We start from the raw sequence: 144179 nt of genomic DNA, 5'->3' as shown, positions 1-144179 counted from the left end.
CTGCCTGTGTATGAGAATATGCACGAGTGAAAGATAAAGGGACTGGATGCAACCGCTCACAGCCTGGATGTGAGCACCTCTGCTTTGTGTAGCCTGCCCTGGAAGAAGACATACAGCCTTGAAGAGGCGGAGTAGCGCTGGACTAAACGCAGTGTATGTATACCGGGAGATATAACAGGGGACTCACCTGAAGAAACGGTAACCTAAAATATATGATTTTTACAGTATATCAACCTGCCAGTAACTTTTAAGTTGAGAGCAATATGGAAAGAAATACTGAAGATATTTGTTTGCTGTTTCACTAATACGGGACATGTTTGTTTCTACAATGGTGCTATATGTGTGCAGATATCTGCTAAGCTAGCAAGGGAAGTTCAAATAGACTTTCACAGTTAACTCTTGCTATACATCTTTGGGACTGCTATATCTTGCTAACCAAGCTGAGATAGTCAGCGGCAGCTGTATGTTGTTGTTTTATGCGATTATGCTATAGAGATATCTGTGTAAACAGTGGAGGCTCCTCTATAGGAGCACTTGAGCACGTGAACCCCCTGTGTGAAACCCCTGAACCCACTGACCCCTGATGAAAAAAATAAAATAAAAAAAAATTAAAGTACAAAATTTAAAAAAAAAAATTCAATTTTTAAACCTTTTGTGCTTATTTAAATTAAAAAATCCTCCAGGCTCCACTGCAATTTTTGACTAAAAACATTTCAATTTGCTGGTTTTAATTATTTAGGCTGCCTTAGGGTTAAAGTGGAATGGTCTTTTGCCTAATACTTCTATCTATCGCACATGCTGTGCAGTGCGATACATAGAAGTATAGGCAAAAGCTCTTTCCACTTTAAAACTGCATTGACTGCAGCTCCACCTACAGGCCAGCCCATAGCCTTCTTAAAGAGCACAGCTCTTAGTGTGCGGGAGCCAGCTGTCACGTGACACTCGCACACTAAGAGCTGTGTGTGTGTGGGACTGGGAGGAGGAGCAATGTCTTGAGGGCAGAGAGCAGTGAGCAGTAAAAGAAGCCCGCATGGCAAGCCTGCTGAGCTGAGCGAGGAGCCAGGACGGAGTACCGGCTAGAGACTAATGAGACCGGGTGAGTGTAGTGAGTCAGACAGTGTGACAACTGACATCAGTAGCCATAGTCTAACAGTCTGAGTCCGGTAGATTAGTAGTAGTCTAGTACTTTAAGCTTAGGCAGGGGGCGGGCTTAAGGCTTAGGCAATAGGCAGAGACTAGAGTAGAGACTAGTTGAAAGAATGTCAAATATGGCCGGAGACTTGAAATACCAGCCTGCAAACTAAAGCTCCTTTTTATGTGTACACAGTTAAGTGAAAGGAAAAAAAGTTTTAATAATGATTTTATAAAAAAAAAAAAAAATTGTCTTTTTTTATGAATAAAAAAATTCTACACCCCCCGAGCGATTGCGCAATGGAGACTGGCAGTCAGCCGTTCAGCTGCCCTCCAATTGCGCAACATGGATTGGATGCCTTGCTCATTTGTGTTTTATGCTTATGGGCTTAAAACAGCACAAGCCACGCAAAGTGTAAGAGGAGTCTCAGTCTGGCAGGGAAATGAGCGCGCTAAATTGAAGGTACTAAGTTTTGTGGTGCTGGAGCCTGGGACCTAAAAGAGGCATTGGGTTAGTTAGCTAGACTCTCATGTTGTTTACAGCTTTGCATCCTGTGACAGGATTCCTGTCAGAACTGCATTACACACTTTGCCGGCAATAGCAGTGGAGAGTCACTGGTGTCTGTACTATGTCAGGGTTAGGATTCAGCCGGACACGGTGTTGTACAGATAAGAGGTTCAGAGTTCATTATAAATCACTAACTGTTTATATTATGTCTCTAACTGCAAACGTGGCTGTTATCTTGTCTGGGGAAGATAATTGGCTGTTTGTTTGTTTTTTCATGCAGAAGGCTGGCTGCCGTCAACTGCTCTCATTATTTAGTAAAACCTGCAGTGTGTTATTTTCTGTAGCTTAATTCCCACAGTTAGCAGTGCTGATAATGTTAAGTCCTCTGACAGCTGAGGGGTTAAACTGCAGCCATTGTAGCATCTCTCATTTATAAGTTATGAAAGAGATGCTACAATGGCTGCAGTTTAACCCCTCAGCACCCAGAGGACTTAACATATCAGCACTGCTAACTGTGGGAAGCTACAGAAAATAACACACTGCAGGTTTTACTAAATAATGAGACTAGTTAACCTGTCACAGGGCAGCAGTTTACTTGTCACTATAATTGTCTCTAGTGCATTCAAAGTTTGCTGAAAAGTTTGGCTGATTTTCTAATTTATACTGTGTTGTGTTACCTCCCTTCACCCTGTATTTCTAAGATTTTATTTTATTTTTTTTGTTAAAGATGTGATCTTTTTTCTTCCCATGTTCCTGGTAATAAGGTTAACATCCCACTCATATAGTTAGTCCTTTTGGATATGTATTCACAGTATGTGTGTGTTTTTGTATATATTTTGTAATGATTCCCTTAAATTGTTTAGGTTGTTAATAATAAGGGTGAAATCTATTTAGACAGGAGCTCTTTCATTGTAACAATTCTCAGGTCTTGAAGGGACACTAAACCTAAACATTTTCTTTCATGATTCAGATAGAGAATACAATTTCAAATAACACCAATTGACTTCTATTATCTAATTTGCTTTATTCTTTAGTTATCCTTTGTTGGAGAAATAGCAATGCACATGTGTGAGCCAATCACGCGAGGCATCTATGTGCATATACCAATCGGCAGCTACTGAGCATATTTAGAAGTAAATTAGAAAGTTGTTTAAAATTGCATGCTCTTTCTAAATCATGAAAGAAAAAAATTGGGTTTCATGTAATTTTAAGTAAGATGCTTAAATTGCACTTGTTTTCATGCTCACTATCTCCCAATGGGCTGTTTGATAAAATTTAGTTTTTTTTAATAGATGGATGGTTGCTCATATTTATCTAGACAACATTAATAGGAAACATTTCTTTAAAGTCTACTTATATTAAGAAACCTGATATATATAGTGCTCTATATTGCATAGCTAGACGGTCTAGCTATGCATGTTCTAGGGCTGCATTGGAAGCAGTTTCCTTCTGTTTGCAGTTTTAATTCACACCCTCTGTTTAACCTATTAGCCCTGCTGCTTGGATTCTTGCACCTGGGCCCTGTGGTTTCTAGTTACGCCTCTACAATGAATGTAGGGAATTTATAGTTTTTCAATTTAATATGCTGGATATTTATGCTTCAGGAAAGTTGTATTCTGTGTAAACTCATTTATTTTAAAAATCAAAAGTTATTAACTCAGTCAAAAAAAATGGATGACAACCTATAATAAATTTTTTTATTAACACAAATCCAATTATCGCCAATCATTTGTTACTACATTTTTAATCTGTAATTTGTGTGTGGTATGGAGGGCGCGATATAGATAAGAAGGCAATATATATAGCATTGTGTGTGTGTGTGTATATATATATATATATATATATATATACACACACACACATTAAAATGGGCGGAGCCATCTGAGGGACGGGGCTAGTGCTCCCCCATCTTCAAAAGTCACCAGCCGCCACTGTGTGTAAATCTGCTACTATGTATTTACATATTACTGCTTTCATTTTATTGCTATCTTAGGAGCAGACGTTTTTGCATTTTCTCTATATAGCTGTCTGCTATATGAGGTACTTTATCTGTTTGAGTTAACATTAGATTAGACTGGCCAGTCAATAATATGTGCTAGGCATCTATTTTAAATGTGTTTTCATTATGTGCAGGTTTCTGCTCATTAATGGGACAGAGGTCCGCTGCTTGTTGGATCTTTTTCTGAAATAAATAAATTTATATGACTTTTTCTCAACAAAAGAGTGCTGATATCCCTTACTTTCTTTATGATATTTGTCGAAATTCATAATTCTATCTCTCTTAAAAAGGTTTGATAAATCTAAATTTATAAGGGTCTGCACCAATTGATGTGACTACATCGAATTATTTATACTATTGTAAACAAAAGTGTATATATATTATCTCTCCCCTCCTATTCTTATATTTGTATATATATATATATATATATATATATATATATATATATATATACACACAGAGAGAGAAAGATAGATTTATATATATATACATACACATACTGCATATATGACCTGGGTGCATGCAAGTGTATTGCAAGTTCTGGTGAATATTTCCTAAAAAAAAAAAAAGGTCAAGTTATACCCTGACCAAAAACCTAGGGGGCTGGAGGTAGCACAATTTTGAGGGCCTAGGGCAGCACTAAACCTAAATACACCACTGATATAATTTTTCCTCTTTTTTTTGCTATGTACACTTTGGGCCCCTTTTTTTGGGCAACAATATTTTTTGTCAATTTTTTTTTTTTTTGTCTGATTCCAACCTGGCCTTTGAACAACGTAATATATGCACATATACAGATATATTTCTTTGGTGTGCAAGTGTATGAATACCACCACCCTAGGGATAGATTTATCTGGGTATTTTAGGATATACAAACAAATTATCCAGGTTGGGCCATTGTTGAACTAGTAGTAGATATGTATTTTTGATAGACTATTTTTTGTCCAAATGACAATGTTATATATGAAATGTCTTTTGCACAGATCCTTATGTTGAATACTTGAGTTTTAATACTTACAAAGGATGGTTAAGTTTATTTCATGCAAAAAACAAAAAGTGTATACCCCTGTACCTTTAAATTTTAAATGATGATTCTACCAATCAGATTCCAGAGAGGGGTTTTTAAGTTTCAGTGAGTGAGTTGATTTTAGGGACTATGAGTACAGCTCTCTAGCTGAAATGCGTCAGTCTGTTGTTTCTGGGGGTATTATCCTTCAATGTTTTATTGTTAATTACACAATTAAAGTAAAGTTCTATATATTTTACTTGCTGGCAATTTTTTTCATTTTTGGCTATGCTATTTTTTTGCCATTAGTCAGCAGCTTAATGCTGCACTGCCGTCCGGATTTTTAGGACATATTGAGGGATGTTTTGTTGCACCCCATAAAGCCATTTGAAGCTATTTGAAGGGATTATTGAATCCACAGCACTTGTTAATTTTGAGCAGAGCAAGGGCAATACGCAACACATATCAACAGCACAGCCTAAGGAACACGATACTTTTATAGCACACAAGCTGCTTGATGATCACCCCAATTACACCCCACTAAAGCCATTGGAGTATATATATATATTGAAAAAGAGGGGGGTGTTCAGCGCTGTACATTTTTTGGTTAATAAACCTTTATAAACTAGCTGCTAAATCCCTGTTGCTTATTAGCATCAATGAGTCTAGATTAATTGTTGCTTTGGAGGGGTGATGGGAAAAGGTTCCGCTTATATATGTATATGTAAGAAGAAACAGACACAATAAAAATACTATGTAGTGTAGCATTTTAATTTGGATCAGCAAATATTATTTTGAAATACTCCCCTTAATATACCTCATTGGTTTGAGGTATATAAATAGCCCGGAGGGAAGCTGAGTCCCTTTCTGTATTAAAAGGATATTGAACCCACATTTCTTCTTTTGTGATTCAGATTGAGCATGCAATTTTAAACAAATTTATAATTTACTCCTATGATCAATTTTTCTTCGTTCTCTTGCTATCTTTATTTGAAAAAGAAAGTACAGAACCCTGGACAGCACTTGTTTATTGGTGGATGAATTTATCCACCAATCAACAAGAACAACCCAGGTTGTTCACCAAAAAAGGGCCGGCATCTAAACTTACATTCTTGCTTTCAAATAAAGATACCAAGAGAATGAAGAATATCTGCTAATATGAGTAAATTAGAAAGTTGCTTAAAATAGCATGCTCTATCTGAATCGCAAAAGAAAGAAATTGGGTTCAGTGTCCCTTTAATGCTGAAATACCAGAAGAGCAGGATAATAAAAAAAACAAGCCACAACTATTTAAATAAATAAAATAAAAAAATAAAGCCACTTCACAAACATTTTTTATTGCAACATATTTATTAAACAGATTTTAAAATAGCAACATAATAAAATATTTTTTTTTTTACAATAATAAGACACTTTGAGTGTGTACAGAATATTTAGTAAGTAGATAATTAAATTTTTTTCTATCAGTTAAAAGTGTGCATTTCCCCGTCCTTTACAAATGTACGGCTAGATTACGAGTTTTGCGTTATGAGGGGTGCGGTACTAACTTGCACGTTATTGTCACCGATCACTTACCTACAGTGCTGGTATTACAGGTTTTCAGAAACCCGGGGTTAAAAGGCAAGAAGTGAGCATAGAGCAAATTTGTGCTCCATACTGCACTCCAATACCAGCGCTGCTTAAGTCAGCGGTGAGCTGGTTGTGCGTGCTCGTGCACGATTTCCCCATAGACATCAATGGGGAGAGCCGGCTGAAAAAAAGTCTAACCCCTGCAACAAAGCAGTGTAAAGCTCAGTAACGCAGCCCCATTGATTCCTATGGGGAAACACATTTTATGTTTACACCTTACACACTAACATGAACCCTGAGTCTAAACACCCCTAATCTTACACATATTAACCCCTAATCTGCCGCCCCCGACATCGCCGACACCTACATTATATTTATTAATCCCTAATCTGCCGCTCAGGACATCGCCGACACCTACATTATACTTATTAACCCCTAATCTGCCGCCCCCAATGTCGCCACCACTAGAATAAACATATTAACCCCTAAACCGCCGCACTCCCGCATCACAAACACTAGTTAAATATTATTAACCCTAATCTGCCGCCCCCAACGTCGCCGCCACTATCCTATATTTATTAACCCCCAAATCTAAGTCTAACCCTAACCCTAACACCCCCTAACTTAAATATAATTAAATTAAATCTAAATCAAACCCACTATTAATAGCTAAATAATTCCTATTTAAAAATAAATACTTACCTGTAAAATAAACCCTAAGCTAGCTACAATATAACTAATAATTACATTGTAGCTAGCTTAGGTTTTATTTTTATTTTACAGGCAGGTTTGTATTTATTTTAACTAGGTAGAATAGTTACTAAATAGTTATTAACTATTTAATAACTACCTAGCTAAATTAAATACAAATTGACCTGTAAAATAAAACCTAACCTGTCTTACACTAACACCTAACCTAACCCTACAATTAAATAAATTCCCTAAATTAAATACAATTAACTAAATTCAATACAATTAGCTAAATTACAAAAAAAACCAAACACTAAATTACAGAAAATAAAAAACAAATTACAAGATCTTTAAACTAATTACACCTAATCTAAACTTTTGATAAACTTTATCAAAATAAAAAAGCCCACCCGAAATAAAAAAAAAAACCTAGCCTAAACTAAACTACCAATAGCCTTTAAAAGGGCCTTTTGTGGGGCATTGCCCCAAAGAAATCAGCTTTTTTACCTGTCAAAAAAAATACAAACAACCCCCCCAACAGTAAAACCCACCACCCAAACAACCAACCCCCCAAATAAAAACCTTATCTTAAAAAACCTAAGCTCCCCATTGCCCTGAAAAGGGCATTTGGATGGGCATTGCCCATAAAAGGGCATTTAGCTCTATTGCAGCCCAAACCCCTAATCTAAAATAACCCACCCAATACACCCTTAAAAAATCCTAACACTAACCCCCGAAGATCCACTTACAGTTTTGAAGAGCCGACAACCATCCTCAACGAAGCCGGGAGAAGTCTTCATCCAAGCGGCAAGATGTCCTCAACGAAGCCGGCAGAAGTGGTCCTCCAGACGGGCAGAATTCTTCACCCAGACGGCATCTTCTATCTTCATCCTTCCGACACGGAGCAGCTCCATCTTCAAGACATCCGGCGTGGAGCATCCTCTTCAATCGACGGCTTCTTCTACAATGAAGGTTCCTTTACATGACGTCATCCAAGATGGCGTCCCTTAGATTCCGATTGGCTGATAGAATTCTATCAGCCAATCGGAAATAAGGTTGAAAAAATCCTATTGGCTGATGCAATCAGCAAATAGGATTAAACTTCAATCTTATTGGCTGATCCAATCAGCCAATAGGATTGAGCTTGCATTATATTGGCTGTTACAATCATCCAGTAGAATGCAAGCTCAATCCTATTGGCTGATTGCATCAGCCAAAAGGATTTTTTCAACCTTAATTCTGATTGGCTGATAGAATTCTATCAGCCAATCAGAATCTAAGGGACGCCATCTTGGATGACGTCATTTAAAGGAACCTTCATTGTAGAAGAAGCCGTCGATTGAAGAGGATGCTCTTCGCCGGATGTCTTGAAGATGGAGCCGCTCTGCGTCGGAAGGATGAAGATAGAAGATGCCATCTGGGTGAAGACTTCTGCCCGTCTGGAGGACCACTTCTGCCGGCATCGTTGAGGACATCTTGCCGCTTGGATGAAGACTTCTCCCGGTTTCATTGAGGATGGATGTTGGCTCTTCAAAACTGTAAGTGAATCTTCAGGGGTTAGTGTTAGGATTTATTAAGGGCGCATTGGGTGGGTTTTATTTTTAGATTAGGGGTTTGGGCTGCAATAGAGCTAAATGCCCTTTTAAGGGCAATGCCCATCCAAATGCTCTTTTCAGGGAAATGGGGAGCTTAGGTTTTTTTAGTTAGGGTTTTATTTGAGGGGTTTGGTTGTGTGGGTGGTGGGTTTTACTGTTGGGGTGGTTGTTTGTAATTTTTTTGACACGTAAAAGAGCTGATTTCTTTGGGGCAATGCCCCACAAAAGGCCCTATTAAGGGCTATTGGTAGTTTAGTTTAGGCTAGGGTTTATTTTTATTTTGGATGGGCTTTTTTTATTTTGATAGGGCTATTAGATTAGGTGTAATTAGTTTAAACATCTTGTAATTTGTTTTTTATTTTCTGCAGTTTAGTGTTTTTTTTTGTAATTTAGTTAATTGTATTGAATTTAGTTAATTGTATTTAATTTAGGGAATTTATTTAATTGTAGGATTAGGTTAGGTGTTAGTGTAAGACAGGTTAGGTTTTATTTTACAGGTAAATTTGTATTTATTTTAGCTAGGTAGTTATTAAATAGTTAATAACTATTTAGTAACTATTCTACCTAGTTAAAATAAATACAAACTTGCCTGTAAAATAAAAATAAAACCTAAGCTAGCTACAATGTAACTAATAGTTACATTGTAGCTAGCTTAGGGTTTATTTTACAGCGCCTAGATTTAGAGTTCTGCGGCCAAAGAGGTGCGTTAGCTACGCATGCTTTTTTTCCCCGGCACCTTTTAAATACCGCTGGTATTTAGAGTTCACAGAAGGGCTGCGTTAGGCTCCAAAAAGGGAGCGTACAGGCATATTTACCGCCACTGCAACTCTAAATACCAGCGGTGCTTACGGACGTGGCCAGCTTCAAAAACGTGCTCGTGCACGATTCCCCCATAGGAAACAATGGGGCCGTTTGAGCTGGAAAAAAACCTAACACCTGCAAAAAAGCAGCATTCAGCTCCTAACGCAGCCCCATTGTTTCCTATGGGGAAACACTTCCTATGTCTGCACCTAACACCCTAACATGAACCCCGAGTCTAAACACCCCTAACCTTACACTTATTAACCCCTTATCTGCCGCCCCCGCTATCGCTGACCCCTGCATTATACTTTTAACCCCTAATCTGCCGCTCCGTACACCGCCGCAACCTACGTTATCCCTATGAACCCATAATCTGCTGCCCCTAACCCCCGCTGACCCCTATATTATATTTATTAACCCCTCATCTGCCCCCCCAACGTCGCCGCTACCTACCTACAATTATTAACCCCTAATCTGCTGACCGGACCTCACCACTACTCTAATAAATGTATTAACCCCTAAAGCTAAGTCTAACCCTAACCCTAACACCCCCCTAAGTTAAATATAATTTTTATCTAACGAAATAAAATAAATCTTATTAAATAAATTAATCCTATTTAAAGCTAAATACTTACCTGTAAAATAAACCCTAATATAGCTACAATATAAATAATAATTATATTGTAGCTATTTTAGGATTAATATTTATTTTACAGGCAACTTTGTATTTATTTTAACCAGGTACAATAGCTATTAAATAGTTAATAACTATTTAATAGCTACCTAGTTAAAATAATTACAAAAGTACCTGTAAAATAAATCCTAACCTAAGTTACAATTAAACCTAACACTACACTATCAATAAATAAATTAAATACAAATACCTACAAATAAATACAAATAAATACACTAACTAAAGTACAGAAAAGTACAGAAAATAAAAAAAGAACTAAGTTACAAAAAATAAAAAAATAATTTACAAACATTATAAAAATATTACAACAATTTTAAGCTAATTACACCTACTCTAAGCCCCCTAATAAAATAACAAAGCCCCCAAAATAAAAAAATGCCCTACCCTATTCTAAAATAAAAATTGAAAAGCTCTTTTACCTTTACTTAAAAGGGCCTTTTGCGGGGCATGCCCCAAAGAATTCTGCTCTTTTGCCTGTAAAAAAACATACAATACCCCCCCAACATTACAACCCACCACCCACATACCCCTAATCTAACCCAAACCCCCTTAAATAAACCTAACACTAAGCCCCTGAAGATCTCCCTACCTTGTCTTCACCACGCTGGGTATCACCGATCCATCCAGAAGAGGGTCCGAAGTCTTCCTCTTATCCGGGGCTGAAGAGGTCCATCATCCGGCTGAAGTCTTCCTCCTATCCGGGGCTGAAGAGGTCCATCATCCGGCATTCGTCGGGAAGTCGTCGGCCAGGATGGATGTTCCGCCTCGGCGGGATGAAGATGGAGCCGGAAGAAAGAAGATTGAAGATGCCACTTGATAGAAGACTTCTGCCGGATGATGGATCTCTTCAGCCCCCGCTTGGATGAAGACTTCAGCTGGATGATGGACCTCTTCAGCCCCGGATAAGAGGAACACTTCGGACCCTCTTCTGGACGGATCGGTGATACCCGGCGTGGTGAAGACAAGGTAGGAAGATCTTCAGGGGCTTAGTGTTAGGTTTATTTAAGGGGGTTTGGGTTAGATTAGGGGTATGTGGGTGGTGGGTTGTAATGTTGGGGGGGTATTGTATGTTTTTTTTTCAGGCAAAAGAGCAGAATTCTTTGGGGCATGCCCCGCAAAAGGCCCTTTTAAGGGCTGGTAAGGTAAAAGAGCTTTTCAATTTTTATTTTAGAATAGGGTAGGGAATTTTTTTATTTTGGGGGGCTTTGTTATTTTATTAGGGGGCTTAGAGTAGGTGTAATTAGCTTAAAATTGTTGTAATATTTTTATAATGTAAATTATTTTTTTATTTTTTGTAACTTAGTTCTTTTTTATTTTTTGTACTTTAGTTAGTTTATTTAATTGTATTTATTTGTAGGTATTTGTATGTAATTAATTTATTGATAGTGTAGTGTTAGGTTAAATTGTAACTTAGGTTAGGATTTATTTTACAGGTAATTTTGTATTTATTTTAACTAGGTAGCTATTAAATAGTTATTAACTATTTAATAGCTATTGTACCTGGTTAAAATAAATACAAAGTTGCCTGTAAAATAAATATAAACCCTAAATTAGCTACAATATAATTATAATTTATATTGTAGCTATATTAGGGTTTATTTTACAGGTAAGTATTTAGCTTTAAATAGGAATAATTTATTTAATAAGATTTATTTTATTTAGTTAGAATAAAATTATATTTAACTTAGGGGGTGTTAGTGTTAGGGTTAGACTTAGCATTAGGGGTTAATACATTTATTAGAGTAGCGGTGAGGTCTGGTCGGAGATTAGGGGTTAATAATTGAAGGTAAGGTAGCAGCGACGTTGGGGGCGGCAGATTAGGGGTTAATAAATATTATGTAGGGGTCGGCGGTGTTAGGGGCAGCAGATTAGGGGTACATAGGGATAATGTAGGTTGCGGCGGTGTGCGGTCGGCAGATTAGGGGTTAAATAAATTTATTAGAGTGGCGGCGATGTGGGGGGACCTCGGTTTAGGGGTGCATAGGTGGGGTGTTAGTGTACTTTAGAGCACAGTAGTTAAGAGCTTTATGAACCGGCGTTAGCCCAGAAAGCTCTTAACTCCTGGCTTTTCTCTGCGGCTGGAGTCTTGTCGTTAGAGTTCTAACGCTCACTTCAGCCAAGACTCTAAATACTGGCGTTAGAAAGATCCCATTGAAAAGATAGGCTACGCAATTGGCGTAGGGGGATATGCGGTATGGAAAAGTCGTGGCTGGAAAGTGAGCGTTAGACCCTTTCCTGAATGACTCTAAATACCAGTGGGTGGCCAAAACCAGCGTTAGGACCCCCTAACGCGGGTTTTGACGGCTAACGCAGAACTCTAAATCTAGGCGCAGCTAAGTATTTAGTTTTAAATAGAAATTATTTAGGTAATGATAGTAATTTTTATTTATATTTATTTTAATTATATTTAAGTTAGGAGGTGTTAGGGTTAGACTTAGATTTTAGGTAGGTAGGTGGCAGCGATGTTCGGGCGGCAGATTAGTGTTTGCGAGTCGGGAGTGCGGCGGTTTAGGGGTTAATATGTTTATTCTAGTGGCGGCGATGTCGGGAGCGGCAGATTAGGGGTTAATAATTTTCTTTTAGTGTTTGCAATGCGGGAGGGCCTCGGTTTAGGGGTTAATAGGTAGTTTATGGGTGTTAGTGTACTTTTTAGCACTTTAGTTATGAGTTTTATGCTACAGCTTTGTAGTGTAAAACTCATAACTACTGACTTTAGAATGCGGTACGATTCTTGACGGAATAGGGTGTACCGCTCACTTTTTGGCCTCCCAGGACAAGCTTGTAATACCGGCGCTATGGAAGTCCCATTGAAAAAAGACTTTACGCAATTTGCGTAAGTTGATTTGCGGTATGGCCAAAAAAGTGTGCGGTTCCCCTAAGACTCGTAATAGCAGCGGTAGTAAAAAAGCAGCGTTATGAGGTTTAACACTGCTTTTTTTTACACATAACGCAAGACTCGTAATCTAGCCATTAGTTTTTTTTTGTTTTTCAAATATCCTGCTTCAACTACTGGATTTTCAACATTAATACAGAAAGGGACTCAGCTCCCCTCAGGTCTATTTGTATACCTCATACCGATGAGGTATATTAAGGTGAGCATTTAAAAATAATATTTGCTAATCCAAATTGAAATTGAAATACTACAGTACATAACATTTGTATTATGTCTGTTTCTTCTTACATATATCTATATAAACGGACCGCTTTTCCCATCACTTATCCAATCATTCATTGATTATTAGAAACATTTTTCTTAGCAGCCTATACACTCCTGATTGACCCCTCTCCAATCCATCATGAATGCCGCAGCCGCTGCCAGAATAATTTACCGCATCAACCGTTCTACTTTCCTAGTTCCTACACTGACTCCCTCAACCAGATTGAATCAAATTCAAAATACACTAACTCAGGGTTTGAAAAATATGTTCAAAATCTAGGAGCCAGCTCAAAAAGCTAGAAGCCAGAATTTTTAGGTGCCTAGAATTCAATAGAGCATGCCATTTTAAACAACCTTCCAATTTACTTCCATTAACAAAATGTGCACAGTCTTTTTATATTTAAACTTTTTGAGTCACCAGCTCCAACTGAGCATGTGCAAGAATAAGTGTATGCATTTGTGAATGGCTGATGGCTGTCACATGGTACTTGTATGCATTTGTGATTGGCTGATGGCTGTCACATGGTACAGGGGGAGTGGAAAAGACATCTGGCTAGATTACGAGTTGTGTGTTAGGTTAAAAAAGCAGCGTTAAGAGATCCTAATGCTGCTTTTTTACGCTCGCTGGTATTACGAGTCTTGAAGGTTTAGGGTCACCGCACACTTTGGTCTTATTGCAAACCGACTTACGTAAACTTCGTAAAGTGTTTTTTCTATGGGACTTCCATAGCGCCGGTATTACGAGTCTGTCCTGGGAGGCCAAAAAGTGAGCGGTACACCCTGCCCCGTCAAGAGTGTATTAACCCCTAATCTGCTGCCCCCAGCATCGCCAACACCTACATACTATTTATTAACCCCTAATCTGCCGCCCCCAATGTCGCCGCAACCTACCTACTATTTATTAACTCCTAATCTGCTGCCCTCAACGTCGCCACCACTATATTAAAGTTATTAACCCCTAAACCTAAGTCTAACACTAACCCTAACACCCACTAACTTAAAAATAATTTAAATAAATCTAAATAAATATTACTATCATTAACTAAATTATTCCTATTTAAAACTAAATACTTACCTATAAAATAAACCCTAAGATAGCTACAATATAACTAATAGTTACATTGTAGCTAGCTTAGGGTTTATTTCTATTTTACAGGCAAGTTTGTATTTATTTTAACTAGGTAGAATAGTTACTAAATAGTTATTAACTTTTTAATAACTACCTAGCTAAAATAAATACAAAAGTACCTGTAAAATAAAACCTTACCTAAGTTACACTAACACCTAACACTACAATATTATTAAATAAATTAACTAAATTAAATTACCTAAATTAAATTAAATTAGCTAAAGTACAAAAAAACACACTAAATTACAGAAAATAATAAACAAATTACAGATATTTAAACTAATTACACCTAATCTAATAGCCCTATTAAAATAAAAAAAGCCCACCCAAAATAAAAAAAAACCCTAGCCAAAACTAAACTACCAATAGCCATTAAAAGGGCCTTTTGTGGGGCATTGCCCCAAAGTAATCAGCTCTTTTACCTGTAAACCCCCCCCCCCCAACAGTAAAACCCACCACCCACACAACCAACCCCCCAAATAAAATACTATCTAAAAAAACCTAAGCTCCCCATTTCCCTTAAAAGGGCAGTTAGCTCTTTTGCGGCCCAAAGCCCTAACCTAAAAATAAAACCCACCCAATACACCCTTAATAAAACCTAACACTAACCCCCTGAAGATCGACTTACCGGGAGAAGTCTTCATCCAAGCCGGGCGAAGTGGTCCTCCAGACGGGCAGAAGTCTTCATCCAGACGGCGTCTTCTATCTTCATCCATCCGGCGTGGAGCGGGTCCATCTACAAGACATCCGACGCCTAGTATCCTCTTCTTCCGACGACTAAAGCTTAATGAAGGTACCTTTAAGTGACGTCATCCAAGATGGCGTCCCTTAGATTCCGATTGGCTGATAGAATTCTATTAGCCAATCGGAATTAAAGGGACACTGAACACAAATGTTTTATTTCGTGATTCAGATAGAACATGCAATTTTAAGCAACTTTCTAATTTACACCTATTATCAATTTTTCTTCATTCTCTTGCTTTCTTTATTTGAAAAAGAAGGCATTTAAGCTATTTTTTAGGTTCAGGACCATGGAAAGCACTTGTTTATTGGTTGGTGAATTTATCCACCAATCAGCAAGAACAACCCAGATTGTTCACCAAAAATGGGCCGGCATCTAAACTTTTTTTTTTTTTTTTAAACATTCTTGCATTTCAAATAAAGATACCAAGAGAATGAAGACAATTTGATAATAGGAGTAAATTAGAAAGTTGCTTAAAATTGCATGCTCTGTCTGAATCACAAAAGAAAAAATTTGAGTTCAGTGTCCCTTTAAGGTAGAAAAAATCCTATTGGCTGATCCAATCAGCCAATAGAATGCAAGCTCAATTCTATTGGCTGATTGGATCAGCCAATAGGATTGAACTTCAATCCTATTGGCTGATTGCATCAGCCAATAGGATTTTTTTCTACCTTAATTCTGATTGGCTGATAGAATTCTATCAGCCAATCAGAATCTAAGGGACGCTATCTTGGATGACGTCACTTAAAGGTACCTTCATTCTGCTTTAGTCGTCAGAAGAAGAGGATGCTCCGTGTCGGATGTCTTGAAGATGGACCCGCTCCGCGCCGGATGGATGAAGATAGAAGATGCCATCTGGATGAAGACTTCTGCCCGTCTGGAGGACCACTTCGCCCGGCTTGGATGAAGACTTCTCCCAGCTTTGTTGAGGTCTTCGGCCCAGCTTGGATGAAGACTTCTCCCAGTAAGTCGATTTAATAACTATTGTACCTAGTTAAAATAAATACAAACTTGCCTGTAAAATAAAAATAAACCCTAAGATAGCTACAATGTAACTATTAGTTACATTGTAGCTATCTTAGGGTTTTATTTTACAGGTAAGTATTTAGTTTTAAATAGGAATAATTTAGTTAATGATAGTACTATTTATTTAGATTTATTTAAATTATATTTAAGTTAGGGGGTGTTAGGGTTAGGGTTAGGGTTAGACTTAGGTTTAGGGGTTAATAACTTTAATATAGTGGCGACAGATTAGGGGTTAATAAATAGTAGGTAGGTTGCGGCGACATTGGGGGCAGCAGATTAGGGGTTAATAAATAGTATGTAGGTGTCGGCGATGTTGGGGCAGCAGATTAGGGGTTAATACATATAATGTAGGTGGCGGCGGTGTCCAGAGAGGCAGATTAGGGGTTAATAATTATAATGTAGGTATCGATGATGTCGGGGTGGCAGATTAGGGGTTAATAAGTGTAAGATTAGGGGTGTTTAGACTCGGGGTTCATGTTAGGGTGTTAGGTGTAGACATAACTTTTATTTCCCCATAGGAATCAATGGTGCTGCGTTACTGAGTTTTAAGCTGCTTTTTTGCAGGTGTTAGACTTTTTTTCAGCCGGCTCTCCACGTTGATTCCTATGGGGAAATCGCGCACGAGCATGTACGACCAGCTCACCGCTGACTTAAGCAGCGCTGGTATTGGAGTGCGGTAATGAGCAAAATTTTGCTCAACGCTCACTTCTTGCCTTTTAATGAGGGATTTCTGAAAACTCGTAATACCAGCGCTGCAGGTAATTGAGCGGTGAGAGAAAACTGCTCATTAGCACCGCATAGCCTCTAAAGCAAAATTCGTAATCTGGGCCATAACTTTTAAAATTGTTAGAAAAAAATCTACTACTCATTTGAAGCTCAGACTAAGTGCTATTGCATTGTCTTGTTAGCTTGCATTTGTTGATTATGCACATTTACTGTGTTGACTGGTCCTTTAATATACTTAAAGGGACAGTACACTTTAAAATTGTTTTTCCATTAATGCATTTTAAATAACTTGTTATACAAACTGCAGAGTATAAAATATTTGAGAAATTGCAATTTCATGCTTATTTGTGTATATGAAGTAGCTGATTTTGTGCTTTGAAACCACAGCCTATTACAATGGGTTGAACTTAAAGGTGATATCAGATCTCATTATGTTATAACTTTATGTACACAGACTTGCTTCCTTATCTTATATTTGGCTGGAACACCAAAGCTCAATACATAGAGAGAACAATGGACAATTATCATTTTATTACTTAAAGGGACACTGAACCCAATTTTTTTTCTATCGTGATTCAGATAGAGCATGCAATTTTAAGCAACTTTCTAATTTACTCCTATTATCAAATTCTTTTCATTCTCTTGCTATCTTTATTTAAAATGTAAGAATGTAAGTTTAGATTTTTGGTGAACACAGTGTGTTGTTCTTGCTGATTGGTGGGTAAATTCACCTACCAATAAACAAGTGCTTTCCATGGTTCTGAACCAAAAACAATAGCATAGATGCCTTATTTTTCAAATAAAGAAACCAAGAGAATGAAGAAAAATTGATAATAGGAGTAAATTAGAAAGTTGTTTAAAATTGCATGCTATATCTGAATCACAAAATAAAAAAATGGTGTTTAGTGTCCCTTTAACTATCCTGCATCCCACTGAAAGTGTAATCTCTTCTACTGTCTGTGTTTACATAGGCTATTCAATAGCCTATACTCCAGTATTAACACTTTCAGTATAGGTGGCTATACCACAGGCTAAATCAGGTATTTCAAATGCTGAAATAGGAGTAAATGAGCTATTTGTAACCAATTTAATACACTCTAGCAGGTAAAAAGTATCATTGGGAATAATTTAAAGGGGAGAATTGTTTTGGGTCATCTGTCCCTTTAAGCACACACACATAAATATAAATGGTACAGAATCAATACTTCAAAGCACATAAACAATCTGTTTCCTTAAAGGGACATGAAACCAAACATTTTTCTTTCATTATTCAGAGAATACTTTCAAAAAAGTTTCCAATTTACTTCTAATATCAAATTTTCTTTGTTCTCATGTTTTTCTTTATTGAAGATATATCTAGATAGGTAGTGTACAAAGGTAGTGCGTGAAGCATTACATGGCAGGAAATAGGGCTGCCATCAAGTGCTCTAGCTAATGTATAACACTATTGCAATGCTGCTGGCATATAGTGTTGCAGACACATGCACATTCCTGAGCTTACATCCCTGCTTGTCAACAAAGGATAAAAAGAAAACATGTTGTTTACAATTGTATGTTCTACCTGAATCATAAAAAAAGGTTTTGAGTTTTATGTCCCATTAATAGTAATGAACTGGGGATCTTGAATGGACACTATTGCATGACACATGTTAGGCAAATAGAATAGATAAATCCAACTAATAAAGGACCAATCTAATTACCAGTTTTTATCAAAGCAGTCACAACACAGAATGTTGCAGGGTCAGATACATTTAGTACGATGGTGGAGGCATAAAATCCTTTTCAATGGTATTTCACAACAAAAGCAGACAAAATAATGAATTATATTACCTTTATTAAACATTTTAAGGGGATTACATTCTGTCCCTTTAAGAGATACCTTTGATCTTACCCTTTTGATAACTTTGAATTTATTGACATATTGATGCTATCATTTCAACAGCAAACCACATTGTTTTAAAGGGATATTTAAATGCCAAATTACATTCTTATTCCTTGTTGCATGTCATTTTTCATAACTAATTCAAACTTATTATGTGTTTAAAAACACAGTAATCTTTGTGGAAAAAAGAAAACCCAACCATTAAACTAACTCCTGGTAAATATTTAACCCTATACCACACAATGTAAATGTGCTATAAGGATTTTTAAAGGCAGGGTTACATTTAGCTTTTGGATTCTGCCGACTGCTCATCTGGCCCTGCTCTTACTTAATCATCCGCAGTTACAGCCACTTAGATGCCATAAAGCCGGTCCATCATTTATGGTGGGAACTGAGACCAGACTTGCTGATGGTGCTGTGCTGCAGCAGAATGACAGAGAAGATAGCAAACGGGAGCTTCAGCAGAGTTCCATTATTCTCCTTACTGCCCCCCCGCTCACCCTGCCCTGTCTGCAGTCCGGTAACAGCCAGCTGCCCATCCCTTCAGTGTTGCTGCATAATTTTTCACCTCCTGCTGTGTGGTTAAATCCGCTGTAGATTGCAGCGGGCGGCTTTAGTAGTAAAACAGTTTCAAGAGAAGACGTTCCTCCTTCTGCAGTCTTACATGATGATCAAAGCAAGCTGTACTTTCTACTAATAAGCCACACTCCGCAGAAGGTGAAAAAACATAATTTATGTTTACCAGATAAATTCCTTTCCTTCCGGATAAGAAGAGTCCACGGCTTCATTCCTTACTGTTAGGAAATACAACACATGGCCTCAAGGAGGAGGCAAAGACACCCCAGCCAAAGGCTTAAATATTTCTCTCACTTCCTCATTACCCCAGTCATACTGCAGAGGGAACAAGGAAAAGTAGGAGAAACATCAGGCAAATACATCAAACTTGTAAAATTTTGAAAAAGTATGTAAGGAGGACTAGGTAGCCACCTTACAAACCTGATCCATAGAGGCCTCGTTCTTAAAGGCCCAAGAGGAAGCCACTGCTCTAGTGGAATGAGCCGTTATCCTCTCAGGAGGACGATGTACCGCTGTCTCGTTAACCAAAAAGATAGGGAAGTTGAAGTAGCCTTCTGCCCCTTACGCTTCCCCAAATAGACAACAAAGAGGAAGATTGTCTAAACTCCTTAGTAGCCTGAAGGCAATAGCCAATAAAAATAGAACCTTCCGAGATAACAATTTAATGTCAACAGAATGCAGAGGCTCAAATGGAACCTGTTGTAAAACCCGATTAACAATATTTAGGCTGCAAGAAGGAGCCCCAGATCTAAACACAGGTCTGATCCTAATCAGAGCCTTAACAAAGGACTGCACGTCTGGAAGCTCAGCCAGTCTCTTGTGCAATAAAACCGACAGGGACGAAATCTGTCCCCTCAGTGAACAAGCAGAAAGGCCCTTCTCCAGCCCATCCTGGAGAAAAGATAAGATCCTGACAACCTTAACTCTGTGCCAGGAAAAACCACGCTCTTCACACCAGAATAAGTAGGTCCTCCAGACCATGTGGTAGATACGCTGAGTAACTGGTTTACGAGCTTGAATAAGAGTATCAATGACACCCTCAGTGAAACCTCTTTTGGCTAAGACTAAGCGTTCAATCTCCACGCAGTCAGCCTCAGAGAATGTTTATGTTTAACCTTTCTCTTGCGTTTGTTAGAGCGAGGTAATGCACTGAGGCCCATAGACACCGCCATTTGTAACTGCGCGGCAAAGTCCGCAGGATGAAGGCCCCCTCCGGATGGAGGATTAGATGTGCTACAGGGAATTGCATGTGGAGTGGATAATGTATGAAGAAATTCAAATGACGTGGCAGCAAAAGTAAAGTTTAACTAAGTGCTTGCGGCCCAGTTTAATTTTGGTGTGTGAGTATCCATGCTGTAAAAACTAAAGGGCAGCATGGCGGTAGTATAGGGGATGGTAATGGCGATAATTGTGCCTCAAAATCTTGTCACTAGGCACCCAAATTAAGGCACCACTTACCAAGCTCCAGATATTCTCCCAACCATCCTCTTCAATCTACCAGGGGAAGCATTGCACAATGAATTACACACATGACCTCAACAACCTAAACAGTGTCTATGAATCTAGGCCACTGTCAGTCTATCTGGTTTAGGCGATTTGCAGACATTTGAAGGAAATTTGAAGGAAACCTAGGTTACAGGATTTGCTTTTCAACCTCTCTAGAGAAAATGGGACAAGCATTATTTTTACACAAAAGCAAGTTTTTTTACAGCGAAAAACAAGCAAAATAAATAACAAATGTGTATTGCATTTCTTTAATATGCATAAACCTTTTATATTACAAGTGTTTTATGTAATTGTTAAATCACATTTACCTAGATTACGAGTTTTGTGTTCCGGTTTTAAAGCTGAAAAAATGGCCATTTCAGTGTAAAAACTGGAACGCAGCCATTACGAGTCTTGTCGGTATCGCTATACCGCAAGCATTATAGCCTGTACCACAATGTCAGTCCCGCACTAAAAAAAAAATGACGTTTTTGCGTGGGATTTCCATAGCGCTGCCATTACAAGTTGTGCGGTGAGGCTAAAATGCTTGCGTTCCAGCCTATACCGACACAATCCGTTCAGCAACCTGAGACCAGTAGTTATGAGTTTTGCGCCACAAAACTGTTACACAAAACTCATAACTAAACTGTTACAAAGTACACTAACACCCATAAACTACCTATTAACCCTTATCTCCCTAAATTAAACTATTAACCTCTAAACCTAACAACCCCCTAACTTTATATTTAAATTTCAAGATCCCTATCTTAAAATAAATACAAACTTACCTGGGAAATTAAAAAACCTAAGTTCAAACTATATATTAAACTAACATTACTATTATACTAAAATTAAAATAACTGCAAATTAAATAAACTAAATTACACATTAAAAAAATACTAACACTACTAAAAAAATTAAATCTACAATTACAAAAAATAAAAAATATGAGATTACAAAAAAATAACTAACACTAAATTACATAAAATAACAAACACTAAATTACGAAAAATAACAAACGAAATTATCCAAAATAAAAACAATTACACCAAATCTAATAGCCCTATAAAATAGCTATTGGCTATTCAAATCAGAAATAGAATTTCAGTAGCTCCCATCCTATTGGCTGATTTCAATTTCAAAAATCAAATCAGCCAATAGGAATGCAAGGGACGCCATTTTGAAACAGCTCCTTTGCATTGAAGATTCAGTGTACAGCAGCGACCGTATGAAGAGGACGCTCCACGCCGGATGTCTTCAAGGATGGACCCTCTCCGTGCCCCCGGGATGAAAATAGAAGATGCCGCCTGGATGGATGAAGACCTCGCCGTCTGGATGTCCAGACTTCAAAAGCTGTAAGTGGATCGTTGGGGGTTAGTGTTAGGTTTTTTTAAACTTTTTTTGGGTGTTTTTTTTTTTTTTAGATTAGGGTTTGGGATATCTTAAAAGAGCTAAATGCCCTTTTCAGTGCAATGAAAAAGAGCTGAATGCCTTTTTAAGGGCAATGCCCATACAAATGTCCTTTTCAGGGCAATGGGTAGCTTAGGTTTTTGTTAGAGTTAGGTATTTTATTTTGGGGGGTTGGTGGGTTTTACTGTTGGCGGGGTCTTTGTATTTTTTTTTACAGGGAAAAGAGCTGATTTCTTAAGGGCAATGCCCTACAAAAGGCCCTTTCAAGGGCTATTGGTAGTTTATTGTAGGCTAGGTTTTTTTTTATTTTTTTAGTAGTTTTTTTTTATGTGTAATTTAGTTTATTTAATTTGTAGTTATTTTAATTATAGTATAATAGCAATGTTAGTTTAATATATAGTTTAAACTTGTTTTTTTTTTTATTTCGCAGGTAAGTTTTTATTTATTTCAAGATAGGGATCTTGTAATTTTAATATACACCCTGTTCCAAATTATTATGCCAATTATATCTTTCTCATTTACCTAAATAATTGATGTAAACAACAGTCAGCATAATTCTCATGTTATCAACTATTAAGAGTACAATTGAAATTTTATTGAACAAACCTCCTAATGATAACAGTATTCTTTTTTTTTCAAAATATAAAACTTAAAATGCACTGTTCCAAAACACTTTATAGGTTGTAAAGAACTGACAATTGTCATTTGTTGTGTTTGCAGCATATTTACTGAAATCAAAAGCTATTTCATTCAAACTTTGAAAAACATTTTAACTTTTTAAACATTTTAACAGGTCACGTTACATTTTAACATAGGACCCCTTATTTGATAGCAGCTTCACAAGTCTTGCATCCATTGAACTTGTGAGTTTTTGGACAGTTTCTGCTTGAATTTGTTTGCAAGATTTCAGAATAGCCTCCCAGAGCTGCTGTTTGGATGTAAACTGCCTCCCACCCTCATAGATCTTTTGCTTGAGGATGCTCCAAAGGTTCTCAATAGGATTGAGGTCAGGGGAGGATGGAGGCCACACTTTCTCTCCTTATAGCAGCCATTGATGCAGAGGTATTCTTTGCAGCATGAGATGGTGGATTGTCATGCATGAAGATGATTTTATTACGGAAAGCATAGTTTTTCCTTCTGTACCAGGGAAGGAAGTGGTCATTCAGGAACTCCACATACTTTGCAGAGGTCATCTTTACACCTTCGGGGACCCTAAAGGGGCCGACCAGCTCTCATCCCATGATTCCGGCCCAAAACATGACTCCACCACCGCCTTGCTGATGTCGCAGCCTTGTTGGAACAGGGGGGCCGTCCACCAACCATCCTCTACTCCATCCATCTGGACGATCCAGGGTTGCACAGCACTCATCAGTGAACAGGACTGTTTGAAAATTAGTCTTCATGTATTTTTCTGCCCAATGCAGCCGTTTCTGCTTGTGAGCATTGGTTAGTGGCGGCCGAATGGAAGGTTTATGCACAGTTGCAAGACTCTGGAGGACTCTACACCTTGATGTCCGTGGGACTCCAGAGGCACCAGCAGCTTCAAATATCTGTTTGCTGCTATGTAATGGTATTTTAGCAGCTGCTCTCTTGATCCGATGCATAGATCTGGCAGAAATCTTGCTCAATGTGCCTTTATCTGCACTAACCCGTCTGTGCTCTGAATCAGCCACAAATCTCTTAATAGTGCGATGATCATGCTTAAGTTTTCGTGAAATATCTAATGTTTTCATATCTCGTCCAAGGCATTGAACTATTTCACTCTTTTCGGCAGCAGATAGATCCTTTTTCTTCCCCATATTGCTTGAAAATGGTGCTCTGCTTAATAATGTGGAACACCCTCCTTTAGTAGTTTTTTCCTTTAATTGGGCTCACCTGGCAATCTAATTATCACAGGTGTCCGAGATTGTTTTCAGTGATCAAAAGAGCCCTGAGACACAATGCCATCCTTGAGTTAAACTGAAAAAAAATATATTTAATCTTTGTGACACTGAAATAGAATTTGCATAATAATTTGGAACAGGGTGTAAAGTTAGGGGTTGTTAGGTTTAGGGGTTAATAGTTTAATTTAGTTTTTTGCAATTTGGGGGGCAGGTGGTTTAGGGGTTAATAGGTTTATTTAGTGGCGGTGATGTGGGAGGCCAAAGGTTTAGGGGTTAATAACTTTATATAGTGGTGCCAATGTTGGGGAGCGGCGGAAAAGGGGTTAATATCTTTATTATAGTGTGTGCGATGTTGGGGTGCGGGGGAATAGGGGTTAATAACTTTATTATAGTGGCGGCGATGTTGGGAGCGGCAGATTAGGGGTTAATAACTTTATGTAGGTGTCGACGATGTCGGGGACAGCAGATTAGGGGTGTTTAGATGTGGGGTATATGTTAGGGTGTTTAAACATAACTTTTTTTGCCCCATAGACATCAATGGGGTTGCGTTACTGCAATCGCTATTCCGCGCTTCAGGTGTTAGGTTTTTTTTAACGCTCTCCCCATTGATGTCTATGGGGAAAGCATGCACGTGCACATATTCTCAGCCCTTGGATTTTGTGCTGTATGGAGCTTATCGCAACCATATCGCACGCACAATGTGGCTTTTTAAAAAATTGTAATGGCAGAGCTATGGAGGGTGAAATAACGCAACTTTTGTTGGGTTCGTTTCGCACCCTCTATAGCGCAAAACTTGTAATCTAGGTGTTAAAAATTAAATACTTTTCCACATTATTATGAGAGAATTTTTATAGCATAGAGACACGTCTGAAAGTAGACCACAATCTTATAAAAGCTATTGTGTGTCATAACTAGGACTTCAATAGTCTAATAAAAGGCAAGAAAATGATTGACATCTTGGTATAGAAGGAAGATCACAGATAGAGTGAACAGTTCTGTAATGATATGAAGGAAGAAAAGCCAAGAGGGATAAACAGATTTAACCGTATACAGTTCCATATCTAAAAACAGGAGGGGAGAGTGATAAAGAAAGATCAAACAGAGAAAACTGGCATGGTAATTTAGATTCCATTTAGAATGTCATTTTTAACAGCTTTCATTATGGCAGCAACTATTCATTAGAATATATATATATATATATATTTATATATATATACACTCACACACATTTTTTCTAATGCATAATGCATCTCCTTACTGCCAGCTAAGGGATGCTAAAGGACCACTCAATGCAGTAGAATTACATATTTAACAAGTGCATAATAAAAAAACAATGATTTAACACCTAATCTGAATTTCAAATAAGCAGTAGATTTTTAACAATTTTATTTTCTCCCATTTTCCGGCCCCTGTATCATGTGAAAGACTTTAGCCAATCACAGACTAGTAAACGTATACCTTGGGGCCTATCTATCGAGCTCCGAACGGAGCTTGCCAGTCCGTGTTTCTGGCGACTCTTCAGACTCGCCAGAAACACAAGTTATGGAGCAGCGGTCTAAAGATGGCTGCTCCATAACCCTGTCCGCCTGCTCTGATGAGGCGGACAGGAATTGCTGCAATTCAACCCAATCGAATATGATCGGGTTGATTGACACCTCCCTGCTGGCGGTCGATTGGCCGTGAGTCAGCAGGGGGCGGTGTTGCACCAGCAGCTCTTGTGAGCTGCTGGTGCAATGCTGAATATGGAGAGCGTATTGCTCTCCGCATTCAGCAAGGTCTTGCAGACCTGATCCGCACTGTCGGATCAGGTCCGCAAGACCTTTCATAAATAGGCCCTTATGTGACTATGTGAGCTTGTGCATGTGCTCATCAGGATCTTGTTCTCCAAAAAGTGTGAATATAAAAAGACTGTGCAAAATTTGATAATGGAAGTAAATTGGAAAGTTTTTTAAAACGGCATGTTCTATCTAAATCATAAAAGTTTCCCTTAACAGAATAGTGAATTATAAAAATTCCAAGCATGGTATAGGAATACAAAAAAGTATTGGTCAATAAGTTGTAAGTCTGAATGCAGCAATTGCAAGTTTAGCAAAAAATGGAACACACTGATGCCACTAAAGATTCATAAAAACATCTCTAAAGATTAAGGCCTAGATTTAGAGTTGGGCGGTAGCCGTCAAAACCAGCGTTAGAGGCTCCTAACGCTGGTTTTTACCGCCCTCTGGTATTTGGAGCCAGTCATTAAAGGGTCTAACGCTCACTTTGCAGCCTCCTATCTTTTCAATGGGATCTTTCTAACGCCGGTATTTAGAATCGTGTCTGAAGTGAGCGTTAGAATTCTAACGACAAGACTCCAGCCGTAGAAAAAAGTCAGTAGTTAAGAGCTTTCTGGGCTAACGCCGGTTAATAAAGCTCTTAACTACTGTGCTCTAAAGTACAATAACACCCATAAATTACCTATGTACCCCTAAACCGAGGTACCCCACATCGCCGCCACTCTATTAAAATTTTTTAACCCCTAATCTGCTGACCGCACGCCGCTGCCACCTACATTATCCCTATGAACCCCTAATCTGCTGCCCCTAACACCGCCGACCCCTATATTATATTTATTAACCCCTAATCTGCCGCCCCCGCTATCGCTGACCCCTGCATATTATTATTAACCCCTAATCTACCGCTCCGTACACCGCTGCCACCTACATTATAGCTATGTACCCCTAATCTGCTGCGCCTAACACCGCCGACCCCTATATTATATTTATTAACCCCTAATCTGCCCCCCTCACCGTCGCCTCCACCTGCCTACACTTATTAACCCCTAATCTGCCAAGCGGACCGCACCGCTACTATAATAAAGTTATTAACCCCTAATCCGCCTCACTCCCGCATCAATAACCCTATAATAAATAGTATTAACCCCTAATCTGCCCTCCCTAACATCGCCGACACCTAACTTCAAGTATTAACCCCTAATCTGCCGATCGGAGCTCACCGCTATTCTAATAAATTTTTTAACCCCTAAAGCTAAGTCTAACCCTAACCCTAACACCCCCCTAAGTTAAATATAATTTAAATCTAACGAAATAAATGAACTATTATTAAATAAATTATTCCTATTTAAAGCTAAATACTTACCTGTAAAATAAACCCTAATATAGCTACAATATAAATTATATTGTAGCTATTTTAGGATTAATATTTATTTTACAGGTAACTTTGTAATTATTTTAACCAGGTACAATAGCTATTAAATAGTTAATAACTATTTAATAGTTACCTAGTTAAAATAATTACAAAATTACCTGTAAAATAAATCCTAACCTAAGTTACAATTAAACCTAACACTACACTATCAATAAATAAATTAAATACAATTCCTACAAATAAATACAATTAAATAAACTAACTAAAGTACAAAAAATAAAAAAGAACTAAGTTACAAAAAATAAAAAAATATTTACAAACATTAGAAAAAAATTACAACAATTTTAAACTAATTACACCTACTCTAAGCCCCCTAATAAAATAACAAAGACCCCCAAAATAAAAAAATGCCCTACCCTATTCTAAATTCCAAAAGTTCAAAGCTCTTTTACCTTACCAGCCCTTAAAAGGGCCCTTTGCGGGGCATGCCCCAAAGAATTCAGCTCTTTTGCCTGTAAAATAAAAACATACAATACCCCCCCCAACATTACAACCCACCACCCACATACCCCTAATCTAACCCAAACCCCCCTTAAATAAACCTAACACTAAGCCCCTGAAGATCTTCCTACCTTGTCTTCACCATGCCAGGTATCACCGATCGTTCCAGGCTCCAAAATCTTCATCCAAGCCCAAGCGGGGGCTGGCGATCCATAATCCGGCGGCTGAAGAGGTCCAGAAGAGGCTCCAAAGTCTTCATCCTATCCGGGAAGAAGAGGCGATCCGGACCGGCAACCATCTTGATCCAAGCGGCATCTTCTATCTTCATTCGATGACGACCGGCTCCATCTTGAAGACCTCCACCGCGGACCCATCTTCTTCTTCCGACGACTTCCCGACGAATGACGGTTCCTTTAAGGGACGTCATCCAAGATGGCGTCCCTCGAATTCCGGTTGGCTGATAGGATTCTATCAGCCAATCGGAATTAAGGTAGGAAAATTCTGATTGGCTGATGGAATCAGCCAATCAAAATCAAGTTCAATCCGATTGGCTGATCCGATCAGCCAATCAGATTGAGCTCGCATTCTATTGGCTGATCGGAACAGCCAATAGAATGCGAGCTCAATCTGATTGGCTGATTGAATCAGCCAATCGGATTGAACTTGATTCTGATTGGCTGATTCCATCAGCCAATCAGAATTTTCCTACCTTAATTCCGATTGGCTGATAGAATCCTATCAGCCAATTGGAATTCGAGGGACGCCATCTTGGATGACGTCCCTTAAAGGAACCGTCATTCGTCGGGAAGTCGTCGGAAGAAGAAGATGGGTCCGCGGAGGAGGTCTTCAAGATGGAGCCGGTCGTCATCGGATGAAGATAGAAGATGCCGCTTGGATCAAGATGGTTGCCGGTCCGGATCGCCTCTTCTTCCCGGATAGGATGAAGACTTTGGAGCCTCTTCTGGACCTCTTCAGCCGGCGGATTATGGATCGCCAGCCCCCGCTTGGGCTTGGATGAAGATTTTGGAGCCTGGAACGATCGGTGATACCTGGCATGGTGAAGACAAGGTAGGGAGATCTTCAGGGGCTTAGTGTTAGGTTTATTTAAGGGGGGTTTGGGTTAGATTAGGGGTATGTGGGTGGTGGGTTGTAATGTTGGGGGGGGGTATTGTATTTTTTTTTTTACAGGCAAAAGAGCTGAATTCTTTGGGGCATGCCCCGCAAAGGGCCCTTTTAAGGGCTGGTAAGGTAAAAGAGCTTTGAACTTTTGTAATTTAGAATAGGGTAGGGCATTTTTTTATTTTGGGGGTCTTTGTTATTTTATTAGGGGGCTTAGAGTAGGTGTAATTAGTTTAAAATTGTTGTAATTTTTTCTAATGTTTGTAAATATTTTTTTATTTTTTGTAACTTAGTTCTTTTTAATTTTTTGTACTTTAGTTAGTTTATTTAATTGTATTTATTTGTAGGAATTGTATTTAATTAATTTATTGATAGTGTAGTGTTAGGTTTAATTGTAGATAATTGTAGGTAGTTTATTTAATTTATTTATTGATAGTGTAGTGTTAGGTTTAATTGTAACTTAGGTTAGGATTTATTTTACAGGTAATTTTGTAATTATTTTAACTAGGTAGCTATTAAATAGTTCTTTACTATTTAATAGCTATTGTACCTGGTTAAAATAAATACAAAGTTGCCTGTAAAATAAATATTAATCCTAAAATAGCTACAATATAATTATAATTTATATTGTAGCTATATTAGGGTTTATTTTACAGGTAAGTATTTAGATTTAAATAGGAATAATTTATTTAATAAGAGTTAATTTATTTTGTTAGATAAAAATTATATTTAACTTAGGGGGGTGTTAGTGTTAGGGTTAGACTTAGCTTTAGGGGTTAATACATTTATTATAGTAGCGGTGAGCTCCGATCGGCAGATTAGGGGTTAATTATTGTAGGTAGCTGGCGGCGACGTTGTGGGGGGCAGATTAGGGGTTAATAAATATAATATAGGGGTCGGCGGTGTTAGGGGCAGCAGATTAGGGGTACATAGGGATAATGTAGGTAGCGGCGGTATACGGAGCGGCAGATTAGGGGTTAAAAAAAATATGCAGGTGTCAGCGATAGCGGGGGCGGCAGATTAGGGGTTAATAAGTGTAAGGTTAGGGGTGTTTAGACTCGGGGTACATGTTAGAGTGTTAGGTGCAGACATAGGAAGTGTTTCCCCATAGAAAACAATGGGGCTGGGTTAGGAGCTGAACGCGGCTTTTTTGCAGGTGTTAGGTTTTTTTTCAGCTCAAACAGCCCCATTGTTTTCTATGGGGGAATCATGCACAAGCACGTTTTTGAAGCTGGCCGCGTCCGTAAGCACCGCTGGTATCTAGAGTTGCAGTGGCGTTAAATTATGCTCTATGCTCCCTTTTTGGAGCCTAACGCACTGAAAACGCAGCCATTCTGTGAACTCTAAATACCAGCGGTATTTAAAAGGTGCGGGGGAAAAAAAGCATGCGTAGCTAATGCACCCCTTTGGCCGCAGAACTCTAAATCTAGGCGTAAGATTTTAACATAAAATATTTGATTATGTTTAGTAAAACAACTTTGCAATATATTGTATTGATTTATTTTGCACCTTTTTTTGCTGTAATTTAAGTCTGATAATTAATTTTCCCAATTCTGACAACTGGAAGGACATATGGCAGGCTTCGCAAGCATAACTCTGACATAATTGGCTTCAGCAGAGATTATCAAATAAGGAAATGCAATACAATGGTTATTTTACTTACATAATGACCGTGGTTAGATTTGTCTTGTCCACTAACAAGTCCAAATTAGTTCCTCCGTATAAGGCAAGTGGTGGGTAGATTTTGGCTATTGAAAAACAACTGCAGCAAACATTGCATTCAAAACAATTTCTAACTCGCCCACTAGTAAGTCAATGCAAGACCTCAGTAAAATCTTGTAATTACAATGTGTTGTTTTGTTTACCAATCCAAATTAGCCAGGTTGCACTGTAAATTTGCTCTAACCTCAACCTTTTTTTTCTGAAAAGTTAATGAAATGTAAGAGCTCCTAGCTTTTACCTAGGTGCATTAGGGTCCGCCCTAATCCTAAGAACCAGGGTCTCAACGTGAAGTCGGAAGACAGAAGGCTGAGTGCTGAAGTTAATATAGGGGCTATATAGGCATCTTGGTAACTAATGTTTAGCATGCAGGAGGTGCAGACTTCTTCAATTCACATGTCTGTCTGAGACACCTGTGCTAGAGGTAGCGTTACTTGTGACCTAGATTTCGGAAGTGACTCTGCAGTGATTTTGGTGCAACCTTTGGGGAAGTGTTAAAAGGCCTTAGCTGACATCAATATGGTGCTTGGTTGTTCTGGCGTTCTTGTTACTACTCTGTGTTCCTGGTTCTGACCCCTGCTTACATCCTGGTTAATGCTCCAACCTTTCCCTTGCCTTTACCCTGCTTTGCAGACGGACTTACTAGTGACTTACTAGTTGCTGACCCATGGAACTGTTAATTTTACTATCTATCAGCCTGCTCTTTATGCTGTAATACTTGGTTCCTGGAGGATATACTGGTAGTGAACTCTGACTACTCTTCTGGATACTCTCCTGGAGACTTGGTTCCAGCTACCCAACAAGGTAAATCCCTTATAACCTTATATGTAGAAAAAAAAATGTGTTTCCATATAATACATCATGCTACTACAAAGATGCAGCCATGGTGATCACTTAGTGCCCAGACAAGCACTACCTATAAATATGGGAGCTTTTTTTGTGAGTGTTTCCAGGGCTGTTATGGATAGTGCACACTACCATGCGTTTCTCACTTGATGACAATCATACTGTTTCAACCAGATAAAGAAGCAGAGTAGAAACAGAAAGACTAGGTTTTCTATAGCTCGTTTTTGGCAAGTTGTCAAGTACAAGAAAAGGCAGAGAGAGTCACATGCACCCACAAAGAGGAGTGTGCACCACAACCGCAACATGATATCCTTAATGGAGGTAAGCAGAAAGGGTGGTATGGTACATATAAGTGCAAAGAAAAGAATAATATCGAACTACTTATATGTCCATGTAAAAGCAAGTAGCTGTGTTTCTGACTGCTGTAGATAAACACTCATATAGCATTTTGAAGGGCTCCCTAGCCCGGTCTAAAGACCGCTGCTCCATAACCGGTCCGCCTGCTCTGAGGCGATGGACAGACATCGCTCAAAATCAACCCGATCGAATACGATTGGGTTGATTGACACCCCATGCTAGTGGCCGATTGGCCACGAATGTGCAGAGGGCGACATTGCACCAGCAGTTCACAAGAACTGCTGATGCAATGATAAATGCCGAGAGCATATGCTGTCGGCATTTATCAATGTGCAGCGGACATGATCCGCAATATCGGATCATGTCTGCTTACACAATGATAATTCGGCCCCTAAGTATGTGCATATATTCATTAAATCTCTGTTTAATGCTGTACTAAACCACTGGAAACAGACAAATACTTTACACCTGATAACAAAAGGCTGTCAAAGGTATAAAGAACTATGTTTGGCACTTAAAAGGTTTTATAGCATGTGCAGGTTTATTTATACATTAAATTGTGTTATTAGCAAATGTATCTATCCAGAAAATAATGCTAATGGAGGATTGACTGTTCATAACAACAGTAGAGATAGTTTAATTGATGGAACTTGCCTCTAAGAATGCTGGATTACTGATGACCAGGAATCCACTATATAATGGTTGGAATAGCAAACATCTGCAAACAGCATCACACAGCAGGCAGAATCCTTAGGGCATATAAAAACAAAAAGAGAGTGCCTCATGGTGTAGTATTTCCAAACAGTGTGAAACGAGGCAGGATAAACAAGTGAACAGGTACTCACAAGTGTGATGGCACTCTTAACGAAAAAAGTGCAAACAGGCAGGCTGACCTTTATACAGCAGTCAGTATGCTGTGACCACGGTATCCTATTTGTGGTAATGCAGGAATCCACAACTGAACCAGAATCCTTTGGACTGAGCAGGTGGGTTAACAACTCCGGAGTGATAACCGGTCCGGTTTCCAAAGACTGTCAGAGGCTAAAGTTAGTAGAGCCAAACAAATAGACCACAGTGAAACAAAGGGCGACAGGTGGAAGAGGTGATTTGCTGTAATACGTTATGTTCCTCTTGACTTTACCAAATGTATCAAAAGAATGTTCATGAGAGAACAAAGGACATCAGAGTATGATAAAACAATACTTTTATTGAGCTAAGCAAAGCATTTCTCGGCCACAATGCTCTGGCCGTTTCCTCAGGCTGAATACAAATATGCCTTTAAAGAGGCTTAAAAAGGCATATATCGGATGTCATAGGATAATTGTCTAACCAATGATATAAGACTATTTACAAAACAGACAATATGTTATGACAAAAAAACGCAACAATTAGAGTAATAGAAACAGCGCTGTATATAATTTATACAAAATAACATACCATTATACTAAATAAAGTCATTGTGCATACAAGTTCCTAAAATTAAAAAGAATTTCACTGATGATAAAAAATTAGAAAGAGACGAAATGTCGCTATTATTTGAGTCACAGACTCAGTATATGGGATTGTTTGGGTACGAAGTGGATAATAATGTTAAGGTATGATGTACCAATAATGGCGCGGAGAATATTGACTCAAGAAAGATATTGGTGAAAAAAGTGCAACTTGACAACAATAATTATTGTGGGACGCAATTAAGAAATACCATTAAGATATTATTGGTTTATATGTGTTACTAAACAATAATGGTTAAAAGGGGCGCACCAGTAGTGTATGGGTGCACATAATGGAGAATACTCTGCGACTCTGAAAAACCTAAAAAAGGGGGGTAAAAACGAAACCCTAAACTCGAAAGCATAGAAAAAAAGGGGGGGGGGGGAGAGGGATATAAATAAAAATTCAATAACCTACAAAACGGGGTTGGTAAATGTAGAACGGTGTCATGGATGTTTGAAAAAATATCTCATGGATGTTTAAAAATATATATATTATCAATAAATAATAAGTAACAAAAAAATGGTAATATACAGTATATAACAAAAAAGGAAAGGGGGTATGTGTGCAAGACAAGGTGTTTAGTTTGTGTATCCAAAAGGTCTTGCGTTGTCCAAGTTTGATAAACCGATTATAATCTGTAGATAGGGGAACATAGTCAATGGGATAAAATTTATAATTGCCATCATGTTTGATAAGACAATGGTCTGGAACACTATGTTTGATGTTTTTCTTTTTGCAATTTTTGCAGTTGCGCCAATGTTCCCCCCACCAAATGCGGGCCTTTCTGGAGGTGCGCCCCACATGTTGGACCCCACAAATTTGTTAGCCAGTCTTTTATACACTCCTAAAGGTGCACACAAATTTGGAGCCCCCTCCTGGGCGTCCTTTTGTGGCAGGCACTGATTCTATCTTTACAAATATTTCCATATACCCATATACCTCAACAAGCTTTTAAGACATTTTGTGTCCCAATCTATGTCTTTTATTAGTGACACAAATGACTTTATGGAAAAAAATTGATAGCCTGTCTGGGTCTATGGAAAAATGTATTCTATATAGCTTGGATATTGTAAGCCTCTACACATCAATACCCCATACTAGTGGCCTAGATGCAATAAGTTTTGCTGTCTCTAAAATTAATAGATTCTCAATGGAACAACAATTTATTATTGGATTGCTTGAAATTATACTATACTGCAATTACTTCTTATTATCAAATGTTCTTTGTTCTCTTTGTATCTTTTGTTCAAAAGCAGAAGCGTATGCAGTTTTGCTAGAATGTTATTCATTTGCAAGAGCACTAGATGGCAGCACTATTTTATGCCATGTAGTACTCCAGATGCCTACCTAGGTATCTCTTCAACAAAGAATACCATGGGTACGAAGCAAATTGTATAATAGAAGTAAATTGAAAACGTTTGTAAAATTGTATGCTCTGTCGGAATCACAAATGAACATTCCTTTAACCCAGGAGACTGTTCCTTTCCATTATAGCTAGACATAGTACCATAACGAGACCTGCTAAGCTGCATGTTTTTAAAAACAAAAAATATTTTACCAGGTAGCTCAAGTGAGTGAATTAACACAGAGCATGGACTTTTTCTGAGCTCTATAACGTACCACAGAGCATCTGTAGACACTTATCTCAAATGAGGATCTCTGCTACCATCTACTATACTTACAAGATACAAGTGCTATTTCCACCGTACCTGGCCTGTCTTAAAGTTATAACATCATCATTTTTAAAAAATGACCTATGAGCCTTCATCAATAAAACTTACATTGACATAATATGTTGGGTAAAAGAGTAAAAATCAACTTGTTAATTCTTCCATTTTGTGTCAGGATCATGATTTTCTTCACTGTGCTGGGGCTATCTTTGGGAATATAAAACTCTCCAAATTTGTCTGGGAGGATAATGTGTGCTACAGCTACAGAATTATTTTACTCAGATAAATAGATATAAATACAGATACATACACTGTGGGATTTTTTTGTGTGCAAAACAACTAACCAATGGTGTTGATATTTATCTCATATACATAGCATTCTTGTTTTCTCCCTAAATTATTCTGAACTCAAACCTGATTTATGAGACATAAAAAACATATGAACACTGCACACTAACACCTGGTAGAGAGGCAAGGATGACTGACAATTGTAGAGTAAAGATTAGGCCAGTATAGAGTTGAGGACTGTTGCTACGAGAGAACAGTTGAGTTGGAAGTCAGTCTGTCACATTTTAGCACACGAACTGTGAGCTTACATAAAGGAGCAAGGTTATTACGTGTGGAGCACTTACCATATGTCTAATGGAGCTGCTAAAGCTGTCATTGAGGGAAGATTGATATGAGGAAGATGTTCTATCCAGGATCCATCTGGTGTTGGAGTCGTTGGAGGTGAATAAAGCACCAGAAGATCAAGGCCTCCAGTCTAGTAGAGACCCAAAAGCAATGTCTTCAAGACATCCTGTAGGGTGAAAACAGCAGAGATATCTCAGCAGGAGTCTTTCCAGGAAATGGTGGAATATTGGTGGAGTACAGCAGACAACTCAGCATCCAGATGAAGAGGCAATCGTTCCTGTTTCTTCTGAGTGACAGGAGAGAAGATATTTGCTGGTCTTTCCCTGGTCTGGGGACAACACATAAGAGGCAGGTAATCCAAATGAGGTGTCGAATACTGGCTCCCTGTGCATAATGTCTTTATTATAGTTGGTAAATAGTGAAGGAAAAAAAAAGGAGACCTAAATTAACGAATGAAAGGAGCTCCAAGACCAGTGCCTTAAAACATCACACAGCACCATGGATCAAGTAGCTTAAAATAATTAATTTTAATAAAGGAAATAATATGAGTAGTAATACAGAGAGCATGTGCAGAACAAATCCCAAGGACAAACCTAAGAGATTGTTAATGACCCTAAGGGCAAAAGTTCATAGGCAAGTTACTTTTAAAGTTAGTGAAGTAAATGTTAGCCACTGTGTCAAGACTGTCAGATTGAAAATAAAAAATGAATAAGAAAGGGAAATTCTACAATAAAGGGACAATACACCTTGAGAATTAAAACAAAAATGTATTGTTAAAGTTAAACATAGTAAAACAACTTTGCAATATACTTTCATTGTTTATGTTGTCCCATTTTCATGTAATTTAGCTCTAAAAATTGTGGATGATCAAATTCTCAGAACTGGAAATGCATACCACAGACTTTTAAATGCTAATCCTGCTACATATATGTACCTAACTGGCTTTAACTGATACGTCAAAGCACTTTATACTACCTATATAGAAAGTTATGGATGACATTTTCCTGTTGAAAAACATTTGCAGCACACAAGATGTCAATTTGTTTATTTTTTTTGTTTAGATTTGACTTATATGTTATTCTATAACAAGACAACAGAAATATCCAAAAACAAATACAATGAACCCATCGGATGCACCAATAATATACGAATAAACTCACTGATTAAAAACAATGACTTTGAGTCCATTCAAGTCCTTATATTACACAAATCAAAAGTCATGAGCACATGGTATATTCGGCTGCTTCCTCTTCCAGACAAGGTGAATACACTAAGTTCTAATATAAGAAAAAAGAAGAAAAAGAGGTAGTCTTATAGTGCAATATGTCTGTACATACTTTTTTTCACACAGTATTGTATTATACTCACAAATAGATGTGCACAACCCAATGTGCTATGCAGACAGGCTGAACCATTCAAAAAAACTGTCCAGCAAGCTTCTACCTCTGGATATCTTCCAGTTTTCACTCAGGATTTCTGTATTCTTCCACTGAATCTCCAACAATCGAGGATGCAGGAAAGACCCCACACTAATAGTGTTTTATAAACTCCCACAGAAACACAGATTGTAGCAAATAAGTATAACTCGTTTTAATTTAGAAACATAAACGATACAATAAAACATTAAAAACTATGTTCAATGAATTGACTTAGAGGGGCGTATACATGCTCCGTGTATGATGTGGATTGGTCCAAGAATTAGAAACATCATGTGACATCACTAAATATTCACACTGAGGGGTATAGGATGTGATTTTGATCAGGGTAAATATAAGGATTGTAGCATTGTGAAGTTACTCACCTGAAGAAACTGTTCGTAAACTGAGAAACGCGTAGTGAGATACATCGTTTTTAATGTTTTATTGTATCATTTATGTTTTTAAATTAAAACAAGTTATACTTTTATGCTACAATCTGTGTTTCTGTGGGAGTACAGGAACTTGTCTTACAGCTCCTGTAGGCTCATCTGCTATAAGTTTGCACTACTCCTCGATTGTTGGAGATTCAGTGGAAGGATACGGGAATCCTGAGTGAAAACTGGAAGATATCCAGAGGTAAAAGCTTGCTGGACAGATTTTTTGAATGGTTCAGCCTGTCTGTATAGCACATTGAGTTGTGCACATCTATTTGTGAGTATAATACAATACTGTGTGAAAAAAGGGCTGTACAAACATATTCCACTATCAGGTGCCCTCTTCTTAATTTTTCTTATATTAAAAATATCTATAAGGTTTTTAATGTCCCCTTAACCCATGTTTTGTTTCTTCAATATTAAGTGACACAACATTCCAGAGGCAGCACGCATTACTGGCATCAGAGGTGACAGGGTGCACTCCTGTTAGGGACCTGGTGGTCCAGGGGGGCCTGTGCCCCAAATCAGTCATGTGATATTAGGGCCTTAAAATTCTGGCTAAAGCCTCACCAGAAATTTAGTCTGGTGTGACTGAGACCTTTCTACTCTGCACAGCTGGGAACTACAAGTGCAGCAAGATGCATTCAAATAAGGGGGAAAGGGAGGGGCTTCTGCCTGAAGCAACACATAGCAGACATCCCAACCTGCAAAAACTAATTTCAGGGAGGTAGCTTCTCCCGCTACTGCGCCGTCACCCCCCCCTCCCAGTTATATATTGGACACCTTGAAACCCTAAATAAGATAGAGATTTATCAATAAAGTAGCTTCCCACTAATGTCACATTAAAAAAAATAGCTTTATTGCACAACCACATACCTATTTTCCAGTGATCGTACGCTTGTTGAATGCTCAAATATTTTAGAATACGAAGTTTAATTACATGCAGTAAATAAGGTAGTATTTGAGTTTTATTTTATTTAAATCAGTGGGGGCTTTTTGGTTACTGATGCTTTGAGGGTTCTATAACGTCCGAGCAACTAAAGGTATTCCTTTAAGAAACACTTTTCTGGATTTGGGCCACATTGGCTCATGGTACTTGGAGTTTCAGGGAGATTGCACTCCATTTGCTGGCATCAGGGAGCCGCTATTACAATCAGTGAGACTCCCTGAACTTCAGGGAGACTTGGGATGTCTGACATAGGGAGTAGGGCAGCAGCAGCACATGGGGACTGGAGAAGAGGTGGCTCCTGGAGTAGCAAAAGCATATGCAGACTGGGGAAGGAGGGCCCCCGGAGCAACAGCAGCACATTGGTACTGGGGAAGGATGAGGATTCCAAAGCAGCACACAAAAAAGGCATCCTGAGCTGCAGACAACAGCTGACAACCTCTCCCCTGAGAATAAGGTAGGCATTTTTTTTTAAATGTATTTAAAATATGTTACTGTACCCTTTCTAACTACTAGTGGTCATTTCCGGGTTCTCCTGAAACCTATTCAAAATGCATAGAACTCTAAAGCTCCTCTGTGTGTGAGAGAAGCTGTGGAAACACTGTTATGAGGATTTTTGCTCACCCGAAATGCAAGTGTTGCCAATGTCACATAATAATATCCAGTGTAAAAATAGTTTTGATCGTGTTGCAAAACTGCTGCCATATAGTGCTGCAGACATGTGCACACTCCTGAATTTACCTTCATGCTGTTCAACAAAGGATAACAAGAAAACTAAGAAAATGATATAATAAAAATAAATTGGAAAGTTGTTAAAAATTGAATGCTCTATCTGAATCATAAAAGAAACGTGGGGTTTTATGTCCCTTTAACAATCCAGCCAGCACTACTTTTGTATGAGTTACAGTGCTTGATTATTTATGTATGTATAAAAAGTGATTTAAATCATTTTTGAAAGCAGCCAAATGGCTCTAAAATGTTTTTATTTAACTTTGCATATATTAAAAATGTGTAACTATATTAAACCACAATAAAATTTTCTAAGCGAAACTGAAAAAAAGCTGTTACTGTGTGAGTGTATCTTTGTGAGTGTTTCTGTGACTGTGTGTGAGTATTTCTGTGGGTGTCTCTGTGTGACACGATTGTCTGTTCCAATTTAGGACAGTTTTTCCTTTCTGCTGAATATTCACATCGTTGTACATACTTTGAGACTAATGAGACTTTTTCTGGAACTCGATAACCCACCATTCAACCTTTAACTTAGTGTTTAGGACCAGTCAACACTGTAGATTTGCATAATCAACAAATGCAAGATAACAAGACAATGCAATAGCACTTAGTCTGAACTTCAAATGAGTAGCAGATTTTTTTTCTGACAATTTTAAAAGTTATGTCTTTTTCCACTCCCCCTGTACCATGTGACAGCCATCAGCCAATCACAAATGTATACACGTACCATGTGACAGCAATCAGCCATTCACAAATGCATACACACTTATTCTTGCACATGCTCAGTAGGAGCTGGTGACTCAAAAAGTTTAAATATAAAAAGACTGGGCACATTTTGTTAATGGAAGTAAATTAGAAAGTTGTTTAAAATTGCATGCTCTATCTGAATAATGAAAGTTTACTTTTGATTGAGTGTCCCTTTAATGGGCCTTCCTTTTCGGCCATTACATACTCTTGGCATCTTCCATAACAAAAAGATCATCAGAACTCCATATTTTGTTATGTAATTTTACCTTTTTTGACAAACATTTAGTCATATTACGTGTCAGGTCAGTGTAAACAAGAGCTGAGTGTCTGAGTGTGGTTATATATGTGTGTTTTTTTGGGTGTCTGAGTGTGTTTCTGTGTTAGTGTATGTGTGTTACTACCTTTACAAACTTTTTCAAGTTTGAGGGCACACATTTTAGACATTTGGCCAAAAACTGCACAGGTCAAGGGGGGGCGATAATTGGTTTAGCAAGCAGGGTCTAGTGGCTGCCCTGGCAGCAGGCTACAGCTCGTCTTTAGTCTCTCATTATTTTTTAAAGAAAATATAGTTCAGAAAAGAATTAGCAGTGGTTGATAGTACCTGACACAATGTGCAGCCATTTGATCTGAAGGAAGGAACATCTGTTGCTGTGTCTAGAGATTTTGAGGGGCAAAAATAAAAAGATAAAAATATGTACTTGGAAGAGAAAAATGTTTTTAAATCAAGGAGACCTCAAAAAAACAATAACATGGTGCTTATTACAGAGGGGTGTATTCAGAAAGGCCAAATGTGCCAAGGTGGTAGTTGTTGGATCAAATGGTGTAAGCTATTTGGGGTAAAATGCAGTGATACCTAAAAGTAGAGGTAAACGAGAGTGATTATGGCTAAAGCGAGTCTAATGTGCAGGAAGTTCAAGGATGGCATCTAAAGTCTCAGTAACACGTGAAGATTAGTGGACTGAGAAACAAGCAGAATAGAAGTTTTAAACACACCTGTTGAAGAACTGAAAAAAACACCCACTAGTGATACATAGATGGGGTATATCTTTATTCTGAATGACAGTTTATTTTGCATTGCTTTTTTAAATTTTTATTATTGCACAATATCTTTCTTTGTGTAAATATAAAGTAAAGGCTTTTGCATATATTACTGCTTATAAATTGTATGTATATTATGTGTAATTAGTAGAAAAAAATATGTTCTTATGTAAGTTTTAATTTTGTATATATCGCTCACCTAATAATATATACAATTATACTGATATTAAATTAGAGATTTGTTCTTAAGATTTTTTTATATATATAAAATGCATTAAATAATATATTTGGATAAACAAAACAAAACTAGGTGATGCACATTATTGATCTTGAAAAGGTAAGTTATGTGGCTGAAGAGTGTAGATCTATGTTTTACAACTTTCAAGTATTTTACATATCAGATTGGAATTTTTAGATATCTCCTTTTTAGTATACATTTTTAGGGTGCTATGTTTGTATTTCTTCTTGACGGATTTTATAAGATCTGGAGTGTTTAGGAAAGGAGATAATACCAAAGACAGCAAAAATAAAAACAACCCTTTGTTTTCTGTGTCAGATTATTTGATAAGACGCTGAATAGACAGACAGGTGGGGTCACACTATCAAAGATATAGTACATTTATTAAAGGGACAGTTCATCCAAATAATGTTTTATTTTTAATTGAAAGTACTTGATTATTAACATATGACAGACTGAAACAATAAATACAAATGTTTACCTTTATTTTTTTTTACTACGCTGAATTTCAACATGCTTGTCTATACCCTTGCTTGCCATATTAATACTGTACGTACATTTAGCCCTAAATTGCATCGCTGTTGTGACCCGTCCTCAATATGATGTCACCCAGAAGTGTGAACACACATGAGCACTGCATAAAAGCGCGTCCATGTTCTACATTGCATATTTATTTTGCTAGTGCCCGGAATTGTTGAGCGGATTCAGAAGACAGCACTTCAGTATAATCTTTATACTGAAGATAAGTAGATCCTTATATGATCCCTGTTAGCACCATGGATTGAAACTGTCAGCAGTGCTGGTACAATTGTATATTAGGAATTACGGGGAGAAGTCTACTGTCAATTGCGGCTAAAAATATATAGTACATTACGGGGACAAGTGATCATTGGTTTGTACTGTCAGTTGCAGATAAAAATATATGGTACATTACGTGGACAAGTGATCATTGGTTCGTATTGTCAATTGTGGCTAAAAATATGTGGTACATTATGGGGACAAGTGATCATTGGTTTGTACTGTCAAGTAGCGTTACGTGAGGGCTATGGGAGATAACCTGAAGCTGTGTATGAATTTCAAAATACACTGATGACCGTAATTCCCGTACTGTACTATACACTTTGAGCTGCAATTGACAGTACAACCAATGATCACTTGTCCCCGTAATGTACTATATATTTTTAGCTGCAATTGATAGTACAACCAATGATCGCTTATCCCCCTAATGTACTTTATATTTTTAGCCGCAATTGACAGTACAAACCAATGATCACTTGTCCCCGTAATGTACCATATATTTTTAGCCACAACTGATAGTACAGTACAACCAATGATCACTTGTCCCCGTAATGAACTATATATTTTTAGCCGCAATTGACAGTACAAACCAATGAACACTTGCTACTGTAATGTACCATATATTTTTAGTCGCAATAGACAGTAGACTTCTACACGTAATTCCTAATATACAATTGTACCCGCACTGCTGACAGTTGGAAATGTACTTGGATTCCTTTGAAACGTGCCCCCGTCACGTGCGCACGCTCCCTTTATGTAGAGAACACGCTTCTCTTCTATTTAGCATGCAATTAAATAAAGCTATTTGATAGGCCAAGGGGCAGGGTTACACATTTTGGAAGCACAACCCTTTTATCAGGGTGTTCCGGGGTTGCTGAGCAGAAAGGCTAAGAAGCAAACTAAAAAGTAAAAAATATGCCATATTGAACTAAATAAGAAAAAACAGTGTTCTCCTTTCCTTTTAATCATACTGCGATAATCATGCTAAATAACACCATTTAAATTGAGTGAACTGGTCCTTTAATTCTGTTTTTTACAGGTCGTCATTATATAAAGTTTTAAATACCCATCTGTCTGAATTTTTAATTAGGAGGTCCCTATAGTTGGTACTGTTCATTGATTTTTATTGTATGTGTTTTCTCAGTGTTTTTTCTTGATTGTGTAATTTATGTTTATGATTAACATTTATTAAATGTACCTTGTGACGGACTCCGGCTACCCAGACCGGGTAGCTCCGCCAGAAGGGTCCTTCCTATACCTGGAACCTGCCGCTATGTATCAGAGCCAAGTTATTATAGCAGAGCCCACACAAATAACCAGACAGAACCAGTATTCAGGTGAAACAAAGAACAACTTTATTGTGGAAACACACTGCTTATATACACAACCACATCTTGATAAGGAGTCTTATCAGACCCCCAGATCTCCCGCCATTCCCGCCCCTCAAGACAGGCTGGCATCACCCATAGTCTACATTGTCTTACAAAGTCCCAGTGGTACAGAGGTGGCTATTCCAGGGTGACCCCAGGGGAGCGGCGGCACTTCCAGGGTGTCGTTGGTAAGCCCTCGGTCTCCAGATTCTACAGTCTAAAAAGTGACGTGATCCATGGCTGGGGAGCGGAGCTACAGTTGATCAAACGTACACAGGGAAGGCCATGGGGAAATAGAAGTTGTAGGGGGGTCTGGAACTCCCAGTTCCCAAGGGAGTTCCCCTCTGGCAATCACCCCACCTCTTTCCCTCCCTAGGGGGTACCAATGCCCAAAAGAGTGGAGCTCTGGGGTAATGGGTCGCTGAAACAACCTGGTGTGAATGTTATCGGTTATTCAGGGAAGCACGGCCGGCCAGTAGTTTCAGGAACCCGGACGGCCGGAGAGGTTCTGGTCGGTCAGAGATCAGCTCTTCTGTGAGGATGTGAAAAACACAAAACAAGTAAACCAAACATCTGGGAGATTGAAAATTTTCTCAAAAGTCCAAATCCGGTGAGAATAGGGGACCAGGTTTTAGGAGGTGGGGGTTTGACCTTGGCAGCCTGGTATCCATGACATACCTATTACACCATCTTTAGCACTTGGATTGTGCAGCATATTCTTTTTTATTGCATAGTCTTTTAGTATTAGTGAAGAGAAGGACCTCACTTGGTGTTTTTGCTGTTTGATACCGGAATAGCGCAGATTACTTATTGTCTTGGATTGTTTCTGTTCAGGAGCTGCAATGCTTGAGATTCCCAAGAGGTACATTAAACATATAGGACCAGATTAGAAATTCAGCAATATAATAAATTACAGTCAATTTGGTCATTGATTAACAGACTTGTTTTCTGCAGTAAAATTAATCTATTCCATACTTATAATGGGAAAGGCTAGTTAGTGTGCTAGTCACATCTACCTTGCTATTATAAGTCGAACGTTGTGTGCTCAATGCATGAGATAATCTACTTGAAAAATTGCTTTTCAAATCTAATGTAAAGTGTTGTCACTAGTGGCAACAGTCTCAACCAGCTCTAAAGTTGACATAACCCCACCTTAAAAAAAACATTAGACACCACAATGCATTAAACATCTAAACCCCCCCCCCCCAAGTTAACCCCCAACTGATTTAAACCCTAAACTGCCACAGCTCCTAATTCAAACCACCACCACAAAAAAAAACTAACACTCTACAACCCCCAATTCAAAAACTCACATGGTTAAAAACCTCTAGACCACCACAAGCCCCAATGCAATCCAGCCATGTGGCTAAAAAACCCCACCATTATCAACCCCAAATTAAAAACAAGCCTATAGTTTTAATCCCCATAACCACTAAACAGCCATACTGCAAAATCACCCTACCTAAAATGACCACCAAGCCCCTTCCCACCGCAGACCCCCAACCAATGTTCCCTCTATTTTTTTTTTAAAGCTGTGCGGACCTGCTACTGCTCTGAGCAAAAAATGTTTACCCGACCTGACGACTGGGCAGCACCAGCACTTAAATATTATATAATACTAAATATTCAATGAAATAAAACGACAATATGTATACTTTTTAAAAACAATTTTTATTTAGGTTTTATTAATAAGACTGTACTGTATATCACAGATCAGCACGCTGTGAAATCCACCATGATTCACACCATGCCTTCAAATTAGCATTTCATTTAGTAAATTATATCTTAACATATGCACATTCATTTTCTAAATCTTTACTGATCTTAAAGGGACACTGAACCCAACTTTTTTCTTTTGTGATTCAAATAGAGCATGCAATTTTAAGCAACGTTCTAATTTACTCCTATTATCAATTTTTCTTCATTCTCTTTCTACCTTTATTTGAAAAAAGAATGTATCTAAGCATTTTTTGGTTCAGTACTATGGAAAGCACTTTTTTATTGGTGCATGAATTTATTTTTGCTTTTAAATCTTAGCTGAGAGCTTGTAAGTGAGTGCTGGACTTTCTCTGTGTGTTGTATTAATTTGTTTTGTAATTTTCCCTATGGTTCTTGCACCCAGACCTGTCTGGGGTTAACTCTGTGATTCTGGGGACAGCACAGCTTCCTGTGAGTGCCGGTGAGCACCCAGGGCTGAGCATGTTGCAGGGTCATGGGATGTGTGTACCCGGTCCGGTATGAGAGTGCAGTCCCCTTCCGTGTTTTGTGTATGTCTAGGGTGATTACATAAGCCTGTGCACCCTTCCCTTGTTCCCAGTTTGTTTGGATTTAAGAGCTTGCATTGTGTGGCTGTTTTAGGGTCCCAGGTATTGGAAAGGACCTTGATGTGGTACCTGGGCTTGTCCCATTTGGCCAGATGCGGTAACTAACCTTTCCATTTTTGCTTTTAAATCTTAGCTGAGAGCTTGTAAGTGAGTGCTGGACTTTCTCTGTGTGTTGTATTAATTTGTTTTGTATTTTCCCTATGTTACTTGCACCCAGACCTGTCTGGGGTTAACTGCCTGTGACTTTGGGGACAGCACAGCTTCCTGTGAGTGCCAGTGAGAACCCAGGGCTGAGCATGTTGCAGGGTCATGGGATGTGTACCCGGTCCGGTATGAGTGCAGTCCCCTTCCGTGTTTTCTAGGGTGATTACATAAGCCTGTGCACCCTTCCCTTGTTCCCAGGCTGTTTAGATTTGAGAGCTTGCATTGTGTGGCTGTTTTAGGGTCCCAGATATTGGAAAGGACCTTGACGTGGTACTTGGGCTTGTCCCATTTGGCCAGATGCGGTAACTAACCTTTCCATTTTTGCTTTTAAATCTTAGCTGAGAGCTTGTGAGTGCTGGAGTTTCTCTGTGTGTTTTATATATATATATATATATATATATATATATATATATATATTAAAAAAAAAACACATATGCACATTCATTTTCTAAAACGTTACTGATCTTAAAGGGATACTGAACCCAAATTTCGTGATTCAGATAGAGCATGCAATTTTAAGCAAATTTCTAATTTACTCCTATTATCAATTTTTCTTGATTCTCTTGCTATCTTTATTTGAAAAAGAATGCATCTCAGCTTTATTTTTGGTTCGGACCTATGGAAAGCACTTTTTTATTGGTGGATTATTTTATCCACCAATCAGCAAGAAGAACCCAGGTTGTTCACCAAAAATGGGCCAGCATCTAAACTTACATTCTTGCATTTCAAATAAAGATACCAAGAGAATGAAGAAAATGTGATAATAGGAGTAAATTAGAAAGTTGTTTAAAATTTCATGCTCTATCTGAATCACAAAATAAAAAATTTGGGTTCAGTGTCCCTTTAAGAACTACTCATTACAGGCTACTGGTCTCAAAATAAATTAAATAAGTTGATGATAGATTTGGAATCCCTACAGCTAGCTCAGACCCTGGGTATACAATAATTCTTCTCATACCCAAAGTCAGCACTAATTACTTCATGATGTCTGATGTATTCAATGTCCAGATCAATTATAAATTCTAATTGTATTTGGAAAGCAGTAGGGTGGCCCCAAAATACACAACACAGAGAATTTTCAATTTTTTTCCCTCCATATTAAATGACCCCCAATAGGTATGATTCATCTTTTGGTAATATAAGTTGACACAATTGCTAATGTATAGATAAAGCTGTATAGATGTAGGGGGAGATAGCTTTTATGGGCTCGATTTATCAAACTTTGTTCAAGATCGCCTTTCAGTTCTCCGACAAGTACTCTGCATATCGCCATCGGATAGGCGCACATGTGCGCCATTATTTATCATAAAATGGGTCGTATTTCTACGTTACTTTCCCAAGGCGAGATGTGGCGTGATATTGATAAATCTCGCCGTTATTCGTATTAGTTAAATTAAAGCGCATATTAGAAATAAATGTGAATTATTATTGATTACATTTTAATATACATAAATAAAAATTTGTATTGTTCAATTATACTTCCTTATGTATTCAATTTTACAAATTAGATGTATATAACTACAGTGTTTTTCAATAAACACAAACTTTATTTATATTTCCGATATTCGATAAAAATTTCATCATATTATCACATTCTCTCACATATCAATCTCTGAAGGGATAGAAGTTCAATGGTAACAAATATGTAATGCTGAAAATACCACAATTGTTTGATATCTACTTTATTATTTGTTGTATCAATGTTTATATTATTTAAGAAAGAACATCAAGATGTATTAACTGTTGAACAACTTATATAAACATGTGCTTATGTATTGCAAAGATATAACCCAACTCTTCGATGTAACCCAACTGTTATATTTATTACCCCCCCCAACACTAATTGCGCTTTTTTCTTTATTTTTACAATAAAATAATTATTAACTTTTTTAGATGAAATAAACACACAGACAACTCAAAAATTATATTGTAACAGCAATCGATTTATTGATAACAAATAATAAAAACATTTTTTTTTTCATAAAATAAATAAATAAATAATGTTATTTCCACATGAAAAGAAATAGAATGCTTTGCTTTATTGTTTATAATTAAAAAGATTGATATTTTTCTCTTAAGTTTTGCACTTTTATGTATGTCCTCATCAAATTATTTCCAACTTCCAGCATTGTATCCAAAATTTCTTTTTCATTGATAGTTATTTCTTGATCTTCAGGCACTGTACCAATGAGAAAAAGAAAAAAGTTATATTAAGGAACATGTCATCAATTGAATACATTTCTGTTCAGTATTAAAAGATAAATAGTGTTTTATCTAATACTAACAAGAAATACAGACAATGACTAATATCTTGTTAGAAGGTTTTATCTACACCTCTCTTGTTATTTAAAAGCATGTAATCTTGATAATACTGTGAACACGCACATGCATCTTTTGTTCCACACAATACTGACAATTGCAATTGAATTTCATAAAGCTAAAGATTGTTATGATACAAAAGAACTCACTCCAATCATAGCATTGCGTTGAATTGGATGAATTTGATTGTTGCTCTTCTTCATGTTCAAGGTTCTGTCCTTCATCTTGAATAGCTGTAAGACATACAAATTAATCAGAACAGGAATAGTTATTTAATAGAACAATGCTGATTGAAATCCATATATCTTTTAAAGTTATATTTTATTAAAAATAATGACATAAGATCAGGAGTGACTGAATAGACATATGAACCTACATAAATTGTCTTGTGGTTGCTCGCTATTTGGAGAATCTTGCATCATGTTATTATTTTCCTCTTCAACAATTATTTCTTCAATGGCATTTTGGTTTGGATCTTCTTCAATCATGTCTATAATATGATTATAGTCATTAACTAGTAGACATGTGCACCGCTAAAAAATTCGGTTCGTTTTCGGTTCGGATCGATTCGGACTTTTCGAATTTCATTTCGGATCGAATCTGATTCGGCAAAATTTGAATAAATTCGTTTCGGATTTATTCAGATCCGAATAAATTCGTTTCGGATTTATTCGGATTCGGCTGAATTCGGTTCTATTCCGTTCCGAAATTCGGTATGTTTTTAGTACACTAACACCCATTTAGTACACTAAGTCACTAACACCCATAAACTACCTATGAACCACTAAACCGAGGCCCCCCCACATCGCAAACCCTATAATAACATTATTTAACCCCTAATCTGCCGATCGGATATCGCCGCCGCCTACATTATAGCTATTAACCCCTAATCTGCTGTCCCTAACACCGCCGACCCCTACATTATAGTTATTAACCCCTAATCTGCCCCCCCCAACGTCGCCGCAATCTAACTACAAGTATTAACCCCTAATCTGCCGACCCGATATCGCCGCCGCCTACATTATAACTATTAACCCCTAATCTGCTGTCCCTAACACCGCCGACCCCTACATTATAGTTATTAACCCCTAATCTGCCCCCCCCAACGTCGCCGCAATCTAACTACAAGTATTAACCCCTAATCTGCCGACCCGATATCGCCGCCGCCTACATTATAACTATTAACCCCTAATCTGCTGTCCCTAACACCGCCGACCCCTACATTATAGTTATTAACCCCTAATCTGCCTCCCCCCAACGTCGCCACAATCTAACTACAAGTATTAACCCCTAATCTGCCGACCGCAAATCGCCGCCACTATAATAAATGTATTAACCCCTAAACCGCCGCACTCCCGCCTCGCAAACACTATAATACATTTTATTAACCCCTAATCTGCCCTCCCTAACATCGCCGCCACCTACCTACAGTTATTAACCCCTAATCTCCCGCCCCCATCGTCGCCGCTACTATAATAAGGTTATTAACCCCTAAACCTAAATCTAACCCTAACACTAACACCCCCTAACTTAAATATAATTTAAATAAAACGAAATAAATTTACTATAGTTAAATAAATGAATCCTATTTAAAACTAAAGACTTACCTGTAAAATAAACCCTAAGATAGCTGCAATATAACTAATAGTTACATTGTAGCTATTTTAGCATTTATTTTTATTTTACAGGCAACTTTGTATTTATTTTAACTAGGTACAATAGTTATTAAATAGTTAATAACTATTTAATAACTACCTAGCTAAAATAAATACAAATTTACCTGTAAAATAAATCCTAACCTAAGTTACAATTACACCTAACACTACACTATCATTAAATTAACTAAATAAATGAATCATATTTAAAACAAAATACTTACCTGTAAAATAAACCCTAATATAGCTGCAATATAACTAATAATTACATTGTAGCTATTTTAGCATTTATATTTATTTTACAGGCAACTTTGTATTTATTTTAACTAGGTACAATAGCTATTAAATAGATATTGACTATTTAATAGCTACCTAGTTAAAATAATTACAAAATTACCTGTAAAATAAATCCTAACCTAAGTTACAATTAAACCTAACACTACACTGTCATTAAATAAATTAACTACAAGTACCTACAATTATCTACAATTAAATAAACTAAAGTACAAAACCCCCCCACTAAATTACAAAAAAAACCAAACACTAAATTACAAAAAATAAAAAAATATTACAAGAATTTTAAACTAATTACACCTAATCTAAGCCCCCTAATAAAATAACAAAGCCCCCCAAAATAAAAAAATGCCCTACCCTATACTAAATTACAAAAGTTAACAGCTCTATTACCTTACCAGCCCTGAACAGGGCCCTTTGCGGGGCATGCCCCAAAGAAAACAGCTCTTTTGCCTGTAAAAAAAAACACAATCCCCCCCCCACATTACAACCCACCACCCACATACCCCTACTCTAACCCAAACCCCCCTTAAATAAACCTAACACTACCCCCCTGAAGATCTCCCTACCTTGAGTCGTGTTCACCCAGCCGGGCCGAAGTCTTCATCCGATGGGGCAGAAGAGGACATCCAGACCGGCAGAAGTCTTCATCCAAGCGGGGCAAGAAGAGGTCTTCCATCCATCATACAAGTACCAAAATACAAACAAACACTAAATTACAAAAAATAATAAAATATTAAAAAAATGTAAACTAATTACACCTAATCTAAGCCCCCTACTAGCTATTAATATAGCTTCAATATAACTAATAGTTACATTGTAGCTATTTTAGGATTTATATTTATTTTACAGGCAACTTTGTATTTATTTTAACTAGGTACAATAGCTATTAAATAGTTAATAACTATTTAATAACTACCTAGCTAAAATAAATACAAATTTACCTGTAAAATAAATCATAACCTAAGTTACAATTACACCTAACACTACACTATCATTAAATTTACTAAATAAATGAATCCTATATAAAACTAAAGACTTACCTGTAAAATAAACCCTAATATAGCTGCAATATAACTAATAGTTACATTGTAGCTATTTTAGCATTTATATTTATTGTACAGGCAACTTTGTATTCATTTTAACTAGGTTCAATAGCTATTAAATAGATACTGACTATTTAATAGCTACCTAGTTAAAATAATTACAAAATTACCTGTAAAATAAATCCTAACCTAAGTTACAATTAAACCTAACACTACACTATCATTAAATAAATTAACTACAAGTACCTACAATTAAATACAATTAAAAAAACTAAACTAAAGTACAAACCCCCGCCCACTAAATTACAAAAAATAAAAAAAATATTACAAGAATTTTAAACTAATTACACCTAATCTAAGCCCCCTAATAAAATAACAAAGCCCCCCAAAATAAAAAAAGTGCCCTACCCTATACTAAATTACAAAAGTTAACAGCTCTATTACCTTACCAGCCCTGAACAGGGCCCTTTGCGGGGCATGCCCCAAAGAAAACAGCTCTTTTGCCTGTAAAAAAAAAACACAACCCCCCCCCCCACATTACAACCCACCACCCACATACCCCTACTCTAACCCAAACCCCCCTTAAATAAACCTAACACTACCCCCCTGAAGATCTCCCTACCTTGAGTCGTGTTCACCCAGCCGGGCCGAAGTCTTCATCCGATGGGGCAGAAGAGGACATCCAGACCGGCAGAAGTCTTCATCCAAGCGGGGCAAGAAGAGGTCTTCCATCCATCAGAAAAGTACAAAAAAACAAACAAACACTAAATTAGCAAAAATAATAAAATATTACAATAATTTTAAACTAATTACACCTAATCTAAGCCCCCTACTAGCTATTAATATAGCTACAATATAACTAATAGTTACATTGTAGCTATTTTAGGATTTATATTTATTTTACAGGCAACTTTGTATTTATTTTAACTAGGTACAATAGCTATTAAATAGTTAATAACTACTTAGCTAAAATAAATACAAATTTACCTGTAAAATAAACCCTAACCTAAGTTACAATTACACCTAACACTACACTGTCATTAAATTAACTAAATAAATTAATCCTATATAAAACTAAATACTTACCTGTAAAATAAACCCTAATATAGCTACAATATAACTAATAGTTACATTGTAGCTATTTTAGCATTTATATTTATTTTACAGGCAACTTTGTATTTATTTTAACTAGGTACAATAGCTATTAAATAGATATTTACTGTTTAATAGCTACCTAGTTAAAATAATTACAAAATTACCAGTAAAATAAATCCTAACCTAAGTTACTATTAAACCTAACACTACACTATCATTAAATAAATTAACTACAAGTACCTACAATTAAATACAATGAAATAAACTAAACTAAAGTACAAAAAAAACAAACACTAAATTACAAAAAATAAAAAAAATTACAAGAATTTTAAACTAATTACACCTAATCTAAGCCCCCTAATAAAATAACAAAGCCCCCCAAAATAAAAAAATGCCCTACCCTATACTAAATTACAAAAGTAATCAGCTCTATTACCTTACCAGCCCTTAAAAGGGCCTTTTGCGGGGGCATGCCCCAAAGAAAACAGCTCTTTTGCCTGTAAAAAAAAACACAATACCCCCCTCCACATTACAACCCACCACCCACATACCCCTACTCTAACCCAAACCCCCCTTAAATAAACCTAACACTACCCCCCTGAAGATCTCTCTACCGTGTCTTCACCCAGCGGGCCGAAGTCTTCATCCGATCGGGCAGAAGAGGACATCCAGACCGGCAGAAGTCTTCATCCAAGCGGGGCAAGAAGAGGTCTTCCATCCATCAGAAGTCTTGATCCAGGCGGCATCTTCTCTGTTCATCCATCCGGAGCGGAGCGGCAGCATCCTGAAGACATCCCACGCAGAGCATCCTCTTCTTTCTTGATCTGACGACTAGGTGACTGTACCTTTAAGTGACGTCATCCAAGATGGCGTCCCTTGAATTCCGATTGGCTGATAGGATTCTATCAGCCAATCGGAATTAAGGTAGGAAAAATCTGATTGGCTGATTCAATCAGCCAATCAGATTCAAGTTCAATCCGATTGGCTGATCCAATCAGCCAATCAGATTGAGCTCGCATTCTATTGGCTGATCGAGGTCAATCTGATTGGCTGATTCCATCAGCGAATCGGATTGAACTTGAATCTGATTGGCTGATTGAATCAGCCAATCAGATTTTTCCTACCTTAATTCCGATTGGCTGATAGAATCCTATCAGCCAATCGGAATTCAAGGGACGCCATCTTGGATGACGTCACTTAAAGGTACAGTCACCTAGTCGTCGGATCAAGAAAGAAGAGGATGCTCTGCGTGGGATGTCTTCAGGATGCTGCCACTCCGCTCCGGATGGATGAACAGAGAAGATGCCGCCTGGATCAAGACTTCTGATGGATGGAAGACCTCTTCTTGCCCCGCTTGGATGAAGACTTCTGCCGGTCTGGATGTCCTCTTCTGCCCGATCGGATGAAGACTTCGGCCCGCTGGGTGAAGACACGGTAGAGAGATCTTCAGGGGGGTAGTGTTAGGTTTATTTAAGGGGGGTTTGGGTTAGAGTAGGGGTATGTGGGTGGTGGGTTGTAATGTGGGGGGGGTATTGTGTTTTTTTTTACAGGCAAAAGAGCTGTTTTCTTTGGGGCATGCCCCGCAAAAGGCCCTGTTCAGGGCTGGTAAGGTAATAGAGCTGATTACTTTTGTAATTTAGTATAGGGTAGGGCATTTTTTTATTTTGGGGGGCTTTGTTATTTTATTAGGGGGCTTAGATTAGGTGTAATTAGTTTAAAATTCTTGTAATTTTTTTTATTTTTTGTAATTTAGTGTTTGTTTTTTTTTGTACTTTAGTTTAGTTTATTTCATTGTATTTAATTGTAGGTACTTGTAGTTAATTTATTTAATGATAGTGTAGTGTTAGGTTTAATAGTAACTTAGGTTAGGATTTATTTTACAGGTAATTTTGTAATTATTTTAACTAGGTAGCTATTAATTAGTCAATAACTATGTAATAGCTATTGTACCTAGTTAAAATAAATACAAAGTTGCCTGTAAAATAAATATAAATGCTAAAATAGCTACAATGTAACTATTAGTTATATTGTAGCTATATTAGGGTTTATTTTACAGGTAAGTATTTAGTTTTATATAGGATTAATTTATTTAGTTAATTTAATGACAGTGTAGTGTTAGGTGTAATTGTAACTTAGGTTAGGGTTTATTTTACAGGTAAATTTGTATTTATTTTAGCTAGGTAGTTATTAACTATTTAATAGCTATTGTACCTAGTTAAAATAAATACAAAGTTGCCTGTAAAATAAATATAAATCCTAAAATAGCTACAATGTAACTATTAGTTATATTGTAGCTATATTAATAGCTAGTAGGGGGCTTAGATTAGGTGTAATTAGTTTAAAATTATTGTAATATTTTATTATTTTTGCTAATTTAGTGTTTGTTTGTTTTTTTGTACTTTTCTGATGGATGGAAGACCTCTTCTTGCCCCGCTTGGATGAAGACTTCTGCCGGTCTGGATGTCCTCTTCTGCCCCATCGGATGAAGACTTCGGCCCGGCTGGGTGAACACGACTCAAGGTAGGGAGATCTTCAGGGGGGTAGTGTTAGGTTTATTTAAGGGGGGTTTGGGTTAGAGTAGGGGTATGTGGGTGGTGGGTTGTAATGTGGGGGGGGGGGGTTGTGTTTTTTTTTTTACAGGCAAAAGAGCTGTTTTCTTTGGGGCATGCCCCGCAAAGGGCCCTGTTCAGGGCTGGTAAGGTAATAGAGCTGTTAACTTTTGTAATTTAGTATAGGTTAGGGCATTTTTTTTATTTTGGGGGGCTTTGTTATTTTATTAGGGGGCTTAGATTAGGTGTAATTAGTTTAAAATTCTTGTAATATTTTTTTTATTTTTTGTAATTTAGTGGGCGGGGGTTTGTACTTTAGTTTAGTTTTTTTAATTGTATTTAATTGTAGGTACTTGTAGTTAATTTATTTAATGATAGTGTAGTGTTAGGTTTAATTGTAACTTAGGTTAGGATTTATTTTACAGGTAATTTTGTAATTATTTTAACTAGGTAGCTATTAAATAGTCAGTATCTATTTAATAGCTATTGAACCTAGTTAAAATGAATACAAAGTTGCCTGTACAATAAATATAAATGCTAAAATAGCTACAATGTAACTATTAGTTATATTGCAGCTATATTAGGGTTTATTTTACAGGTAAGTCTTTAGTTTTATATAGGATTCATTTATTTAGTTAATTTAATGATAGTGTAGTGTTAGGTGTAATTGTAACTTAGGTTATGATTTATTTTACAGGTAAATTTGTATTTATTTTAGCTAGGTAGTTATTAAATAGTTATTAACTATTTAAAAACTATTGTACCTAGTTAAAATAAATACAAAGTTGCCTGTAAAATACATATAAATCCTAAAATAGCTACAATGTAACTATTAGTTATATTGAAGCTATATTAATAGCTAGTAGGGGGCTTAGATTAGGTGTAATTAGTTTAAAATTATTGTAATATTTTATTATTTTTGGTAATTTAGTGTTTGTTTGTATTTTGGTACTTGTATGATGGATGGAAGACCTCTTCTTGCCCCGCTTGGATGAAGACTTCTGCCGGTCTGGATGTCCTCTTCTGCCCCATCGGATGAAGACTTCGTCCCGGCTGGGTGAACACGACTCAAGGTAGGGAGATCTTCAGGGGGGTAGTGTTAGGTTTATTTAAGGGGGGTTTGGGTTAGAGTAGGGGTATGTGGGTGGTGGGTTGTAATGTGGGGGGGGGATTGTGTTTTTTTTTTACAGGCAAAAGAGCTGTTTTCTTTGGGGCATGCCCCGCAAAGGGCCCTGTTCAGGGCTGGTAAGGTAATAGAGCTGTTAACTTTTGTAATTTAGTATAGGGTAGGGCATTTTTTTTTATTTTGGGGGGCTTTGTTATTTTATTAGGGGGCTTAAATTAGGTGTAATTAGTTTAAAATTCTTGTAATATTTTTTTATTTTTTGTAATTTAGTGTTTTTTTTTTTTTGTAATTTAGTGGGGGGGTTTTGTACTTTAGTTTATTTAATTGTAGATAATTGTAGGTACTTGTAGTTAATTTATTTAATGACAGTGTAGTGTTAGGTTTAATTGTAACTTAGGTTAGGATTTATTTTACAGGTAATTTTGTAATTATTTTAACTAGGTAGCTATTAATTAGTCAATAACTATTTAATAGCTTTTGTACCTAGTTAAAATAAATACAAAGTTGCCTGTAAAATAAATATAAATGCTAAAATAGCTACAATGTAACTATTAGTTATATTGCAGCTATCTTAGGGTTTATTTTACAGGTAAGTATTTAGTTTTAAATAGGAATCATTTATTTAGTTAATTTAATGATAGTGTAGTGTTAGGTGTTATTGTAACTTAGGTTAGGATTTATTTTACAGGTAAATTTGTATTTATTTTAACTAGGTAGCTATTAAATAGTTATTAACTATTTAATAACTATTGTACCTAGTTAAAATAAATACAAAGTTGCCTGTAAAATAAAAATAAATGCTAAAATAGCTACAATGTAACTATTAGTTATATTGCAGCTATCTTAGGGTTTATTTTACAGGTAAGTCTTTAGTTTTAAATAGGATTCATTTATTTAACTATAGTAAACTTATTTCGTTTTATTTAAATTATATTTAAGTTAGGGGGTGTTAGTGTTAGGGTTAGATTTAGGTTTAGGGGTTAATAACCTTATTATAGTAGCGGCGACGATGGGGGCGGGAGATTAGGGGTTAATAATTGTAGGTAGGTGGCGGCGATGTTAGGGAGGGCAGATTAGGGGTTAATAAAATGTATTATAGTGTTTGCGAGGCGGGAGTGCGGCGGTTTAGGGGTTAATACATTTATTATAGTGGCGGCGATTTGCGGTCGGCAGATTAGGGGTTAATACTTGTAGTTAGATTGTGGCGACGTTGGGGGGAGGCAGATTAGGGGTTAATAACTATAATGTAGGGGTCGGCGGTGTTAGGGACAGCAGATTAGGGGTTAATAGTTATAATTTTAGGTTGCGGCGATATCAGGTCGGCAGATTAGGGGTTAATACTTGTAGTTAGATTGCGGCGACGTTGGGGGGGCAGATTAGGGGTTAATAACTATAATGTAGGGGTCGGCGGTGTTAGGGACAGCAGATTAGGGGTTAATAGCTATAATGTAGGCGGCGATATCGGGTCGGCAGATTAGGGGTTAATAGTTGTAGTTAGATTGCGGCGACGTTGGGGGGGGCAGATTAGGGGTTAATAACTATAATGTAGGGGTCGGCGGTGTTAGGGACAGCAGATTAGGGGTTAATAGTTATAATGTAGGTGGCGGCGATATTCGGTCGGCAGATTAGGGGTTAATAAAATAATGCAGGTGTCAGCGATAGCGGAGGCAGCAGATTAGGGGTTAATAAGTGTTAGATTAGGGGTGTTTAGAGACTCGGGGTACATGTTAGGGTGTTATGTGCAGACTTAGTGTTTCCCCATAGGAAACAATGGGGCTGCGGTGTTAGTTTTTTTTCAGCCGAAACTCCCATTGTTTCCTATGGGGAAATGCCGAATCTTAACGAGCTAATTCGGATTTATTCGGAGATACGGCAGCTATTTCGGATTCATTCGGTAGATTCAGAAGTATTTCAATTCGGAAATCCGAATCGATCCGAATCTCCGAATTTACCGAATTTACCGAATTTCCGAATTAATCCGAAACGAACCGCACATGTCTATTAACTAGAATTATATTTTTTATTTGTAAGATATATATGAATTAAATCTACCTTCATTGTCACATTCATCATCAATGATGGGCAATGGCCTTCTGCGACGTTGTCGCCTCTTTTTTTTTCCCCTTTTTGTATAAAATTTAGAACATATAAATGTTAATATCAATGAATAGTTATCTTAATACTATACATTTTAGTAACTATATTCATACCGGTTGTAATTATAGTCTCAGACTCCAGAAAAACAGTCGGTAGTGGATCACATTCAGCTTCTGGACTGGATGGATTCCAGTTTATTGGGCGCAGATAACGGGGCCTTCTTCTATTTTTGACTGTAAAAGTAAAATACAATTGTATTTATATTGTTAATCTATTTTACAGTACATCATACATCTGACGGAAAGAATTACATTGTTAATACTGTTTTACAAACTGCAATCAAGCTCAAATGGATACAAAAACTGCAATTATATTTTTGTACAAAGTTCAAGATTCTGTAAACAAAGTAACAACTAATGACAGATTACAATAGAGTTACAAAATTGATACACAACTATTACATAAATACTTACATTTCATCACATAGCTTCTTATTAGGGTCCTTAATTTAGATTGTCTCCGGATTAGATCATTATAACGCTTCAGGCACTGTTTTCTAGTCCTATTATGGCCAGACAGACGTCTGACCCGTCGCACCATCTCTGATAAAATTGGATTTCTTTTATCCTGTTCCAATGTGAAGATCCCCTTCCTTTTTTTAGGAAAATACTTTTCCATTGTATAGGTGATTATCAGTAATTCACTGATGGAAAACTTCTTGGAACCATTCATCATCACTGTCTGTATGTATCTCTCTAACCATAAAACTCCACCCAATAACGGAACTAATTGTGATTGTAATTGCGCAGTAAAATATACCCATTTAAAAAATGATTTATGTTTAAAAGATGTAAGTAATTTACTAGAAAATTATTTATTAATAAATATTAAAGAAAAACTATTAACCAAGTTACAACTTTTTGTATAAATATAGATTACATTTAAATTGTTACAAAGTGCGTAATAACGTGCACTATATTTCTACGGTCGATACAAGATAACTGGCACTATGTTTCGACACTTGATACAATGCGCAATAACTTGGACTATATTTCTACAGTCAATACATTTGTTTTCATACTTTACATTTATTTTTATGGCTATGTTCATTGTTACTTCAATTGATACATACAAAGGTTATGATTTTTAAAAATGAATGTATATAAAAATATAGACACATCAATTTGAAAAAAAAATAAAAATTGACCAACAGGAATAAAGTAAATTGTTAATGTCCAATCAAATGAAAGTTAATAATTTTATTTAAATTATTCATTAATCTATTCATATTACGCCCCATTTCTGTAACGTTCTAGAAACAAAGTTGTTATTGATAATTGTTCATTACTTTATTCTGACTTCGAACGAAGACACTATTCTTATTGCGCCATTATTTGCTCTAAATTTGCGATGGCTACTGGACAAGCTGGAAAGACGAAAAGTGGCCGAAGTGTGATGTTTAGTCATCGACAAAACTGCATTTTAGTTGAAGCTATCATTGAACATTATGTTGTTATTATCGGCTATCAAGCCAAATCTATCAACCCTCAAAGAAAAAAGGCAATTTGGGAACAAATTAGTTGTGCAGTGTCAGCAGAGGGTAGTTTTCCTAAAGACGTCAGGGCCTGTCGGAAGAGGGTGAATGATATTCGTAAGAATATAAAAAAAAAAATCTGTAAGGAAAAGCAGTTAGAGGTTTTAGAGGTAAATATCTCATTGCTTGCTGTTAAACGAATAGTCTATTCAGAACTTAAATTTCATGATTTTCATGATTCAGACAGAGCATACCATGGTAATAATTTTTCCTATTAAGATTTGTAATTTGTTAGCTTTGAATATGTATTTAGCAACGTTTGATTGCAAGCTTGGAAGCAGGACCATTGTTGGTTGAGGACCTGGATACCGCTTGCTGATTGGATGGATACATTTAAAAAGAAACCAATCCTCAAGCGCTAACCAGGTGCCACACCCAAAAATGGTCCGGCTTCTAAACTTAGATTATTTATTTTTTAAAAGAAAAATAATCAAAAAAGAAGACAACATAAAAATTATAATAGTATTGAATTATAAACTTTTTTGAAATTCCATGCTCTATCCGAATAATGAAAGTATAATTTTCACTATACTATCTCTTTAACATGTATTTTGTATATTAATTTTTGCGTATTTTATTTTAATTTTTTAAATTTTATTTATATGTACTTTAAAGAACAACATGAAGAAGCATTTGAAACTGAAATAGAAAATGCCCAGGTGGACCGACCATCCGAGTCAGAGTTGACTTCTGAACAGCAACAACCCTCAACATCTTCATGTGATATAACATGCAGGGAAGAAACTACCAGTAAGTAAAAGTATATTACTAAAATGTAAATATCATTTGTATTAATGAAATGAATGGACAATGAAATGTAATTAATATATATTAACTTTCTGACTTTTCTCATGATAATTCTGTTTATGTACAGAAGAATTTTTTCAAAAGATGTATATGAAAATCAATGTATTTATTGTTACAGGTGTCAGGGGATTACTACAAACAATGCAGGATTCGTCAATTACATTATTTGATGGTAAGCATTGGCCCTTATTTTTTTTTTTCTTTAATTTTTTGTTTTTTTTTCTAAAATTATTTTTATTTACATTCATAGATGAAATAGAAATCACTTTAGAACCACTTGTGACTGACACAGTTTGTCAGGAGGATGATGATGATGAGACACAACTAGAGGGACAAACTCAAACACAACTTGAGACACCACATGTTGACAAATCAGAATGTGAGGACGAGATTGAGGATGCACAACAATGTCAGATAGATGAACCAGAGAGACCAAATGAAGTTGAACGATTGACAGATATGGCATTGTCTTTTAGAAATGAACAGAATGAATTTTTTAAAGAAATGATTGCATTACAAAAACAGAGAAACAATATACTTCAAGAACAGTTAAATGTTCAAAAGGAGTATTATCAGAAAAAGTTAGAGTTAATGAATAGGCGATATCCAGATGTATAATTATTTTGTTCATATATACCTTTAGGTTATCGTGTCTAAACAATTTAACACACTTATAACCTTTGTTAATGTTTAGTCGAGTTTACTGTTTTGAAGTTGATATTTTGTGTTTAATAAAGATTTTTATATTATTAAATAAAGTTTTTTAATTCAAAGTAAATAACGAAACTTATGTTTTTTGTTTCAAAGTATTTTTTTTTATTCAAAACTAGAAATAGATATATATAACTCTATAAATAAATATATATATATATATATATATATATATATATATATATATATGTATATGTATTAATAACACAACACAACTTTGGTAACAAACTATATAATTCCTCTCAGAAAAAAAAAATATATATATATATATATATATATATATATACACACAATTCTATCTATTTTAAATATATAAAAAAAAAAAAAATGTATTGGAATCCAATCCGAAAATTTCCTGAAAGAAAAAAAAATAGGTGTAAATAATAATATAGAAAAAAAAATATTAACATGTCAATACAGTTTTAATTAGACTTACATCTAAAAAAATCTTTCAATTATTTCAAGACGATTTTCCACTCCAGCTCTTGTGGTATGTCTTGTGAAAATTTCCTGAGGAACATAAACATCTTCTGGCACATCCTCCAGACACACCTCATCTAGAATTCCTTGGGAAATAGCTATATTATGCATTATGCATGACACCAGAATTATGTCATTACATTTCTATGGGGAATATTGTAGATCACCACCGGAATGGTCCAACACCCTAAATCTCATTTTCAGTACCCCAAATGTACGCTCAATAGCACTCCTTGTCGACCTGTGAGCTTCGTTGAACTTGATTTCTGACCGTGTATGAGGTATTGGTACAGGTGTCAAGAGTCAAGGCCTACAGGGGTACCCGCTGTCACCTTCAAAAATATAATAAAATTACAAATTAGCTAGATATAACTACAGGTTTATGAGGTTCAACTATGACAATTTAAAAATTACAATAAAGGTTTGAGTAATATAAATATAAAAAGTTTAATATTCACCTAATAGCCAACCATGGCATGTCTCCACGTTCAAATGCTGCAAATAAAGCTGACTGCTTTAATATGTGATAATCGTGGCATGACCCTGGAAAACCTGATCTTACTGCCCAAAACCTAAGGTTAGAGTCACATACTGCTTGAACATTGAGAGAGTGGAAGTGTTTACAATTTCGATAGTGCTCCTCCCTTAAAGCTGGTGGTCGAATTGCAATATGTGTGCAATCAATTGCACCTAGCACATTTGGAATGCCGGCAACTTGATAAAAACCAGATTTTACTTGGTGCCATTCATGTACATTCCTTGGCACATATATACATTTTTTTAGATGCTTCAAAATAGCTTTTAAGACAGTCCTCAAATGTCTACAAAAAGAAGGCTGACTCATGCCAACCACTGCACTGGACACAGCCTGAAAAGAGCCTGTGGCTAGGAAATGCAAAACTGCCAATAACTTGAGCATTCCAGGTATTGCCCTTGTTCTTCTGGTCTGTGGCTCTAGATCATTCTGTATTAGAACATATAGATTTTGTATGCTCTCCCTGTTTAGGCAAAATCTTTTTTTTATCTGGTAATCAGATAATGGCTGAAGTCCACAACGAGGTAGAAAAACTTGTGGAACTCTTTGCCGTCTACGTATTGGCAAAATCTGTTCATTTATACGATTTTCATGGCCCCGTGCTAAAGAAATTGCAGACAAAATCAGGAAATAATCCATCTTCTGGCGCTGAAAATATGGAGTAAATTAGATGTTCTCCTATCTCTTCATGGAGAACATTAGTAGTCGTATTAGGAGGAGAACTTTAGGCTCTCCAATGGCGCAAAATAATGATAAATATATATTTTGGAGAGAAATAGGTCATATTCTTGAATATACACCCGGAAAAGGGCGTTTTAAAGCTTTATTTTGCGCAAATGTGCGCCTAGGCGAGAGACATTGAAGGGCGAGAATTTTTCAGTCATATTTGTACATTTTTCGGAGTATTTGTGATTGATAAATAGGAGTGAATTGAGGCGCAAATTAAGGAGAATATGTTTGATAAATCGAGCCCTATATGTTCATTATAAGCCCATCAGCTGCCTGTCATAGTATTTATAAATCAGAGTTGATGTTGTGCAAAATGATATAGGTTTTATATACATAAAGCAATTTACTTGTACTCTCCATAGGTTTGACAGTGATTCTGACTTCATATTTGTAGGATGAGGATCTATTTAAAATTGCAATGAGAATTTGTGATTTATCAGAATTACTGTAATTTATTATATATGTGTGTGACTCTTTCAGGTGTTAAGGGTATAGGACGTTTCAGCCACTTATTTTAGATGTATAAAACTGTTAAATATCAATGTTCAGATATTTAACATCATACCGGTAACTTTATCTAGCAGACAAAGGGTTAGCAATAAAAGTGGATAAATTCTAGGGATTAGAATATATATACACTGAAGGGCATGGAGACACAGGATTTGCATTAACATGCTGGTCACAACCCGCAGCTCAGTGCCTGGCAAAGGATGCCTGACTTGCCTTGCTTCCTACTCTAGTACTTTAGTACTAATAGATCTAGTATGTATTTTGTGTCCCAGACTCATCCTGCTATACTTTTCCCTTGAATACCTTTAATGATACTTGGAGGATATAGTGTCCTACCTTGACGATGTACCACTGGACAGTCACCAAGAGGGATGTCACTCCTGCTCCAGAACACCTGGGGAAGCCCCCTCCCCTGATCTGCCTTGGTTTGCCTATATGCCCTCCCCTTATTGCTATTGGGGAAGTCCGCAGCAGGGAGGAGATCTTTACTGCGTACAGAGACAGACTGCTGCCAATATCCTGGTCGGCGCTAAAAAAGTGTGCACTTAGAGTTTTGGCGCGCTGAATGCTTCTATTCTTCTTCTATTATTAAGGCTTTTGATGCACGGCCTTAATAAAGTAGTGCGCGGGATGTTTAAAATCAATGCGCTGCCGCGCGCATTAGAGGAAACGTTGCCCCCAACTAACCCATAACTAAAGACACCCCTGAACAGTTCAAACCTTTAGCTCACAGACAAATTGACTTTTCGAAGTGGGTGGTGCAGTGGAGTGCGCAGTATTTGAATATCATAGCTAAATTAAAAATTAAGTTACAGCGCATATTCATTACAACTGATGAATTAAACTCCATCTAAAATATTGCTAACATTCCAGATCTGTTTTTATAAAGGGGAGAGTTTACTATCATTTTTTATTTTTTTTTGTAGTCATTGAGTGGTACGGCCAATCAAAAGCAGGAGCATACCCTGATAAAAATTAATGGTACAGGCAGATACGTTTAATTGAACTGAATTGCTGCAAAATGATTTGGCAGTTCTTCCTGGTGGCTAAATGGTTAAGCCACTTATCTTCCTGCAAACTTGTAATACAGGTTAAAGTGCCATAAAACATGTTGAGATATGTGTATATCCTAAAGGGGCTTATTAAGTAAAAATAGCTTGCATAAAAAATTGTTTAAAAATTGCTGACAAGTATTTTAAAATAATTTTCAAAAATAAGCAAAATGTTGAAAAAGCCATGCTGTCTGGAGCAGTCTGCTCCACCCCCTCTTATCAGTGTTTAGACACAGGCATTGTATTACAACTGAGTTCACAGCTTCTAGGCATGCTCCAGCAGATACTCCCTATCAGTGGCGTAGCGTGGGGGGGGCCACAGGGGCGATGGCCCCGGGCGCATTATTATGGGGGGTGCAAAAGCCTCCACCAGACAGTAGACTGTTGTGACAGTCCACTGTCCCAGACTCCAGCGGCGATTTTGGCAACCCTGCTGTTCTGTCTTCTTGAGTCACTCTCAATGCAAGTGTGAACTTCAATCGTCTGACTCGTCACGGTCTGTGAGTCTCTCTGTGCCAGTGCCCCCACCTGTAAGTGTAATCTTATCCGACTCTGTCTGAAAGTTACCTGCTGTCTAGCCGCAGCGTTATAGTTTACGTAGCACGGCGGGTCCTGACTCCTCCCACTCCCAGTGCGCAGGTCAGGAGGGACCGAGGGAGCAAGTAGTGGAGGAAGAGCCTGAGGACTGTCTCTAGCGCGTCGTGCCTGCCTGGTGCCTGCCCGTGACTTTAAAAGAATAAAAGGTAAGTAATTTGGGGAGGAGAGGAAAGGGATGTCAGTGGCAGCGGCTTAGTGGCTATATTGACTGAAAAATCAAATTGTCAGGATTAAACATGCCATTGGTAAGAGAAAAATGTTAACATGGTCCAGCCAGGACAGGACACGATTGCATCCTGGGATCTAATTGTAACAGACATGTGAGAGGATGTAAACGGACATGTGAGAGGAGGCCCTAGCTTTTGTGTCTTTTCAGATTGATATATATAAATAGTATATACACTGTTGTATTCAGTTTATCTGGGATGATGTATGGCACCAAGGAATACACATGCAGCAAAATGGAAAAAATCATGTTATGTGCTGTCTAATCCATTAGTTATCACTTAAAAGATCATTAAAGTAATATGTTATATGTTGTACATGATGAATCTAAAATGTAATATATTCAATTCATGATATTCCTGATTCCTAAATCTACATTTTTTTTATATGTATGAGGAGGTATGACCCTGTTTACCAATGGAGTTTATTAGCCTATGAGCAAGTACCTACTGTACTGGTGGAAGAGAGTCAGTGCTAATGGGTTAGGGGGGGGGCGCAATTCTTACCTTGCCCTGGGCGCTGACAACCCACGCTACGCCACTGCTCCCTATGCATTTTTGCATTCTACCAAAGCAACAATAGATATAGATACAGCCATAGAAGGAAATGTGTGGGGGGAGTTAGAGCTTTGCAATTTGGAAACTTAAAAGAAAGGGTTAATGGCGAGGCACTGCAGTATATATTTGCAGGTAAACTAATTAAAGCACATATTATATTTTGTCTCTATCGCAACTGTTTTTTTCACATTTTAATCAACATTCATAATTATTTATAGAAAATTAATTTGATGTCTGCTTGCCTTCCTTGACCTAGGTATTACCAATTAAAGGTAAAGTAAATACAGGTATCGCCTGTACCATTCATTTATATCAGTGCATTCAGGAGCATGCCCTGATAAAAATGAATGGTAAAGGCAGAATGCATTTATTCACTGATGAAAATGAATGCTAGAGACAGATACATTTATTCACTTTATTAATTTGTCATACCTAGGCCAAGGAACCAGACATAAAACTCGTTTTCTATAAATAATGATGAATGTTGTTTAACCAGTATTGCAAGTTTGCAGGAAGTGGCTTAACCATTTAGCTACCAGAAAGAACTGCCAAACATTTTGTAGCAATTCAGTTTAACTTGTTTATCCTCATTTTCTTAACTTCATGCTATTAGTTTTAATCTATGATAAACAGATGGTGGTTACTCTGCAGAGAGTGACAGTGTTGGAGTACTCCCTGACAGCAATGGTTTAATAAGGGAGTTGGTTTAGTACTCCCTGACAGCAATGGGAATTAGTTTATTTTCCTCATTTGCTATACGCTTATCTATTATTTTTAATCTATGCTAAACAAGATAATGTGTATCTGGAGGGCACTCAGAAGAATTGCACTTTCGCATACACAATGTTAAGAAGTGAAGTTAGCGTGTTTTATTGCGTTTCCTCGTATACCGAACCTGTTTATTACCTTTTATCTATGCTAAACAGTGTGTACTTTGAGGGAAGTGCGTATAAGGTAGGGCACGGCTGTGGTGTAGTAATGCAGATTCCCTCACTGTAAGTCATTGTCTGATACCTGAGAGGGAGGAAAAAAAGACGTCACAGCCAGGCTGAAGTCACTGCCACATCAGCTGCCATCCTCCCTCGCAACCAAAAGTCACACAAATGGAATCACGACGGAAATACAAAGAGCATGACAAATAACTATAATCATCAAAACACATGGACTTGTTTTTTTTTTAATTAAACAGCTACAATGAATAATTATTATTAAGGCGTTTTTAAACGTTTTCATTATATTTTTGTTATATATTTTTTCGCTGCTCGTTTCTAATGGCAGGAAACGCGTGTGTGCGTCTGATGGAGAAGAACAGATCAGCCTGGTGGTTTACGTTCCTGGTACTCGGCTATGTGCTGTATCTGTTGTTCGGGGCCGTGGTCTTCTCCTCGGTGGAGCTGCCGTACGAAGAGCTGCTGCGGCGAGAGCTGCTAGAAATGAAGCAGCTCTTCTTACAGGAGAACGAGTGTCTGAGTGAGCAGCGCCTGGAGCAGTTCCTGATTCGAGTGCTGGAGGCCAGCAACTACGGTGTGTCCGTGCTCAGCAACGCGTCTGCCAATTGGAACTGGGACTTCACCTCGGCGCTGTTCTTCGCCAGTACAGTGCTTTCCACTACAGGTACAATGGGATAAAGGGGGAGTGTACAGGCAGCGAGGCCTTTGTGCATAAATGTCCTTGGATGAGAAGGGTTAATAGGTGTGCACATACAATTTCAATAATATAGTCCTCAAATCAGGGGAGTGGACACATGTATGCCATAGTGTGTTTCCTCTATGGTGATGACAACACCATAGTTAGTATGCTCTTCTGGATGAGAATCCGCACACACTGTAAAGAATAAAACAAAAGGGTGATCCAATGGCACAGTACCTCAGAATCCATATCTTATATCAAGTGAATACTCACACAGAATGGGATACAATCATGCCGCTTTTATGAGTATGTCTTATTATGTGTGTGTATTCACTTTATATTGCATTTGAATCCTAATATATTGTGCCATTAGAGTGCCTTTTGGCTTTATGTTTTGCACATTAACATATTTATTAGTTTGTACTCATCCAAAAATAAAGCAGTCGGCATTCTGTAAGGTGAATAGTTTGTCCATTTTACACAATTATGTTATATCTTTCATCTGTATCATCTTCAGTTGATAAACTGAAGGCGTGAGCAAAAATACAGACTTTCAGTGTTAAAGTAGCTCACCCCAAGATATTATAAATGTACTGAATTAATAACAATCACCTGGAGGTCTGTAACTTCATCTAAATATTCTGTTTACCAGGAAGAGATACTCTGGGCGCGATCCGATATACGGCGCAGGTTTCGGCGCAAGCGTGGAAACCTGCGTCACCCGTAGTTTCAGCTTGCACAGCAAGCTATCTCATATACGGCGCCGACAGTTGCTAAAGTGCCGTAAGTCGGACAAACTAGCGATGTCCAGAAATAAACGTAAGTACAAATTTCTGGAGTCGCCAGTGATTTACGGCACTTTAGAAACTGCCGCCACATAAAAAAAACTAACTAAAGTATAAAATCTCCCGTTACTGTCTAACACGCCTCCCAAAAATAACCCGACACGTATACCCCTCTATCCGCAATCCCCCCTCTCACTCCTAATAATAAATATATTAACCCCCTAAACCGCCGCTCCCAGACCCCGCCGCCAGCTACATTAAATGTCTTACCCCCTAATCTGACGCCCCTACACCGCCGCCAGCTACACTAAATGTCTTACCCCCTAGTGTGATCCCCCTACACCGCCACCACCTATAATAACTCTATTAACCCCTAATCTGAGCCCCCTACCCCGCCGCCACCTATTTTGACCCCTAATGTGAGCCCCCTACCCTACTGCCACCTGTATTATATGTACTACCCACTAATCTGACCCCCTTACACCGCCGCCACCTATATTACATTTATTAACCCCTAATGTGAGCCCCCTACACCGCCGCCACCTATATTAAAATTATTAACCCCTAATCTAATCCCCCTACACCGCCGCCACCTATATTAAATATATTAACCACTAAACCTAAGTCTAACCCTAACACCCCCTAACTTAATTATTATTAAAATAAATCTAAATAATATTAATAATATTAACTAAATTATTCATATTTAAATCTAAATACTTACCTATAAAATAAACCCTAAGATAGCTACAATATAATTAATAATTACATTGTAGCTATTTTAGGGTTTATATTTATTTTACAGGTAACTTTGTATTTATTTTAACTAGGTACAATAGCTATTGAATAGTTAATAACTATATAATAGCTACCTAGTTAAAATAATTACCAAATTACCTGTAAAATAAATCCTAACCTAAGTTACCATTACACCTAACACTACCCTATCAATAAATTAATTAAATAAACTACAATTATCTCAACTAAAATACAGTTAAATACACTAATCTATATTACAAAAAACAAACAAACACTAAATTACAAAAAATAAAAAAAGATTACAAGAATTTTAAGTTAATTACACCTAATCTAAGCCCCCTAATAAAATAACAAAGCCCCCCAAAATAATAAAATTTCCCTACCCTAAACTAAATTGAAAAGTAATCAGCTCTATTACCAGCCCTTAAAAGGGCCTTTTGCGGGGCATTGCCCCAAAGTAATCAGCTCTTTTACCTGTAAAAAAAAGAACAACCCCCCCCCATTACAACCCACCACCCACACACCCCTACTCTAAAACCCACCTGATCCCCCATTAAAAAAACCTAAGTCTAACCCCCAAGTGGTCCTTACCTGTCTTGAAGACTGGCGGAGAAGGTCCTGTTCCAGGCAGAGAAGTCTTCTTCCAGGCGGCGACATCTTCTTCAAGGAACCAGCCGGCGTGGAGCGGAGGAGTTGAAGACCGATGACCGCGGAGCTGAAGACCGTCCTCTCTGGAACTGAAGACCAGCGATGCTGGAACTGAAGATCGGCGACGCTGGAACTGAAGACCGGAGCCATGGAGCGTGGAGGATCCTCTTCATACGATCTCTGAATAGGAATTCAAGGTACACGATTAAAAATGGCATCCCTTGAATTCCTATTGGCTGATTTGAGCCTTCAAATTCAAATCAGCCAATCGGATTAGAGCTACTTTAATTCTATTGGCTGATTTGAATAGCCAATAGAATAAGAGCTACTGTAATTCTATTGGCTATTCTAATCATGGCTCCGGTCTTCAGTTCCAGCGTCGCCGGTCTTCAGTTCCAGAGAGGACGGTCTTCAGCTCCGCGGTCATCGGTCTTCAACTCCTCCGCTCCGCGCCGGCTGGTTCCTGGAAAAAGAAGATGTCGCCGCCTGGAGAAGGACCTTCTCCGCCGGTCTTCAGGACAGGTAAGGACCACTTGGGGGTTAGACTTAGGTTTTTTTAAGGGGGGATCGGGTGGGTTTTAGAGTAGGGGTGTGTGGGTTGTAATGGGGGGGTTGTTCTTTTTTTACAGGTAAAAGAGCTAATTACTTTGGGGCAATGCCCCGCAAAAGGCCCTTTTAAGGGCTAGAGCTGATTACTTTTTTAATTTAGTTTAGGGTAGGGAAATTTTATTATTTTGTAATCTTTTTTTTATTTTTTGTAATTTAGTGTTTTTGTTTTTTTGTAATATAGATTAGTGTATTTAACTGTATTTTAGTTGAGATAATTGTAGTTTATTTAATTAATTTAATGATAGGGTAGTGTTAGGTGCAATGGTAACTTAAGTTAGGATTTATTTTACAGGTAATTTGGTAATTATTTTAACTAGGTAGCTATTAAATAGTTATTAACTATTTAATAGCTATTGTACCTAGTTAAAATAAATACAAAGTTACCTGTAAAATAAAAATAAATCCTAAAATAGCTACAATGTAATTATTAATTATATTGTATCTATCTTAGGGTTTATTTTATTGGTAAGTATTTAGATTTAAATATGAATAATGTAGTTAATATTATTAATATTATTTAGATTTATTTTAATAATAATTAAGTTAGGGGGTGTTAGGGTTAGACTTAGGTTTAGTGGTTAATATATTTAATATAGGTGGTGGCGGCGGTGTAGGGGGATTAGATTAGGGGTTAATAATTTTAATATAGGTGGCGGCGGTGTAGGGGGCTCACATTAAGGGTTAATATAGTTAAAATAGGTGGTTGAATATGATGGTAATTGGGTAGGAATGAGACTAAATTGCTTCCAAGACTATATGAATCAATCACTGCTTTTTTGCATTGTTTCCTCTTTTAGTCATAAATGTCAGGCTTTGTCTAAATTAAAGAATCATAAAACCCATTTTTTTTCCTTTCATGATTCAGATATAGTATACAATGTTAAACAACCTTCTAATTTACTTCTATTACCAAATATGTTTCATTCTCTTGGTATTATTTTTTGAAGGAGCAGCCAGGCACTACTGGGAGCAATTTGGACACATTCGGCCAGATTAAGAGTGGAGCGCTATTGTTTGCATGCAAGTATTATCGGATTTTCGTTTGCACGCAAGTTAAATTGCGCTCTTACTACAAGTTGAAAGTAAACCTGATCACTTGAGAGCAATTGAAGTTAATGCTGGTTGGATTAGCGAATCCTTAGTGCTGTGGTTAACTGTTTCGTGAAACAAAAAAGTGTCAAAAAATACATTGCACAATACAAAAACTTTTTACTTTCAACTTGTAATACAAACACAACACACTCATAAATTTTTCTTCTAGCGCAGTTAGTTTGCGAATGAAAGCGCTCCTCTTGTAATCTGGCCCATAGAGGGCATTTATATGCACATAAATGCAGCTTGCTCCCAGTAGTGCATTGCCGCTCCTGAGCCTACTTATGTATGCTTATCAACAAAAGATACCAAGAGAACAGAGCAAATTAGATAATAGAAGTAAATTTGAGAGTTGTTTAAAATTACTTGATCTGAATCATGACATTTTAATTTTACTATCTCTTTAAGGCCAGGGGGGGCACAATACTACCCTCTTTGCTTTTATTTAACCCTCCATTTTCTGTCTGCATGTCACCCATAACTGCTAATATGCAGCAAATGTTTGCGTGATGTTACTGTGAAGCATTTTCTCCTATAACTCTCTGTTCATCAGAGCACATTTTTTAAAATAAGGTGGAAAACCTTAAACATGCCCCTTCCCAGTAACATAAGCACCACCACCTATACCAATTTATTTAGTGTGTAATGTCCCTTTAATGGTTAACATACAATTTCAGAATCAAATACCTTCTTCAGAAATGGACATAAAGAGTAGTTAAAGGACCATGGCTCCTCAAAAACTGTCTGGTGCCTGGATTTATAAGAATTTAATGCCCCTCACCCACTGCATGCAGCACACTTTTACTAGAGTCAGAGTGGGGATCCTACCGTACCTGCTCTAGGTCATGACAGGGATCTAGAATACTCAGTATGCCACTCTGCCTCTTTCCTGGGTTTCCACAATTAATTTGTGCATGTGGATCCAAATCTATGACCAAATCTTTCTGACTATTTCCATGTAGTAACTTTCTGTTCAAAGAAATGTTACACTTTTTTTTTGGCTCATCTCACTGCCTTTTCTGCATGGTGTCATGGTCATTTAAATGGGTTTCTACTGTGACGTTCTGCGGGGGATACTCAGTAGTATGAGAGATTCTGCACTTTTATTTACCAGGCCCCTGCCATGAGTTTTTGCAGAGGTTGGGGGGGAAAAAAAGAACATGATAATTATTATGGTGTGTTTGGGGGGGGGGGGGCAACATACTGCTAGACCAGATGTGCAATAACTGGGTGGGAAAATCTTGGCATGTACTGCTGCTTTGACTGGGTGGGAAAATCTTGGCATGTACTGCTGCTTTAACAGCTGTGAAGATTTTAACTTTTGCATAATCATGCTAACATGACATATATTAACAAATAAGTCTGCTGGCCCACAGGCATAGACCTGTTTAAATGATTGTTTATATTGTTTTCAGATCCTGGTCCTAGGCCTCATGTTGGAGAATCAATAACCTTGCCATAATACTGATAGAAGTAGCAATTATACTCTCACATACCCTTAAAGGAAAATTCAAATTTAAACTTTCATGGTTCAGATAGAGCGTGCAATTTTAAGATACCTCAATTTACTGATCTAATGTACTTTATTGTTCGGGTATCTGTTTTGATCATACTTGAAATCAGACCCAGGATATTTTTTTGTCAGTCTGGGTGCTCTCTCTAACACTCACAGACAGACTGTTAAATGGTGCATCACAATGTATACAAATGTTCCCTCCACTAAATCAATATTGCTTACATGAACATTATGTACAATGTAATTTTCTATAATGTGCATGTATATCTATGATCCTTGCCAAACTATAGTGTAATGTATCCATGTGAATACACTATTTTATATCAATATAATCAAGTAAATTGTGTATGACCGCAAATTATGAAAATTCTCCTGATACATACCATTAATCCCTTTAAAAGATGAATTTAAATTGTAATGCTATATATTATCAGGAAAATTTAGTTGCTCCAGCTCCATATTTAAAGGGACATGAAACCCATTTTTTCTTTCTTTCATGATTTAGAAAGACCATGCAATTTTAAACAACTTTCTAATTTACTTCTATTATCTAATTTGCTTAATTCTCTTGATATTCTTTGCTGAAAAGCATATCTAGATAGGCCCAGTAACTGCTGATTGGTGGCAGAACATTGAGCTAATCACACAAGGCATCTACCATGTGCATTGCTATTGCTTCAACAAAGGATATCTAAAAAATGGAGCAAATTAGATAAAATAAATAATTGTATTCTCTACCTGAAGCATGTAATAAACATTTTGGGTTTAGTGTCTCTTTAACAGCAAAGTTGATAACTGAGAAAACCAAGTACCCAGAAAAGTATATCATTACATGGCTCCTAAAAAATATGTGAATGGCTGCTCAGTATTTTGGTTGGCAGTTAAATTTTACACCATATCCTAATTTACAATTATGGATTGACACCACTCCCTTTTTTACTGACAATGATAATCATAATTTGCTGCTGTTGATCGTCAGACATCTGACTTGTATTAAAAAAGGAATGTATTAGATATCTTCTATACTGCTGCTGCCCGATACAGGAGTGTACTTCCATTGGCCAGGAGATTGGGACTGCTCTTGCCGAATCACCTTTTAGTGCCTCTGGGACTGATTATTTTTACCTTCTATGCCTTGATAATGCACTTTACTATCCATCCAAGTTGAAATAGTACACCATTATGTGTCTCTGTGGAATAACAAATACACAGTTTTTCTCCAGTCTTGTGTTCTCTCAACATAGTAGCATAGGCTTTAGGCAACACCTGTTCTATGCCCAAATAAGAATGTAGTGTATAGTAAAACAAGTCTATATCTAGAACTATCTTCAACTCTAGCTTTTCCATATGGAGAAGAAATATAGTTCTTCAAATACAATGTCTGAAGTTTGTTTAAAAAAAGCCAACTGGAAAAGAAATCCCAGACTTCAAAACCTTATGTTAAGCAAGGATATATCTAATACTTACTATGATCACGGGAGCTGAAATCTGTAGCTGCCGTAACCTTGACCATTCAGCAACCAATCCACAAATCTTAACTTCTGTATCATTGGATGAAATATTGGTTCTTGATATAAAACTCAGATAATTCTTGTTAATTGCCAAAGGTGGTACTAATGCCAGTTGCCTAAGCAATTGGTACTATAGCCTCCTTTGCCAAAATGGAAGGATTTAGATGAATTTTGACTTTTCCCCTCTGAATCTGTACCTGGACTATATAGTGCTACCTTTATCTTATATGGTACAACCTGAATTTTAAAAGTATATTAGTGCATCAAGTTTGTTCCTACTATTACTTTATTTGTGACTTCAAAATTAGTCTATATTCTATATTAAAACTTCAACGTTAGTTAAAGTCACACCTTATAGGGTTGTGCATACATTTTCTAATTCCTGTGTAGCTCAATATAGAACATTATACAACATGGTATAGGAGCAGTGGCTCCAAAGGAACTCTTGTCCCCTAAAGACAGCATACAGTACACATACAATACTTCTCATTTGGTAATGGCTATTCCCCTCTGTTAAGTGAGGAGTATCATGCGCCTTTAACTTGCAGGTGATTGGCATAGAAAATGCCATTACCTGTAAACTTAAAGACTTATGGTGTGTGTTATGAGTCTCTATTACCCCAAAAATAAGCTCTTTCTTTTTCTTGAACGGAGAGGGTCACATGCCCAAGTGACTAGTGTACACGGTGCATATATGTATAAAATATATTCAAGGGATATGTATCCATATTGGCTTATCAGTCTCTAGTAATCTGTTTTATGGTCAAATAGTTCAAAATTATCTCCAGGAACCATGAAAGAAAAGAAAAATAAAATCTAGTGCAATTTGATACAATATACTTTTTTTGGAAGGATGGAGTAGTATTCACACTCTAATGAGCTGTAAACCCAGCTCGTAGTATGTACAGCGTTGGTTACAGATGATGTCACAAGCCTCTGTAGTAATCTGCTACAACAGCCCAGGTACCTGAACTTAATTAAAACATTCAAAAAATAAAAAAAACAGACAGATAGGGTACCGATCACAGAAAAAAAGTGGGTGGCGTCACATTGGAAACTCTATACTCTATAAAAACCCAATAAGTCTTTCAGGGTTTCCGAGAAAGTCCCAGTAAGAGCACAGGCACAGTACTGTAACCCTCCTCCTACTCGTGACGGTTCTTCCTTAATTACTTCTGATGTACGTTTATCTAAATCTGTTTGACTTTTTTCAATATCAAGCAGTATTGCCTCCAAAAATACATGAACAAACTTGAGACCGCTTATTTGAAAGTATGTTAAGGTATTTCTGCAGTGCAAACTAAAGTGATATTCTAAAAAGGCTTGGTCTGCTAAAATACATTTTTTTTTTAAAAAAAGTGTACGATTTGTGTTGGTACCTCACAGGAAATGAATAATAATGTTAAAATGTGTGTGTAAATGCAGTGAGTGCACAGGGGTGTTAAATGGCTCAGCACAGAAGGGGTCAAAAGGAATATGTACACAGTTACATTTAATTTTTGTATCTTTTTAATCTAATGTAATTGTGATTGTAAAATATATAATAATTTATGCTATTGTCAATAAAAAGAAAGTGACATTCTATCATTTTGATCATAGTTTCATGAAACATAATACTGTAAAGGATAAACTAAAGTTACTGTTAATGAATGAACTAAAGGACAGCTTAATTTTTAAGTATTGCAAGGCAAATCATATTTCCATTTCTGAAACTAGTTTTAAGTTTTATTTCACTTGTAGAGACACAGGAAATGAAAACGCTTAGCTTCAGGATGGTGTATCTGTATAAAATATACTGCTATGAACATTTCAGTAGTTACAAAATTAGTGCTGCATTATCTAAACTATAATGTCGGTAGTTTTATAGAATAAAACAAAAATGTTCATTTTACTCAGACACATACCTATAATTAGTAAAACAATTTATTATTTCACTATTGATTGAACAGAACTGTGTGTTTAATCCCTGGTCTGGTGCTGACATCTGTGGGTAGCCACCGCTCATCTGAGATATTAAGCTCAGGGTTGGCCGTGTATTGTCTGTTTAGAGCTGACATGAACTATTTGTGACCCCATTGCTGGGGTAAGTACATAGCTTCAATGAAGCAATAGTGCAGTTATAAAATGTGCTATCACATTAGAGCATTTTTACCATTGCTTGTTTATGTCCCTTTAGATAATGTCTTTAAAATTGCTCCACCCCTTAGTGTTGTTTTATCACCACAGCATTTTCCATTGCAAAAGTTAGTTGACGGTTCTTGTTCTTGAAGTATCAAAACAAACATCATAGCACTTTTTTTTGTAATTACATTTTTATTGATGTAAAGTACAAAGGAATACAAAATGCATACTTCAAAAACAGAAAAAGCACATTACACATTGCTAGGTGGTCCAATGGACCAAATTAATAGTATCACAAGAATTAAACAATTGTGTACTTTTATTATATTTCAAAATGAGGTAATTTATTATTAGATAAATATCCCTAGAAGACCCAAAATGAAAGATAAAAGGTGGTTACTCTTGGACCACATATGGTATAAGTATGGAATAAGCGGGCTGTAATAAGGGGAAAGAAATAGAAGGGGCCACACTTGGACCCTGAAAATATATGCTATATAGCAAACCATGAGCTAGGTAATTTGAAGAGCGAATGTATCTAATGAAATCAGCACTTTTTATAGATTATACATCGGGGGCGCGATCCGATATCGATCGCAGTTTGCGGCGCAAGCGAGGGAACCGGCGTCGCCCGCAGTTTCAGCTCGCAACTCGAGCCATCCCATATAGGTCGCCGTCAGATGCTAACGTGCCGTAAGTCTCACAAACCAGCGATGTCCAGAAATCTGCGTAAGTACAAATTTCTGGCGTCGCCAGTGACTTACGGCACGTTAGAATCTGCCGGCGCCTATAAAACCTGACTAAAGTTTAAAACACCCGCACTGTCTAACACGCCTCCCTAACATAGCCCGCACTGTCTAACACGCCTCCCTAACATAGCCCGCACTGTCTAACACGCCTCCCTAACATAGCCCGCACTGTCTAACACGCCTCCCTAACATAGCCCGCACTGTCTAACCCTCTATCCGCTATCCCCCCTCACTAGCCTAACAATAAAAAAGCTATTAACCCCTAAACCGCCGCTCCCGTACCCCGCCGCCAGCTATATTATATCTATAACCCCCTAAAGTGAGCCCCTAACACCGCCGCCATCTATATTAAAATTATTAACCCCTAATGTAAGCCCCTTACACCGCCGCCATCTCTATTAAAATGATTAACCCCTAATTTAATCTACCTACCCCGCCGCCAGCTATTTTATCTATATTAACCCTAAGTATATTATAGTTAATATAGTTATTACATTATATATATTAACTATATTAACCCTAATTATATTAGGGTTAATATAGTTAATATAGTTACTATAGTATTTATATTAACTATATTAACTCTATCTAACCCTAACTAAATTTATATTAAATTAATCTAATTCATTTATAAACTAAAATATTCCTATTTAAATCTAAATACTTACCTATAAAATAAAACCTAAGATAGCTACAATATAATTAATAATTACATTGTAGCTATGTTAGGGTTAATATTTATTTTACAGGTAAATTGTTAATTATTTTAACTAGGTATAATAGATATTAAATAGTTATTAACCATTTAATATCTACCTAGTTAAAATAATTACCCAATTACCTGTAAAATAAATCCTAACCTAAGTTACAAATACACCTACACTATCAATAAATTAAATAAACTACAAACATCTATCTAAAAATACAATTAAATTAACTAAACTAAATTACAAAAAAAAACAAACACTAAATTACAAAAAATAAAAAAAAGATTACAAGATATTTAAGCTAATTACACCTATTCTAAGCCCCCTAATAAAATAATAAACCCCCAAAATAAAAAAAATTCCCTGCCCTATTCTAAATTCAACAAATTTCAAAGCTCTTTACCTTACCAGCCCTTAAAAGGGCCTTTTGTGGGGCATGCCCCAAAGAATTCAGCTCTTTTGCATACAAGAAATACAATACCCCCCCCCCCATTACAACCCACCACCCACATACCCCTATTCTAAACCCACCCAAACCCCCCTTAAAAAAGCCTAACACTACCCCCCTGAAGATCTCCCTACCTTGTCTTCACCACACCGGGCCGAACTCCTGATCCGATCCGGGCGATGTCTTCCTCCAAGCGGCAAAGAAGAATTCTTCCTCCGGCGATGTCATCCTCCAAGCGGCAAAGAAGAATTCTTCCTCCGGCGACGTCTTCCTCCAAGCGGCAGCAAAGTCTTCATTCTTCCGGCGGCATCTTCAATCTTCTTTCTTCGCTCCGCCGCCGCGGAGCATCCATCCCGGCCGACTGCTGAACTTGGAATGAGGTACCTTTAAATGACGTCATCCAAGATGGCGTCCGCCGAATTCCGATTGGCTGATAGGATTCTATCAGCCAATCGGAATTAAGTTAAAAAAATCTGATTGGCTGATTGAATCAGCCAATCAGATTCAAGTTCAATCCGATTGGCTGATCCAATCAGCCAATCAGATTGAGCTCGCATTCTATTGGCTGATCGGAACAGCCAATAGAATGCGAGCTCAATCTGATTGGCTGATTGGATCAGCCAATCGGATTGAACTTGAATCTGATTGGCTGATTCAATCAGCCAATCAGATTTTTTTAACTTAATTCCGATTGGCTGATAGAATCCTATCAGCCAATCGGAATTCGGCGGACGCCATCTTGGATGACGTCATTTAAAGGTACCTCATTCCAAGTTCAGCAGTCGGCCGGGATGGATGCTCCGCGGCGGTGGAGCGAAGAAAGAAGATTGAAGATGCCGCCGGAAGAATGAAGACTTTGCTGCCGCTTGGAGGAAGACGTCGCCGGAGGAAGAATTCTTCTTTGCCGCTTGGAGGATGACATCGCCGGAGGAAGAATTCTTCTTTGCCGCTTGGAGGAAGACATCGCCCGGATCGGATCAGGAGTTCGGCTCGGTGTGGTGAAGACAAGGTAGGGAGATCTTCAGGGGGTAGTGTTAGGCTTTTTTAAGGGGGGTTTGGGTGGGTTTAGAATAGGGGTATGTGGGTGGTGGGTTGTAATGGGGGGGGGTATTGTATTTCTTGTATGCAAAAGAGCTGAATTCTTTGGGGCATGCCCCACAAAAGGCCCTTTTAAGGGCTGGTAAGGTAAAGAGCTTTGAAATTTGTTGAATTTAGAATAGGGCAGGGAATTTTTTTTATTTTGGGGGTTTATTATTTTATTAGGGGGCTTAGAATAGGTGTAATTAGCTTAAATATCTTGTAATCTTTTTTTTATTTTTTGTAATTTAGTGTTTGTTTGTTTTTGTAATTTAGTTTAGTTAATTTAATTGTATTTTTAGATAGATGTTTGTAGTTTATTTAATTTATTGATAGTGTAGGTGTATTTGTAACTTAGGTTAGGATTTATTTTACAGGTAATTGGGTAATTATTTTAACTAGGTAGATATTAAATGGTTAATAACTATTTAATATCTATTATACCTAGTTAAAATAATTAACAATTTACCTGTAAAATAAATATTAACCCTAACATAGCTACAATGTAATTATTAATTATATTGTAGCTATCTTAGGGTTTATTTTATAGGTAAGTATTTAGATTTAAATAGGAATATTTTAGTTTATAAATGAATTAGATTAATTTAATATAAATTTAGTTAGGGGTGTTAGGGTTAGATAGAGTTAATATAGTTAATATAAATACTATAGTAACTATATTAACTATATTAACCCTAATATAATTAGGGTTAATATAGTTAATATATATAATGTAATACCTATATTAACTATAATATACTTAGGGTTAATATAGATAATATAGCTGGCGGCGGGGTAGGTAGATTAAATTAGGGGTTAATCATTTTAATAGAGATGGCGGCGGTGTAAGGGGCTTACATTAGGGGTTAATAATTTTTATATAGGTGGCGGCGGTGTAAGGGGTCAGATTAGGGGATAGATAATGTAGATGGCGGCGGTTTTAGAGGCTCACAGTAGGGGGTTAGTTTATGTAGATGGCGGCGGGGTCCGGGAGCGGCGGTTTAGGGGGTAATAACTTTATTAGGGATTTCGGGGGGGGGGGGGGATCGCGGTTGACAGGGAGATAGACATTGCGCATGCGTTAGGTGTTAGGTTTATTTTAGCAGATCGCGGTTGACAGGGAGATAGACATTGCGCATGCGTTAGGTGTTAGGTTTATTTTCTAGTTAGTTTAGGGAGTTACGGGGCTCCAATAGTCAGCGTAAGGCTTCTTACGGCTGCTTTTTGTGGCGAGGTGAAAATGGAGTAAGTTTTCTCGATTTTCGCCACGTAAGTCCTTACGCTGCATATTGGATACCAAACTGCGCGGGTTTGGTATACCTGCCTATGGCCCAAAAAACTGCGGGCGACGGCAGAAATATACGGGCGTAACTTCTAGGTTACGCCGTATATGTGATACCAAATCCGCGCAAATATTGGCGTCGCCGGCTTTTGCGGGCGACGATTTATATCGGATCGACCCCCAAGATTTTTTTTTAGCCCTAATTAAAAAGAATTTACTTTGAACCCAAGAAGTATTTGGAGCCTTCATGAAACGTAGAAAAAGTAGAGTATAACAGTAAATACATAAACAATACATACTACAATGGGTCATATTTTAAGGAGGGGGGTGCTGTATACTTTTTTTTTAACACAACAATTTCTCAAACAAAAAAACATTGTATTGGGCAGTATTTTTTCTTCTCTAAGAAATATATTGATGCCTTTCACCTGTTCCTTTCTTAAAGCAATATAAATATGAGGTTCCCAATTGCCATTGGATATATAATTGGAATACCACTTTAGCAGGATATTTTAGCCTAAATCTAGGCTCTCTCTAAAAGGGGCCAATTCATCATTGTCTGGCGGACATGATACGCTGTCGGCATTTAACATTGCACAAGCAGTTCTAGTGCACTGCTTGTGCAATGCCGCCCCCTGCAGATTCGCGGCCAATCGGCCACTAACAGGCGGTGTCAATCAACCCGATCGTATGCAATCGGGCGGATTGATGTCCGCAGCGGCGGACGAGTTAAGGAGCAGTGGTTTCTTAACTCCTTGAAACAGGGGTATTCAGGGCCAAATCACTTAATAATTCGGCCCCTGAGGCTTGACCGTAAATGGGCTATTCAACAAGACAACAACTCCAAACATACATCATAATCAACCAGAAATGCTTGCATGGAAATACAGTCACTGTTTTACATTTGCCTCTGTTATTGGCCTGGAATCCAATTTAAAAACTGTGGTCTGAATTGAAATGGGTCACATTTCACAAGCACAAACCTAAGGCTGTCTATCTAGAAATGTGCTGCACGTAGGAGTGGCCCAAGACCCCTCCAAAACTGTGCACCATTCTTGTCTAGCTTTACAGTAAGAAGCTCAGTTCTGTTATCCACTCCACAGTTGCCTTCACAAAATATTATTGTAGTGATGTATTTTAAGAATTATTGTACTACAATGAGAGCATACAGTTTATGTTTAATCCCAAAATATTATGTGTTTGTGGTCTTTATTTTTTATTTATTTTTGCTAAATCTGTCTATGGTACAAATACATTTTGAGTTGACTATATATTATTTCCACAGATGAGCAGTGTAGTTCCAAAACCTCTGGAGGGCCAAGTGTGAGGATGTCTGCTATATAGCCTTAACAAATATTGTGGACAGGTGCTTTGAAATCGGTTAAATACAGTGCATTTCAAATATAATTTTATCATATTATTTTATTCTCTTGTTCTGCTAGTTTCCTTACACATTTACTAGTGTCCTGTGACTGGGTGGATAAAGCTGATCTCATGATGATGGGCCTAGCAGGAAAGCTAGATGTGAGCACTAGACAAATCTGGAAGAGAGCACAGGGCTTAGCAGCTGAAAAACACTACTGGACATACTGTCTCTTCCTTGTAGGCCTTGTGATGTCACCACCGGCTCCTGTAGTGATGTCAAAAGGGGTGGGGCTAACTGCCAGAGATGGCAGTGAGAGGCAGCTAGCCAGGGGACTGGGGAAGAGGACTTTGGACGCTCTCTGGACACTTACAAGGACAAGTGACCCCTCATTTGAAATAGGGGAGTCTGCCTTTTCAAATGAGGCGTGGCATGTAAAAATAGCAGTCGTCTGCCGCAGCACTGATAATGCATTTAAAACTGAGGGAGAAGGGGGCATCTTTTAAGTGTGGGGTAATTGGATGCATGTAATCACCATTAAAAAAGGAAGCAAAGAGATTTCTAGTGGTGGGGGAGGGGGCTACTAAAGAGCCCCCTCTCTACCTGTCTGTTTTAACTAGTTGGGTATGAGACGCCTCAAATTAAAGAGTGAATTCCCCTCTTTCAAATAAGTGGTCACACCCCCTCTAATTTTCAGGTGATTACCACGGTAATGGTGATCACCTGCCTCAAGTAGACAGTAAGTGCCCTATCCCTTAAAAAGACAGTATACAACACACATACACCCAAAACCTCTTACATGAAAAAGGAGATTGGCCATAATCAAATGAGTAGTCTTATGCCCATATAAAAAGCAGGTAATTGCCATAGAAATAGCAATCACCTTTATACTTGGTGCCTTTTACAGTCATCTGAACTAAAAAAAATGAACTTTTTACCCCAAAATATGAACTACTACAAGGCAAGTGACCCCTCCTTTTTTTTTTTTTTTTTTTTTAAATCAAAGTTTTTTTATTGAGGTATTTCGTGATACAACATTTACTTCGTATTAGGATGTACATGAATTGCATCATACAAATACATGTTTTAAAAAAAATGCCCAAAAGGCCATGTCGAACAAAAGTGAAAATAAAATGGAACAAATTTTTCACATATATTCTCCTGATTAACAAATCTGAAGACAACAAATAAAATACTCAGATAATATTGCGGACCAGGTTGTCTCTAGTAACAATGCATAACTTAACGTGCATAACATAATATGATACCTCATTTTCTAGAATCATTAAATTAAGCTTTACTCCCTTATGAAGAAAATCGCCTTATAGGGTGTTGACCACCCTCTTTTGCTCCAAACCCTCCAATCCTTTGGCATCTGTGACACAGCCCTTTCGTGGCTCTCTTCCTACCTGTCAAACCGTACCTTTAGTGTAGCCTTCTCTGGGGCCTCCTCTGCCCCGTCACCACTTTCTGTCGGAGTACCGCAAGGCTCTGTCCTCGGTCCCCTACTCTTCTCAATCTACTCGTCATCACTAGGGTCCCTAATAAAGTCCCACGTTTTCCAATATCATTTGTATGCCGACGACACCCAAATCTACTTCTCTGCACCAGAGCTATCTCCTTCCTTGCTCGTGTCACTAACTGTCTTTCTCACATCTCTTCCTGGATGTCCTCTCTCACTTACTCAAGCTAAATATCTCCAAAACTGAGTTCCTCATTTTCCCCTCTTCTTAAAAAATCTCCACCCCCAATATCTCTATAACTGTCGACAACTCCATCATTACCCCTACCCCGCATGCCCGATGTCTCGGGGTCACATTTGACTCAGATCTTTCTTTCACTCCTCACATTCAGTCCTTGGCTAAAGCCTGCCGCTTCTACCTTAAAAATATCTCTAAAATTAGACACTTCCTTTCACAAGACACAACTAATATTTTAATCCACTCTCTCATTCTTTCCCGCCTTGATTAGTGCAACTCTGTCCTCTCTGGTCTTCCCACCTGCCGCCTAGGCTCCTTTATAATCCATAATGAATGCCTCTGCCAGACTCATCTTCCTTACACGTCGCTCTTCATCTGCTGCTCCTCTCTGCCAATCCCTTCACTGGCTTCCTCTTGCCTCTAGGATCAAACACAAAATTCTCACTCTAACATACAAAGCTCTCAACTGCACTGCTCCCCCCATATCTCAGACCTTGTCTCCAGATACTCTCCCTCCCGTCCCCTTCCAGATACTCTCCCTCCCGTCCCCTTCTCTCTGCTCATGACCTCCTACTCTCCTTCTCTCTGGTTACCTCATCGCACTCCCGTTTACAGGACTTCTCCAGACTGGCTCCCATCTTGTGGAACTCTCTGCTTCTCCCCACAAGACTGTCCCCTAGTTTTGAAAGCTTCAAGCGCTCCCTAAAGACTCTACTGTTCAGGGATGCATACAACCTATGCTAACCTTACTTTATACCAGTTCCACTCCTCCATTGCTATCCCCTGAACCTCCTTAGCATGAAAGCCTAAGAGTCCAGCTGTTTGTAGATCACCTTCTTAAGAGCTGACTACAACAGTGCAACTCTTGACAGTGCCCTCTACCCACTTGATCCCTATAATTGTTTTGTTGTACTCCCCCTTTGTTTATAGCGCTGCGGAATCTGTTGGCGCTCTACAAATAACCCGATAATAATAATAATAGGGTGATATTTTACTAATATTTATGAAGAATGAGGAGTGGAGGATATTTGTGCAAGGAAGGAATGATAAGTTGTGACTATTAAGATACTGCCGTAAAAGTGTATTCTCTGCCTAAGTATGTTAGTTGGCTCAATTAATAGTGGCTATATTATGACAACTTGTACCAGTGATGACGAAGCAGCGGATTTATTCCGCTAAACAAATGTTATATTATTTATAGATATATATGGGATTACGGGTCAAAATACTTTACCTTGGGTACTAGTAACAAGTATAGCACATGAACCTTGGATCTGTGTAGGTCGGTTTTAGAAAATATCAGGAGATGTCAATCTACCTCCAGTAAGCTTAGGAAATCCTGATAATATGAGGAATAACTTATCTGGGTTATCTATGAAAGTTTTCCTTTGGGAATTACAAGTTAAATACATGGCTCGTAATCAAGCAGGAATTTAACCTTATAGGGAGTAATATGGGTGTTGGTGAGTCTTAGCAAGGTTACCTCAAGGAGTCTCTCTGAGAATATAGAAAAATTACTGTATATTTTATGCATACTTTCAAATAAGGCAAATAGCCACTTACTATTTACAATGACGGAGTGCAATAACTGAAGGTAACTGACCCTAATGTCTCAACCGCCAACACAAGGACCACTAGTTACTTGGTATGTATTAGTGAATAGCGTATTATATTTTGACTGCTTCTATATAGAAATAGAGGTACTCTGGAGATTGTGTAAAGTTATTAAAGGGACACTATACCCAAAAATTTTCTTTCATGATTAAGGTAGAGAATATATTTTTAAACAACATTCCAATTTACTTCTATTACCTAATTTGCTTCATTATTTAGATATACTTTAATGAAGAAATAGCGATGCACACGGTGAACCAATCACAGGAGGCATCTATGTGCAGCTACAAAGCATATCTAGATATGCTTTTCAGCAAAGAATATCAAGAGAATGAAGCAAAATAGATAATAGAAGTAAATTAGAAAGTTGTTTATAAGTGTATGCTCTTTCTAAATCATGAAAGAAAAAAATTTGTGTTTCATGTCCCTTTAAGGCTACTAATGTCCTGACCCAAAGGGTGAGGTTTAAATGTTGGAGAGTATACAGGAATTCTGATGAGGCTCATGTAAAGAGTTCCCCAATTCGATTCCCCCTAGATAGCAAAAACAAACCTCCCCTTTGATTTGGGGTGTTCAATTTTCCTTTATACTGGAGCCCTGAACTGAGGGTAACAGGGATTGCACATATGACATAAGCCTACATCAATGAAAATATCAAGTAATCAGAAAGGAGAGCAACATTTTGCTAGATATTAAACAATACTGGATACTCCAAAAGTTCTAACCAAATCCAGCTCTCATAACTTACAGAAAACTGGGTTCAAACAGGGAACCAACTGCCAGTGACTCAAATATGTGTGATGGGGTGGTCTCTATGAGCTAGACACACTGGCTGGGTGTTGTAACAGCAAGTAATATCTCATCTTAAGAAAATTAGCCTATAATGAAAGGGTGACAAGTCCTCTCTTTGAGGTATCAGGAAATGCCTTCATATATCTGGTAACCTCTGCTTGGGCTATTAAAATATAGACTGGCAGTAAGTTAGGAGATAGAATTCAGTAAACATAGGTTATTCTATATAAACATTGCAAACATGGTAAACATGTAATCTGTGATCCAGCATTTACGGGTAGTCCCCATGTCCTTTAGATTGTAGGAGTTACTGCAGTGTTAGCGACCCTTGTCAACCAACTGTCAACCAACTCCAATTCTCAAGTTCAGCAGTGATATGCAGTCATCATGAGGGGTATCCTGCTTGGTTACATTTAAGACCACCCTGAAATCGTGTAAAGTCCCCATGAAGAACCAAGCTGTATTCAAGAAAACAGTCAGCTGTACTCCGTGTCTGTGACTTCCAGCGTGCGCATATTTTTGGTGAGTCCCGATCTCAAGCTGGTAGTTCCGCTCACATAAGTCAACAGCCCTCTCCATTATCTCAGTGTCTTCTTCCAGGGGCTCTGCGGTACCGCTGCACTTTAATGGCTGCTCAAGGCTAGTGTCTCTGAAGCTAGCTCCATATGGTAAGGTATGTTCCCTGCTCTGTACTTCTTGTACCTCCCGTAACTTGCGTTGAGGAGTAAGCGCTCCATGTAAATCAGGAGGGTTTTTGATATTGAAAGGTAGGTCATATCCCTCTGATCGTTCATCTAATCCTTGGGGTAAAGACAGCACATAGTGACTTCCACTATATGAGGATATCCATGCTGTAGCTAGAGTAGATCTAATCTCGAAGAAGTGCATATCAAGTAGAACCTCAATCTTCTTTAAGTAGGTTATAATCTCTGTCGCCATCTTTGTTGAGGCCTTGGATAGCTGCAAACCTCTTCTGGGTAGATTAAATAGGCTGTTCGCAGTAGTTCACGGTTTCCAATTACCTGTAAAGTGTTAGCTCGATTCCACAGTTCCATAAGCTTTTATATAAGGTCCTAAGGTATTGTAAGGATAATAGCAGGTTAGCATTGCTCTACTCTACAACTTACTTAATCGAGGGGGGTATTGCGTAGTTGTGACGCCGTCGCCTGTAAACTCAAACAGTCTAGTTTGGGTTCTGCTGACATGGTCAGGAAAATAGTCGTATCGTTCAGCTCCGTGTTTTCTCCTTAATTAGTACATTAACTTATGGGTCAGGATGTCATATTTGAGAGACGATAAACGTCAAATTGTCATAGTTATTTAAGGAGCTTTCCGATTTTGCTTCTGATCATGGCCACGGCCTAGACACGCCCCCCGTGACCCCTCTTTTTAAAGACGTTAGGGCCGCTCTTTTATAGAAGGGGTCACCTGTCCGGTGGTTGTGTTAATAATCATCACCTGTCAGAACCATAAGAATATAGAACAATACTGGGGTTGGGTTATCCCCTATTTTGCCCCCCCCCCCACACAATACTTACATAAACTTGAGACCCATTATTTGAAAGCAGCAATCCTGGTCATTCAAATGAGTGGTTGTGTCCACCTGCTGCCAGCTGATTGTCACAATACTGACAAATAATATAGATCTTTGGTTATATTTTTCTGATTCTTACGATTTTTAAAAGGCCTTTATTACACGTCACCATAACAGCATATTATAATACCCCACATTTGAAAGAGTGAAGTTTAACTATTTAAATAAGAGGTTTCATGTATTTATTTCTATAAAGTGACTTTTACAGTAAAACTGATAACCTGGCAGTAACAACTTGCCTCATTTGTTTGTACTGTTGATGTTATGGTTTATAGAACAACTAGTCCTAAAGCCCGTTGACACGGGCCGTGTTATGTCTGTGATTATTTTTTTTTTTTTCTCTCTCTCTCTCTCTCTCTCTCTCTCTCTCTCTCTCTCCTCTCTCCTCTCTCCTCTCTCCTCTCTCCTCTCTCCTCTCTCTTCTCTCTCTCTCCTCGAGCGCCTCCTACAGCTGAGCTGCTGCCGGGTCCTCGAGCGCCTCCTACAGCTGAGCTGCTGCCGGGTCCTCGAGCGCCTCCTACAGCTGAGCTGCTGCCGGGTCCTCGAGCGCCTCCTACAGCTGAGCTGCTGCCGGGTCCTCGAGCGCCTCCTACAGCTGAGCTGCTGCCGGGTCCTCGAGCGCCTCCTACAGCTGAGCTGCTGCCGGGTCCTCGAGCGCCTCCTACAGCTGAGCTGCTGCCGGGTCCTCGAGCGCCTCCTACAGCTGAGCTGCTGCCGGGTCCTCGCGGCAAGAGTTTGTCTGAACTGCGCATGACGGCTTCAGACAAACTCTTGTCTTTTATTATATAGGACTAGTGTTAAAGCCCGTGTACACGGGCCAAAATGATTTTTTTTTTTTTTTTTTTATTCAAAAAAATAACATAAGATATAAACATTAAAGTAGACATAAAGTCATATTTTTATTTATAGTAAATTAAAATAAAGTTTAATTTGTACATGAAGAATATTGTTGCTCTAAATATTACAAAATTACTTCTAACTAATTAAAAATACACAACTTATTTATTTATTTAAAGTATATTTCTTTATAAACAATATTTTTTGTAAAAATTTTATCACTGTTTGGTAATATCTTTCCTTGCTTTGAACTTTGAAGTATCTTAATTTTGACATCAGATGATGTACGAACTCGAGACATTGCAACATAAAGTTGTCCATGACTGAATACTGGTTCTGGAAGAAATATTCCTACTTTGTCTAACGTTTGACCTTGTGATTTGTTGATGGTCATTGCAAATGCAAGTTTGATTGGAAACTGTCTCCTTCGTAAAATGAATGGTAGTTCAGTGTTGGCAGGGGCTAAATCTATTCTTGGAATAAACACCATTTCTTTTTTAGCTGTTCCTGTGAGTACTTCTGCAATTAATAGATTTGGCTTAAGATCTTTAACTATCAATCTTGTTCCATTGCACAGACCTCTTTTTGTGTTCAGATTTCTGAGCAACATAATAATACTTCCCAATTTTATTTTTAACTTATGAAGAGGCATTCCTGATGGAGCTAATTCGTTTAGAAACTCTATGGGATAGTTTTGTGCATCTTCATCTGTCTGATCATCAATTGAATCTGAACTCAGATATATTTTTTCATCACCATCGAGTATATTTAATACATGCTCATTGATTTGATCAACATGACAATTTTTTGTACACAAAATGGCCTTTTTTGAAAAACTGTGAAGATCAGATGGAAGAAGTCTTTTTCCAAAAAATTCAGATATGATACAATCATGGCATATTAATTTGGAAGGGATCTCAACTAAATCCTCAGGAAGGCCCTCTGAATTATTTAATGAACCCTGTCCTAATTTTAGTAGCCAATTGCTAAATTCTGGATCCACTGAACGCACATTATTCTTCAATTTTAAAATTTTGAATTTATCCCAGTGATCATAGAACTTTATAGTAGCTTCCACAATAGCAGTTCTATTGCAATGAGGAAGAACTGGGAGTGTTTGTCTGAAGTCTCCACCAAGGAGTATAACTTTTCCACCAAATGGCTTATTGTTCTGCATAATTTCTTGAAGGAGCTTATTTACACATTTTAGAGCTATACCGGGTGTCATTGAGGCCTCATCCCAAATAAGCAATTTAGCATTACGTACGAACTCTGCATCTTTTGAAGTCATTCTCATATTTGATGTTGATGTTTCCAGTAATGGAATTGGAAGCTTAAACTGTGAATGGTAAGTTCTGCCACCATCAAGGAGATTAGCTGCTATTCCTGTAGAGGCAACAGGAAGAACTCCATCTGTGCGTCCACGTAAAGTACTCAATAATGTTTTATATAAATAAGTCTTGCCACTTCCACCAGGTCCATCAATAAAAAAACATCTGTGTGGTAAATTTTCATTATCAATTGCAGACATTACATTGTCAAATGCAGCTTTTTGCTTGATGTTTAATGCTTCTTGAAGTTGTGCTCCAACTTCGGCTTCCAACTGTGTAACATAGTTGAATTGCATTTCTGGAATGAAGTTTGATGGATTGGGTAGTCCAAAATCTTCACAACGTTTACCATGCAATATGAGAACATTTTGAATATCTGTTAATGCCAAATTTTTGCAACTTTTGCAATCATCAATGTGGTCTTCATGACGTGAATAATCTTCATAAAGATGATGTTTGTATTTTTCAAAGAGTTGTGGGACATTAGGTGGGACAACAAAGATACACAAATAAGCAAACAGTTCCCTCATTTGTTTAGGCATTTGTTGAGATGCTGATTCGTTAAGTGTAAGATCCCATGTAGCGTTGTCATCTAAAAGTGAAAGCTTTTGGGCAGCTTCTTTGAATGTGTGACAAACTTGTCCATTAACAGTTCGTAAGTCCTTAAAGGATATTGCTCCTTTTAAGTGCAAGAGCAGTAACCTCAAACAAAATCTCTCCAAATCTGATGAAATATTTACATTATACAATCTGCCAATTGTTGTATTTGCTCCTCTTTGTCTTGGATTCCACTTACGGGTTTTTACATCAAATACAAAATGTTGAGGAATGTCAGAGTAAAAAAATTCACGTGCCGCATTATTATCCACATTCAACTTAAAGTATGCTGTCAAAGTGGTATCCCTGTCTTGTGCCTTTTCTGCAGCTAATTGTACGTTTTCATTATGGAAATATACATCTTGTTCGCCTGGAAGATGAACTTGAAGTCTTATTATTGTATGTGTTTGATGGTGCATCAAAAAACCATACAACCTCCAAACAGCTTCAGGAGCACTGACATATCTTGTGTCCAAAAATTTTTGAATTTCATCATGCTGTAGTGTATTATGTTCCTTAATGGAAATATTTGCACAATCGTAACCTTTATATACATATTTGAAGAGATATTTAACACTTTTAACAGAAACACAACTCTCTACATTTATATGGCAGTTGTATTTCAAGCAGAAGTATGGGCTATATGGAACTACCCATGAGTTGTCAATTTTTTTTCCTTTGACAATTACAGTGGTCTCATTTTTTTGTCACCGATATCGCGGATATCCATCAACATTAATTAAAGTTTCTTCTTGAAAAATTTTCGGAAAATTCTTGCTGCAATTACCATCAACCATGCATGGAGAATTTAAATTATGTTCTCAACATGGACCGTGTATCATATGCTTTATTACAATAGCATGTAGTCTTGGATAAATATGTTCATCAGGAATTTCAGCTGATATAAAAGTGTCAATGGTTTCAGCATCATTTGGCTTGTCTTCTGCTTTCAATATTAAAAGGATATGAGCATGTGGTAATCCTCTTTTTTGAAACTCTATTACATGCACTTTTGCGCAAGGACTTCCAAGAACATGTTTGTTCAAGATATCATTCAAAAGAGAATTTAATTTGAGATTGAAAACTCTTGCTACCAAATCTGGTCTGAACTCCACTGCTTGACCTTCTAATAGGTTATCAAGTATCTCAGGCCATTTAGGGTTGCAGGTCATGGTGATGAAGTAATCCGGTTTTCCATATTTTCTAACAATGGCCATAGCATCATGGTAGTTTTGGGCCATATTTCGTGGACTTCCCTGAAAAGATGATGGCAAAATAACTGCTTTTCCAGGCATCAGGCCCTGTGCAGCAGCCTCACTTTGAATGTAATCCATTAATCCTGTATATTTTTCAATGCGAAGATTAGATTGATTTTGACGTATATAGTTGAGTCTGTTGGCCTCAGTCTTGACATAAGCATCAACAAAGTACTGCTGCGTCAACTTGCCAGCACTAAGGAAAGGATTGAATTGATCCCTAATTGAAATTCTGTAAGAGTAGTATTTCATTTGGCTAACTCTTATCCTTGGATTGGTGGTTACTCTTCTTTGTACATCACTAATTGATGTTGGCCTGTAGTTAAGAGCAATATTGGAACCCCAACTTTGGTCCCCATATGGAAACAACAAAGGATACAGCAATGGTTCAAGATTAGGATCTAAAACACTTATTCTTTCAGTTTTTTTTGTTTGACCTGTAGATCGGCAATGAATAAGAAGGTCACGTTCAAGAGGAGGTTCACCATCAGAATTTTGGAAAATAACAGCAACCTCATTAACTCTTTGTACGTTATATCTTCGGTAATCTGATGTTCTGTCCTGCAGAATTACCATTGAAACTTTAGAATTTTGAACTCCATTTAAAGATGCTTCATGGATGCATTCTTGCTCTACCTCATAGAGCATTTTACATGCTTTTGCAAAAGGGTTATACTGAGACATATATGAACTTAACTCCCTCAAAAGTTCAATGTGACATCCTGAATTTTCTTTTAGTGCTGCTCGTTGGTCCGCAGCTTCCTCAGGACTCAAAATGTAGAGTTGTGCAAATTTGCGTTGATCATCATTTTCTGGATGCAAAGCACCAGATCGGTGATAAATTTGGCCATTTATTCTAAAACAGTATGGGCCATATCCTGGAGGTGGTGCAATGTTTGCTCCCATTGATGCAAACGCCAATGCACTATTTATAGAACGGATATTTTGCATAAAATTCTTTGAATGTGTGTGTTGTCCAGTCATTAGTTGTTGGATCAGTGGTGAAATTTGTATATGAGGTAATGTTATTTTTCCTTTATTGCAGCATTTATTAAAAAGCTTATCGCTTGGTTGTTCCTCTGGAAAATGCTTTGCCATGCAAAATGTGCAATAAACATTAAGTTGACCACATGTGTGCATCGGAACATTGTCTTCATTAAATAGTGAATGGTTATAACTTTTGTTATATTGATTAGTGATAGTGATGTTAGTACTTTTTTTTTTTTTTTTTTCTACGTGCAGCAGAACGTGATCTTTGCATGTCCAGTTGGAGACATTTTTCCTGAGCAGTCATATTGGCCCTACAAATCCGTTTTTTTGAAGAATCCTTTTTGCGTAGAGTTACCCTTTGTTGTTCAGTCATATGTGTCCGTCGTATACGTTGAGTTTCTTTTCTTCTGCGTTTAACGTTTTCTGCATCTTCCTGTGTTAAAATTCTTTTAGGAGGCATTCTTCTATTTTTATGTTTATGCAGCACTCTTTAGTTTGTTTTAAAGACTTTTTTTTTTTTTTTTATGCACGTCTTTGTAGTTACTTTTTTTTATGCAGTATATATGTTTTTTAAGGTTTATTATTATTAGGCACTCTTTATTGCCTTTTTTATGCTGTATATATGTTTTTTTAAATAGGTTTGTTATAATGCTGCTTATGTAGTATTAGGCACTCTTTATTGCCTTTTTTATGTTGTATATATGTTTTTTTTTTTTATAAATGTTTTATAATGCTGCTTATGTAGTATTAGGCACTCTTTATTGTCTTTTTTATGCTGTTTATGCAGTGTCTTTATTTGTTTTAGGCAGTCTTTTAGGCACTCTCTTTGTTAGATCGGCAGTCTTTATTTTGTATTAGGCAATGTTAGGCACACTTTTTTTTTTTTAGACAATCTTTATTTTGTTTAACAAAGTCTTACGCACTCTTTACTTTGTTTTATACACTTTTTATTTTGTTTTTGGCAGTGTTATTTTTTTTTAATGCAGTCTTAGGCACTCTTTATTTTGTTGTAGAAATTAGGCGTGTTTGTCACTCTTTACTTTGTTTTAAACACTCTTTTTTTTATTATGCACTTTTTTTATACACTTTTTTTTATGCAGTATATATGTTTTTTACGGTTTATTAGTATTAGGCACTCTTTATGGGCTTTTTTATACAGTATATATATTTTTTCTTAAAAATGTTTGTTATAATGCTGCTTATGTAGTATTAGGCACTCTTGATTGCCTTTTTATGCAGTATATATGTTTTTTACGGTTTCTTAGTAACTTTGTTTTTTGCAGTCTTAATTTTTGTTCATGCAGTCTTAGGCACTCTTTATTTTCTTGTAGACATTAGGCGTGTTTGTCACTCTTTACTTTGTTTTAAACACTCTTTTTTTTGTATTATGTCCTTTTTTTAAGACACTTTTTTTATACAGTATATATGTTTTTATATGTTTTCTTAAAAAGGTTGATTAAAATTCAGCTTATGTAGTATTAGGCACTCTTTATTGGCTTTTTTATGCAGTATATATGATTTTTTTTTTACAAAGGGTTAATTATAATGCTGCTTATGTAGTATTAGGCACTCTTTATTGCCTTTTTTATGCAGTATATATGTGTTTTTTTCAAAGAGTTTATTATAATGCTGCTTATGTAGTATTAGGCTCTTTTTTTGCCTTTTTTATTCTGTATATATGTTTTTTAAAAAATGTTTCTTATAATGCTGCTTATGTAGTATTAGGCACTCTTTATTGCCTTTTTTATGCAGTATATATGTTTTTTTTTTTTTCAAAGGGTTTATTATAATGCTGCTTATGTAGTATTAGGCGCTCTTTATTTCCTTTTTTTTTATTTTTATAGAGACTTTTTATATGTGCAGTGCAGCACAGTGTTGTGCTGTTTTATGTGCCTATTTTTTCTTTTTAAGTAATATAGTTATGTTATATGTGCTGTGCAGCACAGTATTGAGCTCTTTTATGAGCTTATGACTAAAATATTTCTTTTCTATGTGCTGTTAGCACAGTGTTGTGCTCTTTTATGAGCCTATTAATCCTTTTTTATTTTTAAAACCGAAAATTTATTTTTTGATCCTATTAAGGTTTTTTTTTTTTTTTTTAAACTACTATGTGCTGTTAGCACAGTGTTGTGCTCTTTAATATATCCGCACAATAGTATGTGGTATGTAGCACATACATAAGTCCTGAGCCTATTATTCCTTTTTTTTGTATGTGCTGTTAGCACAGTGTTGGTCTCTTGTATGAGGCTATTATTTTTTTTTTGTATGTGCTGTTAGCACAGTGTTGTGCTCTTGTAAGAGGCTATTATTCCTTTTTTAAAAAAAACCTAAAATATATATTTTGTGTGTGCTGTTAGCACAGTGTTGAGCACTTTTTTGAGCTTAATAATGTTTTTTTTTTGTTTTATTTTAAATGAGCATATATTTGTTTTGTATGTGCTAGGTTTTTTTTTTTAGTATGTGCTATTTAGCACATACATAAGTCCTAAGTCCTAAGTCGTGAGCTAATTGTTTTTAATATGTGCTATGTAGCACATACATAAGTCCTGAGGGCATTTTTTTTTCCAACAATTTTTTGTTTAAACTAAAAATTGTAAACTAAAGAGCTAATGTGAGGTATTTTTTTTGACTATGTACTATGTAGCACATACATAAGTCATAAAATTTTTAATTAGTTTTTTTTTTTTTTTGTTAAATGTAGATATTTTTTTTTGCTAATTGCGGATCTTTCAAATAATGACCTTTCTCTGCATAAGTGCGGAGGTAAATTTTTTCCTGAGGGAATTTTTTTTTCAACAATTTTTTTTTTAAACTAAAATTTTTAAACTAAAGAGCAAATGTGAGGTATTTTTTTTTAAACTAAAGAGCAAATGTTTAAATTTTTTTTTTTTTTTTTTTATGTTAAATGTAGATATGTTTTTTTTGCTAATTGCAGAGCTTTCAAATAATGTCAGTGCCAGTGCAAAAGAAATGCGCAGCATAAGTCCTGAGGTAATTTTTTTCCTGAGGGCATTAAATTTGAAGACCCAATTATTTTAAACTAAAGTAAAGAGGTTCAATAGCCAATTCTTTTATAGTAAAGTAAAGAGGTTTTTGTTTTTTGGTTAAATGTGGGTTTTTTTTGCGGAGCTTTGAAATGTAGACCTTTCTCATTGCCAGTGCAATAGAAATGCGCAATGTATTATGGCTCGCGACGCTTTTATTTAGGGTTGCGTGCGCGTGGGTTCGCGTGTGCGTGCGCATGCGCATTGAGGCTAAGTGTGTTGTTGGCTTGGCGTGCGCATTGAGGCTAAGTGTGTTGTTGGCTTGGCGTGCGCATGCGCGTTGGTAGGCTAACGTTGTTGGCTTGGCGTGCGCATGCGCGTTCGCATTGCTAGACGGCTAATGTTGTTGGCTTGGCGTGCGCATTGAGGCTAAGTGTGTTGTTGGCTTGGCGTGCGCATGCGCGTTGGTAGGCTAACGTTGTTGGCTTGGCGTGCGCATGCGCGTTCGCATTGCTAGACGGCTAAGGTTGGCGTGCGCGTGCGGGGGGCATTGCTAGTAGGCTAATGGGGCTCAAAAGGTTCGCTTGCGCGTGCGCGTGCGGGGGGCTCAAATCAAAGTGCTTCAGTTTTGTGAGTGTGCGGTAAGGTGCTTCAGTTTTGTGAGTGTGCGGTAAGTGCTTCAGTTTTGTGAGTGTGCGGTAAGGTTAATCAAAGTGCTAACAAACAATGGGGCTCAAATCACTTTTGTGAGTGTGCGGTAAGGTTCGCGTGCGCGTGCGGGGGGCTCAAAGGGTTGCGCGTGCGAACAGCTGGCCAAGGGTGCGCGTGCAGCGGCAAGAGTTTGTCTGAACTGCGCATGACGGCTTCAGACAAACTCTTGTCTTTTATAATATAGGATGTTTGTCTGAACTAATAAGAAAAAAAAGTTAAGAATCAAAATATTTGGGACAACTGAAGGAAAGTAAAAAATGAGTGATATTTTGTGAAATTCTATATAGGATGCCGTTTGTTTAATATTTGTATGGTCAGATATTGTCCCAATTACAAGATAGTGAATAGTGACAAAAAATAATAATTGTTGTCTTTTCTGATTTTCAATTGTTTAATTCAAACAAAGTATAAAATAATAATTGTTGCTGTTTTGGTAAGGTGCTGCTATTTACTATGCACGCCTCATCAAATGACACAAAAAATATTATTTTTTGCCCATGCTGCTGTTTACTATGCACACCACATCAAATGACACAATTTTTTTTTTTTTTGCATTTATTATGGTGACATTTTATCATATTATATTTCTGCAAACTAAAGTTATTTTCTAAAAATGCTGCTGAAAAAATGTGGTATAATTTGAGTGGGTACCTCAAAGAAAAAAAGTTACAATTTATGCATAAATGCGATGAGGGCCAAATAAATAAAAACACCTTTAGCATAGGGGTCTGAAAATGGCCCAGTGGCAAAGAGTTAAAGGGACATTAAACCCCAGCATTTTCTTTTGTGATTCAGACAGAGCATACAATTTTTTTAAAAAAACTTTCCAATTTGCTTCTATTATCAAATTTTCTTTGTTGAAGATATACCTAGCTAGGTGCCTGGTGCATTACATAGCAGGAAATAGTGCTGCCATCTAGTGCTCTTGAAAATTGATAACATTATTTGCAAAACTGCTGCCATACCCCAAGGTAGAACATGCAGTGATCTGAGATGTCATCACAGAAAATGCAGCATGTCTGCAGAAAGAATAGGACACATGTAGGAACTCTTAGCACTTTCATTACAGCACTGCTACACATTACACTGTTCACTTTAAACAGAGCTTTGCTCTTTCTGCACTGTATTAAGTTTTCCTTAACAGTGCGTCCAGAGCAAAGTGCTGTTTGAAGAGAACAGTCAAATATGGAGGAGCGCTGCAAAGCAGCAGTATATTTATTGTTGACTGGCTCTCAGGGAACCTTTCAACCCACCCTCTTAGCTTGTCCTGACTTACAAAGCTGTGACTTCTGAATGTACCTTTTTTATTACCACATTTCTTTCTATCGTGTGATGTTAGATTAAAAGAAAAGTTAAAAAAATGTATTTGAGAGATTTTAAAAACTTAGCTTTACTCTCCAGTTAATCAACACATTGCACTTGAGCTGGTGCTTTAGTGTAACTGCCTAATTTAAAATTACATTTTATTTGAAAATGACATGCAGAAAAAAATCTAAAAAAAAAAGACTCATCGCAGAAAGTGAAGAAAAGTTCTGCCACTGGGCTGCCATATAGGGCTCCAGACACATGCACGCTCCCGAGATTGTCCCTGCTTTTCAACAAAAACATAATTTATGTAAGAACTTACCTGATAAATTCATTTCTTTCATATTAGCAAGAGTCCATGAGCTAGTGACGTATGGGATATACATTCCTACCAGGAGGGGCAAAGTTTCCCAAACCTTAAAATGCCTATAAATACACCCCTCACCACACCCACAATTCAGTTTAACGAATAGCCAAGAAGTGGGGTGATAAGAAAAAAGTGCGAAAGCATATAAAATAAGGAATTGGAATAATTGTGCTTTATACAAAAAAATCATAACCACCACAAAAAAGGGCGGGCCTCATGGACTCTTGCTAATATGAAAGAAATGAATTTATCAGGTAAGTTCTTACATAAATTATGTTTTCTTTCATGTAATTAGCAAGAGTCCATGAGCTAGTGACGTATGGGATAATGACTACCCAAGATGTGGATCTTTCCACACAAGAGTCACTAGAGAGGGAGGGATAAAATAAAGACAGCCAATTCCTGCTGAAAATAATCCACACCCAAAATAAAGTTTAATGAAAAACATAAGCAGAAGATTCAAACTGAAACCGCTGCCTGAAGTACTTTTCTACCAAAAACTGCTTCAGAAGAAGAAAATACATCAAAATGGTAGAATTTGGTAAAAGTATGCAAAGAGGACCAAGTTGCCGCTTTGCAAATCTGATCAACCGAAGCTTCATTCCTAAACGCCCAGGAAGTAGAAACTGACCTAGTAGAATGAGCTGTAATCCTATGAGGCGGAGTCTTTCCCGACTCAACATAGGCAAGATGAATTAAAGATTTCAACCAAGATGCCAAAGAAATGGCAGAAGTTTTCTGGCCTTTCTAAAACCGGAAAAGATAACAAATAAACTAGAAGTCTTTCGGAAAGACTTAGTAGCTTCAACATAATATTTCAAAGCTCTAATAACATCCAAAGAATGCAACGATTTCTCCTTAGAATTCTTAGGATTAGGACATAATGAAGGAACCACAATGTCTCTACTAATGTTGTTGGAATTCACAACTTAGGTAGAAGTTCGCAACACCGCCTTATCCTGATGAAAAATCAGAAAAGGAGACTCACAAGAAAGAGCAGATAATTCAGAAACTCTTCTGGCAGAAGAGATGGCCAAAAGGAACAAAACTTTCCAAGAAAGTAAATTAATATCCAATGAATGCATAGGTTCAAATGGAGGAGCTTGAAGAGCCCCCAGAACCAAATTCAAACTCCAAGGAGGAGAAATTGACTTAATGACAGGCTTTATACGAACCAAAGCTTGTACAAAACAATGAATATCAGGAAGAATAGCAATCTTTCTGTGAAAAAGAACAGAAAGAGCAGAGATTTGACCTTTCAAGGAACTTGCGGACAAACCCTTATCTAAACCATCCTGAAGAAACTGTAATATTCTCGGTATTCTAAAAGAATGCCAAGAAAAATGATGAGAAAGACACCAAGAAATATAAGTCTTCCAGACTCTATAATATATCTCTCTGGATACAGATTTACGAGCCTGTAACATAGTATTAATCACAGAGTCAGAGAAACCTCTTTGACCAAGAATGAAGCGTTCAATCTCCATACCTTTAAATTTAAGGATTTCAGATCCTGATGGAAAAAAGGCTCTGATGAACCGCTTGTGAAGCGGGAAACGCGTCAGCGGGGTTTGTTTGCTGTGCCTGAAATTTTGTATGTACGCTCTGTAACATGTATTAAATTACGTTTTTACCTGCACATCTCTCTTCCATATTATTACTACACTGTTGCGATACCTGTTTCTATTTGTGACTTTGCTTATATAGGGGTATGGAGAGCCCCCAGCAACAGTGTTAGTATTAGCAGCCAGACCGGAATTATACTGATATTCTGTGAGGCCCTGGATTAAAGCCCTGTATGCATACTAATGCCCGGTGGATACATGCTTGCTCTGAATACCTGCAAAACGATACAAGGAATCAATACCGCACCGAGAGGGTTACAATCGGGTGAGTCCTCTTGTTTGATCTATTTCACTTGGATATTTTACAGTGTTTAGGTGACATCCGCATTAGTGGGACTCTTGGATAGAGTCGGTTTCACCTCTGAACTTTCACTTTATATATATTACAGCATTTATGACTGAGCAGTCTATTTCTTTTTATATGGAAAAAAGGACCTTGAGACAGAAGGTCTGGTCTTAACGGAAGAGTCCACGGTTGGCAAGAGGCCACCCGGACAAGATCCGCATACCAAAACCTGTGAGGCCATGCCGGAGCTACCAGCAGAACAAATGAGCATTCCTTCAGAATCTTGGAGATTACTCTTGGAAGAAGAACTAGAGGCGGAAAGATATAGGCAGGATGATACTTCCAAGGAAGTGATAATGCATCCACTGCCTCCGCCTGAGGATCCCGGGATCTGGACAGATACCAGGGAAGTTTCTTGTTTAGATGAGAAGCCATCAGATCTATTTCTGGAAGTTCCCACATTTGAACAATCTGAAGAAATACCTCTGGGTGAAGAGACCATTCGCCCGGATGCAACGTTTGGCGACTGAGATAATCCGCTTTCCAATTGTCCATACCTGGGATATGAACCGCAGAGATTAGACAGGAGCTGGATTCCGCCCAAACCAAAATTCGAGATACTTCTTTCATAGCCAGAGGACTGTGAGTCCCTCCTTGATGATTGATGTATGCCACAGTTGTGACATTGTCTATCTGAAAACAAATGAACAACTCTCTCTTCAGAAGAGGCCAAGACTGAAGAGCTCTGAAAATTGCACGGAGTTCCAAAATATTGATCGGAAATCTCACCTCCTGAGATTCCCAAACCCCTTGTGCCGTCAGATACCCCCACACAGCTCCCCAACCTGTAAGACTTGCATCTGTTGAGATTATAGTCCAGGTCGGAAGAACAAAGAAGCCCCCTGAACTAAACGATGGTGATCTGTCCACCATGTCAGAGAGTGTCGTAAAATCGGTTTAAAGATATTAATTGAGATATCTTTGAGTAATCCCTGCACCATTGGTTCAGCATACAGAGCTGAAGAGGTCGCATGTGAAAACGCGCAAAGGAGATCGCATCTGATGCGGCAGTCCTAAGACCCAACATTTCCATGCATAAGGCTACCAAAGGGAATGATTGTGACTGAAGGTTTTGACAAGCTGATATCAATGTTAAACTTCTCTTGTCTGACAAGGACAGAGTCATAGACACTGAATCTATCTAGAAACCTAAAAAGGTTACCCTTGTCTGAGGAATCAATGAACTGATTGGTAAATTGATCCTCCAACCATGAACTTGAAGAAACAACACAAGTCGATTCGTATGAGATTCTTCGAAAATGAGAAGACTGAGCAAGTACCAAGATATCGTCCAAATAAGGAAATACCAAAACCCTATTCTCTGATTACAGAAAGAAGGGCACCGAGAACCTTTGAAAAAAATTATTGGAACTGAGGCTAGGCCCAACGGTAGAGCCACAAAACTGGTAATGCTTGTCTAAAAAGAGAATCTCAGACACTAAAAGTGATCTGGATGAATCGGAATATGCAGATACACATCCTGTAAATCTATTGTAGACATATAATGCCCTTGCTAAACAAAAGGCAGGATAGTCCTACAGTAACCATCTTGAATGTTGGTAACCTAACATAACGATTCAATAATGATAGATCCGGAACTGGTCTGAAGGAATTGACCTTCTTTGGTACAATGAAGAGATAAAATAAAACCCCAGCCCCTGTTCCAGAACTGGAACTGGCATAAATACTCCAGCCAACTCTAGATCTGAAACACATTTCAGAAATGCTGAGCCTTTGCTGTGTTAACTGGGACACGGGAAAGAAAATAATCTCTTAGCAGGAGGCCTTAACTTGAAGCCAATTCTGTACCTTTCTGAAACAATGTTTCTGAAACCAGAGATTAAGAACGGAATTGATCCAAATTTCTTTGAAGAAAACGTAATCTGCCCCATACCAGCTGAGCTGGAATAAGGGCCGCACCTTCATAGGTACTTAGGAGCTGGCTATAGGTTTCTATAAGGCTTGGATATATTCCAAACTGGAAATAGTTTCCAAACTGATACCGCTCCTGAGGATGAAGGATCAGGCTTTTGTTCCTTGTTGTGAGGAAAGGAACGAAAATGATTATTTACCCTGGAAAGAAAGGGAAAGCAAAGTTGACTTAGAAGACATGTCAGCATTCCAAGTTTATCCATAAAGCTTTTCTAGCTAAAATAGCTAGAGACATATACCTGACATCAACTCTAATGATATCAAAAGATGGTATCACCAATAAAATTATTAGCATGTTATAGAATAATAATAATGCTATAAAATTATGATCTGTTACTTGTTGCGCTAAAGCTTCTAAACAAAAAGTTGAAGCTGCAGCAACATCCGCTAAAAATATAGCAGGTCTAAGAAGATTACCTGAACATAAGTAAGCTTTTCTTAGAAAGGATTCAATTTTCCTATCTAAAGGATCCTTAAATGAAGTACTATCTGCCGTAGGAATAGTAGTACATTAGCAGGAGTAGAGACAGCCCCATAACCTTAGGGATTTTTGTCCCAAAAAACTCTAATCTGTCAGATGGCACAGGATATAATTTGCTTAAACGTCTAGAAGGAGTAAATAAATTACCCAAATTATTCCATTCCCTGGAAATTACTTCAGAAATAGCATCAGGGAGATAAAACACTTCTGGAATAACTACAGGAGATTTAAAAACCTTATTTAAACGTTTACATTTAGTATCAAGAGGACCAGAATCCTCTATTTCTAATGCAAATAACACTTCTTTAAGTAAAGAACGAATAAATTCCATCTTGAACAAATACAAAGATTTATCAGCATCAACCTCTGAGACAGAAACCTCTGAACCAGAAGAACCATTATCAGTATCAGAATGATGATGTTCATTTAAAAATTCATCTGAAAAAAGAGAAGTTTTAAAAGACTTTTATGTATACTAGAAGGAGAAATAACAGACATAGCCTTCTTAATAGATTTAAAAAATAAAATCTCTTATGTTATCAGGAACACTCTGAAAATTAGATGTTGACGGAACAGCAACAGGTAATGTAACAGTACTAAAGGAAATTTTATCTGCATTAATAAGTTTGACATGACATGCAATACAAATAACAGCTGGAGAAACAGATACCAAAAATTTATAGCAGATACACTTAGCTTGGTAGCTCCAGCACTGTGCAGTGATTTTTCTGAAGTATCTTCTGACTCAGTTGCAACGTGGAACATCTTGCAATATGTAAAAGAAAAAAACAACATATAAAGCAAAATTGATCAAATTCCTTAAATGACAGTTTCAGGAATGGGAAAAAAATGCCAGTGAACAAGCTTCTAGCAACCAGAAGCAATAAATAATGAGACTTAAATAATGTGGAGACAAAAATGACGCCCATATTTTTTAGCGCCAAAAAAGACGCCCACATTATTTGGCGCCTAAATGCTTTTGGCGCCAAAAATAACGCCACATCCGGAACGCCGACATTTTTGACGCAAAAAAACGTCAAAAAATGACGCAACTTCCGGCGACACGTATGACGCCGGAAACAGAAAAAAAATTTTGCGCCAAAAAAGTCTGCGCCAAGAATGACGCAATAAAATGAAGCATTTTCTGCCCCCGCGAGCCTAACAGCCCACAGGGAAAAAGTCAAATTTTTTAAGGTAAGAAAAAATGATTGAAACAAATGCATTTATCCCAAATATGAAACTGACTGTCTGAAAAATAAGGAATGTTGAACATTCTGAGTCAAGGCAAATAAATGTTTGAATACATATATTTAGAACTTTATAAATAAAGTGCCCAACCATAGCTTAGAGTGTCACAGAAAATAAGATTTACTTACCCCAGGACACTCATCTACATGTTTGTAGAAAGCCAAACCAGTACTGAAACGAGAATCAGCAGAGGTAATGGTATATATAAGAGTATATCGTCGATCTGAAAAGGGAGGTAAGAGATTAATCTCTACGACCGATAACAGAGAACCTATGAAATAGACCCCGTAGAAGGAGATCACTGCATTCAAATAGGCAATACTCTCCTCACATCCCTCTGACATTCACTGCACGCTGAGAGGAAAACCGGGCCCCAACTTGCTGCGGAGCGCATATCAACGTAGAATCTAGCACAAACTTACTTCACCACCTCCATCGGAGGCAAAGTTTGTAAAACTGAATTGTGGGTGTGGTGAGGGGTGTATTTATAGGCATTTTAAGGTTTGGGAAACTTTGCCCCTCCTGGTAGGAATGTATATCCCATACGTCACTAGCTCATGGACTCTTGCTAATTACATGAAAGAAAGATACCAAGAGAATGAATAATATTTGATAGTAGAAGTAAATTAGAAATCATGATAGAAAGAAATAGGGTTTCATGACCCTTTAAGTAAGAGATGCAAGCAGATTTTGGTGGCAATTTATTGACCAAGTTAAAAATTCCTAGCAGCCTTAGCAATCTGGATATACATAACCACCAATCTGCACACATACATTACCTATAGCCACCTATGTATACACAGACATTTTGTTATAGCCACGTGTTCTTACCCATAGCCATTCATTTACACACAGGCACACAGACAAATATCCAGTTTCCCTTACCCACACACACTGTTTTTATAATATTGTTTAACAAGCATACCCTAGTCACCGATACATACTTATGTGCACTTATACACATTTACATACCAATCACCCATTTATGTATGTACTTGTAGCCATCCTTGCACAATTTAGCACACATATACAGTGTTACCGCAATAAAGTTAATATCGCAGTGAAGCAAGTCACAGAATTGTTTTGGTTTAACAGTGCATATAAGAGTTATGTTTACACTATACTGTGTGCAATAGCATTATGTCTTAGAAAAACAATGTACATACCTTAATTAAAAATACTGCTAAAAAACAAACAAAAAAAAAGCTAACCATCATCTGAGACTTTGTAATCTTTTTTCCTGATGGTGTGTGTATGTATATCTCAGTGTTCTCCACAGAAAATGTTGCCAGCCGAGTGGCATTATAAAGTAGCCGGGTGGGGGCTTTGTAATATTTTCTCATTTTCTGCTATCCAAATTCACCTTTTCTGTGCAGTGCCCCTTCTCTAAAGGCACTTTTTTCTCAATGAGGTAACGTTTCCACTTCACCATTTTGTTACACACATGATAGAGCAACCATGCAATACAGTTTATATTGCTTCAAAGAGCCCAGTTTATATGGTCATGAGAAAGTAGAATAGCTGACAAAGAAAGGGAGACTGAGGTTTAGTGGCACCACAAGTTTTATAACTTGTGCTAGGACACACAGTTGTGTGTTATACAAGCAAATTATATGTTTTGACAGGGCTATAAAAATATCACTATAGCTTAAAAGCCAAGGGAGACAAGTTACTAGTCCAGTAATTGTCTATGCAATATATATATTTTCTTTTATTTTTTTTCAACTCATACTATAGTTGGATTTTTTTTTTTTGCCTCGTACACTAGTAGTTTTGTAGGAACTAAACACGCTTTTTTTTTTTGTCTTGTCCTGTTTTTTCTTTTCTGAGTAAGTTATTTTAAATTTTTCTAAAGTTTGGATATTTAGAAAGACTTTTAATGAAACAAAATTGTCTAATATATTGTCTTTTTCTTTGTTGGTTTGTAGACATTAACAATCAATAATATAATTAATAATGAATGATCTTGCTATTTAAAACTGTCTCCTAATGTATTTAACCTTTATCTCATTTCAGGATATGGTCACAGTGTGCCCTTGTCAGATGGAGGCAAAACCTTCTGTATAATTTACTCGGTCATTGGGATCCCTTTCACGCTTCTTTTTTTAACGGCATTGGTTCAGCGTCTCATTGTCTATGTGACACGACGGCCAGTTTTGTATATTCATCTCCGCTGGGGTTTTTCCAAGCAGATAGTTTCCATAGTTCATGCATTGGTTTTAGGCTTCATCATGGTTTCATGTTTTTTTTTAATTCCAGCTGCGGTTTTTTCTATTCTTGAAGAAGACTGGAATTTCTTAGAGTCTTTTTATTTTTGCTTCATTTCTTTAAGCACAATTGGCCTTGGTGACTATGTTCCGGGGGAGGGCTACAATCAGAGATTCAGACATCTTTACAAACTGGGCATTACATGTAAGTATTAAAGCATAAATATCAAACGTATAAATTATGATGGAAGTATTTTCTTTTTCTGCATATTACTTGAGTGCTTTACTTCCCCTGTGTGTAGTCCTCAAGTCTTTTTGTTGTTCCTCATTGCACTACATTGGCCCCACATTATTTAGAAGGACACGATACCCTTTATATACAGCTGAGTTGGGACATGAATAGGAACATATCAAAAATAGATGTCTTCCCTTCTTAGTCAGAATTTGGTTTCGTTTAAAATGGTTTCCATGTTTAGATGTTTTGTTTCTACTCATTAGTTTTTACACCAATGAATAATATCGAATAAAAAAAATTGAGTCCTAAGGCAGTATAAGCCACATCACAAGGTATTTTCTGCAAAAGCAAAACTAGCATGAATTTTATGTCTCCTGAGCAAAGTACAAATAGAGGCAGATCATTTTATTATCCGGTTTGGCTATAAACACTTTACAAACATGTATATGTGTCTTAGTACTAGAATGTTGCAAAATAAACATCAGCCAGAGGCTCGTAGGGGACAACATTTTGTACTGTGAAACAGAAATAAAGAAATAAAGTGTTCAACTTTCAGTCATGGTCCCCACAGATAGGTTTTATGGCTATAAAGCTTATGTGTTTTCTTCAGGGTAATTGGCTGAAGTAGTAAACCAGACTAATCATCTAGAAATAAATCAGAGGCTATTCAGCAAATTAAGAACTAATTTGAGTGTACAAATTTTTGTATCAGAATTACCTTTGATAACTCCACAGTAATTCAGCCTAAAGAATTAAACATGGCGTGTAGCTGGAATGGTAAAAATCGCCTTATAACCATATTTAGACTGTAATCCCAAAGGTTTAATTATATGTATTTAAAAAAAACTTTGCAATATACTTATATATTTTTTCTTTTTCCCCCTTTTGCTGTAATTTATTTTTGAAAATTGTGGGCTTTCCAATTCCTGGTAAAAGAGGAAGTGCATACTTCTGTCATAACACTGCTATATTCCACACAGTCATTTGTGGCACACTTTAGTTACCCATTTAACTGTCCCTAATTGGCCTCAGTAGAGAGAGAAACCTATATTACAATACGGTGCTGACCACTGCTTTATAAACACTAAAAAACATAATTTATGTAAGAACTTACCTGATAAATTCATTTCTTTCATATTAGCAAGAGTCCATGAGCTAGTGACGTATGGGATATACATTCCTACCAGGAGGGGCAAAGTTTCCCAAACCTTAAAATGCCTATAAATACACCCCTCACCACACCCACAATTCAGTTTAACGAATAGCCAAGAAGTGGGGTGATAAGAAAAAAGTGCGAAAGCATATAAAATAAGGAATTGGAATAATTGTGCTTTATACAAAAAAATCATAACCACCACAAAAAAGGGCGGGCCTCATGGACTCTTGCTAATATGAAAGAAATGAATTTATCAGGTAAGTTCTTACATAAATTATGTTTTCTTTCATGTAATTAGCAAGAGTCCATGAGCTAGTGACGTATGGGATAATGACTACCCAAGATGTGGATCTTTCCACGCAAGAGTCACTAGAGAGGGAGGGATAAAATAAAGACAGCCAATTCCTGCTGAAAATAATCCACACCCAAAATAAAGTTTAATGAAAAACATAAACAGAAGATTCAAACTGAAACCACTGCCTGAAGTACTTTTCTACCAAAAACTGCTTCAGAAGAAGAAAACACATAAAAATGGTAGAATTTAGTAAAAGTATGCAAAGAGGACCAAGTTGCTGCTTTGCAAATCTGATCAACCGAAGCTTCATTCCTAAACGCCCAGGAAGTAGAAACTGACCTAGTAGAATGAGCTGTAATCCTTCGAGGCAGAATTTTACCCGACTCGACATAGGCATGATGAAATAAAGATTTCAACCAAGATGCCAAAGAAATGGCAGAAGCTTTCTGGCCTTTTCTAGAACCGGAAAAGATGACAAATAGACTAGAAGTCTTTCGGAAAGACTTAGAGCTTTGTATTATTATGTTGAAGCTACTAACAGCATCCAAAAATGCAATGATTTCTCCTTAGAATTCATAGGATTAGGACACAATGAAGGAACCACAATTTCTCTACTAATGTTGTTAGAATTCACAACCTTAGGTAAAAAATTCAAAAGAAGTTTGCAGCACCGCCTTATCCTGATGAAAAATCAGAAAAGGAGACTCACAAGAAAGAGCAGCTAATTCAGAGACTCTTCTGGTAGAAGAGATGGCCAAAAGAAACAAAACTTTCCAAGAAAGTAATTGAATGACCAAAGAATACATGGGTTCAAAAGGAGGAGCTTGAAGAGCCCCCAGAACCAAATTCAAACTCCAAGGAGGAGAAATTGACTTAAAGACAGGTTTTATACGAACCAAAGCTTGTACAAAACAATGAATATCAGGAAGATTAGCAAACTTTCTGTGAAAAAGAACAGAAAGAGCAGAGATTTGTCCATTCAAGGAACTTGCGGACAAACCGTTATCTAAACCATCCTGAAGAAACTGTAAAATTCTCGGTATTCAAAAAGAATGCCAAGAAAAATGATGAGAAAGACACTAAGAAATATAAGTCTTCCAGACTCTATAATATATCTCTCTAGATACAGATTTACGAGCCTGTCACATAGTATTAATCACAGAGTCAGAGAAACCTCTTTGACCAAGAATCAAGCGTTCAAACTCCATACCTTAAAATTTAAGGATTTGAGATCCTGATGGAAGAAAGGACCTTGCGACAGAAAGTCTGGTCTTAACGGAAGAGTCCACAGCTGGCAAGAGGCCATCCGGACAAGATCCGCATACCAAAACCTGTGAGGCCATGCTGGAGCTACCAGCAGGACAAACGAGCATTCCTGTAGAATCTTGGAGAATACTTTTGGAAGAAGAACTAGAGGCGGAAAGATATAGGCAGGATGATACTTCCAAGGAAGTGATAATGCATCCACTGCCTCCGCCCGAGGATCCCGGGATCTGGACAGATACCAGGGAAGTTTCTTGTTTAGATGAGAAGCCATCAGATCTATTTCTGGGAGTTCCCACATTTGAACAATCTGAAGAAATACCTCTGGGTGAAGAGACCATTCGCCCGGATGCAACGTTTGGCGACTGAGATAATCCGCTTCCCAATTGTCTATACCTGGGATATGAACCGCAGAGATTAGACAGGAGCTGGATTCCGCCCAAACCAAAATTTTAGATACTTCTTTCATAGCCAGAGGACTGTGAGTCCCTCCTTGATGATTGATGTATGCCACAGTTGTGACATTGTCTATCTGAAAACAAATGAACAACTCTCTCTTCAGAAGAGGCCAAGACTGAAGAGCTCTGAAAATTGCACGGAGTTCCAAATATTGATCGGTAATCTCACCTCCTGAGATTCCCAAACCCCTTGTGCCGTCAGAGACCCCCACACAGCTCCCCAACCTGTAATACTTGCATCTGTTGAGATTATAGTCCAGGTCGGAAGAACAAAGAAGCCCCCTGAACTAAACGATGGTGATCCGTCCACCACGTCAGAGAGTGTCGTATAATCGGTTTAAAGATATTAATTGAGATATCTTTGTGTAATCCCTGCACCATTGGTTCAGCATACAGAGCTGAAGAGGTCGCATGTGAAAACGAGCAAAGGAGATCGCATCCGATGCGGCAGTCCTAAGACCTAAAATTTCCATGCATAAGGCTACCAAAGGGAATGATTGTGACTGAAGGTTTTGACAAGCTGATATCAATGTTAAACTTCTCTTGTCTGACAAGGACAGAGTCATAGACACTGAATCTATCTGGAAACCTAAAAAGCTTACCCTTGTCTGAGGAATCAATGAACTTTTTGGTAAATTGATCCTCCAACCATGATCTTGAAGAAACAACACAAGTCGATTCGTATGAGATTCTGCGAAAATGTGAAGACAGATCTGGATGAATCGGAATATGCAGATATGCATCCTGTAAATCTATTGTAGACATATAATGCCCTTGCTAAACAAAAGGCAGGATAGTCCTACAGTTACCATCTTGAATGTTGGTATCCTTACATAACGATTCAATATTGATAGATCCGGAACTGGTCTGAAGGAATTGACCTTCTTTGGTACAATGAAGAGATAGAATAAAACCCTAGCCCCTGTTCCAGAACTGGAACTGGCATAATTACTCCAGTCAACTCTAGATCTGAAACACATTTCAGAAATGCTGAGCCTTTGCTGTGTTTACTGGGACACGGGAAAGAAAAAAATCTCTTTGCAGGAGGCCTTAACTTGAAGCCAATTCTGTACCTTTCTGAAACAATGTTCTGAAACCAGAGATTGTGAACGGAATTGATCCAAATTTCTTTGAAGAAAACGTAATCTGCCCCATACCAGCTGAGCTGGAATGAGGGCCGCACCTTCATGGGTACTTAGGAGCTGGCTTTAGGTTTCTATAAGGCTTGGATATATTCCAAACTGGAAATGGTTTCCAAACTGATACCGCTCCTGAGGATGAAGGATCAGGCTTTTGTTCCTTGTTGTGAGGAAAGGAACGAAAACGATTATTAGACCTAAATTTACCTTAGATTTTTTATCCTTTGGTAAAAAAGTTCCCTTCCCTCCAGTAACAGTTGAGATAATAGAATCCAACTGAGAACCGAATAATTTATTACCCTGGAAAGAAAGGGAAAGCAAAGTTGACTTAGAAGACATATCAGCATTCCAAGTTTTAAGCCATAAAGCTTTTCTAGCTAAAATAGCTAGAGACATATACCTGACATCAACTCTAATGATATCAAAAGATGGTATCACAAATAAAATTATTAGCATGTTATAGAATAATAATAAAGCTATAAAATTATGATCTGTTACTTGTTGCGCTAAAGCTTCTAACCAAAAAGTTGAAGCTGCAGCAACATCCGCTAAAAATATAGCAGGTCTAAGAAGATTACCTGAACATAAGTAAGCTTTTCTTAGAAAGGATTCAATTTTCCTATCTAAAGGATCCTTAAAATGAAGTACTATCTGCCGTATAGTACGTTTAGCAGGAGTAGAGACAGCCCCATTAACCTTAGGGATTTTGTCCCAAAAAACTCTAATCTGTCAGATGGCACAGGATATAATTGCTTAAACGTTTTAGAAGGAGTAAATGAATTACCCAAATTATTCCATTCCCTGGAAATTACTTCAGAAATAGCATCAGGGAGAGAAAACACTTCTGGAATAACTACAGGAGATTTAAAAACCTTATTTAAACGTTTAGATTTAGTATCAAGAGGACCAGAATCCTCTATTTCTAATGCAATTAATACTTCTTTAAGTAAAGAACGAATAAATTCCATCTTGAACAAATACAAAGATTTATCAGCATCAACCTCTGAGACAGAAACCTCTGAACCAGAAGAACCATTATCAGTATCAAAATGATGATGTTCATTTAAAAATTCATCTGAAAAAAGAGAAGTTTTAAAAGACTTTTATGTATACTAGAAGGAGAAATAACAGACATAGCCTTCTTAATGGATTTAAAAAATAAAATCTCTTATGTTATCAGGAACACTCTGAAAATTAGATGTTGACGGAACAGCAACAGGTAATGTAACAGTACTAAAGGAAATTTTATCTGCATTAATAAGTTTGTCATGACATGCAATACAAACAACAGCTGGAGAAACAGATACCAAAAGTTTATAGCAGATACACTTAGCTTGGTAGCTCCAGCACCGGGCAGCGATTTTCCTGAAGTATCTTCTGACTCAGTTGCAACGTGGAACATCTTGCAATATGTAATAGAAAAAACAACATATAAAGCAAAATTGATCAAATTCCTTAAATGACAGTTTCAGGAATGGGAAAAAATGCCAGTGAACAAGCTTCTAGCAACCAGAAGCAATAAATAATGAGACTTAAATAATGTGGAGACAAAAATGACGCCCATATTTTTTAGCGCCAAATAAGACGCCCACATTATTTGGCGCCTAAATGCTTTTGGCGCCAAAAATGACGCCACATCCGGAACGCCGACACTTTTGACGCAAAAAAAGTAAAAAAAATGACGCAACTTCCGGCGACACGTATGACGCCGGAAACAGAAAAAAAAATTTTGCGCCAAAAAAGTCTGCGCCAAGAATGACGCATTAAAATGAAGCATTTTCAGCCCCCGCGAGCCTAACAGCCCACAGGGAAAAAGTCAAATTTTTTAAGGTAAGAAAAAATGATTGAAACAAATGCATTTATCCTAAGTATGAAACTGACTGTCTGAAAATAAGGAATGTTGAACATCCTGAGTCAAGGCAAATAAATGTTTGAATACATATATTTAGAACTTTATAAAAAAGTGCCTAACCATAGCTTAGAGTGTCACAGAAAATAAGCTTACTTACTTACCCCAGGACACTCATCTACATGTTGTAGAAAGGCAAACCAGTACTGAAACGAAAATCAGCAGAGGTAATGGTATATATATAAGAGTATATCGTCGATCTGAAAAGGGAGGTAAGAGATGAATCTCTACGACCGATAAGAGAGAACCTATGAAATAGACCCTGTAGAAGGAGATCATTGCATTCAAATAGGCAATACTCTCCTCACATCCCTCTGACATTCACTGCACGCTGAGAGGAAAACCGGGCTCCAACCTGCTGCGGAGCGCATATCAACGTAGAATCTAGCACAAACTTACTTCACCACCTCCACAGGAGGCAAAGTTTGTAAAACTGAATTGTGGGTGTGGTGAGGGGTATATTTATAGGCATTTTAAGGTTTGGGAAACTTTGCCCCTCCTGGTAGGAATGTATATCCCATACGTCACTAGCTCATGGACTCTTGCTAATTACATGAAAGAAATTACTTTCAATAATAATAGTAATACATAAAACCCAATTTTTTTTTATTTCATGATTTAGATAGAACATAACATTTTAAACAACTTTCTAATTTACTTCTATTATCAAATTTTCTTAGTTTTCTTGTTACCCTTTGTGCAAAAGCAGAAATGTAAGCTCAAGAGTATGCACGTGTCTGCAGCACTATTTAGCAGCAGTTTTGCAACAATGTTATACATTAGCAGGGGCACTAGATGGCAGCACTATTTCCTGTCGTGTAGTACTTCAGGCATGTGCACGCTACCTACCTAGGTATCTCTTTAACAAAGAATAACATGAGAATGAAAAAAAATTGATAATAGAAGTAAATTGGAAACTTTTTAACCCCTTAATGAGAGAAGGACGTACCAGGTACGTCATAGAAAAAACTTCCCTTAATGATAATTGACGTACCTGGTACGTCCTCTGTTGTCTGAAGTGCTGGAAGCGACTTACAAGGGATTGTAGTCATGCCTCAATATTGAGGCATCACTGCAATCCCCTATTTTACATACCAATGCAGTAAGGGCCACTTTGTGGCCCTCTCTGCATCGGCAATTGTTGTTAACAAATCAGTTGGTGGGAGCAGCTTTTGTAGATTATATCCTGTTGATCATAGGCAAACCGATTTCACATTGTCAGTGCTTCCTGCCCGGGTGGCTGTTGCGGCCGGGGGGGGGGGGGGGCGGCGGGCGGGTGCAAACAAATGGGAAAAAAAAGACTGATGTAGCTGCAGGGGTTCTCAGTTATTTAGTAAGGGATCTGGGAGGGATGTAAGATCATTTAGGGGGACCAGCTACACTACAGAAAACAAAAAATTCATATAAAAAGTAAAAAAAAAACTATTTTGGGGGGGCAAATTGGGTACTGGCAGGCAGCTGCCAGTACCCAAGATGGCGGCAAATAGGTAGAGGGGGAGGGTTAGAGAGATGTATGGGGGGGATCAGGGAGGTTGTGGGGTAAGGGGGGATCCATCACTGCAGACTGTATGAAAAAAAATATATATATTTTTTTATTTCAGTACTGGCAGACTTTCTGCCAGTACTTAAGATGGCGGTGATAATTGTGAGGTGGGGGAGGGAGGAGAGCTGTTTGAGGGGGGGAATCAGTGGGTGGGATGTGTCAGGTGGGAGGCTGATCTCTTCACTAAAGCTAAATATTAACCCTACAAGCTACCTAATTAACCCCTTAACTGCTGGTCATATTACAAGTGTGGTGCGCAGCAGTATTTAACAGCCTTATTATTACCAAAAAGCAACGCCAAAGCCATATATGTCTGCTATTTCTGAACAAAGGGGATCCCAGAGAAGCATTTACAACCATTTGTGCCATAATTGCACAAGCTGTTTGTAAATAATTTCAGTGAGAAACCTAAAATTGTGAAAAATGTAAGTTTTTTTTTTTTATTTGATCGTATTTGGCGGTGAAATGGTGGCATGAAATATACCAAAATGGGCCTAGATCAATAATTTGGGTTGTCTACTACACTAAAGCTAAAATTAAACCTTAAAGCTCCCTAATTAACCCCTTCACTGCTGGGCATAATACATGTGTGGTGTGCAGCGGCATTTAGTGGAAAGCAACGCCAAAGCCATATATGTCTGCTATTTCTGAACAAAGGGGATCCCAGAGAAGTATTTACAACCATTTATGCCATAATTGCACAAGTTGTTTGTAAATAAATTCAGCAAGAAACCTAAAGTTTGTGAAAAAATTTGTGAAAAAGTCAACAATTTTTTTTATTTGATCGCCTTTGGCGGTGAAATGGTGGCATGAAATATACCTAAATGGGCCTAGATCAATACTTTGGGATGTCTTCTAAATATAAATATATACATGTCAAGGGATATTCAGGGATTCCTGACAGATATCAGTGTTCCAATGTAACTAGCGCTAATTTTGAAAAAAAGTGGTTTGGAAATAGCAAAGTGCTACTTGTATTTATGGCACTATAACTTGCAAAAAAGCAAAGAACATGTAAACATTGGGTATTTCTAAGCTCGGGACAAAATTTAGAAACTATTTAGAATGGGTGTATTTTGGTGGTTGTAGATGTGTAACAGATTTTGGGGGTCAAAGTTAGAAAAAGTGTTTTTTTCAATTTATTCCTCATATTTTATATTTTTTTATATAGTAAATTATAAGATATGATGAAAATAATGGTATCTTTAGAAAATCCATTTAATGGCGAGAAAAATGGTATATAATATGTGTGGGTACAGTAAATGAGTAAGAGGAAAATTACAGCTAAACACAAACACTGCAGAAATGTAAAAATAGCCATTGTCATTAAGTGTAAGAAAATTGAAAAATGGTCCGGTCATTAAGGGGTTAAAAATGGTATCCTCTATCTGAATCATGAAATATTTTTGGGGGGTTTAATGTCCCTTTAATCAACTAATGCAATTAAAACCATACATTTGCATATTATTGATCATCATATTAAGCATTCTATCTAACATTTATCTAGTGTTTAATACCCCTTTAAGACTTGTCACTCTTCTAATATTTCTCAGGGCATCTCAATTTTCTACATCCAAAACAGTAACAAAAATCATTAAAAAAAAATCAAATTAAACTGCTGTAGGTTTTACATTTAAATGCCAGTATAATTCTTATACTGGCCTTAATGTCTCCAATCCTGCAAGACACCCTAAACTGCCAGCATGCCCTCACTGCCTTAGGCCCTTCCTACCTCTAATTATAACTGCAAATACCTATACCCCTTTCTTCATATTCCCACTGAAAACACCTACCGCCCTTGGCTATTCCTGCACTGCACAACCTTACCTGAGACAACCCACCAAAAACAGATACCACAAAGGGTCATCCCCTTCTATGACAGATAACAGTGCAAACACCCCTCAAACACACCAAAAGTGAATCTCTGACCTAACACTCAAACTACTGTGTAAAAAAAAACCAAACATCACTGAAATAAGCTATTTAACTCTGTCTTGAAGCCATTGTTCCTTTTCACCCTTTGAAAAATGCGTACATTTTGGAGTGCACTTGATTAGATAAAAAAAATTGTGATGTTGAGACTAGAGAAACCATCAAACCAGTTAATTAGCAACCAGAGAGTGTTTACATCCAACGGGTAGGCAGAATAAATCAGCTACCTAATTTGTTAAAACAATCGAGTATACAGAGATTCTTTTTTCTAGATTAGGATGTAGTGGTTAGTTGGGGTTAACATGCCATTATAGTAATAACATTCCATTTTATTAGTGCATGTAATTTTATAGAATTTTTTTTATTTCTGTTTGAAACATACATGAGTCAAAAAAGGAGAAAATAAAATGCAATAAACAATAACAAAATTAGGAACAGAGTTTAGCCCCCATGTGAGATATTTAGTCCATATGCAGCTCATATAAGTGAGTCCATAGAAAAGTTCAATAAAATGCTGATTATAGGGCTCTTCTGGCAGATGAACAAATAAAGTTCCCAACATTATGGGCCATACATCTTCAGAATTTTTCTTTCCTTTTATAACAAATTAAACTAATAACAATAAACATTAAACAGTTATAGTTTCCATGTTTCTCTATTATTTCTTGGTCAAAGTATAAGTGCAAACATATGGCTTCAGCTAAGCAAGTACGTTTAGTATCTGTATGTTGTGTTGTTTAATAATAATGTCCGAGTCTGACGTGTGAAGGTCCACAGCGATCTGTGAGGCCCACCGTCGTCCTAGGAAAAAAGTAGGAGTTGTCATGAGTAACCTGTATGTAATGGGACGGTGTATAAAAAGGAGTCATGTTGAGGTCTTTATGTGGGTCTGGAGTCCCACAGAAACATTATCTCTGCGTGAGTGACTAACTTGTTCAGTAAAAGATATCATCTTTCTAGCTTGAGGTTGAGCTGTGTCTCTTGGATCCACAGTAATAAGGCAGGGACTGATTATTTTTTCCACAGTCTTGGAATTAATTGATGTGCACTGTTAATCATTATTTGTAACAATCTAGAGTGCAGCTTTGAGTTGAGTTTGGGGTATTTGTGTAACAGATATATGATTGGGTCGTGAGGTAACGGAGTGCCAGTGGTGTTCTAAATGTATGGTATAATAGATGTCCAAAATGCTTGGATTTTGGAACAGGCCCACCTGATGGGGAACAGAGTGCCTTCTTCCCTACACTGTCTCCAACAGCGTTTAGAGGAGCCAGGGAAGAGGTGTTTGAGTCTCTGTAGTGTAAGATACAATCTGGTTAGTAATTTTGTGTTAGTTTCTATGAGTTTAGCCGAGTGTGCTGACTTTTTTACAGCTTTGAAAATTGAGTGCCATTCTGTGTTTGGGATTAAAAACGGTAAATCTCTATCCCAAGCTTTGGTAAAGGTCGGTAAATCGGTTTCGCTTGGTGTAGTCAGTAATTTATATGTACGCGATATTGTATGAAGGTTAGGTGAGGATGAGCTGCACAAAATCTCGAACTGTGTGCGTTGCCTAGTTAGATGGTGTTTGTGTGTTGACTGAAAGTAGTGGCTGAGTTGGTGGTACCGAAACCACATATTAAAAAAACCTGTCACCTAGTGGTTCAATAGATTGTCTAGGCAGTAAGCTACCACCTTCTGTCAATATATAACCCGGCAACAAAAGGTGAATGTCCTTGGTACCTGTGGGGATAGAAGTAAGTCCTGGTGGGAAGCTTTCATTCTGTAAAGTGGGCGTTAGTGGGGAGGGTATTGTGGACAGGTTAGGGTGCGTTTTAACTATCTCTATCCAGGTGTTATAAGTCTCATGAATGATTGGGTGATTAGGGTATTTGATTTTTAATCAGTTTTTATCGGTCCAACATGAGGATCCCAGTTGAGTGCAGTCAGAGAGTTTGTGTTCAAGTTTGACCCATTGTTTGTGATGATGCTCTTCGAAAGAGCACCAGTCTATAATTCTTGAAAGGAATATGACATTTTTATATTCACGTATATTGGGTGGGATTTCTGTATAGGGTTGATTTGGCAATCCTAGGTGGCTTAGTTTTCCAAATGTAGGCATTAATGATTGATTGGCGTTTGGAATCATAGATTTTGGGAGAGGGATGGGGACGGTCTGTAAAACATATAAAATCTTAGGGACTAGTGTCATTTAGCTGCCCCGATTCTGTCCAGCCAGGATATAGATTTAAGAGACCAAGTCTCGGTGTTTGAAAGTATGTTTGAGGTTAGTGTATCGTAATTAAGTTTGATTAACTAAATGTATGCCTAAGTATTTGAAGGATTGAGTGTTGAGCGTAAATGGGGCAATATGCTGAAGGGACATTAGGTCTGCTTGAGTGATGTGAACTGGGAGAATGACTGATTTCTCATAGTTGATAGAGAAATTGGACATAGCGCCATATTCCCTAAGAACTGAGTGGGCAGCTGTAAGGGAGCTCACAGGGTTTGTGAACGTCATAAGGAGGTTGTCTGCAAATAGGGCCAATTTGTACTCCGAAGTTTTGATTTTGATGGCTTCCACTAAATTTGAGGTGCGTAAGATTGTAGCCAAAACTTGGGAAGGAGTCTGACATGAGGCCATTAACCTTGATTTTAGCCGAGGGGACAGTGTATAAGGCAATAATTATAGATATTAATTTTTTGGGTAGGCCAAATTTGGGGAGGGTACATGTCAAAAACGTCCAGTCCAACCGGTCGAACGCCTTTTCGGCATATGTGGAAATGAAGAGGGTTGGAATTTTCTGTCTGTGGGAATATTGGAGTAAGTAATACTTTGACTGTGTTGTCCTTAGCTTCTCTTTGCGGAACAAACCCTGTTTGGTCATTATGAATCAAATAGGGGAGTGATAAATTCAGTCGATTGGCCAAGATCTTAGAATAAATTTTAAGGTCTACGTTCAATAAAGATATAGGTCTGAAGTTTGATGGGGAATCTGTCGGTTTGCCTGGCTTGGGCAAGACTGTAATAAGCGCCTCGAGCATGCTTGGTGGGTATGGATGTTTGGGGCCTATAAAATTAAAGAGATTTAAAAGGTGGGGATAGAGGGTTTGTTTATAAATTTTATAGTAAAGGTTACTGAAGCCATCTGGCCCAGGTCTTTTACCATTTTTAAGGGACTTGATGGCATCATCTAGTTCCCGAGGAGTAATGGCTTGGCTTAAGAGTTGGAGGTGTTCAGGGTGGATCTGGGGAAGTTGAAGCTGGTCTAAATATTTTTTGCATTTTTGAGTGTGGTCTTCTGTGGGACAGGAAGGACATAGGTTCTAAAGTTTGTTATAATAGTTATGAAACTCATTGGCTATTATTTTAGAGTTTGTGGTCTTCGTAGATGCATTAATTATTAGTGATTGAATATAAGTCGAGGATTGTTTACTTTTAAGAGCTCTAGCCAGTAATCTGCCCGGTTTGTTCCCTTGTATAAAATATTTTTGGCGTAGGAGGAATGCAGTATTTTGAGCTTTAATGTCGAGGAGGTCATTAAGTTGGAGTCTGGCCGCGTTTAGTTTATTTTGAATATCTAAGTCCATGGGGTGTCATTTGTGAGAGTAGTCTAATTTGTTTATTTCTTGTGTAAGTATAAGATATGTCTGTTTGGTTTGTTTGTTTTTGATAACTTTGTGTTTAATTAATATACCTCTGATGACACATTTATATGCTTCCCAGGTAATGATTGGGGTGGAAGCTCCAGGGGAGTTGATGGTGAAGTATTCCTGGAGAGCTTTCTCTATCTCTAATAATACTAAGGGGTTTGACAACAGCAATTCATCAAGCCTCTATTGGAAAGGGCATATTGGGATTGAGGGCTAGAAAAAGGAGCTACTAACAGCTGAGTGGTCTGTCCAACTAGTAGGGATAATACGAGAATGGCATAGATTCAGTAGGGACAAGTTGTCAGCCATAATGTAATCAAGTCTGGAATAGGATTTGTTTGGGTTAGAAAAAAAACATGTAATCACGTTTCTGTGGGTGTAAGTGCCGCCACGTGTCATGTAGGGTGAGTAGCGATAAATTGTTCCAAACAGAGTGTAGTGTAGTGCCCGGGAGTTTTAAGGTTTGGTTGGAGCTGTCCAATTTTTGATCTAGCGGGAGGTTAAAATCCCCTGCCAGTAAAAGTGGGCCCTGTAAGTACATGAGTATGGAATTAGTAGTGCGCTGGAAGGAGTCTTGGTTCGTGTTTGGAGTGTAAATGTTTACGAGTGTAATTGGTTTCCCGTATAGGAGACCGTATAATCCCAAGTACCTCCCTTCCTCATGATATGTCTTTGTAGTTCAAATGGAACCAATTTGTGTATAAGTATACTAATTCCATTAACTTTTTTTTTTAGTGTTACTGCTATGAAAATGATTTGGGTAAAATGATGAAAAGTATTTAGGTTCATTGCCCTGTTTAAAATGGGTTTCCTGCAGAAACAGTATGCTGCCATTCTTATGATGTATGTCGTGGAACGCTTTGGACCTTTTAAAGGGAGAATTTAAGCCCTTGGCATTAATTGTGAGTAAGGTGAATAACTGGTCGGAAGTCTTTTGAGTCATTGTGTCAGTGTATTATAGGATAAGTATAAAAGATGCCCAGAGAGAAGTCATGATAAAAGATGTGGCACAGTTTGTATGCTTCGTGAAGAAATATTACATGGAATAACAATGCATGGTAGAACAGTATAACAATAAACATAATAACAACAAATGAAACATTTTTAAATAAATGGTGAACTAACAGGTAGCCCCTGCTTATAATAGCAAGGGTGGTAATTAGATATAAAAAAAATCTTAACCTAGTGTTACGGCTCATACTGTTAGCGTAAAGTTCTTACAAGGTGCTAGTTGCGCCCCAGATTTTAGTAGATAATGAGTCCGTGAAGGCACATGGTTAATTTATCTAAAAAAGTAGAAGGCATAGTGCAACAACATTATCAAACATAGAACTAATATCATTATTAGATTGGGATAGGAATCCCCTGAAAGTCAGGTTAAAGCTAAGGATCACAAGAACATTGGATTGATCTCACCCATTTTCTGTCGTGGAAGCTGCGTTTTTTTCTGTCTCTTGGAGGCTGCTGTTTTGCCAAGGCACTCTCTGAGGTTTAGAAGTTGTGGGAAGAAGATTATTCAGCTGTTTGGTAGTAGATGCAGGTGTCTAGTTGTAGGCTGGAGGTGCAAGATTCAGTTCTTTGCAAAAGTCTTCAATGTCTCCTGGATTCATGCATGTTTTACTCTGGCCTTCCCACAACAGTTGTATATGGCAAGGGAAGCCCCATCTGTATGAGATGTTGTGATTTCTTAACACAGTGGTGAGCGGGGCAAATCCCTTTCTTCTTTGCAGTGTTCTTATAGAAAGGTCAGTGTATATTGAGAGTGCGAATCCTTGCAATGGCGAAGAAATCCTGGCCTGCTTCATGATGTCTTCCTTATGCTGGTAATCTTGGAATTTTATGATTACGTCTCTAGGTGGTAAACCCTCCTTGGGCCTGGGTCTCAATGCTCTGTGGTATCTGTCCAGAGCGAGTGGAGTTGAGAACGATGAACCTTTAAGTTCTGTGAACAAGTCTTGTAGATTCTCTGCAGTGATGGTCTCTGGAATGCCTCTAATTCTGATGTTTTGTCATCTGCTTCTGTTTTAGATATCTTCCAGTTTATCCTGGAGTTGAGCAATTACAGTATTCTGAGCCTGTACATTCTGAATAAGGCCTGCAATATCTGACTGTTGTGACTCGGATTCCTCTTTGAGAAATTCCACCCTGTCTCCAATCTCATGCATCTCCTTACGTAGTTCTGAGATTTCTTCCTTAATACAGGATTTCACCTGCGAGATTAGATTTGTAAAGTCTTGTTTAGATGGAACGGTCTCAAGAAAGGCTTGTGTGATTTGCATGGACTCGGGGGCTCGGGTGGCCTTTGCGGCCTGGAGTTGTGGTACCTCATCTGCAGAATCCATGGCTTCTGGTTGCGAATCCGAGTTTTCAAGGGGTTTAAAGAATTTATTCATAGAAGTGGTTATACTATGATGGCTCTTAGTCACTTTATCTTGCTTTTCCTGGCTCCTTGGAGACATTTCTATGCTATAGAGCAGTGATTTTCAACCAGTGTGCCTTGAGAGATCCTCAGGTGTGCCGTGGCAGACTGACAACTGTGTGACATATTTTTTTTAAATTGTTGCTTTTTTTTTTTTTACTCTGGGCTGTTTTATTATTTTGAATGAGATGATCAGTCATTGTGGCGAACATTGCATTGGAATGTAGCCTTCCCCTCCTACCACAGCACACGGCTACCCATGCAATACATTCTCAGGTCTCTGTAACCTTATGTCTGTCAATGGCTCCTGCTGCAGGCACAGCACTGAGACCCTCTGCCCGCATTAAATGACTGCACGGGCTTTCATTTAATGCAGACAGAGTCTCTGTGCGGTGCCTGCAGGAGGAGCCATTGACAGACATAAGGTTATAGAGACCTGATAATGTATTGCCTTTGCTCGAATATTCAAATACAAAAGCCACCAATAATAATTCAGCGCCCTCCTTTACTTCTACGAGCGCTCCCATAACAACCGCAGCCTTTTCTGATCCGAAGTTAAAAACAAAGTTATCCTCCGCCTGCTCTCGCTGAGCTGCCCTAGCAACTCTTGCGAGACCCCTGACTGACTGTGCTAGATGCCGAGCACCGGGAGAAGGGTGGTGTGTTAGTACCTGTAAGCTATCACCATGGTAACGTCTGCTCTAAAACGAGTAGTTTATGGATGACAGTGCTGCAGCAGGGCCAGAGCCTGCTTTGATGCAGGTATGTGGCAAACTAAGCGACTGCATTGCTATTGTGTGATCTGAGTGGATGTTGCATGATATTAAAGATGTGTCTGCAAGAATGTTGGTGACAAAGGGTCGCCAGCGGTCAAAACCAGAGATCCCATCTAAAATCTATTGTTGACATGTAACTTGCCGAGAAACTACAGTAAAAGGAGAGCTGATGTTTGACAAAGAGTCAAAGCAGATGAACAGATTGTAGGCTTCCCTTAGACTGGGCCGAGTGGGTGAAAATCAAGGTTGGGGGCAACCACTGGCTGGAGCAGGGTAGTTGCACCTTATAAACTAAACACCAGTGGCCATGCAGGCCCCCACCCTTAATTTTTAACCACTTGTCTGTGGCTTAAAGGGGCCTGCATGGCCACTGGTGTTTAGCTTATGGGGTGCATCTACCCTGCTCCATCCAGTGGTTTCCCCCACCCTTGATTTTCACCCACTTGTCTGTGGCTTAAAGGGGTCTGCATGGCCAATGGTGTTTATCTTATGGGGTACAAGTACCCTGCTCTATCCAGTGGTTGCCCCCACCCTTGATTTTTCACCCACTCTGCCCAGTCTAAGGGAATCCTAAAATCTGCTCATGTGCTTTGGCTCTTTGCTGACTTGGTTTTGGGAGCTTGGAGTTGGCTTTGTGTTGAGGATCAGTCCCTACCCTGGGCACAACTGCCCCTGCAGGATGAGGCGCTCAGGATCCTGGGGTATCTGGCATGTCTTGGGTGTAGTCCTGTCCCTGCAAGGTAAATGCTGGATTTTTTTTAATTTTGCACATTTAATGACATTTCTGTTACTATACTCTGTGTAGTTAAATGTTGTGTCCTTTAAATGTGAAATGTAATTCTGGATTTTAGAATATTGTTATATTCCTAATGTAAAGTATTCATCATATACCAGAACTACAGTCTGCTAGCCTTTCTTTGTCTCTGTTTCTGATTTGCCTGGCACTGGCATGTGCACAGTGGGTTTTCTCTATATATATTATTTTGCAATGTACCAGTCATGCACTTGTTGCTGTTTTGTTGTTGATGCAGGTTGTTGTTCTCAGTGATATTTTGATTATTATTGTGCCTCTAGCTTTGGCAATACAGTTGTAGTGACTGTCATGCTAATAAAGATTAATTGAATTGACTAAAATGTACTAAATTGTTCATTATATATATATATATATATATATATATATATACATATATATATACAAATAAAAGAGTTGGAGATGGCGCTTAATCAAAGAGATCATATATACAACCTGATATAGATATTGGACATAGAAGTTGTGGACATAGAGATTATATCCCTATGTATTATATCATAATCCTAAACTGAACAGCACAGAATTCATGTAAAACACTCTACAAATCAATATTCTACAGGTCCCAGTTGATGTATATATAAACCGGAGAATATATATTTAGCGGACATATAATTTGATCCTAACAAGATATATATGCAATTGATACAATCTTTAAAAATATTACAATAGATACAGTTAATAAAAGATATATAAATTCATAAATATTACAAAACGTAATCATAAAAAAACGGTGCAAATAAAGTCCTTTAACCTTGATAACTTGTGCCAAAGATGGGGCTATAAGCTCTCTCCCCCTATCAGATGTGCACTTACTTGGTTTAACCTCAATCACGTATGAGGTAAGTATCAGGCACTCTCAGAGTATGGATAATAGATTAGGTGGTTTAGATCTTCAAATCACACAAGAGGTAGAAACTTCTGGTATTACCCTCACTTCAGTCTCCCTCCGTTCAAATGTAAAGCTATATGGCCACAGATATAAAGAGAAAACACAAAACCAAGGAAGGCTAATAGTGTTATACCCTTTATTACAAATTACATACAAAATTAGCCGTAGTTATTTCAACTCACACTTTACAACCTCAATACAATGAGGTATCTTAAAAACGTTTGAAATCACAATTCCTCTGCGCATTTAACCATAGTTCAAATAACACACTGGAAGTTGTAAAATGTTCTTTACCACGTAAACAATCTCAAATAAACCTTACGCGTTTTGAAGGGCTCTTAGTAATTTCCCTTCTTCATAATTTCTCTGATGAAGAAGGGAAATTACTAAGATTAGTAGAGATATATGATCTCTTTGATTAAGCGCCATCTCCAACTCTTTTATTTGTATTCGTAACTTTGACAAGGCCTTGGGGACTTATCTACTATATGGCGAGTGGCTGCATAGTCTTTTAGCTCTATCTATACCCTGTTATATGAGATATCTCTCACCAGTAGCGCTTTTGGAGCCTACGTGTGGACCTCCTGTCCCCAGGTATTCTAATATTTGTACTATTATATATATATATATATATATATATATATATATATACTGTGTTAGGCTACAATGTGTGATTTTGTAAAATTTTGGGATGAAGGTGTGTCACAGGATTTTTTAATGTAAAAAAATGTGCCACTGCAAACAAAAGGTTGAAAATCACTGCTATAGAGAGTTGATTCGTCTGTGTAACTGAAGCTCTTTTGCGTCAGTGCGTGGCAAGGTAATTTTAAGCAAGGAAAGGTGCAGATGAAGCAATGTTCGAAATTTGATCAATCCTGCAAATAATGGTAGAGAATTGCCAGGATAAATAGCCAGTAGCAAGGATTGATGTGATATGTAGGCCCAGGAGTGATTCAATTACCCCATATGAAAGTAGATAGTCTCTGCGTATTGCTCTCAGATGAGAAGTATATTAAAGAGCAGCATGTTATGGGTTCTGTTATAAGATATATATATATAACAGTACCTTAATCATGGTAGTGTACAGCTCCAATTAGTCCTCATAGAAGTGATAATCTTATGTAGGCCTCAGCTGGATGGGAGGTGTAACACTTTAAAATGCAGGTGTCATGCTGGTTAACTTCCTAAGATTATGTAAATTAATACAGACTCAATGTCAGTATAGTGCTGTTTGGCAGAATTGATTACCTACTCTAATGATGCCTCATAGTGGCAGCAGATCCTAGGGAGGCCGGGATGGGCCGGTATAGGCCTAGATGGAGCCTGAAATCGATTGAAAATAAAACTGACAATCCGGTCAGGGAAAAGCAGTCTCGGGCGTCTTGAGGAGCCCTAGTGACCTCAAGTTACATGGGGAAGCCGATGCTAGCCTTTTTCCTCCAATTTGCAGCAAGTTCGTGTTAGGCCCAAAATGAAGCCGGGGGCTGTAGTAGGTGACCAGGGCCGGATGTGAAACGGAAGTGCGGTCGCGGCTTTTTTGAGCAAATTAAAGAAGCTTGAAGGGTGAGGATTAGCCTTCAGGTATATGCATCCATGGTTAGGGTGTGTTGCTTGTGCTTTTCACGCTGTTTAAGCGTTTAATCTGGGGCTGCCTCAGGAGCTCACTCAAAGTGCAGCCATTCACCTTGATGGCTGGCTCCACCCCCCAGTGCATGTAATTTTAACACTCGTGACACTGGAAATCTATGTAAAGGGTTTAAATATATAGTTAAAGTACCGCTCAAGAGCTGCAGAGCACTGCTGGTCCTAAATGGAAGGTGATGGTGAGCCAATGTGAATCGCTAGTCTCAAATTAGAGCATTTCATTTTATAACTAATAAACCCCTTTAATAAGAAACATTTTGGTGTTTTGGAAATTGGAACTGGTATTAAGTATGAAACTATAGACTGTATATAAAACGGGGCATGTAAGTTATTGTTTAGTAAACATTTCAAACATACTATAGCAAATGACACAAAATAAATAATATATTTTGCATTGAACATGGTGCTTGTTATGTGGGAAAAATTGTATGAGGTATATAAATGGGTACTTCACAGTAAAAGCCACTGAAACAGGTGTGAAAAGGGCATTGAGTGCAAGCAACTAAAAAAAGCTACGCTCAGCAGTGAAGGTTTAAAGGCAAAATGTCTTGAAAACTTGTATTATCCATTGATAATGTGATTAAAAAGAGAGTCTACTTACTGCAATACTCTATGACATTGGCATCCTTAAAAAATAAATATATATATATATTTAGGCTGCACGATTAATCGCATATGCGATTTAAAATTGTGATTTATAACCCCGCACACTATGATGTCACCTATGACATACAGGAGTGCTCTGCGGCGGCCACATGTGGGTAAGGGGGGTAGCAGTGACTTACCAGTGCTGTACTAGCACATGGTGACTGACTGAGGGGGGGCCGGGGGTCAGCCGTGTCGGATCTAGTTGGAGGGATAGCCGGCCATGCAGTGCTGAATGGACTAGCAGCGTTTTCTTGTCTGGTGCAGCAGCAAGCTCAGCGGCTCCCTTACCACCATGAATAGAAAGCTGGCTAGCAGGATGCTTGGTCTGCGCGCCCAAATACTCCATTCAAAGTATTTGGGCACGCAGACCGTGCATCCTGCTGGCCAGCTTTCTATTCATGGTGAGAGTGAGCCGTTGTGCTTGCTGCTGCACCGGACAAGAAAATGCTGCTTGGTGTTGTAGTGTTGTGTAGTGTGACTCACTTGGCATAGGTCACCATTGCAAGATAAAGAGATTGTCTCCTCTGCATTAGAATCATACTGCAAACTATAGAGCACATTATTGTTTGCTATAGAGACATTACTGCAGAGTATAGAGCTTACTCGCATTTTATATAACTGATTAGTACTGTTGCTGATTTGTGGGTGCAGTGCTAGGTCCCTCTAATCATTTTACCCCACATATTCTCTATGCAAGGCAGTGCCATTTTTGTTTGTCTATTCTCTTATATGATATACTGCATTGCACAAAATAGAATATTACTGCATGCTATGGAGCCCTTGTGTCAGGGTGCCAGGAATCAGACTGAGACGAGAAGTGCAAAAATAATCACACCTTTATTAATAGCAAAAAAATAATAAAAAGTCCACAAGTCAAATAACAAGCCAGGAGTCAAAACCAGAACTGGTAGTCAGACGAGCCGAGTCAGGAGCCAAAGCGAATAGTCAGGAACAAGGAAAACAGCAGAGTCAGGAACAAGCCAGGGATCAGGAACCAGGAAGGACGTCAGGCAGCCAGGTAAAACACAGGAGCTCTCACAAACAGGTCTGAGACAACGCAAAGGCAAAGCATACTGAACAGAGGCCCTTTAAATAATAAGTGATGACATCACAATTCTGAGACTGCATCCTGTCTCACATGGATGATGCAAAACAGTCTGGCCATAAAAGGAAGTGCAGGCAATGAGCAGCATCCCCCACAATGCACCAAGTCAGGAAGAGAGGTGAGTAAAATGGCTGCCAGCAGCACATGGCAAACACAACAGGGAAAAAACCCTGACACCTTGGTTTCAGGCTGGTCCTAACTGGGTACAAATCCTTCTGTCTTTGAGGCCTAGTTTAGACACGTGGCGACTTTATGTCCGATTGGTCCAGTGAGGGCGCCTAGTGATCACAATATGATTTGTGTTGTTTACTTGTTTTATTTTACAAGCTTCAACTAGCATCCTGAGAGGACTTGAGGGTCCGTGGTTGCTTAGGGGCATTGGGGATTGGTTCAGAATTCATTCGCCTTTCAAGCTAGTGGGCCGGTTCTCCGTTGAGATCCGCGGCGACATGCTCTGTCGTTTCCAATTTTCCAGGAACTAGAGTGTTCCTTCCCGTTGTGGGTTGGAGGCTTGGAGGATTTAGGTCCTTCATACCGCCATTCTTACAGTTTTGCCTTTCATGGTCTCTTTGGAAGTGTCCTTTTAGGACTTGTTCCTTTTAGAGGTTCTCTTCCTTTGGGTCGAGACTTTCTGGACTTCGCCCATTTTTTCTGGCTGCTTTGGCCGCTTAATTAGGAAGTGAAGGCCGTGAGGCTCTGTCTTCCTTCTGGAGTTGTTTCGATATCAGGGGTGATAGGAGGTGTTGTCTCTTTTTCCAAGCTTTTTGCTTAGGATATGTTTTTCTGCCTGGGTTCGGGATGCTTTGCATTCTTCTCCCTTGGGTGTGGTCCTCTGGAACGTTAATCTGAAAGGATTATGGAGACTAGCCTTTCTTTCTACACTCTTTTTGGGTGACTTTGTTTGTTCGTTCCCCTTTACCTTAGTGCTGCCCTTGGGGCCTTTAGGCTCTAGAGAAATTGCGTGACTTTGTCGCAGCCTAATACCTTGTTGGGGGGGGGGGGTGTTGACCTCCGGCTAAGGGTGTTCTCTTCCCTTTGGGCTGGAAATTACGAGTGAGTCCTGTACCTGTTTCCCGGTTCTCATCCCTTGTGAGTCTGATTGCTTCAGACGGGGTATCTTGTGTTCCCTGGGAGTGTTGTTTGTTCTAGGACGATTCTGGGTCCAGGGTTCTTGTGTTGGATCCTTCTTGGATGTCTGGAGACTTATGATCCTGTGGACTGGTTCGGGACGACACATTTTTTTCAGGGACCCTATGTTGCGACATAGGGGCTAAATCATTGGGCTTGCAAGCAGGAAGGCCAGAGTTCTCATCCACCTTCGGGTACTGGTTATAAACTTTAAGGCCTGACTTGTCCTTCAGACGGAATGTGCTCCTCTTCATAGGGAGTTTTTTCTCTGTTTGGTCAACAGTGGTGTCTGGATGATTTTTTCATTTTGTCCGTGTTTTGATCATACTATGGCTTCATGTCTTGTGGACATGTATGCTGTTCTTATATGTGCCCTTCCCTTTGAGGGGATAGTTTGTCTTCCTTATGAGCCGGGGTTTCCTCTCTCTGGAGGGTCTTTGTCCTGCCCTGTGTGTAGGAGGTTGTATCAGGTGGCTTATTTCTGTAAGGGGTAGCATCTCCTGCTCTGTGGGCTCTGTTCCACCTGTTGGAATTTGATCTCTCTACGTAGAGACTGTCTAAGAGAGCTGTGAAAGGTCTTCCTACGGATCCTATTGCACTTTTCTCTGTTCCAGGTTCCAGTGGGTTCTCCTTGGGAGTGCCTTATTTTGGAGGAGCGGATTGGGTTGGCACCCGAGCTCTGTTGGGGTGGGTGAGTCCCCCCTTTTTCTTTCTATTCCCTGGGGGCTTGTGGTTGGAGTCTTTCTGTCCCTCCTTGTCAGACATGTCTGTCGCTTGGGCTGGTCCGGTGTTGGAGCAGGACTTGAGATCTGTTGCTCTGCTAAATTCGTCCTCTGAGCATTCGAGGTACGGTAAGCCTCTTGAGGTTTCTCCTTTCTCCATGTTCAAGGTTTGTGGGAAGGACTGTCGGCTCTTAGATAGCCTGAAACGTTATCCGCTGGTTAGTGGATACTTAGCATTCTGAAGGATCCTATCTTCTGCTGTTTTCTGCTTGCCTTGCAAGTATTTAAGTTTCCGAGTCATTTTTACATGACTGCCGCAGGGGGATTAGCCGCACTTTACAAGAACATTCATGTTCTCTCTGTGTCTTTTCTTCTTCGTGGAAGAATAGCGGTATCTTGTTGGAGACCGACTGCTGGGCGACGGTGTCTCCTGGAGGCTGTTGACTCAGTCAAGTCTAGATCCTGCGGTCTATAGCAAGGCTTGTGGACTATCTGCGATCAGGGTCCTTGGGCCTTTTGCTCTTTTTTTTTTTCTTCAAAGTTGTTCTCGGCTTTGGACGAAGCGGGATGTTGTTAGGTAGGGGATTTCAGGCCTGGTGCCCTCAGAATGGGCCGTCTCTTGTACCCTCCCGTTTTTGCATTCAGTGTCCTCTATAGCTTGGGTATTGTTTTCCCAAAAGTAATGAATGCAGCTGTGGACTCTTTCAATTTATGAAGAAAAACTTAAATTATGCTTACCTGATAATTTTATTTTCTTCAGATGAAAAGAGTCCACAGCTCCCCGCCCGTAATTTTCTGTGGGGCTTCTGTTATTTTTGTTCTTCTGGCACCTTTTCACCCTGATATTTCTTCTACTGTTCCTTGTTCCCTCGGCAGAATGACTGGGTGATGAGGGAAGTGGGGGAGGTATTTAAGCCTTTGGCTGGGGTGTCTTTGCCATCTCCTGGTGGCCAGGTTCTGAATTCCCAATAGTAATGAATGCAGATGTGGACTCTTTCCATCTGAAGAAAAGAAAATGATCAGGTAAGCATAATTTAAAGGGACAGTCAAGTAAAAAAAAACAAAAAACTTTCATGATTTAAATAGGGAATGTAATTTTAAACAACTTTCCAATTTACTTTTATTACCAATTTTGCTTTGTTTTCTTGGTATTCTTAGTTGAAAGCTAAAACCTAGGAGGTTCATATGCTAGATTCTTAGACCTTGAAGGCCGCCTCTAATCTGAAAGCATTTTGACAGTTTTTCACCACTAGAGGGCGATAGTTTATGGGTTTCACATAGATAACATTGAGCTTAGGCACGTGAAGCTCCTAGGAGTCAGCACTGATTGGCTAAAAATGCATGTCTGTCAAAAGAACTGAAATAAGGGGGCAGTTTGCAGAGGCTTAGATACAAGGTAATCACAAAGGTAAAAAGTATATTATTATAACGGTGTTGGTTATGCAAAACTGGGGAATGGGTAATAAAGGGATTATCTACATTTTTAAACAACAAAAATTCTAGTGTTTACTGTCCCTTTAAGTTTTTCCCTGCCTATAAGTCACAAAAGTATTAAATTGATAAAAACTACCCTTAGTTGCATGTAGATGCTGTATTAACAGATTTAAATATATATATATATATAACATAATTTATGTAAGAACTTACCTGATAAATTCATTTCTTTCATATTAGCAAGAGTCCATGAGCTAGTGACGTATGGGATATACATTCCTACCAGGAGGGGCAAAGTTTCCCAAACCTTAAAATGCCTATAAATACACCCCTCACCACACCCACAATTCAGTTTAACGAATAGCCAAGAAGTGGGGTGATAAGAAAAAAGTGCGAAAGCATATAAAATAAGGAATTGGAATAATTGTGCTTTATACAAAAAAATCATAACCACCACAAAAAAGGGCGGGCCTCATGGACTCTTGCTAATATGAAAGAAATGAATTTATCAGAAAACATAATTTATGTAAGAACTTACCTTTCATGTAATTAGCAAGAGTCCATGAGCTAGTGACGTATGGGATAATGACTACCCAAGATGTGGATCTTTCCACACAAGAGTCACTAGAGAGGGAGGGATAAAATAAAGACAGCCAATTCCTGCTGAAAATAATCCACACCCAAAATAAAGTTTAATGAAAAACATAAGCAGAAGATTCAAACTGAAACCACTGCCTGAAGTACTTTTCTACCAAAAACTGCTTCAGAAGAAGAAAACACATCAAAATGGTAGAATTTAGAAAAAGTATGCAAAGAGGACCAAGTTGCTGCTTTGCAAATCTGATCAACCGAAGCTTCATTCCTAAACGCCCAGGAAGTAGAAACTGACCTAGTAGAATGAACTGTAATCCTTCGAGGCGGAATTTTACCCGACTCGACATAGGCATGATGAAATAAAGATTTCAACCAAGATGCCAAAGAAATGGCAGAAGCTTTCTGGCCTTTTCTAGAACCGGAAAAGATGACAAATAGACTAGAAGTCTTTCGGAAAGACTTAGTAGCTTAAACATAATAATACAAAGCTCTAACAGTATCCAAAGAATGCAATGATTTCTCCTTAGAATTCATAGGATTAGGACATAATGAAGGAACCACAATTTCTCTACTAATGTTGTTAGAATTCACAACCTTAGGTAAAAAATTCAAAAGAAGTTCGCAGCACCGCCTTATCTTGATGAAAAATCAGAAAAGGAGACTCACAAGAAAGAGCAGATAATTCAGAGACTCTTCTGGCAGAAGAGATGGCCAAAAGAAACAAAACTTTCCAAGAAAGTAATATAACGACCAAAGAATGCATGGGTTCAAAAGGAGGAGCTTGAAAAGCCCCCAGAACCAAATTCAAACTCCAAGGAGGAGAAATTGACTTAATGACAGGTTTTATACGAACCAAAGCTTGTACAAAACAATGAATATCAGGAAGATTAGCAATCCTTCTGTGAAAAAAGAACAGAAAGAGCAGAGATTTGTCCTTTCAAGGAACTTGCGGACAAACCTTTATCTAAACCATCCTGAAGAAACTGTAAAATTCTCGGTATTCAAAAAGAATGCCAAGAAAAAATGATGAGAAAGACACTAAGAAATATAAGTCTTCCAGACTCTATAATATATCTCTCTAGATACAGATTTACGAGCCTGTCACATAGTATTAATCACAGAGTCAGAGAAACCTTCTTTGACCAAGAATCAAGCGTTCAAACTCCATACCTTAAAATTTAAGGATTTGAGATCCTGATGGAAAAAAAGGACCTTGTGACAGAAAGTCTGGTCTTAACGGAAGAGTCCACAGCTGGCAAGAGGCCATCCGGACAAGATCCGCATACCAAAACCTGTGAGGCCATGCTGGAGCTACCAGCAGGACAAACGAGCATTCCTTTAGAATCTTGGAGAATACTCTTGGAAGAAGAACTAGAGGCGGGAAGATAAAGGCAGGATGATACTTCCAAGGAAGTGATAATGTATCCACTGCTTCCGCCCGAGGATCCCGGGATCTGGACAGATACCAGGGAAGTTTCTTGTTTAGATGAGAAGCCATCAGATCTATTTCTGGGAGTTCCCACATTTGAACAATCTGAAGAAATACCTCTGGGTGAAGAGACCATTCGCCCGGATGCAACGTTTGGCGACTGAGATAATCCGCTTCCCAATTGTCTATACCTGGGATATGAACCACAGAGATTAGACAGGAGCTGGATTCCGCCCAAACCAAAATTCGAGATACTTCTTTCATAGCCAGAGGACTGTGAGTCCCTCCTTGATGATTGATGTATGCCACAGCTGTGACATTGTCTATCTGAAAACAACAAATGAACAACTCTCTCTTCAGAAGAGGCCAAGACTGAAGAGCTCTGAAAATTGCACGGAGTTCAAAAATATTGATCGGTAATCTCACCTCCTGAGATTCCCAAACCCCTTGTGCCGTCAGAGACCCCCACACAGCTCCTCAACCTGTAAGACTTGCATCTGTTGAGATTATAGTCCAGGTCGGAAGAACAAAGAAGCCCCCTGAACTAAACGATGGTGAACTGTCCACCATGTCAGAGAGTGTCGTATAATCGGTTTAAAGATATTAATTGAGATATCTTTGTGTAATCCCTGCACCACTGGTTCAGCATACAGAGCTGAAGAGGTTGCATGTGAAAACGAGCAAAGGAGATCGCATCCGATGCGGCAGTCCTAAGACCTAGAATTTCCATGCATAAGGCTACCAAAGGGAATGATTGTGACTGAAGGTTTTGACAAGCTGATATCAATGTTAAACTTCTCTTATCTGACAAGGACAGAGTCATAGACACTGAATCTATCTGGAAACCGAAAAAGGTTACCCTTGACTGAGGAAACAATGAACTGATTGGTAAATTGATCCTCCAACCATGATCTTGAAGAAACAACACAAGTCGATTCGTATGAGATTCTGCGAAAATGTGAAGACTGAGCAAGTACCAAGATATCGTCCAAATAAGGAAATACCAAAACCCTGTTCTCTGATTACAGACAGAAGGGCACCGAGAACCTTTGAAAAAAAAAAAAATTCTTGGAGCTGACGCTAGGCCAAACGGTAGAGCCGCAAAACTGGTAATGCTTGTCTAAAAAGAGAATCTCAGAAACTAAAAGTGATCTGGATGAATCGGAATATGCAGATATGCATCCTGTAAATCTATTGTAGACATATAATGCCCTTGCTAAACAAAAGGCAGGATAGTCCTACAGTTACCATCTTGAATGTTGGTATCCTTACATAACGATTCAATATTGATAGATCCGGAACTGGTCTGAAGGAATTGACCTTCTTTGGTACAATGAAGAGATAGAATAAAACCCCAGCCCCTGTTCCAGAACTGGAACTGGCATAATTACTCCAGCCAACTCTAGATCTGAAACACATTTCAGAAATGCTGAGCCTTTGCTGTGTTTACTGGGACACGGGAAAGAAAAAAATCTCTTTGCAGGAGGCCTTAACTTGAAGCCAATTCTGTACCTTTCTGAAACAATGTTCTGAAACCAGAGATTGTGAACGGAATTGATCCAAATTTCCTTGAAGAAAACGTAAACTGCCCCATACCAGCTGAGCTGGAATGAGGGCCGCACCTTCATGGGTATTTAGGAGCTGGCTATAGGTTTCTATAAGGCTTGGATATATTCCAAACTGGAAATGGTTTCCAAACTGATACCGCTCCTGAGGATGAAGGATCGGGCTTTTGTTCCTTGTTGTGAGGAAAGGAACGAAAATGATTATTAGACCTAAATTTACCTTAGATTTTTTTATCCTTTGGTAAAAAAGTTCCCTTCCCTCCAGTAACAGTTGAGATAATAGAATCCAACTGAGAATCGAATAATTTATTACCCTGGAAAGAAAGGGAAAGCAAAGTTGACTTAGAAGACATATCAGCATTCCAAGTTTTAAGCCATAAAGCTTTTCTAGCTAAAATAGCTAGAGACATATACCTGACATCAACTCTAATGATATCAAAAGATGGTATCACAAATAAAATTATTAGCATGTTATAGAATAATAATAATGCTATAAAATTATGATCTGTTACTTGCTGCGCTAAAGCTTCTAACCAAAAAGTTGAAGCTGCAGCAACATCCGCTAAAAATATAGCAGGTCTAAGAAGATTACCTGAACATAAGTAAGCTTTTCTTAGAAAGGATTCAATTTTCCTATCTAAAGGATCCTTAAATGAAGTACTATCTGCCATAGGAATAGTAGTACGTTTAGCAGGAGTAGAGACAGCCCCATTAACCTTAGAAATTTTGTCCCAAAACTCTAATCTGTCAGATGGCACAGGATATAATTGCTTAAACGTTTAGAAGGAGTAAATGAATTACCCAAATTATTCCATTCCCTGGAAATTACTTCAGAAATAGCATCAGGGAGAGAAAACACTTCTGGAATAACTACAGGAGATTTAAAAACCTTATTTAAACGTTTAGATTTAGTATCAAGAGGACCAGAATCCTCTATTTCTAATGCAATTAATACTTCTTTAAGTAAAGAACGAATAAATTCCATCTTGAACAAATACAAAGATTTATCAGCATCAACCTCTGAGACAGAAACCTCTGAACCAGAAGAACCATTATCAGTATCAGAATGATGATGTTCATTTAAAAATTCATCTGAAAAAAGAGAAGTTTTAAAAGACTTTTATGTATACTAGAAGGAGAAATAACAGACATAGCCTTCTTAATGGATTTAAAAAATAAAATCTCTTATGTTATCAGGAACACTCTGAAAATTAGATGTTGACGGAACAGCAACAGGTAATGTAACAGTACTAAAGGAAATTTTATCTGCATTAATAAGTTTGTCATGACATGCAATACAAACAACAGCTGGAGAAACAGATACCAAAAGTTTATAGCAGATACACTTAGCTTGGTAGCTCCAGCACCGGGCAGCGATTTTCCTGAAGTATCTTCTGACTCAGTTGCAACATGGAACATCTTGCAATATGTAAAAGAAAAAACAACATATAAAGCAAAATTGATCAAATTCCTTAAATGACAGTTTCAGGAATGGGAAAAAAATGCCAGTGAACAAGCTTCTAGCAACCAGAAGCAAAAAAATAATGAGACTTAAATAATGTGGAGACAAAAATGACGCCCATATTTTTTAGCGCCAAAAAAGACGCCCACATTATTTGGCGCCTAAATGCTTTTGGCGCCAAAAATGACGCCACATCCGGAACGCCGACACTTTTGACGCAAAAAAACGTCAAAAAATGACGCAACTTCCGGCAACACGTATGACGCCGGAAACAGAATTTTTTTTTTTTTTGCGCCAAAAAAGTCAGCGCCAAGAATGACGCAATAAAATGAAGCATTTTCAGCCCCCGCGAGCCTAACAGCCCACAGGGAAAAAGTCAAATTTTTTAAGGTAAGAAAAAATGATTGAAACAAATGCATTTATCCTAAGTATGAAACTGACTGTCTGAAAATAAGGAATGTTGAACATCCTGAGTCAAGGCAAATAAATGTTTGAATACATATATTTAGAACTTTATAAAAAAGTGCCTAACCATAGCTTAGAGTGTCACAGAAAATAAGCTTACTTACTTACCCCAGGACACTCATCTACATGTTGTAGAAAGGCAAACCAGTACTGAAACGAAAATCAGCAGAGGTAATGGTATATATATAAGAGTATATCGTCGATCTGAAAAGGGAGGTAAGAGATGAATCTCTACGACCGATAACAGAGAACCTATGAAATAGACCCCGTAGAAGGAGATGATTGCATTCAAATAGGCAATACTCTCCTCACATCCCTCTGACATTCACTGCACGCTGAGAGGAAAACCGGGCTCCAACCTGCTGCGGATCGCATATCAACGTAGAATCTAGCACAAACTTACTTCACCACCTCCATAGGAGGCAAAGTTTGTAAAAACTGAATTGTGGGTGTGGTGAGGGGTGTATTTATAGGCATTTTAAGGTTTGGGAAACTTTGCCCCTCCTAGTAGGAATGTATATCCCATACGTCACTAGCTCATGGACTCTTGCTAATTACATGAAAGAAATATATATATATATATAATTACATACAGTTGTATGCAAAAGTTTAGGCACCCCTGACAATTTCCATGATTTTCATTTATAAATAATTGGGTGTTTGGAACAGCAATTTCATTTTGATCTATCAAATAACTGAAGGACACAATAATATTTCAGTAGTGAAATGAGGTTTATTGGATTAACAGAAAATGTGCAATATGCATCAAAACGAAAATAGACAGGTGCATAAATTTGGGCACCCCAACAGAAATATTGCATCAATATTTAGTAGAGCCTCCTTTAGCAGAAATAACAGCCTCTAGATGCTTTCTATAGCCTGTAATGAGTGTCTGGATGAAGGTATTTTGGACCATTCCTCTTTGCATAATAAAATGTATTGTGTTTGATATATAAAAGAGTGCTGAATTCACTTTCTTTAATAAGGAGGAAGTAATGATCCTCCTTATAATCTTCTGATTAAATTGTCTTAATTTTCATATTAAGGGTCTGCACCATTTCCTTTTAACAACGGTCCCAAATAAACATATTTTACCAGGTTACAAAATCCTGGTAGGGGATATAGCATTTTCTCTTTCACTTTAAATTATATATATATATATATATATATATATATATATATATATATATATATATATATATACTGTACATATTGGTATATATGTGTGTGCATCGAATTATAAATCTTTTGCCTTGTCAGAGTTTTCTATACATCACAGTAACTAGGCAGCAATCTAGGCTTTTAGTTTTGCAGGTCTTGTTAGCCTACAATTACACCCACTTCACTACATCAGAAAAGAATAGTACTCTGATTATAAACTTTGCAAAGAAGTAGGCTCACATTGTATGATTACTACAATCTACATTCTGGAAGTAGTATCACCTAACATTCAGTTTATAAAAGGAAATTACACTAGGCTTATTTGCTTTTAGCTCTATAAATACTCATCAGTCAGTTATGTTTATGCCAGTGACCAGCTATACAAAACTAGAGATTGTTGAGGTGCTCCAAGCATGATTTATACTTTATAATCACACTAGATCTAGAGCTAGGGAGATCCAGTTAGCAACTATTCCACTATACATCAAAATATATAGATCCACTATAAATACGTACACTGTTTGTTTTATATTGAAATCCACCCAACAATGATTCTCATTTTGTTTCCATCAATAGGTTATTTATTGCTGGGCCTTGTTGCTATGCTTGTAGTACTGGAGACCTTCTGTGAGCTTCCAGAACTAAAGAAATTAAGGAAATTGTTCTACATTAAGAAAAAGATAGAAGACGATCAAGAACACATAATAGAACACGACCAACTGTCTTTTTCTTCAATTTCAGACCAAGCAGCTACATTAAAGGAGGAGCAAAAACTAAGCGAACCCTTTGTGTCACTGCAGCCAGTTACTTACTATGCTACTGATGCTTCTATAAACCATTAGCAGTACACAGAGTGAAGCAATTGGAGTTCAGTTTCCCATAATATCATATACCTCTCTTTTCAATGCTGGCACTAACAATTGTTTCAACAATGGAATGAAATAATGGACAGTAAATTTAGATATGTTGTACTTGCTTAAAATATATTTGCTCACTTTATATTGGGGTACTGATCTTGTACTTTGTGCATATTTACACACATAACTCATGTTTACTATTATTTACAATTGTCTAATGAACAGAAATATTACCGCAGTACCTCAAATGTTTTTTGCACTGATTGCATTAAAGCAGCATATTTTATTTCTCAAAGGGACAGTAAACACTAATAATGTTTTTACATTATGATACAATAATCGTCTCATTAATTTTTATGAGGGAAAACTTTTTATTTTGTCGTCACGATTATTTTGACCTAAGGAATTGCAGTTGTTAATTCAAGAGGGTAATGTTATCATGCACAAGTGTGCTCTACTGTAGTATGAATGATGTCAGGAGCATGGACTCTTATGAGTATGCCATAAGTTAACACACATTAATGGCCACATATTGCATTATAATGTAAAAAAAAATTGCTTTTACTGTCCCTTTAAACTTAAAAATAATTGCTATTTGATTAGAATAAAATAAAGAGGTTGCAGCTTGTGATATATTTTGATTGGTTGTCTGAAGAATGTTTTATTGCTTCTGTAGCTTTAATAGTTTCATTAAAGTAAATTAACTACATATTGTTTATATGTAAGCACAAACAAGAAGCACTGTTTCTAATATTGTACATATATGTGTGTTTAGGTTTAATATATATATTGTATATACACACACACATACATATATAGCCTGTATCTATACATACCCAAATATCAGTAAAGTTATGCACTCCAAACTGAATAGAACAACAGCTTTACTGGGTGCTATGTAAATAAATGGACAATACAGTATAAATAGCAGCGCACTCATTTGATTGTTCCATAAACTTTCTTGAAGAAAGCGATTGTTTTGATTCTGGAAATGTCATATTAATGTTTCTGTAATGTAGAGTTTCGTATACATTAAGGTTTCTAGACATATTAATTTCATTGGTGAAAAAAAATGTTTGGTAGCCCAACAGCATTTCTGTGGGCACATGAGAAACTCATAGGGGCCGATTTAACATTATGCGAGTGGACATGATCCGATATTGCAGATCATGTCCGTTGCACATCGATAAAAGCATACGCTGTTGGTATTTATCATTGCACCAGCAGTTCTGGTCAGTAACGGACAGGTTATGGAGCAGCTGTCTTTAGACCGCTGCTTCATAACTTGTGTTTCTGGTGAGCCAAGGCTCGCCAGAAACACGGGGCATCAAGCTCCATACGGAGCTTGATAAATATGCCCCAGTGACTTAACTCTTTATTTTATTTATTGAAAGACAATTTTAGAAGTATATTTTCATATTAAAAAAATACTATTCATCCATTTACTGTACACTGCTGCCATTTTGTTGTATTTGTGAGGGGAGTTTAAAGGGTTTTCTATGCTTAAAAAAACAAAACATTTTACTGAGATAGTGGTGCTACCTGACAGGAACCTGTTCATCCCCGTTTATAGGATCTTCAAAAGCCACATGGTGGCTTTTATATTTCCAACTTTCCAATTCATTTCCATTATTAAAATGTCTTGCTATAATCTCACTTTATAAGGGACCAGTTCCTACTGAGCATGTGCAACAGTTCACTGTGTATATGCATTTTTTGATTGGCTGGTGACTGTCACATGATGCAGGGGGAAGGAAGACTGAACTAACTGAAATTTGTCAGAAAAAAAATCTACTTATTTGAAATCCAGACTAAGTGCTATTGCATTGTCTTTGTATAATGCATTTGTTGATTAAACAATTCTAGTGTATTTAATTGGCCGTTAAATGCAGGATCTACATACTCAGGAAAAGCAAAGTATGAATAGTATTTGCTATCATTCTTTTACTCTTCTGTTTAATTTTTTTTTTAAATCTATTTTTGTCTTGGTCTTACTTCTGACAAAGCAGTACTTACAGTATACTATATTTTGTGAAAAGTATAAGTATAGATGTATTAAAATCTAGACATGAGAGTTTCAAGGAAATATACCTTCCAGCCAAGTGTACTCTGAGCTACAGAATAAAAAAGTTCCATGCTAGCATACGTTTAAATGATAGACCGCTGGAAACCATGTGACGAATTTATCAGGTGCTGGGCAGACATGATTGTGAAATGCTTGTGCAATGCTGACCCCTGTACATTCACAGCCAATGAGCCGCTAGCAGGGGGTGTCAATCATCCCGACCGCTACTTCTTAACTTAAGTTTCCAGCGAGCCTGAAACTTCAGGTGGAGACAGCTGCTTGTTAAATCCAGCCCAATGAGTCAGAAGAGCCAGAGGTTTCTACATTTTAAAAGCTTATGAGTTATTTATTATTAGACGGTCCTGCCCATTAGTCTAACTGTGGAGCTGTTCTATGAAAAAAAAAAAAAAAGCGGTCAGACACAACTTGTACTTGTAGCATTAGTTGTAAAACTATGAGTAGTTGCCAGAGATATTGGTAAAAGATGGGTACTACAGGGGGAGTTTGCATAAAGCATAAAACATGATATAAAATATTTTTCCACTGTAAAGTTTGAAGGAAAATAAAAGGCATTTCCCCCCAAAATGCAATAACCAATATTAACATTTACCCTATTTTAGTAGTTTAGTCAAGTGATCTCCTTGTTTCACACCCACCATCAATAAATTACCTGCCATGTGTGTCACTGGCATTACTGTGACAATATATATACACCCATCTGGAATAATTGGCATTGTAGGATCATAGAAGCAGAGACTGCTAAAGTGGTTTCATTATTTTTAAGAGAATGGTTTGTTTCCTTAAAGTGAAAGGGAAGACAAATTATTGATGATTCAGATAGAGCATACCCTTTTAAACACCTTCCAATTTAGTTCTATTATCACACTTGCGTCATTCTCTTGGTATCTCTTTGTTGAAGGAGCGGCATTGCACAGGTGAGCCCATAGCAACAAGCATATATGTGCAACCACTAATCAGCTAGCTCCCAGTGGTTCATTGCTGATTCTCAGCCTACCTAGGTATGCTTTTCATCAAAGAGAACAAAGCACATTAGCTGATAGAAGTAAATTGGAAAGTTGTTTAAGCTGCATGCTCTAAATGTATCATGGAAGTTTAATTTTGAGTTTACTGTCCCTACGGTGGAAATGGAAGTGAAGCTGAAATATAAACACTTAACTCTTACACAGATAAAGATTATTTCAGGAAACAAGTTGAGTGGTATTTTTTTAAATGTCAAATATATTTAACTCTGCTAATATTTATTGAAGTTGATAATGTACTTTTAATCACATTTGTGCTACTGCTGTGTAAGGCCTAAGATAATAGCAGGGGCAGTAACTTGAAAACTACAATGTATTAGCACCTAATATTTATATTTAATAAAATATTAGGGCATTTAACTTAATAAATCTTTAAATTGGTTTTTGTTTGTTTTTGTGTGTGTGGTTAAAGTACGTTGATAATACACTAATCTAATGTTTCTAGTATTCCACTAGAAATTGTTTATGTTTGCCAGTATGCTGTGGGCTAAATAAACTATACAGGTAAATTACTGTAGCTGATATTGTTATAAGTATTACTCAACTTCAATCTGTATTTAAATTGTTTTGAAATGTTCATTTAGCTCTGGATTGAATCAGTAAAATGACCTTCAATCTATTTGTATTGCTGTAATGTTTATTTCTACTTTACGCTTCATGTTTTATATAAATATGTTATTTCTCCAACATAGGTGTGTCCGGTCCACGGCGTCATCCTTACTTGTGGGATATTCTCTTCCCCAACAGGAAATGGCAAAGAGCCCAGCAAAGCTGGTCACATGATCCCTCCTAGGCTCCGCCTACCCCAGTCATTCTCTTTGCCGTTGTACAGGCAACATCTCCACGGAGATGGCTTAGAGTTTTTTAGTGTTTAACTGTAGTTTTTATTATTCAATCAAGAGTTTGTTATTTTGAAATAGTGCTGGTATGTACTATTTACTCTGAAACAGAAAAGAGATGAAGATTTCTGTTTGTATGAGGAAAATGATTTTAGCAACCGTAACTAAAATCCATGGCTGTTCCACACAGGACTGTTGAGAGCAATTAACTTCAGTTGGGGGAACAGTGTGCAGTCTCTTGATGCTTGAGGTATGACACATTCTAACAAGACGATGTAATGCTGGAAGCTGTCATTTTCCCTATGGGATCCGGTAAGCCATGTTTATTACGATCGTAAATAAGGGCTTCACAAGGGCTTATTAAGACTGTAGACTGTTTCTGGGCTAAATCGATTCATTATTAACACATATTTAGCCTTGAGGAATCATTTTATCTGGGTATTTTTGATATAATAATATCGGCAGGCACTGTATTAGACACCTTATTCCTTAGGGGCTTTCCCAAAGCTTAAGCAGAGCCTCATTTCTCCAACATAGGTGTGTCCGGTCCACGGCGTCATCCTTACTTGTGGGATATTCTCTTCCCCAACAGGAAATGGCAAAGAGCCCAGCAAAGCTGGTCACATGATCCCTCCTAGGCTCCGCCTACCCCAGTCATTCTCTTTGCCGTTGTACAGGCAACATCTCCACGGAGATGGCTTAGAGTTTTTTAGTGTTTAACTGTAGTTTTTCATTATTCAATCAAGAGTTTGTTATTTTCAAATAGTGCTGGTACGTACTATTTACTCAGAAACAGAAAAGAGATGAAGAATTCTGTTTGTATGAGGAAAATGATTTTAGCAACCGTAACTAAAATCCATGGCTGTTCCACACAGGACTGTTGAGAGCATTAACTTCAGTTGGGGGAACAGTTTGCAGTCCTTTGCTGCTTGAGGTATGACACATTCTAACAAGACGATGTAATGCTGGAAGCTGTCATTTTCCCTATGGGATCCGGTAAGCCATGTTTATTTCGATTGTAAATAAGGGCTTCACAAGGGCTTATTTAGACTGTAGACATTTTTTGGGCTAAATCGTTTGATATTAACACTTATTTAGCCTTGAGGAATCATTTATTCTGGGTATTTTGATATATTTATATCGGCAGGCACTGTTTTAGACACCTTATTCTTTAGGGGCTTTCCCAAAGCATAGGCAGAGTCTCATTTTCGCGCCGGTGTTGCGCACTTGTTTTTGAGAGGCATGGCATGCAGTCGCATGTGAGAGGAGCTCTGATACTGATAAAAGACTTCTGAAGGCATCATTTGGTATCGTATTCCCCTTGGGTTTGGTTGGGTCTCAGCAAAGCAGATACCAGGGACTGTAAAGGGGTTAAAGCTTAAAACGGCTCCGGTTCCGTTATTTTAAGGGTTAAAGCTTCCAAACTTGGTGTGCAATATTTTCAAGGCTTTAAGACACTGTGGTGAAAGTTTGGTGAATTTTGAACAATTCCTTCATGTTTTTTCGCAATTGCAGTAATAAAGTGTGTTCAGTTTAAAATTTAAAGTGACAGTAACGGTTTTATTTCAAAACGTTTTTTGTACTTTCTTATCAAGTTTATGCCTGTTTAACATGTCTGAACTACCAGATAG

General features: G+C 37.7%; 1 protein-coding gene and 1 long non-coding RNA gene across 2 annotated transcripts; one reads left to right on the top strand and one right to left on the bottom strand.

Annotated features, from left to right (window-relative positions):
• Positions 1-47814: 47814 nt before the first annotated feature.
• LOC128655537 (uncharacterized) lies at positions 47815-50702 on the bottom strand. Its single transcript, XR_008401840.1, has 3 exons — positions 50579-50702; positions 48210-48293; positions 47815-47920 (listed from the first exon to the last, which is right to left on the bottom strand). It is a non-coding gene; the product is annotated as an uncharacterized LOC128655537 (long non-coding RNA).
• Positions 50703-66396: 15694 nt separating this feature from the next.
• On the top strand, positions 66397-142090 carry KCNK1 (potassium two pore domain channel subfamily K member 1). The gene is made up of 3 exons (XM_053710818.1): positions 66397-67333; positions 105742-106137; positions 138324-142090. The coding sequence occupies exons 1-3, from the start codon at positions 66991-66993 to the stop codon at positions 138587-138589; spliced, it is 1005 nt and encodes a 334-aa protein (XP_053566793.1). The 5' UTR covers positions 66397-66990; the 3' UTR covers positions 138590-142090.
• Positions 142091-144179: the final 2089 nt, after the last annotated feature.

Source organism: Bombina bombina, chromosome 4, assembly GCF_027579735.1.
Source record: "Bombina bombina isolate aBomBom1 chromosome 4, aBomBom1.pri, whole genome shotgun sequence".
Classification (NCBI taxonomy): domain Eukaryota; kingdom Metazoa; phylum Chordata; class Amphibia; order Anura; family Bombinatoridae; genus Bombina; species Bombina bombina.
The sequence above is the reverse complement of the archived record's forward strand: the minus strand, read 5'-3'. Positions and strand labels throughout refer to the sequence as shown.

What these genes read in the sequence shown, in the direction of transcription:
- KCNK1 (XM_053710818.1), top strand. Translation starts at nt 66,991, where the DNA reads ATGGCAGGAAACGCGTGTGTGCGTCTGATGGAGAAGAACAGATCAGCC. An exon ending in TACAGTGCTTTCCACTACAG is followed by an intron (nt 67,334 to 105,741) that starts GTACAATGGGAT and finishes ATCTCATTTCAG; the next exon opens with GATATGGTCACAGTGTGCCC. An exon ending in TTACAAACTGGGCATTACAT is followed by an intron (nt 106,138 to 138,323) that starts GTAAGTATTAAA and finishes TTCCATCAATAG; the next exon opens with GTTATTTATTGCTGGGCCTT.